This window comes from Rhopalosiphum maidis, chromosome 3 (genome assembly GCF_003676215.2).
Source record: "Rhopalosiphum maidis isolate BTI-1 chromosome 3, ASM367621v3, whole genome shotgun sequence".
Classification (NCBI taxonomy): domain Eukaryota; kingdom Metazoa; phylum Arthropoda; class Insecta; order Hemiptera; family Aphididae; genus Rhopalosiphum; species Rhopalosiphum maidis.
In genome coordinates this window covers 22,871,536-23,015,714 of record NC_040879.1, presented here as the reverse complement: position 1 = coordinate 23,015,714, position 144,179 = coordinate 22,871,536, and the positions used below count along the sequence as shown (strand labels likewise).

Below are 144,179 nucleotides of genomic sequence, written 5' to 3'. Positions count from 1 at the left end.
TGAAAGTTGAAACCGACATCGGCGTCATTGGCTTCACTAAAAGGTAAACACCCCTAATTAATATCTTTAAATAATTATAAATAATATTAATTAAATTTTGTTAGTAAATTATTGATGACCTAATAATGTAGACCTAAGACTCTAAGGCTTAGAGCATTGCCATACACGTTTGCGTACCGATTAAACTATTTATATCAAAACTATTAAAGTAATTAATGAATACAATTTTTATTTTTTTAAGTTATGATTACATAACTTAAAAAAATAAAAATGTATAGATGAAAAACCTTAATGAAACCAATAAAAACTTTTCCACAACTACATAAACAACTATATATTCTAACAATAAAAAATAAATATTTTCTAATAAATGTAAAATCATTTTGTATACTTAGTGTATTAAGTTTACAACTCGTTAGTAATTTTCTTGTTTCCATATTCCTTCTTTTAGATCTTTTTTCGTTAAAATAATAATGGCTACATACTAATTGCAGACTAACTTGGGCGTATATATTATAACGTAACAATTGCGAAAACGGGTTTCGTTTATAGATATCAAAATATTGTATAATTGCGGGCATCAAGTTAATAAAAACCATGCTAGTTGCGAAAACAAATACTTCCCTTCACCACTTTTTCAGGACTTAAGATGAGTTAACAAAAAAAAAAAAAAAATTGTAAGGTGAGGTTGAAAATATTTACATCTTACAAAAGAGCAATCTTCATTTTTAAATTATTTTTTATGAATAAGTAAAATATAATATTGTCATCATAAATTGTGAATGTTTTTTATAAATAAATTGTCATAGATTTTGTGACAAATTTTTTTTGAAACACTCTGTATAAATATTAATTTATTAATTTCATCACTTAAATTTTGTAATATTTTGTTGTTAATGAATGGCTTCTTTTTGAAAGATTTTTTTTTTTGCTTGTTTTAAATATCATAAATAATTATTGTACATTTCTCCACAATTGGTATGTCATCTTTTTAGGTTTCAATCGTTTCATCCGTAACTCATATAGTTTATTTTTATCTATCCAGAATTTGGAAACACCAGTAATAATAATATTATGATCGAGTTTATAATTGATATGCTTAAATCACTTAAATCAATTTATTTTAAGTGAAACTAGGAAATTTTCCCCAGACATTTCCTACTCGACTAATGTGACTATTCAACAGAGTAGAACAATTTTTTAATAAGATATTTCATCCCTTTCAGCAACTGCGATATATATTTTTTTAAAGCATTTGAGTATGTAATTATTATTTATTAATTTTTTTATTGTATAATAAAATAAATTTCCAAATGTCAAAAAATATATATATATTATTTAATGTTAATTGCTCGTCTCGTTAGTATAACAAAAATTAGTAGATAATGATATATGAATATATGATAAATATATATTTATATATATTATATAATATATATGTGTATATAAATAATAAACATACCAATATACGTATACTTAACTGAATAACTAATATTGAATACCTACTACTGAGTAACGGTCTGCAGCTTTAGGTGTATTTGTATTTTGTATACGCATAATAAGTTTTATTAAGTATATACACTCTTGAATATATTACACATTACTTTTTATAAAAATACCAACAATCTTAACTGTTATCTCAAAGCCCAAAATTTAAAATAATGTGTGTTTTTATAACGTACGTTTATGGCATATATATTATAAAATACCCACTAGTACATAGTAATGTAAATATCAATTTATATTGTGTAAACTACTAAACACTTATAATTCAAATATTACGAAAATCGTTTTTTTTTCAAACATTCATTAGGTATATGTGTTTGATAAATTTATAATATATAGCAGGAGTGGCGAACCTTTTTGGGGTCAAATGCCAAAATTTCCCAATCAAGATTTTGAAAATTTTTCACGTGCCCAAAGGAAATTCATTTTTCTAAGGATAAAATAAAGTTACCGATTTATTATACATTTTTTTTTATTAAGTAAGAACACATTTTTTTGGTAATTATAATTTTTAAAGTGTATATAATTTGTTTCTTTGAATTTCTTTTAACAGTTATAATCGAAACAATTTTTAATTATTTCAATTATTCACGTGCCATTGAAATTTAATCAACGTGCCACCTTTGGCACGCGTGCCATAGGTTCGCCATCCTTGATATATAGGATATATATTATATACCTACTGAGGAATATAAGATTTATCTTATTTACTATATTCAAAGTTTATATAAATTACAATAAATATAATTTTTACTTAAAAATAGTTAGGTATATTTTAAATTATGTATATTTATAATTGTTTTAATTATGTATTATGTTAAGCTTCTCGTATGCACATATGGAATAGTTTTATCATTTATGGTCTAGTAACATGATAGCCTGGATAAATATTGAAAAAATAATCACTTGTGTACTCGTATTGCAACCACTTATTTTCAAGTAATTTATATCTTTTTAAATTTTAGGTTATTTATGGTGTTTTTTTCGATATATTATACAGTTAAAAAAAAATTGTTCTTAATAAAAAAGTTTGAAAATTAATACAATATTCCACATAACCCATGAGTTGTTTTTGAAGTTAAAAAATATCAACTTGTTCGATTTTTTTTTTTTTTATTGTACTTATACTACAATAAATAGATAATTACGACTTAAGACTAGAGAATGGATTTGTAATTTGTATGTAAATTTATGTATTTTATTGCTTTTCATAGTTTATTTTTACTTTTGTAAATATTCTTTTATTAATTTGAATTTAAAATAATTGTAAAATGTTATTTTACATATATCTATATTTGTATTTATATTTATATTTACTTAATATTTCATCTGTACTTATTTAATTTTTAAAAAGAAACGTTAAAATGTATTTATCAATAAATAAGCATAGTATGTTTCATATTTATATAAACTTACCTCTTTTGTACCGATTGGCAATTAATATAATATAATTTAAAAATTATTATTATATATATTATTTTTTATTTTATATTTTATATTTGATCCTTATATTCATGATTTTTAATACATATTTATGTGGTATATTTCAATACTTTTTGTGCATATAAATCCGTGCATTAAATATGACGCATTGACTAACAAGTAACAGATAAATACAAAAGTGTTTGTAGTTATAAATAACAAAATATAAATTTTAATACATAATCATTTACAAAACGCCAACTGGTTTTTCGTTAACTCATATTTACAATAATTTTTATTTGCTTGTGAAGCATTAATAAAAGAAAGATGCTCATCTGACAATGTAATACAATTTAAGGTGAGTCAAACTTAAATCAACTAATTAATAATACAAATATATTTTATTTCTTTTTTATAATTTAAATAACAAATTTGAAAACTACAAAAAAATAGTCGGTAAAATGTTTTTGTATAGAGCGAATTTTTTTTGGGGGGCGGCTGATTATACAATTTTTTTTTCATTTACAAAATATACAATTTTTATAATAAGGTGGTTCTTTTTTTTGTATAATGTATAGTATATATTAGTCATATCACTATAATGTCTATAGTAATAAGTAGTACTGCGTACCTATAATACTACAGGATAGCGGTTAGGTACTATAATAAATGATGGTTACAATGTTGATAGTATAATAAATTACCTTATACATAATTAGTGCTTATCAATTCGTTTATTTGACTCCTGCAGTTCTAGTAGTTCTACGTATAGTTTTAATAATATACAATTCATATTAATTAATTTTTTAAGTATTTACTTTAAAATATTCAAAACAATTATTACTTGTAACGTTGTAACAAAAATTTGGTTCAAAATAAACTTATCAAAAGTTAGATAAAATTAAAATATTTAATAATGATAAATTATATTATTTATAATTATTTTACATAATATACCTAAACGATAATATACTAAATCGTTATTTTAATTTATAACAAATTAACAACCATATAATATTATAAAATTAATTGTTCCTAATTTATATATAACTTTTTATAATTTTTATAACAGTCAATGTTGTCCAATATTACATTTTATACCAAATATAATTTAATTGAATTAGATGGTGGGTGATAAATGCTTACAACCAGAACTTAATTTAGTATGCGGTAGTGAGCATGGTAATGGTAAATGTGGTGTGTGCGGTCGTATAATATTTTGGAGGCATGGGTTGACACCAGTTGGTGTCACACTAGACAATTTTAGTAGTTCTTTGTTTTTCGAACGGCATAAGTTAATATCCGATGACGGCGGTATAGGATACGAGGTAGGTGTTGAAATTAAATTTGGTACTCGTTCAGGAAATGACTTTATATTTGGTAACGGTGTAATAATGGGACTTAAGATTATACTCGAGAAAGATGGTTTTGAATCGGGTTTATAACTAGGAAATTGACTTAAAATATCTGACATTGATGGTATACAAAGAACAGGTGATAATGAAGTAGTATTTAATGTAGAACCAAAATATGAGATTGGTAATGATGAACATGGAACGAGAGACGTTTTTGAAGCATTGGAAGAGGTCAAAAGCTTGATTAAAATATTTGTGAGATCCTGATTATTAATTGATAAATTTTGATTCGTGTCCGCGGGACCAGGAGCTGAATCAAATGTATTATTTGACGATGTATTGAATACATTAGGATTTGACTTGGATAGTGGTTTATTAAAAGTCGACGTTGGTATTGGACTAGGGGTAGAAGTGGTATTTAATTTAGCCTGGATAAGTGGAAGTAATGACGACAACGGAGTTAAAGAAGAAGTTTGATTAGATAGCAAATTTTTAATAACTAATTTCATAAATTCTGGATTATAACCAGAAGATATGCCTGAAACAGATAGAGGTGTCAAAGACGTCATTATTTGTTGAAGAGGAGTAATCGAGCTATTTGATTGATTATGTAAGACATTTGATAAACAAGGAATTGTCGAATCAGACAATGAACAAGCAGGTGAAATAGTATGTGGCTTTATATTTGGAGCAGATACAGGAGTTACGCTTGGTGCGTGTATATCATAAGTTTTAGTTGGTATTAAAGGAGAAGATGAAACCTTTTGTGCTTGATTGGACTGTAATAATTTCAGTAAAAGATTTATAAGGACTGGATTATAACCAGAAATTAAAGATGGAGTATACGTTGAAGTTACTACTGGTATTGAAACTGGCACATTACTTGCAGCTGGAAATTCTTCTGGTGCGGTTTCTGGTTCATGCTCTGGAAATGATGCTGGAGTTAGTGCGGGGGATTTCTCAGAAGCTGGTACTGGAAGTACTTCATGAAATTGATGGTTAGGTAACGAGGATGAACCATGTGGTATACGTGGTAATATACTCAATGAAGGCGTAACATGGTGTGATATAACACATGGTTTTGTACCTGGAACCACGATTTTATTTAACGTTGGCGTTAATAGATGACATGGTGGTGAGAAAGGCATCGGTTTAGAAGTAGATGAAGATGAAGGCGACGATACTGAAGATGACATATTGAGCAAAAAATTTATGATGTCTGTATTAGTAATAGAAGGCGGTGTTGATGCTGAATTTGACAACTGTGGAGTCGGAACGGTGCTAAAAGTGGACTGGGCTGGACCACATGACGGGTTTGGTAAAATACTTGAAGAACTTGAGGAGGAGCCTGGTGCACATGGTGAAGATGTTGTATGTGGCTTTGAAACAAAAGCAGGCAATTGTGCTGCGTTCGATGTAGATGAAGAGGGTAATATTGATTTATCAGGAGTTGGTGCTTTACCTGCCTGTAAAGTAGAATATGCTGGAGACGACAAAAGTTGAATTATTGAATTTAAAATGTCCGTATTATTGGAAGGTGCTGATGGCGTAGGTGGTAATAATGATGTTGATCCCGGTGAAGACATATCTTGAGAAAGGGTTGGTGTAGAAGATATAGCTGTACCATTTGCAGGAACACTCGGTGAACAAGAGCTCGGGCTACCCGAAGAACCACAAGGAGGAGATATTGTATGCGGCTTCGAATCCGGTGTGATATTTAGTATAGGAGTAGAATCAGATGTCGATGGCAAACATGCATGAGATGAACCATGTTTATGACTTCGCAATGTACACGAAAATACACCATCCTAATTCACACCAAATAAAATGTTTCATTAAAATGTATGTAATGTTTTATTTAAAAAATAAAAATAATAATATTCATTACCTTAGCAACCTGCAACGTCAGAACTGCTATGATACAAATCTTTAAGCCCGCCATAATATCATTTAAGTCATATACAGCTATTCTGTAGCACAAAGACTGTTACTAGAAATTATATTTCTTAGGGTTTATATAACATTAAATATCGATAAAATAAATGTTATCTAAGCACGTTATTACAACATCAAAAAGATATCCGGTAAACATAATATTTTATCAAGGTGTCAAATATAATTGTGGAATAACTCAAAATATACATATTTATGCAATACTACAATAGTTGAGATTACACCAAGGATAATCAAATAATCAAATCTCATATTAATGAATAACGATTATAATGATTACGATTGTTTTTTTATTCATGATAAAACATAGGTAAGAATATAATAAAGGATCGGGAAACGCTGATATAATGTAGGTGTCACTGTATCTTCTTATTGAGTGTATCGCTGTTATGGATTTGTTAAATTTGAATTCAACAATATGATTAATCATTCCAAACAAAACACGATTAAGCGTAGACGGTTGAACAGCCTATATTTCTAAAGATATTTTATTATATATGTTTATATTGCTATTACAGTAGTAGTACAGTAGTTTGCACTAATTTTTACCAAAAAAAATCACATAGAATTATTATTATTGTTGTTATTATGATTTTAAAATAATAACTAATAATATATAATCGCTAATAATTGCTGTTATTATCCGAAGAGCAAAACTTATAAGTGAATATGGTGTACATTAGAACGGGTATAAATAGGTTAGTGGTATTAAATAAAGCTTAAAATTAATCTTAATATTTTGGAAATGTCATTGCGTATAGTAAATAATGATATTCACAATGGCAGAAGCTTCAACTGCTTAAATAATAATATATTATAATAAAATTATAAATAAAATTTAAAAAGTAAAATGTCTATAAAAAAATATTTTGGATATGTATTTTCAATATTTTTAGGTTTTTGAATAAATATTTATTAAGAAACTTCATGTTTAATTCAATTTTATTTTATTTTATTAATTAGTCAAAAAATTTATAAATATTTAAGTCAAATATAATTTTAAAATTTTCGTTGTTTTGTTAGATTTGAACTTCAAGCACTAATAAAAATAAACTAAACTATTTGTAATAAGTAATTACTCGTAGTATAAAATGAGCGAAAATGCTATACATAATTTCTTGAATATTAAAACATTTTACTGCTTCTGAAGATGTTTTCAGTGTAAAGAAAACATACACATATACACACACACACACGATTTTAAAAACATTACCTACATTTATTGCTCCATCCAGAGTCTAACATTTAACACGAAAAATCATCATTTTCTTAGCCATAATAAATGTATACTATTCACTATTCAGTATAGGTCCTTACATTGTTAAATTTAAACGAATACCCTTGAATATGATATTTTAAGATTTATTCGAAAAAACATTATTAAAAAAATTGGATTTTCGAAATAATTTGTACTCACATATACTATTTGATACATTAATATTTAGTAAATATAGACAAGTATAATCTACGTGAAATAGTTTTTAATTTTAAATAACGTGATGTAGAATGTTTTGTAAGTTTATAACCACTACAGCTTGACGTTTAATTATGACTGTTAGTAAACGTTGACAACAAAATGCACGAACCTACCTATACCACAGTCGGTTATGTAATATTTTTGCAGAGATAGAGTTACTGCGATGCAAATATGCAATTGACATTTATTACAACATAATAGTGTTCTGTAGACGTGAGATGTAGTGTATAATAATTATATATCATACAGAGACTATAATAGCAGTATACTAGGCATAAGCTATAAAATAATAATATTTCACTGTTAATTACGATCTATGGTCTATCACGGAGAGCGTTTGTAATCAATACAAATCGGGTACTTTTGCTAACAGTGACTATTGATAGTCGTACATCATATTAATAGGTATAGTAGCTAAATTCAATATTGGTATTTTGCCTCGCAACCCGTAATACATTATTTTAACAGCTTTATGTGGGATTTCAAAGTAATCGCATAATTAACATAATCATAATTTATTATTTTATATTATATTACATTTATTATAATACTCCGTAGAAGGTTTCTACTAAATAATAATATAATCAGTCCTTAACTAGGTACCTAAAATGTTAAAAAAAAAATATAAACCACGGGGAAAAAATGTGTTACACTATACTTTATCGCTTTATCTAAGTATTCGTTTTGTAATTATAACACTTAAGTAATTAATAATCGTAAGCATTTATAGATTTCAGTATCGAAGAAGTAAGGAGGGACGCCCCGAACCCTAAATTAATATTATGAAATTTGTACACATCAATAATCTGCATAATATGATATATCATATATTTAAAACATATTAACTAATTTTATTTATTAAATCAAAGAAATTATATTTTCTTATTTACATTATGCAATATTATCAATCATTGAAACGTAATGTGCACCACCTAGAACTCAATTCAAACATGTCAATAATTTATTTTATTTGCTAAAAAAAAAATTCTTTATTTTCATACCTTTGTCAATAAATATTAATGATCTCTAACATGTATCCATAACAATGTATCACAAGTAACAGTCAATGTAAATATTTAATAATATACAGTTTGTTATAAAAATATCATATAAGTGACAAAAATAAATGTATCAATAGACGCGTGGTATTTCTATTTTCTCGTGACTGTATCTACGTTGTTACTTAAGTACGATAGTTTCTCATAATAGGTAATTAATATTTACTATTTTGACTATAATTATGAAATAATTTTTGCTTTTTTTAAAATTATTTGATTTAGTAGTCCAAAGTGTAAAAAAATATTTTATCAGATGATGTATTCGCACCTCCCCTCTGAACTTAAGCATTCATTTTTAAATAGAAGTTAGTAACTTCGAGTTACCTACTAAGAATGTATTACTTACGTGAGATTTTAAATATAACTTGACTAAAAAAGCGCCTTACCCAAAAACGTAAATAATACCTAATAATAATAATACCTCACATATAAAATAGTTGAAAATATTCAACTAGGTACTTCGCCAAATGTTTAGGTTGTTATTAGATATGGTAATTAATGATTAATCAAATCTTTTATTTAAATAATATTATTGCATTTTGTGAATACAAGAGCATTCTGAACGCGGACCACACAGTTACGATTAAATAACTATTTTGTTAAAAGTTTATTGCTCAAATCTTGGAGTACAATAATATTGGATACCATATATTATATATGATGACAGCACATGCCGTACCAAATTTACCATACCTAATTTTACAATTTAAAAGTAAATTACTACTATTGACTATTGTATACTATTTATATTATAATTTTTTTTAAATTAAATAAATTAAAAACTATACAGTTGAAATAACTATATAATAATATTTCTACCAATATAATACAATTGTATATATTTTTTTAAACTATTGTAGTTTATAACAATTGCCCTATACATAAATATAAATCACAACGAATATGGATGCGACTATGAACGGAATTGATATAACCATATAGTTTTTCCCGTGTGCAACATTCATTGAAACGAGTATAATATTATAATGTATAATAGCCGATAAAATATTTTTATAACTCGACAAAAATGCTGCTTCGCATACATTTCTCCGTTATCACAAAACGATCGCATAATATCGTATAGCAACCGTTTAATTAAGTTATCACTCATTTAGAATTGGGCACAAGAAAATCGGAAAATCGAAGTAATGTGGACCAATCAAACGGTATGTGCACGTGTGGTAAACGCGACGCGCGGAGTACCTACCTACTATATATATATATATACCGATAGCGAACTCGTAATATAGTTACAGTTATATGTGATAAAATAATATATCGTAATAGCATATCGTATTAAATGACCGAATTCATTTAATTCCGTCTCACTATCTGAGAGTCGGTTGTCGAGTGAACTTGATACGATAGCCGATATGTGTGTACCAGTGTAATATATCATTGTGAAATTAATACATTTCGTTGAATTTCATATAACGTTAAGTCATAAAAACAAATTTCAATTTCCGATTTCGTGCGTTTTAATCACACCATGCCCTGTCCGTTTACACGAAATCTGGCCGAATATTAAATTATTTCCAACTTCCTCGTGATTAAATTCGTTTCATATCATTTTATCTCGTACATTTTTAAGTGACCGAAACAAAAACAATTTTAATAATTAATCGTCTTATAACGGTTGAGATGTAATATTTCATTGATAAAAAAAAAACAATAACATTAAATAGTAATTATAGTGCAGATATTAAAATTCTTAAAACGGTTACGTAATTTCTTCATTACTTTAGACCTTACATAGATGCGGACTGGACACAGGTCGGCACAGGGAGATTCGAAATATGTGCATATTATTTTGCAGTTAAAATTAATGAAATATTAATTTTAATAACTAAGGATTAAAAATATAAAAAAAATGTTTCTCATGAAAAGTTCATTCACGACTAACAAAAAATATAAAAATAAATAAATAAAGATAGTTTTTTTTAATAGATATTTTAAGTTAGAATTTAAACAAAATTAGATATTTAATCAAAAAATTAAAATATTTTAGTTTTTTGATGTCATTTAAAAATACTATTAAAGCCCCGTGGTACATACGAAACACACTACTCCACAACGACACTGGAATACCATACCTAACCACAGGGATCAATGAACAATTCAAAAAATTTCATTCGAAATTTAACACAACAGAAAAAGCCCTTCTCTTCAAAATTGGGAAAAGAACCATAAATCGCAGACTAAAGCCACGTCTTCCACAAGATGTCTTGTTACCTCCAGAATCATCATCATCATCTTCAGCATCGGTATCATCAGAACATTGACCTAATAAAACAACTCATAATCTGAGTACATTTTTCTAAATTAATACAATTTATAAATTATCTTATTACTCTATTATTCCTACCTAATTATGTAATTTATTGAATAATAAAAAAAAAAAATTGTAAAAACAAAGATTATGTTGAAACAATAAAATGTCACCAACTTAGCTATAATCTCTATAGAAAAAAAAATGGGTGACCAATTAAAATATGACAATATTATTGATCAATTAGCGGATTTAAAATGTAGAAAAGTTAATTTTTAATACATTTTCATATTCTACCTATCACTATATTTTATATTTATTGTCTTATTTCTTCAATATTATTATTTATTATATTAAGTTTGATTATATTATGACATGTTAAAATTTAATAAATAATAGTAATGATAAAAATAATACTATTCGTTGGTATCTATTTAAAACTTTTAAATCATATAATTATATTATCATATTTTATAAGCAAAAAAACATTTTTAAATGCAAGATTTTTGTCAAAAATGAATTCAACATACTGTGTAACTAATATCAATATAAGTTATTTTAGTATACTTTAATATTTTATATACTTACATTGAAGTATAGGCTATCTGACCGTTTTCAGGTGTATAAATATTGACCTTGCCCCCTGATATAAACGTCTGGCTACATATATGCATAAATGCCTCTAACTTTGCATTCCCAATTGATGAACGCAATCTATTTTTAATAATTTTTAATTTACTTCACATTAAATATTTACTTTGTTTTTCAACAGCTGAAATTTTCACGCGCACTCATACATCATGGTTTGGAACATTTTTGAGATTATCATCAACGCTTGATGAATGTAACAAATAAATAAACATATTTGTCAACTTGTCAGTACGTGATACGTATATTTACTATAATGTAACAATTAGACATATTAATTATAGTGTAATATGATATTAAGCCTTCCAGAATTCCAACATCTCAGAACCGACGTATACTATTATAATTTTCACCGGCGTATAGGAAGATAAATTTCTCCAACTCGCCTAGCTAGTCCTCCACAGCCTTAAAATATGACTCTATAGTCAATATGTTATGTATATTATGTAGAAACATATAAATAGTTGACAAAATAAATCGTGACATGGCACGCGGTAAGTACTACAACACGTAAATTAAAATATGTATAATACGTATAATAATAAGTAATAACACTTTATCAAAATATTATCATCGGATGTAGAACGTTCAGTTATCTAAAATTATTCGTATATTTTGTTATATGTGAATATGATTATTACGACTATTACAAGGTAAGTATTCGCTGCATGGCCACAAAACGACCAACGAGTTTGTTATAATCTGACGATAATAATATTATAATTATCTCCAAACACGGATAACGCTTTTTGTAAAAAACGAAATATCAAGACTTCTGTATTGTAGGTATGCGTAAACCGGCTGTCCGAATAAAAATAAAACTATTATCGTCATGAGAAATTAATACAAGCACATAATTATAAATAATAGTTATTCAACAATATTATGTCTGTGACAAAATTAACCGGTTCCCCGCGATTGAAGTGCATACCAAATGAAAGTACACGCCATAGTAATTAAACGGAACAAATTGTTACGGCGAATTATATAATAATTGATACCCACGTCACATTTTTTGCCCTGGTACAGAACTAAATTCGGGCCCCTCTTTAATAACAATTAATTTTTTGACATAAATATACCTTAAATATTAGTTTTATTTATAGATTTTACAGTAGGTATAATAAAAAAATAAAATATCAACAAATTTATAGGTATCCTTTAAAAATTGAAAACATTTGTAACATTATATACATATAGTACCTTAACCTACTCTAAAAATGTATGTTAAAAGTTATAATCTTAAAAAGAAAGTTATAAAACATTTGTTAGGTAAAAATAAAATTGTGTGATTGTTATAAGTTTATAACTTAAACTGTATAATATTTGAATGTATGTATAGTTCTGATAAACTTATAAATTATAATACTTAATACACATTATCACTAAGATTCAAATTGTTATATTAACTAATTGTTTTATCAGTTATTACATAAGTATAAATGTTATTTGTATTTCAGATTATTATTTTGTTCATAGTTTCATATCAATAGGCTATATTATAGGCAACAATAGGCTTGTTATTATGAAATCCGTATAGACAATATAGTCAATACCACTACTTTTAGAGTGACAGACTATTGATAGTGTAGCACCGTAGGCATATTAATAAATTAATAAATGTATTGATACGTCTATGACGGTTTAGTAGAACCGTACGTTTACACAAAATAAATATATGATAATAATATCACGATATAATATGTAAATAAAAACTAACTTATAATTAGACTAAATATTTTTTCATTAGTATTACACAACTAAATTATTACGAAAAAAAATATCACGTGTAAACATTTTATAAATAAACCAATTTTGGTTACTAGTTTGGAAAAGAGGGGAAAAAATTTCATAGGTGATCGATTGTTTTCAAATGATGAATATTGGTGAGATCAAGGTGAATATATGTATATATATATATATCCACCTTGGGTGTGATATTATAATATTTAAGATGTAATCATAAGCTATATATATATTATTTTCGAGTTGATTAAAAAAAACCTAAAATAATATTTGAATTTTGAAATAATTATTTGTGAAGTTTGGGCCCCAGCGCCTAATCTTCTGACCCCTCCCCGGCCTCTCCCCTTTTGGGGCACTGGGTACCTATACTCGTCATTAGTATCTATTTAGTATATTGATCGTTCATTCACTATTAAGTCACTTTTACCGACAATTATCGGGAAACGCACTAGTGGCCAATAATATTGTACGGCGTGGAAGGCGTGACATGTAAATACTTACCAAATAATGACCAAGTACATTAGTCTAACGTTAAGTTACTACGTTATAGAAATCCAAAAAAACACAATATAGACGTTTTAAACTATTATTTTTAGTTTTGAATTTACTACTTTTTCTAATTTACTGCAAGGTTCTTCGGTTCTTGTGAAGCAATTTTATTCAAGTTTTTAGATATTTTTAATTATGAGCTCTACATAATTGATAAAATAATAACCATTTATTCGAAAACAGAATAGGTATGTATATTTTAAAGGATGAAAGCTAAATTCCAATTACCTAATGGTAATTAGTAATACGGTGTAATATTTTTTATTTAATTTTAAAAGTCAACTTAATGTTTGAAATTAAATAAAAATGATTTGATATTATCGATTCTATACTAAATAAATTTTTCATAAAAGCTATCTACCAAAAATCACCCCTCACCTTCTGGAGATCGGTGATTGCATTTTCGGCGATTTTTATGTTGATTATAGATCACTTCCTCGCTGTAAACTAAAATACTAAATATCTATTTTTAACTTAAAGTGAATCTTACGTGAAATCTTCAAGTTCGTGCTCTTAAAAAAGAATAGAAATTAAATTTTATTTATATATATTTTACTATTTTAGAATCTGAGACTGAGTAGAGTGATAATTGTATTGGTTTTATAATGGTGTGTTATTTTTCGTATCTGACATCACATTAACTTAAACTGCATGTATAAATACTATGATATTAAACATTGTGGGTGATTTCTGTTCAAACATTGGATATAATTGATAATTTGCGTACAAAGAGATCGAAAGTAATCTCTAGTACTTTTCAAAATAATTGAAACCAATATTAAGGAAAACAAACAATTTTTACGTAAAACTTGTTTGTGACAAAAACAATTTTGTTATTTTTTGTAACTCAAAAATGAATAACTGTAGCACTTAAAATATTCAATAAATATTTAAATGAGCTTTTTCTTATCTTGATAAAATTTTCATAATACTTTTGTTCTTTTTTTATCTGTTAATACCTATTTGATATTTTTTACTTTTTTATAGTAAATATTTTTAGTTATTTACACATTTTGGTAACATAAGTTTGCTTAATTAAAAACATATAAAAGTGAATACAATGTTCCTTATAATTTTAAATATAGAGGAATTTTTATTCAAAAACAAATACTTCATACAAAAATCGAAAAAGTTAACATTTCTATAATGTCATTAATCATTACACATCAATATTAATAGCACTAAAAAACACTAGAAAATGTGAAATTGGCATATTTACTTACAAACCGATGACCAAAATAAACTATTTAGTTAAAAATGTTTCTAAACAACATAAAAATAAATAAACATCTACCATTATTAAAAAGGATATCGATAATAGTTCACTAAAATCTAAAATCTAATTATGTTTAATTATATGTGTCAACTATAAGAGCACAGTAATAACTAACAAAAGTATGCGTAAATTAGTACATATTTAAATTATATACCTATAATAAAATAGTTTTCTACTACTTTTACATACATAAATATTACACTTATGATCATAATTTCGAGGCATTTTTATATAAACTTTAGATATATTTTCTATTTATAAACATTGATGTTCTTCTATTTTTTGAACCATGGTATAATAATTAAGTTATAGACTTATAGTGTATTCAAAAATAGATAAAGAAAAACATGTATTCCTTATTTATTTGCACCCCAAGACATTTTTTTTCGTGGCTAAAACAATAGCTTATCATTCAAAACTCTATATCTTACATTTTACATTATAAATAATAAACAATCTACCTATTATTTACCAGATAGATATAAAATATTGGGTAGTTACATGCTTTTATTTCACAATAAATCATTCTGATTTTTATTAAATTTTTTTTAGTCATTCTGTTGATACATAATGAAAAAATAGTTTTTAATGTTGATTTTTAATTAAAAAATATAAAAACGAATATATCTATTTACAATTTCTTAAACTGCTATTTTAATTTAACGAAAATCGGGCGTAGTCTGGCGTACACGTAAGACTTTATTATAATTTAAAGTTATACATTATTTTTCTGATTGTTTACAAGGTCTTTAAAATTTATACGACTATATAGAAGCTGTTACATAAAATTGTACAATATTTTTAAATCATTATTTTAAATTATTATGTAGGTAATAAACTAATAACTAATTATAATCAAAAAATAATATTGAGTCAAATAATATAGGTTTTTATATTTTTAAATCGTTATTGCAAGTGAATACCTACTTAATACTTATCACTTTTTTTTATGAGTGTTATATAATTTAAAATCAATATGAATAAAATTATTGAAATAACATTATATTACATATTATATAAAAATTTTTGTCATACGCATAACCAGTGCTTTAATGGGAAAACGCTTATAAGAAATACAAAAATCTAAAAAAAATTGAATACCTAAATGTTTAAATGTTTTTTTCATTAAAATATAATAAAAAGGTATACGTATATCAAAAATTATTTAAAAGGAGGGACCTTGTTCTTTCACACTCAGCATAACTGCCAATTAGAGAGATGTCAAAATAGTGTACAGCCCAATAACAAATTATAATTGGTTAATAAATCTAAAAGTTTAAAAAAAATTACCATCATAACTATGAGACTATTATGGGTAAATAAGTTGAGTAAATAACATAAGTAATGATGCACAATGTAAATTGAAAACTTCAAGGTTTTAATTCGATGTAATTTATTCATACCTAACAACCGGAAGTTATTGATAACAATTTTTATTTTCAAACAATAGTTTTTATATTCTTATTTGGGCTAGTAAATTATCAAATAGTAATAATAAGAAAAATTTTAATGAAAAGATAGTAAAAAAATATATTTTTGCTATTTTGCAGAAGATTCGTGGAAAATGACGATTTAATGTAAGTAATATAGATAAAAGATGAAATTGTTGTGAAAAGTTGTGTATTGTAAATTTTTGAATGCTTCAAAACATGCAGTGGTAATTTCGTTTCATCATTTTAAGTCATCTATATTTTAATAATCGAAATTAAGAACGACGGTAATTCTGCCATACATATACCTAGTACAAAAGAAAATATTTAGGTATAGAAATTTGTTATAATCTTAAATAGAATGACCACATAAAATGTGTAACAAATAAATTAAGATAAATAATGTATGCATTTAAAAATTTAACAGATGTCTTAGAATTTAAGAAAATTAGAGTAGTGTATCATGCATTAATAGAATCCATAATTAATTGTGGTATTTCTATACAGAGAGGTACATTTGAAACAACTACTGATCCATTAAAAAAAATACAAAATAAAATACTAAAAATTATTCTAAAAAAAGACTCAAGATACCACACAAAATGCTTATAATACAATTATATAAATGTACTACCAGTAAAAAAATATTTTATAAAGCTTCAGTAATTTACATAATTAAAAATAACCTAACTCTTAAAACTGAACATGAACACAATACTCGACAGATATCTAATAACAAAGTATCAACTAAGCACAAAAAATTAACACAATCTACTTACTTATATATCGGTCCAAAAATGTACAATATATTACCTTAAGATATTAAACAAAGCAACTCTTACAAGATTCTTAACAAAAAAATTACACTTTGATTACTACAATAACAAAATATAGACGACAGACTCACAATAAATGTATAGGATTATTGTATTATTTTCTTATAGTAGTTAATTTATTTTAGTAATTATTGATAAATTTAATATTATAAATATTTATTGTTTAACTAAAAAATTTTTTACACAATACTACATTATAATATTATATTATATAAACAAAGAAAAAATATATACTTATTTTTACTGATATTTTAATTATGTGAAAATTTTTATTGCAAATTGTAATCTTTTAATTTTATATTTAGTAATTATTGTATTTATATTTTAAATTGTAAACTCGTGGGCCCCCACACGAACATGTTCAACGGGGCCCATTATCTTCTTGAAGAATAAATAAAAAATACGACGATGATATAATATAAAATAAACAATAATAATATTTTTTTAATTGGACGCTTTAAATTTTAAAAAAGTAACTTAATTACTGTACTTATTCAGATAAATGCGATTATTGTCAACTGTTTAAGCAAAAATAAAATTATGCAATTACAGTAGAAATAATAATATTGTTACTGTAATTATGTTCATGTACGTTGTGTTGCATATACAATAGGAAAAATAATAATAATATTATCATTGAGTGTAAAATACTACTTATTATATTGTAATAATATACATAAATACATAACATATACTCAATTACATTATTTACCTTTTACTTTTTTAGGATAAATTTCAGTTTTAATTTAACAAATGCACCTAATTACATTACAGCCGGTAAAAATTGTATTATTTTCCTTAAATTTTATTTATTTTTTTAAATTAGGTAAAATGTCATTTCAATTACCATGGAAAATATTGAATCAAAATTTTTTTATACACCATACGCATACAATTTAATTTAGAGTGAGACAGCAACCAATAGATCTAGATTATTTAAATACATATTAAAAGTATAACTGTAAAAGTTTGAAGTTGGATTATCAAAGCATAATATATGCCATATGCGATAGAAAACCTTGTATAATAGATTGCATTTCATTCTGTGACATTGTCACATCATAAATAATAAGCATTTGATTAATATGTTATCGACTACATACATTTATAAATGTATGTATGTTATACATGAACTATGTGAACTCGTGACAAGAAAAAATATTATAACGACTCTAGTCACTTTTACATAAACTTTTAGTTAAGTAATTTATTAATAAATAATAAAATATTATTTGAAAAATAATTATATTGTAATATTAAACATTATACAGATTTTATAATATTTTAAAACGCACATCAAAATTTAAATTGCTGTCTGTATACATTACTACTTACACTAAAAAGTATGTTTAAGATTTATTAACTTGTAGTTTATAAACTTTACTGTTCTGCGATCAAATTTACTCTAATATTAAAGCTAACATCACAAAATGGATTCTGATGAACGAAAAATTTGTTATGATGTACATAAGTAAGACAGAGACAACACATGCAGGTATGATGTCCTCTTAATTTTAAAATAATAATTTAAACATAAAGAATTTACATTATTTATTACTAAAATATAGCAGCAATATATTGGAAACACTCAAGTTCGGATATTGTAGAGATCCTGAAATGTACATAACTGCAATGAATTTGATGATCGAAGTGATGTAGAATCAGCTAGATGATATTTTAAAAAAGAATAAAAATATCATACCATTTTAAGAATGTATACATAGAAGAGATTTGGTTAGAAGTACAAAATTTAAAAATAAACTGCAGGTGCCTCACTTCCAGTTGCTATGAAAAAAAATCAGAAACTTAAATTATACTAATGTCATTTTTATTATGAAATAGAGCAATACATTTAGTGCAATTTGAGAGCTACAATTCAATATTACCAAGTACTGATTATTTTTTGATAAACACAATGTACATTTTTATAAATATACTTAATTTATTAATTTAGAACTATACAGGCCAAAGCCCAATGATACAAGAAAAGAAGCAAAATAATCAATATTTATGTCTGCTTCCTTCAAGAAATTCACTGTTATTTATTTCTCTTTTACATATTCTCATTATAATTTTAGAGTACTTACAATAAAGCTGAACATTACATTTATTGTACAACTTCATTAAGTATTACTATTTAGTACAAATACTAATTTTTACTTTTGTTTTGATTAAAATACATAAAAAGATTACCATTTTGCATGCCTCTAATATGAAATAGCTGTTACTCAATTTTACATTTATACAGAACAGCTTGAAAACAGTCCAGTAGTTTTTGGGGCCATAGAGGACAAAGAAACTAACATTTATTTATATATTTATAGAGATCTATACAATTTTTTTTTAAATAAAACTGAAAAATAAATATTATACACTAAACAATAAATTTACTAGGTTATTTGTACCAAGGTGTTGTTTACATTAGATTGTGATTTCATTGAACCTTTATTTGTTTTAAGCTTTTCGTCATTCATAATATAATATCAGAATGTTAATTAATATTGTAAATTAAATTATTAACAAAAACAATTAATGTTAAGATGCTAACCATTTTCAAGAATTATGATTTGTATTTTAGTTGATAAATGTCAATTTTATATAGTAATAAATTTATTTAGCAAAACAAAACATTATATACAATTAAATTTTAATATAATAATTATAACAAAAAAAAAAAAAAAAATTGAACCTATTCTTTATAAGCTTGTGTTGGAAAGCTTTATTTAAGTTATATTTAATTACTAATTTATACATTACTACACACATTATAATTCTGAGTATAAGATTATTATTTGCGTAAAATAAAAAAAATGTAAGTATAACTGTAATTTATAATTTTAATTTTTGTTATAACAGATATAAATTTTAAGTATTCTAGTATTCTACATAATTTAATTCCTACCCATTAAAATGGAGCTTTTCCTCCAGAAATGTTTATTGGGAATATGTTTATCTATTGAAACCTGTGTTAAGATTTTAATTTATTATATTATTATATATTAATATTATTAAAATATTACACCAGCAAGAGTTCTGTTTTTAAGTTAAAAATCACACAGCATTTTTTTCATGTACTAAATATAATAGTTACATACTTAAGGAAAATTTTTGATCGTATAACACACCTTTTTCAATAAAAATAGATTTTTTATCTATAGTATAATAATTAATGATATATTAAATAATAAAAATAATTATACAATTTTGTATAACATGTAATAGTTATATACATTAGACTGTACATATACGTATACAAAAAATTATTTAAATAATACTAATAAGTTAGAATTTAAGTAAACAATTAATTGATCAGGTAATACATATATACACAACTACAGCACAAATTATGTAAGTAATACACGTCTTAATACACAACAATCATAATTTTGTGATTTTAATTATAGAATAAATTATATAATAATAAAAATAAAAATAAATAAAAACATTATGGATAAAAGAAAATAGCTACTATTGCAGGGTAAAACGGAAGATAAATATTATATTATTATTTACCATATTTAAAAAAAGTAATGATTTATGATGATACCTATTACCTTTTTTTTATATAATGATTATTAACTGTCCCAGTTTATCACGAGCGATAAATTTAAAAAAATAAGTATCTAAATTATTAATACCTAATCTCTATCACATTTGTCTAGTATTTTGTAAATATTTCGTAGTTACTGCCACATAACTTTCGTCCTAATATACGTTTTAACTACTGCCATGACTCTTTTGTAAACTGCAGTTATTCAACTGAAGAGCGTCAATTTTAACATCGCCCAATTATTGCTGCTTGTCTTCCGCTCTTCCGTGTGAGAAAAACGATCTGAATCATTGCTGGTATTGTGCTCATGCAATTGAATCAGCTTTTGTTCCTATAAAATTTAAGAAATATATAATTTAAATAGGATAAAGGGTAAGATCATGAGAAAATCTTTTAGTTTATTTTAATTTTGTTTCTTTGGATACTAGTGCAGTAATCCCCTCAATGGCACCCGGTATCCAACTATGTAATTTATATTAACTAATATGTATAGGTACTAAAGTTTAGTGTATAAAAGTGGTTTTTAACCTTTTTGTCTCACGATCCACTTTTTTACCATATATTTTATTCGACCATGTCAGCTTTATTGGCCACGAAAAAGAAAAAAAAGAAAAATTGCTCAATGATTAACATGTTATTGTAGAAATAGAGTTATAACTGAATAAATATAACTTTACATTTTTCTAAGTTGTATTTATTTTAGTTTATTTATTAAGTTTGCTAAATAAAATGTATTACCTACATATTGTAATTTTATATCTTAATTTTTTTTACTTTAAAACAACTTATTATGACCCTATTTTAAAGCGTTCGTGACCCATGAAGACCATTGATAAATACTGTACACACATACCGTATCATAAAATATTTGCTTTTAATCTATCACTGTGTGATTCAGCGTTGAGTTTTCGGTCTTAAATACATCTACAGCACCGTCATCGGCGATTGTGGTTGTTCTGGTGTCGACATCCTTATCGTCGTGACCATTAGTTATCTGTTAACAATAATAGGACAGAGAAAAATTCAAGTTATTTTACTTGAAATAATATATAACACAATTTAATAATGCCTTATGAAATATTTGAACCTCAACGATCTGTATGCCGGTATGCAAATAGACATACTATATTCATCATAGTATAGTGTTTAAGCTGTTTAAGGTACTTACTGTTTTTATGGTAGTATGATGTTGATCCTCATTTTTTTCACTCATCTCTTGAACTACTTTTTCATGTTCAGCACGAAGAAGTTCTTTTTCCTTTATTAGATAGCTCATTGCAATCTCGTGATCTTTAACCGTACTTTCATATTTTTCACGTAAAGCACGTACTTCAGTTTGGTGTTCTTTACTCATTTTTTTTTTAACTTGACGCATACTTTGCATCGCAGTTTCATATCGTTGGCTCTGATCATAATTGATAGTTCTCAAATTCTTAATTATTTTCTCGTGCTTCATATGTATAGCCCCGACCACTATATCATGATTCATTTGTATATTATTTAGAATAGATTGATAGTAAATATGCAAACCGTTAACTTCTGCATCATGCTCTGTTTTTAATTCTTCCAACATCACCTGATGATCATCTACTAACTTTTTAATTTCATCCAACCTATTCATTTCAATTTCTGCTCGTACACCTTCCAACACGATTTTAAATTCACTATCAGACCAATTATTCTTCATTAATAACTCGTATTGCGCACGCATGTTTTCATTTTCTTCGCGTAGGTCCTTGATTATCGTGTCATGCTCCTTGCAACGATTTTCGTTCTCGTGTATATCATTATCAAGGTATTCATTATCCTTGGTCGCGTTCTCGATTTCTAAGAGCTCCAGCTTCTTGTTATTTTTGTCAAAATCTGTAGTTGAACAATGGTTTTTAATGCGTGACGCTTCAACGTGGTCGTTAAACCCTTGCGCATCTTCAGACGTAGTCAGGTTCTCGAGGTTCTGCATTTCATCCAGTTGGACATCACGTTCAGCATTCAATTCTTTGTCGCAATCAGCTAGGAATGATTTAATCGAAGATTCGTTCTTAATGCACAAAAGTTCTTTAGTTATGTTGACTTCAGACTTTTTATCATTCAATTGGAAACTCTGAAATGTTGGTTGTTCATTGAGTAGAACTGATGTCTTAGGCAATTTAGTCAATGTTGCAGTAATGTTATTATTAGTAGGTGTAATGATTTCTTGCTGCAATGGATTATCATGTTTCTGTTGTTTTTCTTGAGGTTGTTTCTTTTTTAACTGTTGTTGATTTTTTGGTTTTTGTTGTGGTTTTTCTATTTTTTTTCGCTCCTCTTGTTTTTTTTGTTCTTGTTGCCTTTCTAGCCCCTGTGGTTTTTGTTGCTGCTTATTTTGTTGTTTTTTTTGTTGTTTCTCTAACTTCTGTAATTTTTGTTGTTGCTTATCTTGTTTTTGTTGCTGTAGTTGTTCCTCTTGTTTTTTTTGTTCTTGTTGCTTCTCTTGTTTTTGCATCTTTAGCTGTTGTAGACGTCGGCGTTCACGTTTGGATACAACAATAATGAAATCTTCCTCTTGTCTTCGATTCTCCATTTTCTGGTTTGATGACCTCTTAATATTATAAATAATTGTGTCAGATTTGGGCCCACTACCGTTACAAATCTACAACAAACAAAAGAAAATATGAATACTCTTTTATAATAAATATTTTTAAGATATTAAAAGTCAATATTTTTATTTATCATCAAAATATATTGTTCTACGTTTCTATTGCTATTGAATTGGAGAATAAAATTTCATTCGTAATCACGATTCATTCAACTCTAATATTTTGTAAATATAACAAATATAAATAGCTTATTATGCATACAACAAAGACAACAAAATTTAACTCATAAGAGACAGATTTATTCAGAATAGTTTTATTGTATTATAAGGAATACATGACTGTTAGTGGACCACTAAAAGCTTCTTTTTCCGAACCTGTCCAAAATTCCAATCCGTCCCTGGAATAGTTTGACTCATCGATATTTATATGTTCGTATTTTATATATTTTCAACATATTTTTTTTTTAATGTCAAAAGAAAAATATTCGTTAGTTAGCGTGAATCGTTTTTTTCGGATTCAGAGAAAAAGTTTTTTAAACTAATGGAAAGATTTTATTTTATTAACCAAGTGGAATAAAAATCAATTATATAAAACGATGTTCTGTATTAGATGCTAAACACTTGAGTATTATAAAAAAACATATGAAGTCTATAAAACAATATTCTGATAAAAATAAATTATCAAAGACTTAGAACAAAGTCAACAGCTACCGGCAAATTAAAATTTAACTTAGATTTATGCAAGACATTACTTTCAGCTAATATTCCGTTGAAAAAAATTAATAATATCGAATTAAAATATTTATTATTATTGGAGAAATATATTGACTAAGCCATTCCAAATCTACTAGAAATATATGAATCTATGCTGAGAAAAAAATGTTTAAATAATTACTATGAAGAAAATTAACAAAAATTAAAACAACATTTCGAAATAAAAAAAAATACAGATAATCGTAGATAAAACAACATACTTGAGGCCACGTTTAAAAATTTAAAATGTGATTATTGGATCATTAGAAGCAAACAAGCCTTGTGAAATAGGTTATTTAATCTTAAAACATTATACAAGATGATTTGTCACCTGATAGCATTTTAACATAAAAATGTTTTACTTTTTGCTAGTGATACAGCACATAACTAAAGCGATAGGTGCAATAAAAGCGTCTTTTGATGTCATAGTATTTACCGTGTAGTAAAAGAAATAAGGAATCTTTTTCCAAAAGTTAATAAATTAATATCAAGTATCAAAAAAATCTTTCTAATATATAAATTATAGGTGTGCGCAAGGGAGGGGGACCTGGACGCCTTCCTAACATTTTGTAAAAGGGGACTCTAAATTTTTAATTCCAGAACAAAGATCAAAACTGGTGTTGTTATATGAAAATATCATTTTTCTAAAATATGTGGTAGATTCTAAAATATTTTTAATTTACGTGGACAAACTGATTATATGATATAACATCTAGCTGATGTTATACAAAATTACAAATCATTAATACATTTAAACCTTAGAAATGGATAAAAAATTCAATGAAAAATATTAAGAAAAGGGCCTAAAAATTTGTAGGCATCCTCTGAATCTCAACACGAATGACTGATAAAAATATTTAAAAAAGAATTAACAAACATATCTTTACTTCCATAACCTATTATTACCCGTTGGGGGTTTAGATTCATGCTACAATATATTATTGTGTAAATATACAAAACATTCGCATGATTATCAAACAATTTAGTGCAGATGACGCAGTTTCATATTTCAGGCAAAAGAAGCTGTGTCTAACAAATCACTGGATTCAATTTGAATTTATAAAAATCAAATTTTAATCTGTTAGCAACTTTGAATGAAACTCTTGAAAAATCGGATATGAATTCGACTTGAAATTTTAGATTACAAATAATATGATATTTAAAATAATTAATTAGATTGTTTCTATAAATTATTTGTACACCAAACCTATTCATGACATTCTTCAATATGATCGGTATTGGTTAGTAATATTATACTTATATAATATATAGTATGTGCAATTTGTTTTCGGAAAAATTAGTTTAATCTACCGAACTATAAATATTACTAAAAGTAATAAAAATATACAATGAAATATCTTTAGAAATATAGGCTAACAAATATTCTATGCTCTAATACGTTTTTCGTATACAATGATTTATCATTAAATTTAAATTATCTAGTAAATAATATACCTTAAGGTTTACACAATATTTACTATATTATAGATCGAATTCAACGAGGTTTTTTTTTCCAGTAAAAAGCTTATTAGGAATCTTGTATTACATTTTCAAGTATTAGGTGTTAAAATGTATCTAAAAATTGTTAAAGCACTAAACTACTGAAGTAATTCACTTAGATTTTAATATATTTCTTAATACCTACAATTGATGAAAAGTTTTTAAAAAAAGATACTTAAATATCATGGTATAAATTTTCAAAACAAATTTGATTTAGTTGAATAATTTTTACATAATCTTTAACTTTGTTATTTATATTTTCATTTTATTTAACCTGTTATGTTTAATTAATCAATATTTATCTATTTATTTAGATTTCTATCAGTTTTATTCAAATAAACAAATAAATGAGTTGTAAAAATAAAATTTTAATGAATAAAGATTATTTATTTTTATACCAAAAAAATAATACATTAATACATTTCCTTTTTAACGGAAAGATGCATTAACGAGTTATTTTAATGTATTATTAATTAATATATTTATAAATACTTATACCACCTGTATATTTAATTATATTCTTACAATAAACAAAAAGAAAAATACTTTGAATGAATCATATAATTAAATATTAACTGAATTTGTAGGTACAAATATGTATAATATATTACAATTTTATTATTTAATAAAATGATTTGGTATTTAATTATACCAACAGTTTACACAGCAAATTAAGGAATAATGATAGGCTACTTATTTTACAGCTGATTTGTAAATACAAAGCGAAAATAAACATATTACCAAAATATCTTATATCTAATGTCTACCAATCATTGAAAATTTGGTTGAATTATAAAAACAAATAAATAATACAATTCTATTAAATTATTAATTTTTTAATTGAAAATAAACGGGAATAGTAACCTCCTTGACTCATTTTTTTTAATCGAAATTTAAAAATATAAACATGCCTTGATGTTTTTCCATCCAAGTTACAAAATTCTTTAAATTTGAAAAATATCTGATTTAATTCAAGGTTTTTCACAAGCTGTCCTAACAGTGGTCAGTGACTTAAAAATGTCCAATATAAATATTCACAATTTTCATAAGCATTTCATTCAAATCTCGGCAATATTTAAATTAAAAATAATGGTTTTCGTTAGTTTGTTATAATTAAAAAATTATTTTTCACGCGGATTACGATTATTATTAACAATAATTATTATATATAATGAAAACTTATATTATTATTATTTTTATTTCAAAAAAAATATTATCATACAGAAAATTAGAAAAAAATTTAAAAAAGTCGAAAATGTCATACTTACTTCTTAACAAAAAAAAAAACCAAAATGTCTTGAAAATTATAATAAACATATTTGGTGAATATTTTGAATCTTTAAAAGTCATTCATTTTTAATAACAACAAAAACATAACTTGTTTGAAAATTGGGTTTCTGTAAAATTCCCGTTTTTTTTAACCTAATGTTTATTTTAGTTTTGCCAGAGTATTTTGAAAAGAATAGAGCATTTTGCATATATATTTTTGACCCCCCTAATAGAAACTAGATACCAATGTACCTGTAGTTGTGCTGTGCTCGTATTTTTGATTTTGTTGTCTTTCATTCGGACTGTGGTGGATGTTGATTTTTTTGATTTGGACTGCGACGTTTTCACATCGGCTCTTTTCTCTCGCCCGTAACCCGTTGCATTAAGCCGCTGCCCGGCAGTTGTCGCAGCCCATAACAGGTAGCTACATACGCAGATGTATATCACTCCAGCCAATGGTTTAAATACCAGCGAGTCCGTCGTTTCAGTGGCGACATCAATATTCCCATTGATAGGACACATTATTTAAATCTCTATAATGTAGTGTTGTTTCGGGTACTATATTACCTATATATATATTATATGTACCTACCAAACTGGTAGGGTGCAATAAAAAAAAAATAATAATAATGTAATTTTTACATTGCTGTACGATATTTTTTTGATATTCTACCAAGACAGTGCTAGGCAACGCTTAGCTCATAATGCTGTATAACCGGTCTACTCCCGAACTTCTTCGTGGGCGGTTCACCCCGAACAGGAATTTTTGTTGTGAGTAAAAGGACGAGATATACAATACGAAGCGTAGCGAGAATGTTACAGGTAGCCAAACAATATCGACCGTAGGTGGTTGATATATTGTTATTACTACTGCAGCTGCGCAAAATGCACGGCACGAGTGTTAGCAGCAATAGTGTCTCGCCACATACACGGTCACAACAAAAACTATGGCAATATTAATAAATGTGTAGATAAATATGTTATATATATTTTATTATATTATGTAGGCAATTTCGGCGTAGACTTAATTTGTTAATAATAATTAATAACTATGAATAAGAGTAAAGCGCAAAGCAAAATAAAAATAATGTATAAGCCGTAACAGAATTAGCCGATAAAATTAATTAAATAACTATGTAATAAGTACCTAAGCCCTTTTTTTTTCAAATCAGTACTATACATTTTTTAATATAAAATTACAATTATTTATCAAATAGTACTTAAATAAAAAATAAAATATTTTAAAAATTTAATTGGAGTACAGTTATTACACAATTAATTAATTTCATCCGTTAGTTTTATTTTGTATATTATAAAAAATTATAGAACATTAATAATATGCTTACCGCGATGGCGATGATGAAAAACTAATAATGTATGCCTTGTCTGCTATGAGAATATCGTCTACCTGTTGCTGCCCAAAAACTGGATGCAATGAATTCCTGATGTATCCACGGCAAGGTGCTCTGTAATGCGCAGTACGTTATACAAGTCGTCGAGCAGGCAATGGAATCACAACCATTAAAAACCAGTTTCGAGACGACAGCCGCTCAGTTTATACGGTGTTACCAACTTGAAATGTAATAATACCGTAAATTGTTTAATAAATATCCCAAAAAAAAAATCATAGTAATAGACAATAATGTCAATATTATCAAGTGCCATTTACTTAACTACATTTAAATAATATTATAAACAGGTGCAAGTACCGAATCAATGACAAATAGATTAATATATTATAATAACATGATAGGGAAACTCTCCAATAGCATAACACATACATTTTTATAACGACCATACTTCAATAACTATTGCATATTTTTTAAATAATTCTTTTGCAATACCTAAAAATGTTTTAACTTGAAGTGCACCGCTTACAACAGCTACAGCTTAATTATACCACTGATTAGTGCCTGTCACGATTAAAGATAGTATAGTTATTGGTCGTCAAGCAAATTCTGATAAAGCGACTATCGAAATAAATCGTTATCATGATTATATAATATGTATAATACATTATCAACATTATCAAGATCGTGAACGCTACATAACATCTGAAAATTCCAGCAAACGCGCTTATATGTAAAAATGACTACAAACCCAAATATTTCGTAATATATACAATACATGAAAATCTTGTGTCACAATGGAAAATGTATGTCGCCAATGCAAAATCCCCGAAACGGCTTTCCGACTGACCGATTTTCATGAAATTGTTTATGTATATTCAATAGGTCCGAGAGAGTGATATAACTATTTTTCATACCCTTAGGTGTAAAGGGTGGCTCGCCACAAATATTTTTTGATATTTAACGCGTAAATTGTATACCTATGTCCTATATATAGGCGGCGGCCCACGGGTTTCAAGCTACCTGACCTTTTTATCCGTCAGAAGTGATTGTTACGAGAAGTTTATCGATAAAAATAATCTCGCGCATCACGCATACACCAACATATGTATACTCGAATAGATTTGCCTAATAAATAACCCCAGAAAAAATAACCCCATATGAGATTTTGTAAGATTTTTAAATGATAATAATTGTATAATATTCAAAACTAAATATTCTAATTAATACGTGTATGTGAATATTTTATAAAATATTTTAATTTTTAAGTGAATTATGAGAATTTTCAAATATTTAATATTTTTCATACTCATAAATCACCTAAAAATTAAAATATCGTAAAAAACCAACGAGAAAACACAGATAATGTTCTTATCTAAAAGTTTGATAATATGTCAATTCACTCTAACATTAAAACTAAAAGCACACTATATTGTCTATATTGCGGGTGCGACGTCCTCTTAAGATATAGTATATCTTAATATCTATAAGTCCTATATTTATATTTATATTGTTAAAATTAGATTAGATTAGGAATCTTCCCATATTACTTAGTAAATTAGTTTGAAATATCAATAATATACTCGTAATATAATAATTATTATAAACAAATAGCCAATATTTTCAATTACGGTCAATAACAACATATAAATAAAAAAATTTCACAATAAATGTATAACACAATTTCAATAATATAATAATTTTAAAAAAATAGTCCATTTTTTCAATTACAGTCAATAATATATATATATATATATATAAAAACGTGTATAATATTAATTATAATATACATTTTAGTTTTGAATATTATACAATTATTATCATTTAAAATCTTACAAAATCTCATATGAGATTATTTATTCTGGAGTTTTATTTTCGTGGACTAAATTTCCCGGGAGCAGTAAACCGAGTCCCAAATATTTTAACGTGCTAAGTAAATAGAGTTCGGAAAACTCTAAAAGTACTAGGTAAATTAAGTCCCGAGTAATAATATTTTTCGAAAAAATAATTTATAATTATCGACGTTGTACCTACTTAAAAATAAAAAGTCTCTACATTCAATGAGTACTGTATAGTTAATAGTCACCAATTAGTGATTATCGATTCCCGATTTGCCGATAGTGTTTGGAAAGACCTTATGAGCACTGAAATTATCACAATATATTATTATCCGTTTATCGATTATCAAAAAAAAACGTATCGTTAAACAATACGTCAACTATACCGATGACTATGACAACTTTACTAGTCATCGGTTGTAGTTCAATATATATATAATATACTCACACAATCACAAAATGATATATTAATAGTTCATAAATTAAAGTGATATATTTATATTTTATTATAAAACCCCGATTACATCGTTTGTCACATTAAGTCTAAGTAATATTCAATAAAAATAGGTGCCTAATAATACGAAAATACCTAACTATAATATATCAAATATATATATATAAAAATTTGGTGTTCGACGAGTATGATGTTCTCGATGCAATCATACTAGTTATTACATTTTTACATAAAATTTGGGTCGTGTAACAAATCGTTATGCAGTTGTACGATAACTGTAAGACGAATACATAATACATATGTACATAATATTACCCAGTGGGTCAGTTAAGTAAAAAACTAGGAGGGAAAAATAATTTATTTATCAAAATTGAAACAATGAGCCACCTCGAAGGGGGAGGGGTGACTAGTTATAAATATATTTTTATTTTATGTATACCTAATGGCTAATTGTTTGTTTTTACATTAGTCTTAAGACAGTTAAAACTCATTTTATGGTTTGGAAACAAATTGTAAGTAATGATACCCATATTAAATAATATTAAATATTTATAATAAATGTGAACTACTAACATTAAAATGATTTAATAAGAATGGATAATTAAAACATTTGTTTTAAAGAGAATTCAAGACGTAAAATTTACGAATATCTAAACAAGACAAAATAATAATTATTGTTGTATACTAACTTACTAGACAACACCACTATAGGTATAATTGTTCAAGATATAATATGATTATCGTTTATCGCGATATTTCGAGACCAAGTTTGACGACCTTTGTACACAATAAGCTCGACAAGTTCAACCGTCGTCCCCTCCTCTCTTGCCTGTACGACAACCGTGGATATCCATCTACGCACGAAGTACTGTCTGGTGGTACAATAATAGTCATTACCAATAAGGTATAAGCAATGTACCAATGACCTATTATCTTTATTCCTTTTATTAAACGATATTACTCGGGTAGGCTGTGAAAATTTAGGTTTAAAAATAAAATAATGATATTTAATATATTATTTCGTGCATACGACTTTTCAAACAAATAATTTTTCGATTACATTACTATTCGAACAAATAACTTTTCTAACACTCGTCATTCGAAAACTTGACTTTCGAACACATGAAATTCGAAGACATGTACCCCACCCATTAGTGTTACTAATTGTCATTATTATCCATAGACGTTATAAATCAACTGGTACACTTAGCTGGAAATCTTAAGTATGAAATAAGTAAACTGAATAAAACAATTGACTTTCCAGAAAATACTATGAATTATGATGAATAAAATTGTCATTCTATTCCAAGTTCCAACAAATAAAAGATGATGTAAATTTCTTAACAAGAATTGAAGTATTAAACATTTTTGAAGAGAAGCTATCTTCTAACAATATATTTTGTAAAATACATGATAAACAATAGACTATAATATAATAGCAGTAAAATAGTAATAAAATATTTCTTATGTTTTTACTTTACATCAATTTTTATTTCAATAATTAAATTTTATCTTCTATTATTAACATATTTATGTAGTTTAATATTAATAGAATATAAAATATATATGAATATTTCTGATTGCATGAACAATCAATAAAATATATTTAAAGAATCAATAGTTGGTTAAAGGTTCTTTAGAAATGATATAGTCCATTATATTTTATAAGTGATCCATAAATTAATCAAAGTTTTGTACAACTCGGCATGAAGTTTTCAATGCATGTAAAGGAATTTAAATAAATTATATAATTATATACCTATATAAAATATTTATTTTTCCATATTGTATAATTCAGAACACTGGATTGTCAATATTAGAAAGATCAACTACATATTGCAGAAAAGACTAAACAAATCGTGTCTAAATCCTTTCATGACAATTTGCTTATACAGTTTTCGTATCAAGACATAAATAAAAAACGAATATTCTCTCTACTGAAAACGCTCTTTTATATTTAGTAAGAATTCCATTTTTGGTTATCTTAATAATTGAACTAATTATAATTATGTAATCAATTTCAGGTATTATAAGAAGTATTAGAAAATTTAATAATTGTCCATAAATAGATTTATCGAGGCCAATGAATTTTCATATGACTAATAATAAAAGCCAAGAGGATGGATTCAAAAAAAAAATCAATGACAATCAGACACCACAATTATCTCCATTATTAAAATGATTGTAAATCAATTTTATTTATTCTAATATAAACGTATATTGTAGATAAACGCATAACAGATTTTATTTATAATAACAGTGTATTACATAAAAAAAAAGCAAAATCATACAAAAATAGGTAATAAAATAAAAAAATGTACTAGGTTTATTTTATATTATATCAATTTACACACTTACACATATGAAATGAGTATTTATAGTACATTAATTCGGTGAACCTCGTCATATTATTATTATATTATTTATATTATTCTATGGTAATTCAAATTTTATTAGATTGATAGAAGTGATAGAAGAATGATAGAACCACGGTCTTAGAATAATAGAACATTAAAAAATATAATATGAATATTCTGTTTCAATAAGATAAATATTCATTTCAAATACTATGAATATTTTGGTACTAATGGTGAGGGGGAGGGTCAAACCACCAGACAATTTTTTTTAAATTATATCATTTATATATTAGTAAGTACATGCCTATAACATTATATTATATTCTAAATAAATCCTTAACAAACATTGAACAAATACTATTAAATTAGTGAAATATTTAAACAATAATAATGTAATATACAAGTTCCTTGTAATGATCAATTAAAAATAAAGAACCTATAAAATTTAATTTATTTTTTCAGGGTGCTTCTAAAATATTTAAGCCTTCCTAAACCCGCCCCTTATTTGCACCACTGCTTATAGTAGGTAATGATAACCTACATAAATAAAATGTTAACTGAAACTTTATTTAAATTATTACCCCCCCCCCCCAATCACCCCATAAGTGAAAATCTAAAGATTCAATAAGTATAAAAATTACAAAAATCATTCAGCATACCATCGATAAATCGATAAGCACAGTAAAATACAATACACCAGTATCAATCATAGATCAAAACTTAATTTCTGTTCTTAAATAACCTAACAGAGATATCCCCAAATAACTGACACTTTCTGAGGGGGGAAAAAATCTCAACCAACTATACAAATTGGTTTTTTGATTGGTTCAATAATGTGATCTTAATTGAGTTGTTCTTTAAGTTTTTATTTAATATCTTCCAAGAGTTCAAATTCAGATACAAACATTTACACAAGGGTATGTATTATTATGTGTACAGACATGACATAATATACATACTAATCATGCTATACTATACTATAATAATATTATAGTGCCTAGCAACTTATAAATGTGTAAAAGCAGGTGAAAAAAAACTAATAAATTATTCCTTGTACATTTTTAAATATTTTCCAATTCTAAGACATTAAACTGACATGATTATATGACAAAATAGGGATAGTACATGTTTGTACATATATGTGTATAATATAAGCTGACAAACATAATATATTTGTAAATACAGCCAACCATGGACCATGACCTATAAGTACCTAATTGATATTAATGTGATTGCCACAACGGATCTTGGGTTACTCAGTTTGATATTGGTTATTCGGTTAGGTATTAGTACCTACTACCCATAAAAGTTGATGTGTATAGGACCGGATAAAGAGGTGATGATACTTTGAGACGACAATGGCGTATTTTGGGAGGGGAGTATCGTCCATGTTTGGATACTCCCTAACTTAAATATAATAGCCTAATTATATGGCACCCTCCCGCAAAACTCCACTGTCGCGAAATATCAACCCCACAAAATAAATATACCCCATTATCAACACTAGACCCCATCTAGTGCTGTACATATGCACTATTATAGGTATTAGGTATTATTAACTTGTATATCAAACTGTATAATATAGTATCCATTGGAGGCACAACTCGTCTTAAATATAAGGTTCTTCGATTTCCATCTATTTAGTGGTCATAATATCATAATTTACTTTACACGGGTATTTTTAATATAGCTCAATACATTTCTGTCTGTCCACTACCGTAGTATATATAGATATAATATTATTATAGCCAATTTAATATAGTCTATAACGCCATTAGCTTGTCACACTGTTAACAGTGTTAACAATGTATTCCAATATTAATTAGAAATTTTATTCATCAAAACGTCAAAGCATAAAATACTAAAAGATAAAAGTTTGAAAACCACTTTAAACTACAATTGTGCACAAATTTTAAATAATAGTACGATACACATAAGCAAGATAAAAAAAACATACAGAACTTTTGTGTACGTTTATTGTTTATCTCAATAGCAATCTGTACAAATTAAATATATATATATATATTAATATTATCCTATTTATTATGAATATTTAGGGAGTAAAAAAATATTTATAATAATCGGAAGTAATATCACTAATATCATTGGTAAAATAATTATTTCGAATAATAAATAATAGGTTGATAATAACTTGAGAAAATTGTTTGTTAAGAATGAATTTTGTTTTTGATAAAAATGTTATTGGAAAATAATGGAAGAATTAGTAGCAATCATCTCGGTAGCAGATAAGTTTTATTGCACTAACAAGATTTCATGGAAAGAAAAGAGACATGCAAACCATCCTTCTCTTTTCACCTGTCGTTACAATGCTAGTCTGAGTATTCGATTATGTTAAGCGTTCCAAACCAGTCTTCAGTCGTTGTCCGTTGTCCGTTGTCTGTAATCCACGTCATAACCATAGGTTAGTTACACGGATCACAGTATCAATGTTATATTATACAATAGATGCCTAATTTTATCAAATCTTGGTCATAAAATGAACACATATGTATATAGTAATTGTAGTTATTTATAAATATTTATATTTCTCTAGTGCTCAATATTCATGGTTATAAGTTATAAATGATAATATCTGTACAACAGATTTTATAACATCCCGTGACACGTACGTGAATGCTAGTAGTCCAACATTCGTTTCTGTAAATAAGTGTAAGTAAGTTATTTAAATTTTGCTTCTGCACACTTAACATTTTTTTTTTCTTAGCATATCTAGATAAACATCATCTTAGGGCTATAACTAGTAAACATAAACTTTCTTTCGTCTATTTGTCATTTGCTAATGCACACAAAAACAGGGACTGTGTTCAACAGTATTGTATTTTACCAAGATGACTAATTATTCAATAATCGAATTTAAATTGCGTCGATTTATATTCTTGGGAGAAAAAACTTCAATTTATGTTTCCCCAGTTCACAAGGAAGAATTCTGGAAAGATAAAAATAGACAAGATTCCAAAATAACAGGTTTAAAATTAATTGGAGATATAATAAGAAAAAATAAAACTACAGATATTAATTCTATTGTTCCAATAATTTCAAAGGTTTGTTACACATTTATTAAAAAATATTGGATTAATAATTGTTATTTAATTTTAGGTAGCAAAAGAAAATAAACTTCAAAATTATGAGAATTTAATATATCTATTGGCTGTATGTACAAAGTTTAGCTTGGAGAATTGTCAAAAAATGAAAACTGATGCTTATGCAATGGTTTTAACCATCTGCATAGATGGATTAAAATTATTAATGTTCTATAAATTTTGTAATAGTGCTGCTAAGCTCCTCTATAAAAACGGTAATTATTTCTTGTATATTATACAAATATATAATATTAATTGTGGATTTATTCTAGGATATATTTCTACAAAATCTTCAGGTTTTGGTGGAGGCACTCAAAAGGTACTTCGAAAATGGTATCTCAGTAAAGAACCTCTCGAGACAATTAAAGCCATAATGAAACATAAGACCTATTGTGGTATTAATCATAAACATGTTATGGGCACAACTCATCTCTATTCGAAGGACCCAAGTAATTAACAAGCTATTATGTTACATACTGAAATTATTCATATATTTAAACATATTAAAGGTCATCAAATTTACATTACTTATATATCATTTGGTATAAAAAGAATGGTACAAACATATGAAGAAAAATTGCTGATAAAAGATAATGACAGCAAAGAGGAAAAATTATCAAAAACACTACAACTATATGTTTACAACTACATTAATGAAGCGCATCGTATACGTGATTCAACAAATAGTAAATTAGCAAAAGATTTGAAATGGAATAATGTGGGAAAAGATTATGAAATTGTAGTTTCAAAAATGCTCAAGAGTCCAAAAGTTAGTTATACAATAAAAAATGTTAAAAAATGTTCTGATGTAAATTTAAATTTCTTTTAGGTTTTAACTAATTTTGTTAAGCAATTGCCATTGAAAACATTACTAGATAATACTTACACCTTTGCTCGACATCACTTATTTCAAAATGAAACAGGTAACGAAGGCTGTATGGAATTTATATTGCGTTTCAATAATTATAAGGCAATACAAGAAGCTGAAATACATCCTATACAGCCATATTTAGAATATTTAAGATATACTAGATCTGGCCGGTAAGTAAAATCCAATAAAGATTTAATTTGTATAATATTAATAAGATCAACTGTTATAATTTTAAAAAATAATTAATAATTTTAAAACACAAAATAATATTGAATGTTTTATTTAAGTGTTATTTATAATATAAATCAAAAAAAGAAATTCCAACAAAATATGTTATTTGACACAATTAAGGATGGAAAAGGGTAAGTTTTAAAAAAAAAATATGATATAAAAATAAACAATTAATTTAATCAATTATTATTTCAGGTGTTCCAATAATATTGTAATAGTAAAAAAAAAGCATGAAAAACGGTTTGAGTCAACTAAAAAAGGTCAAAGGAAATTCTGTAAAACTCACGTTTATTTCATGAAGCCGGTGCCAAATCCTTCATCACAACTCACAACATTTTTATCAACTGATTTAGTGAAAATAACTTTAAATGTATTACTATAATTTTAAATTAAAATATTTAAATAATATAGAATTATTAAAACATTCATTCATTTTTTTAGAACTTAAATCCATCAGGTCGCCGATTATTAATAGCTTATGACAGTCGAACATATTATATGAATTCAATTAATTGTTATTATATGCATGTGAAATTTCTCAAAGTTTTTGAAGCCGTAACATTGATAATACAGTCAATAATTTATCCAAATCTAATAAAAGCAAACAACAAACCTACCATTTGTGCTTTATCTTCATATAAATTTAAAATGATTGATGTTGACTATGAACTAGCATTGTCAACAGCATCTTTAGAAGAGTATTTGTTTGGAGAGGTGAATTATTTATTTATTTTTATTAAATTATACAATATTAACTTAAATTTATTTTTCAGTCCTCAAAAAAACTAAACAAAAATAATCGTATTCGAAATGTTAAGCCATTAACTACTCTTCAATGGTGTAAGAAACATAACCAAATTTATGATGTGTTTGTGTTTTTGGGAACTCATAAAATGGATTTAAAAAGAATAAGAAAAGTCAAGGCGAACTATGAAGCTTTTTCAAATTCAAAAATTAAGTATGTTTTTGAATAAGCTGATATACTATTATTTTTTCAATTACTCACTTACTTAGAAATTCCATAAGTTTGTATATCAAACTGTCAATCTCTGGGATATCATAACACATTACTCAAATACCTCTAAAATACATTCAACATATTTTCCTGATTTATTAATGATCTTAGAATCCATTTGTTAGAACTTTATGATTTTAATTATTTATTATAAATTTATGGACATGAATATGATTAAGATATATAGATTCAGATCCCTACTAAATAGATATGTAGAATCAAAGAGTAAATATTTTCTTTTTTTTTTTGTACATTGCATGTAGAAATATAGTAAGAAATATACAAGAATATTTAGTTTTTGGAATATATTTTGGAATATTGTTCAAATTGTTGTTCAATATGTATCGAATATAGGACAATAATCGTACAAAATACCAACCTGGTAAAAAAAAACCACTTATTTTTATTTATTAGTTGACAATGAGAAATATTAGTTGTTATGCTCTTTTATAGGCTTATAGGTATATTAACTTTTTATTTATACCTATTAATGTATTTTCGAATTTTCAAAAACTAAATTTGTATTTTTATACATTGCTGTAATGCCTGTAATGCTACACAATATTATTGTTTTGTTATTGTTCAACAGTTCATACTTATCAGATGACAGCCATAATTGCAATTTTATAACTTTATACATAAGATTTTTAAAAAACAAGAATATTATTGCGACTTCTTGACTTATAATAAATTGCTTATTTTTATAATTATTTTAAATTGAAAGCTAAAAAAATTATCATACTTCATTAGTTTAATTAATAAATTATCAATATGTAATCAAACATTTTTTTTCTAGGATTATTGTTTGTTGTCTAAATGGAAATCATACTGATCGAGTGGAACTTAGTCGTGATGGTTTGTTATTTATACCTGGTTTTGATAAAAATATTGGAAAAATGATTGAATTATTTATAAATAATCAATTTTAAACACTCATATTTTTTTATACAATTGTGTTATATAGTAATAATGCTTACGGACTCGAATATTTTGTTCCAAAATAAGTCTAGTATTTAAATAAAAGTATATTATAGTCGAGTCATGATAACTCAAAAAACTTGAAAACTCGATTTATTTTTTTTATTCTCCTAGAAAAATCAATTACAATGAAACATCTATTAATGGACACCTCTCATCAATAGTGGACCTTTCCCAATAGTGGACACTTTTAAAATCCCCTAATCACATCTAAATCCCCCCTAAAATGTATGCGCATAATAGGAGTTATAACCTCCTAATAGTGGACGTGGACATAATAAACTGGTACCAAATTAAAAATTACCTCTCATAAATGGACACAATACATGAACATATCGAAAACGTACCTAATAAAAATACTATATTTATCTGTTATGCATTTGTCCATAATTTATTTTATCTTAATGGTTTTCCTATTAAAAAAATGACAAATGTTTCAGTTATATGTTCGGTTGTTAGTTGTGTGCAGGGTGCAGCACATTGTGTGAACACGTACCTGCGTTAAAATGAACAATAATAGAAAAAAAAGGATTGAACTTAAAAGAAAAAATAAATATTATTAAAACTAAAGAAATGGAAAATCTAAGTGTTTGTGTAATAGCAGAACGGTTTTGCATAAGCAAGTCACAGGTAAATTTAAATATTTAAATTTTAAATTAATTAAAAATTACAGATTTTTTTAATTGTACATTATCATTAAACATTTTTATAAGCATTTTTATACTTTTTTTTTTATATATACATACAATATACATTTATTCCAATGTATATGTTCATATACATCAGTGTATAAACAATTTTCTATAGTGTCCCCATATAATAGACATTTAGTAATTTCTCGCAAATGTCCACTAAGTAGAGGTTTTTTCAATAGTGGACAACTCCCTATAGAGGACATTTTTTAATTCCCTGTAGCTGTCCACTATATAGAGATTTCACTGTAATATAAATTCGAGTTAAATATATCAAATAATATATAATATTTATTTTATCTTCTTTCAACTTTGAGTTATCGCGACTTGACTGTAACTTATATACATTTTTTAAATATTTAACTTGTATGTTTGAAATTATATATCTTTTTTCTATTAATAAGACATCTTGTATCCTATTTTCAAGTAATACAATTTTATGGTAATTACCCATGTATAAATTATATTCAGGGTTGGGCAGTATCAAAGATACAATTGTATCTTGTATCTTGTATCGTGATACATAATTTTAAAGTATCAAATATCATGTATCATGATACATTTTTTAGAGGTATCTTTTTTTGTCAAAAAATACAAGATACTATTATTATAAATATTTGTACTGAATAGTACCAAGAAATTTGAATTCGATTTGCAGAACCTTCAAAACTAAATAAATAATGATAATTGTTATTATTTATTAATTTTTTGTTAAGGAAATCAAGATTTTATTTATAAAAACAACATTTAATTTAAAAACTAACCATTAGACTATAACCAATTAAATTTGTATATCAATTTTTAACAAATGGATGAAACTTTCAAAAGCCTTTTTAAATGATGTATAATATATAATATCAAACTGTGCTTTATTATTACAGGAATCTATATTGACTATTTGAAAATACATACACTAGTGCAGCGTTTCTTAAACTGTGTTCCGCAAAGCTTAAGTAATTTTTTCAAAATTTTCAAGAAAATTAATTTAAAATATCTACCTAAAGATTAGTAGTGGAGAAAAAAAGTTTGCATTATAGAAAAAAATTATTTGTTTATTAAATAATAATGTAAACCGTATGGAATAATAGCCTATCAGCTATCTCTAATTTTGGTGTAGTTAAAAAGATGAATATCCTCAATTGTCACAAAAAGGCCGTGTTGAGACTTTTACCATTTGCAACCATTTATATATGTGAAACGGGGTTCTCCACCTATGTATCGACAAAAACAAAATACCGCGACAGACTTGATGCCGAACCTAATAATACAACTTTCATCAATAAAGCCCAAATTAGGAATATTTGTAAAAATAAAAAGCAATTTCACTTATCCCATTAAAATGTATAATTAGTCTAATTAAAGTAATTATTATTAAATTATTATTATATATATACAATTATTATTATTTTTATTTTTATTTTAACATGTTTTTTGAATTAAATACCTTTAACACAATATTATAATAAGATTATAATTTATTTGCAAAAAATCCTAAAAAAAAGTAGGGGTGGGAAATGAAAGTGGGCATTAAAAAAGATTCCACAGATAAAAAAGTTTAAGAAACGCTGCACTAATGATTGTTGATCAATTTTTTTGAAATCTAAGCTGTTTATTAGAAAGAATAAAGGGTCAACATTTATTATTGACTTATTTTGAGAATAATTTGGAAGTATACTGAGTTAAGAGATTTTATATATTAGACAATAATTAGTAACAAGAGATTTATTTTTTTTTTTTTAAAGTTGGAAGTTACATACATAGGAGTGCGCACAGGGGGGGGGCATTTAATAAGTGCATAGGTATCTATATTACTAGATAGCGAACATTTTTACATTTTACATGAAAAAAACTAAGCCAGTCTTTATCTATTAGCACAGATATAAATAATAAACTAGATTGCTAACTGTTGTTATCGGTAGTCACCATTTTTAAAAAGGGCAGATAAACGCTAATAACACAGAATACAATGTCATATTATTTATTACTATAATATATTTATATTATGTGTCGGAGGGAAGTTAGGGGGGCTCAGCACCCCCAAGTATTTCAATAGACCCCCAAAAATCAAAGGTAATATACTAGCCCCTGCGGATCACTTTACATTGGATTATTAAGCCCCCTAAAAATTCAATCAAATGTCCACCTATGCTAACAAATTTTGGACACTTAGTAATATAATTTCTTGATCAATATTTTTTATTAATTAAGTATGTTTATTATTATTAATAATAAAAAAAATTGTAATATTGTTCAGTAACTTAAACAATTTTTAGAGTGCTTTAGATGTATGTTTACTGTTTAGGCTCTCCTCTATCTTTAATTGATACAAATTATCGATTATACAATATTCACAGTTAATATCTCAATAAAAATGCTTGGCAATATATACTGTCAATAATCGCATTATAAAAACTATCATTAGATACAGTCAGGACGGAGCACAGTACCGCAACAATAGGGGACACAAGGTATGCATTCATTGTATTCCCTGACTAAGTTTTATGTTTAAATGGGGGCCTGCCAAAAGGAAAAATTAAGAAAGTAGTAATTAGAAAAAAAAAATGAAAATATACCTTCTACAATAGAATGATTTTTCATCCCTCTATAGTGAATTCTTACTGTTTGTATTATATATTTAAGTCTCCCAGTTACTGTCACTACAGCTGAAATGTCATTTTCCAAATTAAAATTATTGAAAAACTATCTTCGGAATTCAATTTAACAAGAAACATTAACTGGTAAAAGTATACTTAATATTAAAAAATCAAGGATAAATGAACTTGATCTTGAAAAATTAATACAGGACTTTGCAAATATGAAGTCTAGAAAGGAATTCTTTTTAAAACAAAATAATTGTATAATATTTGTTGATAGTTAGTTTTTTGTTATTTAAATTTTAGTGTAATATTTTGTTAAAATCAAGAAAAATGAACATACCTATTACATTTTGTTTAATAAATAAATTTATTTTTAATTAACTTGACTCCCTGACTACTGATAATTGATGTATTGTTAGAAATGTGTTTAAAAATCTGATGAACTTAATATTACTAATATTACTACTATAATGTTTGAAAAATGTTAAAGCCCTAAAAATGTTGTCTTGCATTAAGGTTTACTGAAAGTTAGTTGCAGCACTAACTTTTTTCATTGTGTTGGAGTGCAAGTACAAGCCCCACAAGACATAGTTGCGACACTGGCTAGGCAGTATCTTAGATACTAGTATTTAAGATACCGTATCTGAGATACAATTGTATCTTGTATCGAGGTACATTATTTTAATGTATCTTGTATTGTGAATTTAAATACTCTTTTAACTTGTATCAAATAGTTATATCCACAAGTAATAGAACATTTATCTGATATCAGTTAGCAGTCTATTTTTTTTTATCACAATGTATCTATCAACTACTTTATTTACATTATTTCACTATTTTTTATAGGTATTTGTGTATTATTTTGCTGTTTCTGTTTCAAATTATTATTATTATTATTATTCATTTTTATTATAATTATGTATTATTATTATATATTTTAATACCTTTAAATTTTATTTGTATTTATTTTTATATTTGCATATTGAATTAAATAAATACTTTATAAAATTAACAATTAAACATTAATTATACTAGTATTCATTAGTACAAGAATCTTTTAAGGGACCCCCCTGCGGTCAAAGTCTACTCATGCTTATGCAACACAATATTTTCATTTATCTAAAAATATACCAGATTTAAAAAAAATATTATATAATTAAGCAATGACAAGATAAAATGAACAAACATTTCTTCAAAAATAATGTAGTAAATCCATCTGGACCAGTAGATGTATGTAAGTTAACAGATCATAATTTATTAAAAACTTCTAATAAATTTATATTTATAATATTTAGGGAAGGTAAAGAGTTATTTGAATATTTAATAGAAAGACGCTTTAACGAATGTGGTTTATAAACATTTGAAAAATTAATTTTAAATAAATTAACAACATTATCATCAGTATTTTCAGACCAAATATTTGTAATAAAGTTTTTTATAAATGTTTGTCATTCCTATAATTTAAACTGTAAGAATAGGTATGGTACATATTAAAAGTTTAAAATATATAGACCTTTCTTGAAGTTTTGAAGTAAATTAGTGACCTAATATAAAGTTTAAGTATAAATTGAATCTTATGGTAAAAAGTTAATAGGTATCAAAAATAGTCAGTTACTACTTAATTTATTACCTTTGTGTATTTATTACAATATCAATATTCTTTAGTATTTAATATTTATAATAATCAATAAAAAATACAGAATAATAGAAGACATTGATAAGATTGAACATAAGCATTAACTAATTATAAAATTAATAATAAATATAACAATAAGATTTTAACAATTTAAGTAATTGAATTATAAAGTTATAAGTTTAAAACACTATATTTTTCAATTAAATACATTAATATGGCAATTCCTATATTTTTTTTTAATGAAAAATATTAAAATGGAAAATTAATTATAGGTGTATTTAAAATTTTTATTTGCTAAATATAGGTATATTTGAATACTTTCCACTGAAATACTTAACATTTACTACAGTATACTAAAAATGTACCACACGTTTGCAATTCGATGATGGACTCACTAATAAGTAATATTTATGTAACTAATATAACTCCAAAATGAATTATAAAATAAATACCTATTATTTAAATTTCTATTAATTAAACATAAAAAATTAACAAACTTGCAATTTAATTTATGAAATTATTTAAAGTACATTCTTATTATGTTTGTTTAAATATTTGATATTATTGGTTGTTAAGTATTTATATCAACAAATTTCTAATGAAACTAAACTTTTAATAAGTTTCTATAAAATATAGAAACATAAATAAATAAATAATAACAAGTGCATAATTATAATGTTTTAAAATAATAATAGTATAAAAATAATACTATTACAAATAGGTAGTAATAATATTAAGAAAGTATATTTAAATTACCTGGATTGAATAGAAATTGATTTATTAAGCCTTTATATCGAGCAGTCTCATAATATTTTGCTTCTTTTCTTTTTCTTTTGGAAACCTCATTTTTAATATATTTTGATGACATTTCAAATTAATTATAATTTAATGATATAACTATACACGCCTTGCATTATATTATTACTACACAGATTTCTACACTAAGTTAACAAATAATTAGTATAAAAGTCTGTATAATACTATATAAAGTGTTAAGGTATGTGACGATAATACAAAATGCACAATAATTAATTTACATCATATGAATGACGAATGTATCTAAATCGAATATAATAACTGATAATATTGGAAAATTAATAATTATTTAATATAATGTTTATGATAATAAATTAGAAAATGGTTGAATGCTGAAATAAACGTATTTCTTTTTGTATTGATAATCAACAGAGTGAGGTTCTTGAGCGTATTTCCACAGAATATAATAATATTTATGGTATTTCTCATGAATGTGTAAAAATAGATTATTATTGTAGAAAATAATATCTTTATTATTATTTAATTTAATCATTATCAAAATGCATATGATAATGAAAACATTATATGAATTCAGAATTGCGTAAATTTTCTTCTACTTTTTGTATAGAAACATAAGGAACAATAGGAACGTACCCTACGTTTTATGATTGATTAGAATAACTAGGTATTAATAAACAATAATTAATATTGTTATATTATGGTGTTCTTATAAATCATAATAATATAATCAAGCCAAGATCTTTATTTTTGCTAATTGGCTTTTAAAAAGGCTCTATTTTATCACATTATTACGGCCCTAAAATTGTGACCTCTGTAAATAATGTCGAGTCCTGTATGAGCATATGGCCAGACCATATAGCGGTGCGTTAACCCCATAACCTAACCATGCACCTGAAGTAGTTACGGCACTAGAGTTTAGTCTAAACACTCTAAACTCTAAAGCAGAAGCGGCCAAACTTTTTTGGCCGTGATCTACTAAAAATATACTTCACTATTGAGATCGACTTCCATAAAAAACCTAACCACCATGATTAATTTTCGTGTGCGTAGCCTAAAAATAAATTCTAACACGATCGACTTTGAAATCGCTTATGATCGACCGTTCGGCCGCCCCTGCTCTATAGAGTATAAAGAAACTTTAAAAATAAGTAAAAGTGAACTGAACTATCGCAAGAACGCGTAAGAATCAGGCAGACCGTGTGACTTAGCTCGCGTTGAGCAATGTTATACATCATCACATCTATATATTATGTAGTTGAAGAAGTGCTTTTAGTGTTTTTACCATTGCTTATTGTATATGAATAACATTTTTACAGAAAATAATATTATAACCAGATATACATATTAATAATGTAAGCAATAATATACAATGGTATTAAATACCATACTATAGTCTCTACTCTCTAAATGTAATACAATCGAATCGCAATAACTCAAAAAACTTGACAACTGAAATTTTTTTTATTCCCCTAAAAATATAATCTTATGTATAAAATTCTGGTGTCACAATGTTAGTTAGCATACTCCTCCGAAACGGTTTGACCGATTTTTATGAAATTTTATATGCATATTCAGTAGGTCTGAGAATCGGCTACTATCTAAGTTTGTATGCTGTGCGATAAGTGGTTCCGAAGTTATGGCCTCTTAAGTGTTATCAGTTGAGGTACGCGGCAGTGGTATGCTCAACAGGCACGGTACGGGTTCATGATACCTATTAATTTATTTTTGTTGGAATTATCGACTTTCATTAAAATTAAATAATATTGTTATTATTGTCAGATCTGTTATCGTGTATGCATGCACGACAATAATACTATCAACAGTCGTATTTGACGTGGTGCACACGACCGGTGACGAGTGATGACGAAGTGCCGCCACCGAGTAGTTTTTCCCGTTTATTTTTACATTTACGAGTTTTTTGAGTTTTTTCCTTAATTTAACTCCAGTCGACTATTCGTTATTGTTCGTATTCACGTCTCCACGTTGACGACGTTAAATGAAATAGACGCGTGTCTATGGCATTAAAAATTACGTTTTACGACAAATGTTTTTTTGTTTTCACTTATAAGAGCTCTAACTTCCACAGATTTTTTTTTACATCTCTAACAATATATTTAAGAAAAATAAAATTTTTTGCTTTCGTAAAACAGTCTAATATTTAAATGTATATGTATATGTATGTGCATACAATCAAAGATTAAATACATTATCACTATAGTAATTCGATTAGTCCTATTTATGTGTGTTTTGCACATATTTCAATGACAACAAAACGCAAAGGGGCTAATTTGAGCCGTAATACAACAATACAAAAACCTCTTTCACCCATTTACCACATCCTTACACACTTACAATAAGTTAGTTATTTTTTTTCTACACTATAAATTCCCTAGAAATAATTTATATGGTAAAACAACGTTTGCCGGGTCAACTAGTAATTATATATAAATTAATATAAATTCGAATTAGATATCTCGGAGCATAATTGTATCTCCCTTCAACTTCGAGTTATCGCGACTCGACACGAGTCGTAGTCGATGAAGTGTACCTACTCTTCGTGTTAATGATCAAATGGCAATCACATAATATTTTAGGTATTCAGACAATTAACACCCGACGGTTTTGCCAATATCGGACTTTTTGCACCCGATATTTTCAGAACACGGACAATTGACACCAAGCGATTACGATTACGATAATCGTGAGTAACTCCATAACCTCAATGGAGATTTTAAAACTAAATACAGGTATTCAAATAAATTTTAAAATTAAATCAAATGAAAAAAGACTTAAACACATAAGTAAAACTTCTCAATTCAAAACAAATACTGAAATTATTAGTTTTTTAAAAAACGTATCCTACATAATTAAACATTAAATTTGAATATTATCTTTTATTTTTATTACCTATTATTTATATTTATATTAATTAATATTTATAAAATCGTTTATCTTTTCATTTTATTAGAATAAAATTTTGAATTATATTATTATATTATACGATTATACGCTGATTATTCAATATTTATAAATTTTATACTCGGTGTCAAATATCCTAAATTCAATGTTTTAGCATTGCTTAGAAAAGTATTGTAAAACGTTATTTAAATACGTATAGGTGGTGTGTGTGACTATGACAGCTGTGTCACTAGATAGTAGATATATTGCTTGTAGATACGGATCGTATACTGGTAGATACTAAGACACTATGCAGACTAGCAAAAAATACAAAATTCTTGAATATGGAATAAACGTTACTCGTTTCACATAGTGTGATTATTTAACTTAAAATTATATTATTTTTTTTTTATTGTCAAGGCTGTGAATTTAATGTACTTAAAAACTATTAAATATACATGCATATATGCACTAAAAACTGACAAAATATGTTCTCATTTTTCAAAAATATGCAAAAAAAAACTATTAAAATTTAACTTTTATTCTTATTTTTTCATTATTTTTTTTGTTTTATTAATTTTATAATCAAACAAAGAAATCAACGCGAATGAGAATAAATAAAATAATACTCAAACACGAGCACTACGCACGTTGGTCAATGGATTGCACCGATCTAAAAACGATTTTTGTCATCCGTTATGTACGTATTGATATTAGTAAATTAATTTAATCTCGACCCCAATAGTAAAATTATAGTCAATAATACACGTTAAATACCTGACTAAAAATAGTATAGTAAATACGGAAAAAAGAATTTATTCAAAAAATCATTAAAACATGCATTTATATACCCTAACCCATGAAATATGCAAAATAAAATTTGATATTTGAACTATAAATAAGTCAAAACAAATTTTGGTCAAATCCATTTTATTATACGATGTAGCAAAAAAAAACATGATACAAATGCATTAAATTCGCAGCCTCGTGCCCTTGTTTATTAATTTATTATAAATCATATATGTACCATCTACATATAGGTACAGTGAAAACTCTTTACAACGAATCTGAAGGGATCAAGAGATTTCTTTCGTTAAAGAGAGTTTTCGTAATAGAGAGGGTTTAAAAAAAAACTATAAAAATGAATATATTCGATATCGATAATAATGGTATTATTACGATTTAGAAGTAGATAATGAAAGAATGTAATCGTTCTTGGAAATTTCGGCATTTTTGCCGATTATTTTTATAATTTATAATACTTAACAAGTAAATTGTGTTATGAAACATAAAATATTGTTTCGTTATTGAGAGTGACTATACGTTATAAAGAACGAATTGACTAATGGGTTATAAAACAAACCAACCAATAGTATGTCATGTTTACGTTGTATAGAGTTTTTCGTTGTAAAGAGTTTTCACTGTATTTGTATACTGAAGACGACTAAATTTATAATATAAATCTATAATAGCGGCTATAAATGTTAAATATTTCATAGCCCAGTGGGAAGGGTGTTGGTGAAATGATGACAGTACTGATAGCACGGTGCAATGATGTGAACTCCACACAACTTGGAATACGTCTAAAATCTAATTAGTAATTACTAATTACTATAATTATTTCTATAGGTAGGTAATTTTGGTAATATTATTATATATACAATATGTCAATATACATGTATAGTATGTATTGTTCCATTCAGAATCTAAAATTATTTTTTCAGCAATAATATTATTACGTATTTTAAAACTATCATAATTTATGAAAAAAATGCTATCTATTTCTGTTATATTTACCTGTATTTATTATGATTTTGTCATAACTTTTACTGACAGGCATGCTTTAAGATTGATATTCTTAATCTTAAATCTTGATGGCAGAGTATGTGATAATTGTGAGCGCAAACTATATAGTTGGATAAAATACCTTTATATAGATTATAAGCCATATAGTATGAGTAGTATGACAATATATTGGGTTTTTTTTTCTTATTCTTTTGTACTGTTAGATAAACAGTTTGAAAGTAATAATAAATATTTTATTTTGATATTTGTTGGTTACATATTTTATACAATTCTGCATAGATTTTAAAAGTAAACCGATTTTCGGAATATTCAAGTTCATTAGATTAAAAAAAATTAGATTTCTTTTAGTTCTGAAAGAAGTATACAAATTAGCTAAATGAATTGCAACTATTCCAAGTAAGACAGCATCAATGAAAAGAATGTTTTCAGATCTTATTTTTTATATTAATTATTAAACAATCCACAAAATAATATATTTTTTTTATTTAATAAGCGTAAGTAATGTACCTACCTACATATGACGCCTATTGGTGGTACTTCGTTTTTTTTTAGATCTAAAAAGTATAAAAGCATATTGTACTCAATATAGTCGAAATAAACTAGTTTCTCTTGAAATACCTATTAAAAAAAATATATCAGAAAATTTAAAAACGAGATCTAAATTTTACTAAAAATAATGTAGGTAATAAAAATTTTTGTTACGAAAGATAGAAAAATTAATTTCAATAACTTAATAAGTAAAAAAAATATTAAGTTGATAATATAAGTATATATTGATTTTAACTAATTCCATTAAAATTGTTGAAATGTTTTATAAAGCTTTGAATTGAATTATTTTTATAAACCAAGACTAATTTGTATATTATTATTTAATTATAAAGAAAATATAATTTATTATTTTAAAATTTGTAATTAAAAATTTAAAACCTTTTTTAATATATTTTATTTTGCTATAAATATGTAAACTATAATTAATGTATGATAATGATAAGCATGTTGGCACATACTGAATCCTGGAAAAAAAGAACAAAAATGAAAAAAAATAATAGGTATTTTATATTTATACTTTCAATAACTATATAATGTTATATACTTTAAAATAGTTTTTAAAATTATTGAAATTTTCAATAATATTTCATTGAAACATTTTGTAATGCTTTTATTTTATTAAAATAAAATATAACTCTTAGCATAATATTTAAGTTTTTATTGCTAAAAATTCCATATATTTTACATTTTTTATTTTAATATGACGTGTTATGACTATTATGTATTATTATTTGAGTAAACAAAATGTAGTTTGTTGATAGTTACTAATGCGTTAGTAACTGTTTTTTTATTCTTGTATTCGTTTTTAAATCTAATAAAGCCATAAAAGCAGTGAAAAGGTATGTTTTGAACAGACGCGGATCCAGAGTAATTATTAGGGGGGGGGGGGCAACATGACTATGTACGCGAGCCACATATATTAATGCAATTATATCAAGAGCCAAATTATCTAATCTATACTTTTATACCACAAAATTATAAAATAATATTAATAATAATAATAAATTTTTTTTTTTATAAATGTATGCAAAAAAAATTAAAATTTTAGTTTTTGTAAATAAGACCGCGACTCGCATACGTCGATGTACAATAAATATATCATATATGTATTATTTTAATTTTATTATATACATAATCAATGCTATTACTATAATTATTACTTTAATTTTTAAAGGAATTAACTTACAACTAAAAATTAATAAAAAAAACCTAGATAGGTGCATTAAAAAGAACTCTTTATTTAAGAACAATTAGTAAAAACTATTAAAAAACTATTGAATATTAATAAACCAATAATAATTATAAAGCAAAATCTAATTTTCTTTTTGTTTAGGAAAAATATTCGACATATTTTGTTAAATTTGTATTTATTGATTCGAAATATTCAATGTTTGTTTGAAGAAATTTTCATTGTAAATGTCATCTATACAATTGTCTCTGCATTAATAAATTATTATTACAATATGTGTTTGTGTGTGAAAAAAGTTGATTATAATACATCTATTATTTATAAAACGGTGTGGGTCTCACACTTAATCACTAATTATTCAAAGAGATACAGACTTTAAATAATAATGAAAAAAATTGGTTTGCGCGACAATACAACGTGAGTCGAGAACTCAATAATTTTACTAAATTATAATTTATAATATGTATTCAACAACAAGATATATTTAATTTTAAATCACACCATCTTCTTAAGCACATACTTAGGGTTATGAAAGAAATAAAATTCTGATACTTTGTACGGCATCCGTAGCGTTGTCAATCGGCACAACTGGAAATTACAGAATTATAAATACAACTATTTGCTAAACAATGTATTTATTATTATTTAATGTAAATAAAAACTAAATGTAAGATCCTAAACTATAAAAAAATTTAATTTTTTTCATCGTTTGACATATTAATTAAGTAAATTGATTTTTTTTCTCGTGATTTGAGGGGGGGCATCGTTCCCATGCCACCCCTTGTATCCGCGCCTGGTTTTGAAGGATATCTTCAGTGGCGTATATAGAGGGGGGCCCCTAGGTCTGGGCCCATAGTGAAATTTCAGATTCAATCAAAACATTTTATTATACATTTTGCTTAATTTTCTATATGTATAATGTAATAATAGATATGTATTTATAAATTAAAATGTCTCTATTTGTATTATTTATGTCATAATTAAAAACACTCGGCCAACTAAAAAACGTTCCAGTTGTACATGCAGCCATGCTGGTGGTAAATTGGCTTATAGTGAAAATAATTCCTTTATACGCCACTGATACACTTATATAGTTAAGTATATAAGATACCAGTTGCGCTCAAAACATTTTACAATACCTAAGGAAAATGTATTTAATAGTTATAATTATTATATAATAAATGAAAACACTAACCGATTTTTTTTGTGAGTATTAAATATTAATACATAATATATTATAATATAAATAAATAAATAATTGTTTTCGCATTTTAAAAGTTATTTTTTGATCGTCAATTATTCAAAATTAAATACCAGTTACATTAAATTATAATTTGTTTCATAAAATTCCCAATTCCCTTAAAAAATATATTTTACCCAGTCACTTTAACCAGTAATCAATTGATCAATAAAAAGTTTTAATATTCAAGCATTTTATGCTGTTATACAAGCGCAATTTGAATACTTATCCTAAAATATAAGGAGTGCAATCGGTATACTGACCCTTAACAAAAATTTGGTGTTAGGTGTAATTGGTCGATGGTCTAAGCCTTAATATACGGCCCTCGAAGCATTTTTTTGCCACCCCAACAATTAAATTAATAACAATTAAATTAATTATTTTTTTTTATTTATTAAAAATTAAAATCACAATAATATTGTAACAAACCCGTTAAATCTAAATTCTAATCAATTCTAAATACAAGTAACTCAATCTGTAATTTAATAATTTGTGCATTATATAAAATAAAATATAATTAGATAATATAATTTTTTCTTCTGGCGACCCCCGGTGTTTTTATGAAAGTGTAAATTGACCCAACTACAAAACCACCCTGATCTAAGAGACGAGTAAAAATCATTTTACTTAAAAATGTTCGACAAACAATACAAATAATTATCTTGAAGAATAATACCTGTTATATGATTAATAATTAAAAAGATTTTAATATTTTTTATACTAATTTTTATTTTAAAATGTTGATCATTTTTTCCTGTGTTGTTTTTACTGATTACCGCCGGGTTTGTTAGCATATGTGTTTGTAATTCAATAATCCTATTGGTAGGTTAGTATTTACAAAATTGAAACTAAAACGAAAATATTCGATGAATAGGCGTCGTCTTTCGGCGTGTTACCACTACAACACTACTACAGTGCCACGACACTGGCACATCGTACAATGCCACGTTAACGCGACATGACTATTTATGAGACATGAGTATATACGGTATGCAGCACATAAAGCGACTATAGTATATAATTTATTATACTGCCGGGCGTCGGTCTGGCGCGCCAGCTGGTTTTAGGGTAGGACCACTATGATATTAGAGAGAAATAAATAATAATAACATATTTACGTATCCATTATAAAGATACAAATCTTATACATACCTACCTCGTTATAATCCATAGCAACATACCCGAATGTAATTTACTCATGTATTTTATACTACACACATTTAATGCATAACAATTTTTTATTCACGTGAAAGACGTTCACGCTTTATAAAATTGGTTAGCTAGTATCAATTACTAGATTCAGTGACATGCAAGCTGATGCAACTAGAAGCAGATGGATTTAGCCCTGTATATATCATAATAATATTTCAATAATTGACGAAGCAATATATTTGTCGACAATACTGAATACACCTATCTCAATACAATTTCTTTTGAATGGGTGTTTGTTTAAAATACCACTATTATTCGTGATGTATTTATCATAAGCATAACATATCTTAAAAAACTTATCATATTAATCATCATTATGCATAATTACCTAAAATATATACATTGAATTATTGAAAATATTTTGTACAGGTCTCTCTTTACTACGTTTACAAAAAAGTTATCTTTGAGACTATTTTTATTATTAAATTTAAGTTTAACCACTATATAATTTAATAAACATGTTTCTTTCTTAACCTACTTACCTATACATATTAGTAACATAATAACTAGGGATAGGATTAAATAAAAAATTGTAAATTATGCAAAAACAAATTTTTTTAATATTAGTTTATATTATTACTTATTAGTTATCAGTTATTATTGTTACACGCTATTGCCTATTATTATATGTTTTTATCAATGTTCAAATGTGAACGACTGGCGATTAGATTGAAGAATAGATTTATATTGGCTGAAACTCCTTTTCACATCACACGATAATGTTGGAACATATTTAAATGAAGCAATCTGTCTCAGATTTAAAGTAATATTAACATATTTTTCTTCCGTTTCATATTCACCGTTTATAATGCCTATACATATTTAGAAGCGTTTTGAATCCCTTATTCTTCTTTAGTTCTTCCTTAGTGTTAGTACCAAGTCCATTTCAGTTTATAGATAAGTAGTATATTTATTATTTATGTCAACTCGACAAATAACCCAATAATTATATGCGTTCATTAAATAAATACCATTTAAAATTAACAAGATTTTCAAATATTTATATCCATGCAATTATATGCATTAAGTTAAAAATAGGCAAAACAAAATTGTTCTATTTAATCGAGAATAAGCCAAATAGTGGACATATTTGACAACAATAAATTTAGACTTAAGGAAAAAATCATGCAAATCCTAGCCTTAATAATAACATTTAGATATCATTATTTTTTTTCTGCAACAACCATTTTCAAAAATGTTATAGCTCGATTTCGTACAGGTGGGTCGGGACACACCCACACACTTATGCACATGTGCTGTGATCAAGAGTATGCATTTTGAATGCATCAACCCCTTCTGACATCTCGACTCTCGACCCGAATACAATGATCATGATGAACAGTATACACGCATCGTATAATTTATTTTATTACAGGGATTCTCAAACTGTTCTGTACAGTACGACCAATTTTTAAAAATGTTTTAATTTTGGTGACCTATACCTTCATAACGCATACTAGCTAATGACCGATTTTTTTTCACTCGACCCGCCAAAAATATATCACAGTTTAAGTTAACTATAAATTATAATATATTAAATATTATTAGTAATTATCCCACGTTTCATCAAAATTGTTTATATCAAATCTAAAAGCAAAAAAATATATATAGTGAATGTATACAAGTGTTTAACAGCTTTTATTACTCCTAAAAATGTATTGTGTATTTGTATATTAAAATCATTTTATATAATATAAGTATTTGTAATTTTTAACGATAACATCGATAAAAAAAAATATTTATAAAAATTTGACTATGGATTTGAATATGAATATGTATCGCGGCCGCCGACACAACGTCCAGTACACTCAGTATAGGTAGCAGCACATGACGGCGATAAAAATTAAATCGAACGACGTAAACATGTTTACGCAAAACAAACGAAATGCTTTTAAAAACTGTTTTAAGAGTAAAAACACCTAAAATAAATTATAGAAAACAACATTTTGGAAGGAACTTCATTGAGGTTTTATATTTATAAATACATAGTTCGTAATTAAAAGCACAAAAACTTTTTTTTTTACATTTTTTAAAATATAATTCTAACTTTTTTAATGCAATATATTTTTTTTTTAAAAACCTATGAGGTTCCCTCCTTAATATTGTTCTCTATACCTACATTTCATAATAGGTATTCTTACTCTAAAATCTTAAGATGCCGTTTTGTTTGACCGTTTTCGTGAATAAGTTTTTACCGTCGAAAATGACCAGTTTAGCGTCCTCTTAAGAATAAAAGAAAATGGATTTGTGTGAAGAATATTATAAATTCAAAAAAAAAAGTATATTAATTGTCAAAATATTATTATTAAATTTATAATTTATAATAACTAAATGCCAGTTATTTAAAATAAAATCATACTGATTAATATATAATTGTTCCTGTTTTATATTGTAATTTTTGCTCGTTTTTTCGCTGTCGACCTATATAGTTTTTTTATTTTTGGAACAAATTTTTAAATTTCTACAAAACACTATTTAATTTAATATAGATAGTAGATCTTATTGATCTTAGTTTGAATTTCATTTATGAATTTATTATGACACACAACCAAACATTTATTGCTAGAAAAATATGATAAAAACTTTTGTTAAAAAAAGAATAAAAATGTTGGTTGTTCTCTTGTTCTTATTATTAATTCCAATGCGTTAGCTGCCCAAACACTTGGTAGAAATAAACAATCTTCTGAGATTAGTAGGTATCGGTTGAATAGTCATAATAATTTGTTAATCTGTCATTTACCCGACAATCATATAGTAGATCTTTAACAAAGCAATTTATTACTTCAACTAGATTTAAAAATATTAAACTAAATGTATTATACTGTATCAGCTAACCAATTTCTGAAGATTCATCTGTATATAGAAAGAAGGTAGATCGATATCAAATTATTGTTGTATTCAGCCAGACATTGTCTACAGCTTTATGAATTATTAATTCAAAATCAATAGTAACCTTTTTTTCGTGAGAACAGAAAATTAAGTGTTTTACATTTTTCAACCATTTTAGTGAACATAAATTCATAAGTCTTGATTGATTTATCTATGAACAAACGATATATTAACAGAATAAAATATCCATTTTTAAATCCAACTAAAGTTAATATTTAATTAAAAAATCTTGGTAAATATTTAAACGTAGGTACCATTTACCTAGATATATATTTTCGGTATAAGCAAAGTGCCAGAGTGATAACTTATATTTTGGCTATTCTATACTACTGTCTACTAGGTAGGTACCATCTAACAATTGTTGAATTGTTGAATAGTATAAATATAAAAATATATGTATTATATTATAATTGAATTAGAAAAATTGTATATAATATGTACATAGTAGGTACATTAGTACTTATATAATAAATAAATAAAAATAATAATATATATTTTTTTTTTACAGCTAACAGTACTGAAAACACCAAAAATAATTTTTTTTTAATTAATGAATAAAATTGATTGGTTTTTTTGCTTTTGATAAGGGTCAAGTGTAAGATATTGAAATTGTAATTAAAATAATAACCTAAGATATAGTAAGGGTTATGCAATAGATAGGTATAGTATTTACATTATCTGCATTTGTATGAAGACTTTTACAATTTTAAAACGAAATCAGCACTTTTAAAATGTACATATAATGCAATTTTGTATTAATATGAGTATTTTACGTACTCATTACTTGCATAACAATTTAAATATAGTAAAAAAGTTAATTACCAACACATTTACACACAAACAATATTCTTAACAATTAGTGTCATAATAAGTCAATAAAATTTAAAATATGTTTCAGTCGTAAAGAAAATAAATAGTGTACCGAACTGGCAATTGTTGAGTGCTGACCACAAAAACATAGTAGGTAAGAGAATTTAGAGAATAAAATACATATTATTATACTATCAATATCCTCAAGAGACAAGACAACAAATATATAGGTAGTACCTACATCATAATATATTAATATATTAAATCTGTGTTGATGACATCTCCTGAATCACATGATCTCGTCATGTTCTTAACGCATTTTGTCAGTTTGTCACGCCAAGTCACAAAATATATTTTTAAATAATAATAATTAATTATTAAATCTGTGCATTTTTACGAGATATGAAAAACTGTAAAGTCAAAGAAAAGTGGAAAACATTGTATTATCATAGAATATTCAATGATAAAACCGATAATATAAATAACAAACAAAACATATAATACCTCCATCGTGGAGGCTCTATGCACAACAAAAATTAATTAAAGCAAAAACAAAATTTAATTTAATTTAATATTGAAACAAACATAATATGGGTTATACAAATTGTAATAATTAATTACTAATATCTTGTAGTATTTCATCAAATACACTTTAAATCAGAAAAAACCTGAATTTTATATTATTAATTAATTTATATTTTATGTTTTGCTATTTATTCAGATTTTTTGTAAAAATGTTTCTGTTTTATAAACAATCTGGAAAATTTCCATGATTGCGTTATTTAAACATATGTTTTAAACCAAAATAATGTGGAAATAAATAATAATACGACATTTCATTAACTGAAGTATAAAGCCGCTTTACGGAAAATAATATATTATAATATTATTTTTTAGCTTATGTCTTATGAGGCATAGGCTCTATTAAATATCTATCTCTTTTCTACGCATAAGCCCCATTTTGTAATCATTATGACCAAAATTGGAAATATCAAATATCCCTTTGCACAACAAAACAGTCCATCCTCGTGCTCAGTCGCACACGCTCTATAATCTATAAATTTTTGTCACTGCCCACTGGTCGCGCCATTGTTATCATAATATATCATCATAGTCATTGTACCCATAATCATCTGCACGTTTAGTTTGATTTCATATTTTCGTTACCATTCATGAAAAAATACATTGAAAGTATAATATATACATTTTTATTGCCATAATACCTGCACGCCAGTTCTTTTCTCTCGAATCTCTTCCCAGTTCCCGGCGTTGCTGTTCAGCTTTTGAAGTTCAACCTACGTGTCCAAAAGTTCTACCGCCGAGCGGAATCGTAAAAGGCCAGTCGAGTCGACACAAGAGATACGAACAATACGTATGTCAATCCAAAATCTCAACGTATTTGGTAAGTACCTACAAATCGGGGTTGCGCGTGTGGTCGTAATCATGAACACTTTTCTTAGTGGATTACGAGTGAAGCGCTATGAACGGTGAACACGTTCGATTCCTAGCAATGTATGTTTTTTTTGTGTATTTTCATTTTCTACAGGAAATGCGTGTCATCGACACTATTATTGCTTGCAAGGCTTGCGAGCGTGTTTATGATTATGGGCGTAGCCTCACTTTTGAGTACATGACGGTACACCCGTTGGCGTGACATGGCTAAACTCAATGGTATTGCGTGTACTGTGTTTTCTTACATAGTCATCAAAATGAACAAAAGTGAATCTGATTGCTAATGACCGATCCTAATCTTTGGCAGCCACCGTTTGCATGAATATTTTTGGTCGTTGGTTTTCGTCCTCGTTGTGGGTCGTGGGTATTGGACATTGATTGATGTTATTTATTTTTTTTCACGTCCGTCCGGCTCTATTTGATGGCCTTTTATTAAACCGTCAACACATCTTCTATTATGAAACGTATATGTGGATATTGGTATGATATCTAAGAAATAATCATTAAACATCTTCTAAGCAAAACTTAACCATTAAAGCTTTTAGATTTAATTGTGTGCACTTTATCCTGTCCATAAGAAGATGTTATACCCGCATGCGTTGTACAAACGTATAACAAAATAAATTTACCTTCAGTAGAACCGATTTTGTGTTGTTAATTTTAGAAGAGTATATTATAGAAGAGCAAATTGACTTATTAAACATAAAGGCTAGAACATATCTGTTATCACTCATCTGTTTTTTACGATATTTCAATCTCTAAGCAAGTTATGAGCATTATTATATTTTAATATTATACATACTTATTATTTGCTTATAACTCAAAATATTGTAAAAAACTAACAAGCAATAACAGATAATTTTCTTACCTTCTTTTAATTATCCAACGTTAGTAAGTCAATTGTCTCTAATATTAAAGTTAAAAACACTAAATCTGTTCTAATGAAAATAAGTTTACTATATTGTACATTTGTAAGATGAAGAAACATGTGGGTGTAGTATCCTCTTAATAACACCATAATGTACTAAACTTTGATCTTAATCATAAGTACTATGTAAAGTTTCCCCATGTCATATTTTAATATAATTTTCTAATTATTGAGGATAAGCACTTAAATGTACAACTAAATTTACTTACTATTAGGTTGAGTATATTTTTCTGTTCATATTTAATTTGTTATCAATTTATATATTTTTGAAAATTTAACTATAGATATTCAAAATTAATGATCAGATATCATTTATGGTTTTTTTTTTTTTGTACTAATCTGGGATAACTTTTCCAAAGTTTATTAGTTCATACTTGTATTATAATATGATCTAGTCAATTACACTCATCCCGTTTTGATTATTTTTATACTAATTGGTTAATAGTTTCATTTAAAAATAACTTATTGTTAATATTTTATATTTAAGACCCGTTTGCTGATGCAAACAAGGGTGCAGACGATGATGTTCAAGATGGGCTTGTTCATATAAGAATTCAACAGCGTAATGGCCGTAAAACATTGACAACGGTTCAAGGTCTATCATCAGAATATGACTTGAAGAAGATTGTACGCGCTTGCAAAATGGTAATAATAATTAATATGAAATATTTATTTTATTTAAACTTAATAATATCTAAGTTCATTTAATATTTTATTAATTATTCCAAAATAAATGTTTATAATACTTAAAAATGTAATAAAAATAGTTATCTATTTATCTAAATTAAAAATAACTTGATTACATTTAATAATTTTGCTCTTTGTTTAATATACAAAATTATTAATTTTCTTTAAACTTTATAATAATTAACCTTAATATATGATTTATTTATAATCATAAATTACATGTTAAAAGCATACAGGTATTATAGTTACTCTTTTAATAAATTACTTATACTGTAAAAATTAATTTAAATAATTTAAATATTTTAGGAGTTTGCGTGCAATGGTACAGTAGTTGATCATCCTGAATATGGTGAAGTGTTACAGTTACAAGGAGACCAGCGAGAAAATATTTGTCAATGGTTGACTAAATGTGGTCTGGCCAAGTCTGATCAACTAAAGGTCCATGGTTTCTAATACTTTGTATAATTACTTTACTCAGTCAAACAAATTACAATAATTAAAAAATTAAAAACATGCGTTAATAAATTTAATGTTTGATTCTACTGATTTTTCGAATTATTTATTTTATTACACAAATTAATGTTATTTTATTGGCCTGAAGATAGTTACTTTTGTACTTATCAATATAATTAGTCACCCACGTATATGGTGGTTTTACAGTGGTATAAGTAGTTAGCTGTTAGGTATTTATGTAGTAAGGTGTGTATAACTCAATTCAATAAGCGTCAAAAATGGATGGATCTGACTCACTATTGTCCAAATAGATAAATCCTCATTTCAAGGAAAAAGAATGTACAATAAAAAATGTTAATAAAGATTTTAACTAATAGAACTAATGATAATAATATTTTTTTATTTAATAAATTACAATAAAAATCTATAACACGAACCACATGAAACGGTGTTAGCTGTGTACTAGTCATATGTATTCAATCAAAATTATTTTGATCATTAGTCGCTTACGACCTATTTAACACCAGACTATATAAATGTTTCAATATTCCTGTTTCCTTCTTGGTAGGAGACGTCAAAACCGATAAACATTTAGTGTCTTTTAGACTTTAGTCTTACACAAATTTTATATTCGAAATTTTAATGTGATAAAATAATGACATTAAAACATTGTGTACTCTAGCAGAAACGTTTTTAGTGTCTAAAGAAAATTTAGTATCAATCATTGATGTACAAAGGGATTAACATCAACAAGTTGATTTAATTAAACATTATATGTTGTGTCTATTTTATAATATTATAATATAAGATATATTCAACTATAGTACTACTCGCATATAATAATAATGTGTGAATAAGTAGTATGTTGAACGTACCTAAGTCAACATCCACTAATAAATGTCTATATAATTTTAATTTTTCAACATTTACCAATTTATTAGGTGTTCACCAATTTCGAACATTCACAGTAACATATATATATACATTTTTTATTTATAAGCATTTGAAGTTCAAATTTTTATAAAATCACAAACATTTACAATTAATTGGTAGTATGTATATATGTGATATATATGTTTATATCCGTCTTTAATATTATACATTTAAATGTTAGTCTATTAGTTGATTACTAAAAAAATTAAAAAAATTAAAATAATTTGTTCTGGTGTATAATATACTAATATGTCTTAAATTTATTTCGACATTGAATAGGTCATTGTAATGGATAATATTATATTGTATTAGAATTTAATGATAAATATTATTGAACACAAAAATGGTATAAAGACAAAAGAAACGAATAGATCAACATCAAACATACATTTCAGACTGATATCTTTGTCACTAATGCTAATGAATAATGATAATTTGTTACGTATATTTTTATTTTTATTTAATAACTTTTAGTAGTTTGGACAATTGGACCTATAACCAGTATAATCTATTGGATATTTTAAATTCTGAGCGGAACAATGATAATTGATAATGTAAATAGATTTTACAATTATATGTGTTTTTTGTGTATGTAATATGTATAGCATACACGATAAGTAATGAAAAAAATATACTTAAATTTTCAACTTAGAAGATAGTGAAGTAATAAATTAAATCTAGTTTTTACTATGAGTTAGCATTGAAAATTTCCCGTCCTTTTCAAAATAACAAGAAAAAAACAAAAATGTTGAAAATTCCTATAAGTGTTTCATTTACAAATTAAAAAATATCTAGAATACAGTCTCAATATATTTTTATTAGCGTTTAAATTAAGATTAATTTTGAAATTCGTAGTTTTGACAATTTTCAAATTATTTTATATTACCTACTTAGAAATTCATAATTTTTTTTTATATGTTAGAAATTTTAATATTAATTATAAGTTATGTTCTTATTGTTCAAAAAAAAAAAAAAATTGAAATTATATTTTATTCTACAAATTATAGATATTATATTTATCTTATTTTTTCTTTGTTTTGATAGTCTGAAATTTATAGTTTACAAAAATGGATAATAAATAATGATTTCTTATTAAACTATTTTCTACTTCTCATAAATTCAAAAAAAATAGCCGTAGGGCATATATATATATATATATTTTTCACTAAATGGTCGTATCAGTAATTTTATTAACAAAAAAATATCAAAATATTTTCTCTGTTTGAGCTATTTATAGTTTGAAAAAGTTTATCAGAGTCAGCGTTTGAAGTTCAAATTTTTACGATATTAGATATTTATTATTTGCCAGTACAATAGTCAATTATAAATAATAATAAACTAATAACTACTTAACTTTGAACAATTTTTGATTTGTCGACACGACACGTTGTTGTACTTGTAATTGAAAAACAAATAATCGTAAATACTTGAAATTATTACCATGTATATTATCATTTTCTATAAAAATAAAAAACTTTCATAATAATTTTGATTTTTTTGAGCTATTTATAAACGTTTTCAATTATTGTCGATATTAATTTTTTTGCTATATTAAAAAGCATGAAAATGTAGATATTATAAAGGTTCTTGTGAGTTTTTATTCAAAAATATTATGCTTAATTACTTTTTAAGCATTTGAAGTTAAGATTTTAATAAAATTCGAAAATTTGTATTTAAAATATTTGAAGTTAATATTTGGATGTCATTACATATTTTAAATTAAGAATAACGATGTTTGTTTGTTATAATTTGAAAACATCATTCGCAGGAATTTACGTAGGTACATTATGAATTTTACTATACGAAATGACATTTTCAAAATGAAAATTAAATATTAATTTTAAAATATCATATATTTATACCACGTAAATCGTTAACTGCAGAAAGAGGACAAGTCTATTCATTTTTATTTTATTATCATTTTGCACTAAACACACATAAATACATTGTTTACTGCAAAAATAAGGAGACAAATCCGACTGTCCGAACATCTGAAAATACCGTTCGGAATTAACAGTTTACAACAGAAAAGGGTCGTGTCCATACTTTGTTTTTTATCTCTTCTGGAAAAATTATAAAAAGTAGACTTATCCTTTTTCTCCAGCGATTAATGTATAACATTTTTGTACATATTCACATCGTTTTACAGTATAGTCAAAACTCAAAGGTGGTATTGATTCAATTATGGTATGGTTATAATACCTGATTAGTGATTACAGAATAAATGCAATGATTTCGGGAAAAATTAACTAATCCTACTGTATTACAGTTATTAATTGTTAAATAAATTACTATAATAACAATATAAATATATAATAAAATATACTTGGTAATAACAAATAACAGAATGTTTTCGCTTAGAATCGTTATTCGTGTATCGTGTGCAATGATTTATACAGTAAATTAATCAATGAATGCAAGGTACTATACACCCAACGCCTACTTTACAGCACAGTGATTACCTAATTTTCACCATTTTTTTTTTTTTTAATTAGAGAGTACCTATTTTATAAAGTGCCCCGATACAGTTGAAAACTCTGAAACAATAGCCCCGATAATATAATAACCTATATATTCAATATTTATAAACATAATATATGTGATGTATAACAGTATAACACAGTCTCTTATACGTAGTCTCTCTGAGACAAACCCGTCTGGCATCTCGTACGGTATAAAAAGGCATGTTTAATTTTTTATGTTATAAATTTCAGAACCGTTTTATACAATTTCTGAAATATTTTAAGTTCCCATTCATTAGGAATAGCGTCCCTTGTCAGTTTGCGGTAAACTAATGAACTTTTGTGCCAATGCAATGTCGTCTGTGACACAGCGACTATATATACACCATCATACGGTGTAAATAATGTAGAAGTAAAATACCGGGTGGATGGATTTAATGTCGGTCGTGTACCTACTCGTGTTTATTGACGGCGGTCACAATATTTATTTACGTCTACATTATTATTATTTTCCAGCCGTCGGCGGCGTGTGGGGGGGGGGTACTTGCTATATTAAAATATTAAAAATACGCGGGTTAGGTACCACTGGTACCAGGTACGTACGGGTTACGACTACAGCAGTTGCTGCCGTACTGCGACGTTATAAAACATACCTAACGATATGACGAACGCTATATAAACGATAATTATTTCATTATTATTTATTATTATTATATTTATATGGTACATATACATATTATATATATTGACATTGCGGCGGCATGAAAAATATGTAGTCGCGTATCGTGCGATTAGTATACGTGCGGTATTGCGGGTCGGGTTATCGGTACACATAATTTCGCTTCGCGGCGTTCACAGTCGTGTACTTATCAACGTTTTGGCCTGGACAATCGGACAATATTATTATTGTCACCAGTCGACCGCCGCGATTCTCGAGAGAGACGTGCGCGCGAGTTGTGTTTTAATGGTTTTGTTATTATCGCCGTTTACAACAATATTATTTACGTTACGGTTTTTATTATTTTTTAATTACCGTATATCATGAGCGAGCTTGAACGACAGTCGTCCAGACGAGTGATTTTCGACCGGGTGTTGGGCAAAGGGACGTTCAGCACGGTGTACAAAGCGCTGGTGGAACCGGACAACGAGCACATAGCCCTGAAGATCGTACACTTGCGGAACATAGTCAATGACCTCAAAACCGTACAGGATTGCGTTAACGAAATCAGCAACCTGAAGGTCGGTGCAATAATGTTATGTTCACCAATATAATAATTTATTAATATACATGGTAATAAAATACTTAATACTTACCTATATATTATAATATATTGACACATGCGTTTAGAGTGTTTAGACGTCATTATGCTTATGCGTGTTCGTGGTGTTGTGTACAGTGTATAGCACTATAGACGTAAAAGTCTAATTATACTACATAGGTACCTAATATCTATATAATCTTTTTGTGTACCCGCATGACAGCAGCAAGTTTCTCAAAATGCAGGAATTAAATTGTTTTTATATTTTATTGTTTGTTTAATTAATTTTTTTTACAATAACAAGCATACCAACGTTTGTTTTTTTAGACAAATTTTTCTCTTTTACTCAATGCCCTTTAAAATTAAAATCAAATTTAAGCCCAAATTTGAGGACTTAAATAAACCTATATAGGGTGTAACAGACATAACCACATACCTAACAAATGCAATTTACTAACTAGACGAGTAATAACTAATAAGTAAATGTTTTTGTTATGATCAATAACCAACTTTTGTTAGTACAAATTTATGATATTAAATTTATGTATAGAAAAATAGGCAATAACATTTATAAATTGTAGAAATAAGAAACAGTAAATAAATATAATTATTATTTAAGTATACGTATCTTTACTTAAAAAATATATATAGCCATAAAGGTAATACAGCTGTCATCTACACTTTGACACTTATACTTTATCCGATATAAACATGGGTTATCCTCCAGATAACATACTTATTCAGTAGTAAAACTGTTTGACAAGTTACCAATAATTTTACCAACAGCTTCTGGGATATCTAGACATTGTAGAGTGGTATAAGTCAATTTATCCTGTGGATAAGTTTAACTATGAGTTATCTATAGGTGGTAGAACCGGCCCTTAGTCGGATAATTATGTATATCAGCAATAATAACAATTTCCGTTGGTAAATATTATAATGACTAATTAAATAGGAATCACTACGATTTAGAAAAATTAAAACAAGAATACACAATATTTACTCTGACATACATTAACAGACTGCATTTCACAAAAGGTACTTATAAGTTATTTATTTTTAATTTGGCATTTTTTTTTCTAAAAATATACATCTATTGACATAATGTTTTAATTATACACGTCTCACGTTTAATATAATAATAAGTTGATATAGACCGAGTGGATGTGCTATGACAATAAAATGTTTGGCAGTCTTATTGCGTGATGGCTATATCGACGTCGAATTGAATGAAAACACTGATACGTAATAACTAATAATATTTGAATACTTCAAATTTCAATCAATATTCTATAACTAGGTGTCTGGGACCTGGGTACGATATTTTCAGACTAACACTTTGTAACGCCTGGAAGTGACTGCGTAAATTAATCTATACTGACTAATGAGCAGGGCTCGGAAGTTATAGCACTAAAAATGTCACTTTTTAGCTTTTAAATATGAACTTAAAAACTATAAAATATGCGCTATAAGTAGCACAAAAAATCAAAAAATATGCATTTAACTTGAAAATATTATAAATTTATTAGAAAAAAAATAAATATAATTTTATAAATTTTTGGGCTCAAAGATGTTAGGGACTGTCTGGATCGGTTGAATTATAAACTGTTAGCAAAATTGTTAAATTATTTAAATATATTTGTAAAAGTTTACTTATAATTAAATTATTTTATATAGTTACCTTAGAAATTACACTGAATTATTAAATGTTTTCTTATATTTTCGAAAATATGTGAAATTATACCCAAAAAATAGCACTATAATCCCTAAATTAGCAAAATAGTAATAAAACCAGTAAATATGCAAAAAATAACAAAATTAAATTTCGTGTATGACATTGGAGAAGTGTGAAACATATTTATATTTCACTTTGGATGTTCTAGGATAAACCAAGAAAAATATGTATTTGCTAGAACTTCTGAGCCTTGCTTAATGAGTTTATATACACTCTGGGTGCAGCAGAGTGCAACAGAAACAACAGACAATACAATGTAGTAAATGTAATTAAGTTGGTATCAACTGTGTAATATGTAATAACTTTTATTCTCATATATATTTTTTAAATTTAGATGTCGTGTATAGGTACTTAAGTCAAGTTTAATAATAATATAAGAATAATTATAAATTAAAGTATACAAATGTAAAATAAGTTAGATTTTTTTTAATAATGATCTATTAAGATATTATGTATTAAACTCATTATTATTAATTTTTATTTTTTACAAATGTAATTTTATATTTGTTTTTCGGTTTTTATTTCACTTCATCGTGAAATTTGAATATCAGCTTTCAAATTTTTGGACGACTGTATTTGACACAAATAATTAATATTTAAAAAACAGTTTAAACCTAACTTATTAAAAATTACTAAAATTGCTTCAAAAAAATGTACGAATTCATACGTCATACACGCCCACTTTAATTAATTAATTAATACTGATTCATGCATAAAATAATTTATTTGATTTAAATAATATTCATGATTTTTTTTGTTCAATCAAGAGAATTTATTTTAGTAGCTTTAAAATAAAAAGTGATTGTTTAGTTAGATAATTATTTATTTATACTATGAATTCTTTATTTATGAATATAATATAATATAATTAATATCGAGGTTTAACTAAAGGTACCTATGTAATTGAGTTACTTAATATTATATATTAACGAAAAACAATTGAATTATACTAAGGAGTCTAGTGTGTTGTCAAAAGAATTACCTCCATCATATAAGAAATGCCAGTCGTCAGAACACTAATACCTATACAAATAAGTAATTAGTAATAACATCATACTTGTATATTCAATTCGAGTACTTGTAAATTATACGTGGGAATTCAGCTTAACAGTGCATCAATATTCTGAAAAATGTCATGAAAATACAGAAATTAAATGTTCAGGAGGTGATCGGAAAAAAATCCCAGGATGTAATCTAATGGAAAAAAATTTAGTTACAGATTAATATGCTTGTCAAATGGATGGACGCGGTCATTTCGACGCAGCTACATTTCGACACGTCATGTCAATTTGGCGTATTTTTTAGTTTTGTGTTATATATTTATATTAATATTATTTATAATATAAATATATAACGTTGGAAAATTCCGATTACATCACGTTTATCTTTATTGCCGTTTGTATCGTAAAATGTTTATCAGAAACATCATAATACGCATTTCACAATATTGTCATCTTTATTACAAGTAATATAACATGACATAGTATAGTAGTATACCATACTGAATAATATTCACCAAGAGACTTATAAAGCTAACGAATAAAAATTCCATCGAAGTATATTAAATGTAAACAAGGTCTATTTATTTTTAGTGGATTTCATTACAAACAAGACGAAAAAGTGGAGAAAAGTAAAGTAAAGGCTAAAACAAATATTAAATTTAAAAAACTATCAATAAAATGAAAGAATATACCACAACAGTTATAATAAGATAACGTATATTGAGATAAACTTCTTTACAGGTGGGTTATATAAGTATATTATTTTTGTATTTTTAATTTAATATTTTTTGATAGGACATTATTATATACATGTGCATTAATAATAATTTTGTATTTTTAATCTTATAAGAATTAAAATAGTTATTTTGATTTTATGCATCGAATTTACATGCGTTGAATTAATGTAGTTGCATTAAATTTACTCGCGTTGAAAAGTCGCATGTGTTCAGGGGCGGACTGACCAGGGAGGCGAGGGGGCAATCGCCTCCCGAGTCCTCGATCATGTCATGTTTTTTAAAATTTGAAGTTAAATTTAAGTTTGTATTTTAAATAGAATGTTCTCTGTATAATTTTTTAAAACATAAAAGTGTAAAAAAGTTGAATTGATATAGCTATTGACTAAAAACATTTACACCTAAAATAAAATATAAATATAATATTTCTGATTAAATATATGTATATCCATTTAAGTATAAGCTAAATCCTGGGCCCTAATTGCTGATTAACCTCTCAGGCCCCTTGACACCCAGTCCGCCCCTGCATGTCTTGCGTCAAAATAAATAATAATGTGATAAATCGTGATGGTATATAGCATATTATACTGATACGTTGTTAAAAAATACTCGATGTTATGCTTTTAGATACATTATTAGCATAGGCGTGCGCAGACCTGAATTTCGGGGGGTGCCTACAATTTTTTCAGTCCCTTTTCTTAATTTGGGCCCTCTCTTAACAAGACATGTACATATTTTAATAAATTATAATGCACGAATAAACATTACTTACATTATATCACATATTAATCAGTAGTATTGCTACTATTACTAGTACCAAGTTATATAATATTTTATTAGATAGTTGGATCTAATCTAATCTATTTTCAAGATAATTGCAATATATTTTATTTATTATTTTTACTTTTGTAGTCAATAAAATCTAGCTGTTATAATCATGATAAGCAAATTTAAAATATTTTCTAAGTTGTATTGTTTTTTGTTATCCCAAAACATAATTTTGTACAACATATTTTAGAAAAAATATCATTTTTATTCTAGTAACATTAGTTAAAATACGGACCCATATATATGCTGTAGCCTTATAGGACTTAACATGTTGGGGGGTGCCCAGGCACACCCGAAACTCCCCGTGCGCACGCCTATGATTATTAAGCTTTAGGCTTATAAATTATGTATGATAGTATCCTCGATAATATCTATATTCTATAGGGTGTTTCATTTAGAACGCTGGCTTTAATTTCGTTATTAATTTATTAAAACAATTGTTTTAAATAAAAGAATAATATAAACATATAGTAATCATTCTCCGATAAACATTAGAAAGTTTCCGTTCTGGTTATCCATGTTATTGTGTGAACAATTTGAGGGCTGACTTCTTTCACTAAATTATGACCAAAACTGCCCTCCTTGATCTAACTACATCGAACGGGGTGGGGGGGAGGTGCTCAAGAGGATGGAGCTCCTTTACTATTTTTTATTTTTTTTTGCGTACCTATTCCAAATATTTTTTTTCACAACTTATGTTCAAAAAATTGTTATTAAATTGAGAATTTCAATTTACGTTAATTACCAATATAACGAATTTTACGATTTTTAATAACAATGATTATTAATTTTGTTATCTATTTAGTATTATATTGAATAAATTATGTATGTTGATTATTATTATTTTTTTATTTTCTAGTTAACATGTAGGCCGTGGGTATTCTATCAACATATATGATATATTGTATTTAGAATTTAAATATCTGTGTAGCTGAAAAGTAGTATTCATAATATAAGTATGGTTGGTGAGGTGGTGTGGGTAATGAAGCCACCCGCAGGCCCGTATTAAGTATAATTGTAATTTGGAACGCAGTTTTAAAATCGTTGGATTAAGTTCCTCAACTTATTTTTTTCCCAATTCGAGCACTGACTACTAGATTTCTTTTTTTGTAGTTACGTCAAAGCTCATGGCTATGAAAACAAATCACTAACCATTGAAGAACTTAAGGAAAAAATTCTTCACTTCATTAGTGAACTAAACCTGGATATGTATATCAGCAAATGAGCTATTTTATGACCTGGACTATAACTAGCTGACGTACCAGATGTTTTACTCCATCCACTCGTGTAAATGATTCGTATCAGAGAATGTACTCGTTCATAATATGAATATATTTTTTCTGTTCTATATAATTCTTTTTAATAAAGTAATTACAAGATTAAATCCGACATTCTTAATAAAACATATTGTACAGTTGTATATGAACATTAATATTTATTTTGAACACATTTTGATAAAATACTTTTAAAAATTATTAATTTATACACGTACTAAAAAAGTTTTCTAAATAATGTTACATATCTATCCACATAAATGAAAAACAATAATATACTTTCATTATTTTGCAAATTGAAGCAGTAATTACATCTAAGTTTTTTTTTTATAAAATTTATAAATAATAATTGTTTTACATTCATGTATTTATTGTGTACCTTATCTCACAAAATGTATCTTTATATTCCTTATATAGTACCTGTATACCTGTACACGTAGGGGCGTCGAGTGTGTACACGTCCTCCAAGTCTATCTGTATAGTGTATGTATTATGAATATAATATATATTACCTACCTATTAACCAGAATACCAGATAGAAGCTATGTATGGTTATATTATAATAAAAAATATTTTAACTTCATAGTTAAAAAATTTTAATTCTAACGCATCAACGTCACTATTTTTGATTCCTAGGTATTTCATGAAATTTAACTATTAATTTTTTTACAAAATTATTTACATAAATAATTATAAAACAGAGTAACAAAAATCATAAGCGGCTTAAGTCATAATGTAGTTAGTATTAAACTAAAAAAAATAACAGAAACATTTTTTTAGTATGTAAAATCTTTAAATATACCTATTATTATTTTTATTTATGTTATTAATAGAAACTAAATCATTCAAATATAATTCGATGTTTGTGGTGGGATTTTTCGGATTTTGAATTGAAAATTGGCTTGGAGCTTGCTACTGGTGGAGATTTAAGACGGATCATTCATGAACATTACGATAAGTTTAGTCTCATTAAAGAATCCATCATTTGGTCCTGTGCTGTCCAATTATCCAGTGCACTTTATCACATGCATAAATCAAGAATCATGCACCGAGGTATAATATAAAATATTTTAAAAACCATTTCATTAAGGCACTTGTATTTGTAAACTAATATACTGCAGGTCTGCAGGTAGACGCTAAAATAAAACTAATAATATAAACTCATTGTTATAGCAGCGTCCTAGGAAGAAGGGTAATTATTTTTGGCTTCATTACAACAATGTTTTCTATTTTTTTATCTTATACATACTTATTAATAAAATACAAAAATTAAAAATTAAAAATTAAAAATACATAAATAATACAAGTCAATTTATATAAATTCATTTTACGAAAAATTAAATATTTTTTAGTTTTAAATACATTGAAGTCTTAGGGGCAGTATTCAAGTGTTGAGTGTTGACCATCATCTATATAATTTATGCTACCAACATTTTTCAATTTTTAAACAATGATAATAATAAAAATAAAATTTGTTTTTATTATTATAGTTTATTTAATTTATAAAATTGTACATTATATATACGTACCAGTCTTACAGTATTAGTATATCTAGTATAGTAGTATCTACAGATAAAATAAAGTTTAATATGCATCTTTTTGATTTCAAGCTCACGAATAGTGTTATCTGTTACTGCTATATACAGGTATTAAAATATGTAAACAATAATTACCTAGTGTTTGCAAACTTTTTAAATATATGTAGCCTATAATAAAAATCTACAACTACAATTATTTCGATTAATAATATAAAAATCCAGCCCGGACCATACCCTTAGATTAAAATAAAATTCAAATTTTTATATGTAGGAATTATATTAACGATTGTTACTATACCGAGGAGGGTAACGAAAAGCCATAGGGGCCTCGGGGCATTGCTATATATTATCATCCCGTAATTACGCAACTGTGTAAGTAGGTATTATTTCCTATTTACAATATTAAAATATTTCACATAATGCGTGAATATTGGAAAGGAATAAGTATATAATTAATTTCATATTATAATTAAACTTCTGTAATTTATACAATTTTACGGACTTATTGTTTAACCGTTTAGTCAACTTCAGTAACTGTTCAGTTTTCGTTTCCATTGATTTGAAAAAAACCATACATTTTGGTATATCTATTACTTATACCTTTAGCCTTTCGTAGCACTTTTAAGGTTTTAATTTGTCTAATAATAATAACTTTTTGATAACCACTTATTTTGTTTACTGGACATGATGAATTAATAATAAACAGTGGATGATATTAATTAAGAAATAAAATTGTTTAATTAACATAATATAATTAGTACTACTTACATGTTAAATATTGGACACATGCACTGACACGGGATAGAATTGTAGGAATTATGTATACCTCTATACTACTTGAATTCGATTATTATTTTTAGTTTTAACATAATTATTATACCTACACACAAATAGGCCGTGGCAATGCGCAGGTGAACGGTATTCGCCTACAATCGTGTATTTGTGTACACGATTGATGTCTTCAAGTCGTACACCAGCGGAACGTCCTCCAATATAGATACAATTTTTTTTAGATTTCTCATATTGATAAATAATTTTATTTTAAATTAAATTCTTTTACAATTATTCATATCAACTAAGTCTTTTAAATAAATATTTATAGTCCCACTAAATCCAAAATAAATTAAGTAAAATGAAAACATTATTCACTCCACTAGTACACACGCAACACGCCGTATTAGTATGTTACCCGTTGTCTTAACACTCTTACTATACTTAAATTCAAAATATAAATTATGTTTGTATTAATTTAATATTATACTAGCTTTTAATCTATAAATATATTTCCTTAATAATATTGACCGTAATTTTAATTAAAATAAATGTAGTTATTTTTATAATAATTTAAATAATTTAATAGTTATTGAGTAGTTTTATAAACATAAACATTTTTCTAATTCATAAAAAAAGTCATAATTATTATTAAAAATTCAAATTATTGTATATTATATAGTATTTTTTTCAATCTGTGGATTTTCTTATTGCCATTAAATATCATTATTATTATTATTATTGTTATTATTTTTAATATAAGATACCATTCATAATAATTGTATATATTATATAATAAAAACCATGCTATATTATTTGTGTGCAGACATCAAACCGGCCAATATTTTTATATACGGATTAAAAGAAGAAAAGAACTCGCTTTATGAGCGGTGGAAAGGAGTGAAAATTAAGCTTGGTGACTTTGGATTTAGCAAAGACATAACGAACGGTCAAGACATGACTTGTCGATCGGTGCTGGGCTCTCCGCTATACATGAGCCCCGAGAGGATGTTACACCAAAAGTATTACTTTGATAGCGATGTATGGTCAATGGCTTGTGTCATATATGAGGTATGCGGCACTATAATAATTTATAGCATAATAAAATGTAATAATAATTATTACCGGAGCTATATCAATGGTTTAGAATTTTAAACACTACACAACTAGATAACACTTATATTAGCAATTATAGTGGAATTTATAACTTTGAAGGTAACATTGTTTGTAGCTACTTATTAAGGCTAAAACTGAGCTTTTTATTATTAAAATAAGTTTAATTAATGTATTAGGTCTGGGGTGCTTGGACAGTTAGGCAAAACCTAGATTTAAGTTACAAGGGCTAGAGTCCTAAAAACTTAAAGTTCAAAATAAACTGGTCAAAAAAATAGTTCTTAAAAATCAAATGTAAGCAAAATAAGTATTAAGTAAGCATTTGTTACTTTATAGTAAGCACATTTAATATTTTAAAATTATACCTAGATAACTGTAGGTATAGCGTTTTTTTTTTTAATGAACATATTTAAAATTCATTATCCATGATAAATTATTATTAATCCCATTATTTTTTCTATAGGAAAGAATAACTAAAATATAGTAAGAATACAAAACGTATTATGTGACATGGTTGACTTTATTTACGTATTACGTGTTTGATTATGCTAACAATGCATTTAAAAAATAATTATGACTATGTATTGAAGTATTTTTATACAGATATGATATGAGAACAACTTATTTGAGAACTTATGTTCAATTTTTAAAAATTTTGAACAAGTAAAAAATTGTTCATCTTTATTTATATACATGGAAAAAATTAAAATAAATGAAAATGTCTATAAATAGATCAAAAAAGTCACAATGTTTAGAAATGTTAATTATGTATAGTAATATGTTCTACTATGTGTAGGAAATACAAACATAAATATTTTGTGAACATTTTAAGTATTTTAGGTTAATTGTTTTAAGGTAAGTAAACCAAAAAATAAAATTGATTTTGTTAAAAACTATAGTTTTGCTTAAAAATTCCAGTTATTCCTTAATCCTTGTTTGTTTTTCCTGAATACTTTAAAAATTATTAGGAATTTTTAATCTTGACCATATCATTGTACAATCTAGATAAAACTTAGAAATCACTACTAATCAATTTATCATCTTCGCAGACATTTATATATATATGCACATCGTTTTAATATCAATACAGATATTGTTTCGTTAAAAATCTAAAATATATCATCTATTCATCACTCGTCAGTAGTAATAGAAAATCAAATAATCACAATTCACAAGTTATATATTTACTTACGAAGTACAAATATGCAACTATTTTAAACTTTGTAACTCTATTAAAATGTTGGCTTTTCTGTACTCCATCGCGGGTGTCGTATAAAAATGTGTAAATTATCAATGTGAACAAATCGTTGTAACTGTTTAACTTTATAAGTAAAATAAAATAACCATATTATATCACTAAACAGTTTAATAATATGTACATCATTAAACTTTAAATTTTTACTAAATATTTATATTATTATTTTCATTTCACGATCAAATTTTTAAAATATTTTTACTCTTGGACTACATCTAAGGTATAGCGAATTAAATTTTTGTTTTTCGATAAATATCAATAAAACATGATTCGCTGGGTCAAAATTCTTGAAAATGTAGTACAAGATATAAGTTGTTCTTATATATTTATATATAAAAATATTAAAAATACACCAAGCACATTTTTTTTTCATAAGTATTTGAAATTCAAGTTTGAACAATAATTTGTAAAAATGACTAAATTAAACAATTAATAACATTGTTAATTATTTTGTTATATTTTATTTAATTTTAATTTTAAATAAGTAATAACTATATCAACCTATATACTATAATACTAAAAGTAAAATTAATGACTAATAGCTAGGCATATCACTTGATGATATAGGACATATGCTGATAGACCGTTTCCGATCAGAACCGTTTTTCGTGTACGATGATATGGCAAACTGCCATATACCAGTAGTATTTACTAATTGTGCTTCAAATTACTTTTTTATACACCAATTGCGTTCTATATATTTAGGGTCGATAGACAAATTATTGTGCTTAAAACATTTTACAATAAGCCAATACTTAAGGAAACTTATTAGTTAGTTATGGTTATATAATAAATCAATACACTAACTCAGAATAAATTGTTTTTTTGGGAGCATAATATATAATATAATAAATAGATAATTTTTTTTTCACATTTATCGAGTCACTTTACTTGCGTTATCAAATGTGCGTAATAATGTTTCATAAAATACTCGATATTGTTATATTATAACCAGTAGTCAAATCTAAAAGTAGGCAAATTGGAATACCAGTGCTATTGGTCAGTAACTTTAAAATATAAGGAGCGCAATTAGTTCATGATGCATCATTAAATTCAAATTTAACACACTTATAATAGTGAACCACTAAACACCCAATGTATAGCAGAGCGGTACATACTTATATAGGTACCATTTTTTCCCCATTTATAAAACAATTTACTGGGAATATTTAATTTTAGCTTCTCTAAAGTACAAACTAAATTCAATTTGTTATCCTAAACCACCCTCAAAGTTAAAAATCAAAATATTTTATCAACTGTATATTATTACTCAGTACTATTTAATTCATTTGGTTTCTTTTAAAATTGTTTTAGTTGGTAGCACTTCAGGCACCATTTCATTTGAATACTTTAGACATGAACTTGATGACCAAAAGAATAATAAATGGATTTTACCCACCCATACCTTCAGACATCTATTCAATTAAGGTCAGTATTTACGTGTTTAATATTGTATATTGTTATACCTAATGGCTATCTTACTGCCGATATGTAAATATTTACAATAATCTAAATTATTCTAAGCAATCTTAAAATCTACATAAGCGATATTTTTTTTAGTTTTTCAGTTTAACATTTCAGTCATATTAAAATAAGAATTAAGATGACGACATACCCGCATGTGTTGTCTTAAAGTGAGTTATGAACATTTTAAAGTTGTAATATTTTACATAGCTATAACTTAACTTAAAATAATAATATCAATAAATGCATATTTCATTGTCTAGATAATATTCTTACCTTTAAATTTGGTAATAGGCAAATTTATTCTAATATTAAAGCTGAACTCACAAAATGTATTCTGCTGAATAAAAATTTGTTATAATATACGTTAGTAAGACAGATACAACACATGCGGGTATGGCGACCTCTTAGTAATATTAAAAATCATATTAAAAGACATAAGTACCATTGCTGGATTTTCCTTTTTAACTAATTTCTAATAAAATATATTAATAGAGGAAAATTTAAAAAATAATAATAATTATAATTGCTTTAATTAAAAACAAATAATTATTGATTAAAATGAGTATACAAATATTCTATTAAGGTTTTATATATTTTCTAATAATTTGTTATTTATATCCACTGGAACTAAATGAACTAATTACATTCTGGGTACTAAATTGTAAAAAAAATCTGCATTCAAGTGTTTGTCGCTCATAAATATAAGTGTTAATAAATGTATACCAATTTTTTTAGCAAAATATTTAGTAACTTCAAAATCTATTTTAGAAGACTTGAATAAAATATTTAAAGGTCTAAATTTTAGATGCACTAACTCATGGTAGCGAAAACAAATATTATGAAAAAAAAAATATGGCTTAATTTTTACTAAATCACAAGATTGTATATAAATCAACTATTTGAATACAATTTTCAAAGATTTAATTTTTACACATAAATTATATTTTTATTAGTACCACAGAACATAACTAAATATAATAAAATTGATAAATTAATATTGTTTATGAAGTGTGTTTCATTTTTGAATATTAAATACCATATAAATTAGAAACTGATGACCACATGATTATGAATAGTTTTATATTTTACACATATGCAGATTACAAAATTCATAGATAGCTGCATAATAGTTGACCACAAGTTCAGGCCAAATATATCACAGATCCTGAGAGTAACACGGAGAGGATTGGCCGAATCTCGGAATACTGCATTTTCATCGTAATGTTTATGATGAAATTATGTTTATACAAAGTACCATTATAGTATTATTATTGTCTAGATTCTAGATTATTATAATAATAAACTTTTTGTAGTAGTATCCTCTAGTCTTTAGAAGATACTATTTAAAAAAAGTCTATGGATGTAACATTTTAAATCATCGAATACTTTTAACAAAGTAAATGCACCTACTAAAAGATTTTTTTTGTGTACAATTATCAATCAATTAATTTTTTATTATTTATTTTATTTATTTTTTATACATTTTTATTAGGGCTAAACAATAAATGTACAACAATTGATTGATGATTTTTCTTTTTACATAATCAAGAATGAAAACGGTTACTAAAATTTGTATAAGCATTTCATTTAACATAATATTCAATATTTTTTTTTGTATTTATATAATACAATACATACGACAGTATCATCAGCACTTGGCGTAAAGCAATAGGTATTTGTTATTTTTAAAATAAATAATTATAACTATAAATTGAAACAAATTTTAGTCCTACAGAACTGATAATAATAATAATTTTTAAAAAATTGTTCTTTATTATACATACTATGTATGGTGTTACATCACGACTAATACGTTATGATATTCGAGCCATTTTAACATTTTTAGGTATTTTGTTTACCTACATTAAACTACTACATTTTAATATTATACAGGTTATGTAATTATGGTTTAAAATCTTTTAATTATATAAATATATATATATTATATGTCTTTACATACACAATATATTATATGTATATATATAAATGTACAGAATTGTAAACAATATACCTATTGTAAAAATGCTTACATTATACTTAATGGTGTTATAATATCTAAACGATAAAAAAAGGACTATAACATACACTATTATTACACTATTTTTAAGGTCACGTTTGTTAAAAATCTTAAAAATGAAAAATTTGATTCATGTGAAATTTATTTAAAGAAATATTATTACATCATAAAATAATGAACTTATATAATTGCTTTTAACAAACGCACCTTAAAGAAAAATTTACAAGTTCATACTGCACAGCATGGGTATAACTTTTTCAGGAAATTAACAAATATTGTCTACATGACTACAGTAAAAAAAAAAAATACACATTTATATATATATTAATATTAATCTATCGACATACTTAATTCATTTTTTGTTTTTGTGTAATGCTAAAGCAATGTCACTGGTGAAGTCTGATAACCTTTTATTATTATTGTACTAAAAATTGTTATTAATTAATATTGTTAAAAAAAAAATATTTAGTATTTAATTTAATAGTATTTCACATATCACATCATCTTTGTTATACATCCCATGAAAACCATATTTTGTTATACAAGCAGGAAATAGTACAAATTATCAATTTAAATAGGTATCAGATTACCAGATTTGTGCTATTCAACACCAAATTGCTTAATGCCATTACATAATTAAACAGTAACATTATGTTTCCTGTAGTAAACAATAATTATGACATTACAAAAATTTACTCTGAATAATTAAATTATTGATTTTACATAATAACAATAATAATAATAATATATATATAGGTATTATGTATACATAATTTAGAAAATAATAATTATGTAAAATGCAATAGTAATTTGTGTGTGGAATATGAAAATGAACAAATGTTGAAACTGATTTTGTTAGACTCGACACAATAGCAAAAATACAAATTACATACAGAGCTGTTGATTTCATAAAACACAATTTGTATCAAAACATTTAGTAAATACATATATATGAAACAATTTATTTAACTGCTAATAAATAATTTTTTTGTTGACCTACATAGCCAACATTTATGCTTGCACGGAAAACGTTAAAAACGCCAAGTTTTACAAGATAGGTGGGCCAATACATTATACATATAATTTTATGAAAATATTACACAAAGCACTCCGCTGATCTATATCATCAGAACTAGTTGTAGTGATTAGTAACAACAATTTTTTAATTAGCGAGACCAATTACGTAATATATATATGAGTATTATAAAGAAATGCATTAATAAAAAAGATCTTCGTTCATACGATATCTCTTTGTTATATTTATATTTAACATATACATATATAATATATTACACGTGAGAGTCAATTCTCATAAGATATAATGATCTACAATGTATTAATATAATATTATCATTGTAAATATTTCAACACTTCTGCTTTAAAATGATAGATCATCAGTCAGAGGGAGGGGGGATTGCCACAAATATTGCTATATCACATATAATATCGGGCATTTTAGAACAAACATACATACATATTAATATGAATATAAAAATAGTAATAATATTTATTGGTTGCGGCTATAATCGTTATTTATGGTTTTCGAGCTACTGATTACAATATTACTTTTGATGTCGAAAATTATATTATAATATTGTAAAAGTGGTATGTAAATTATAATCCCCCCTTTTATTTTTACGTACTTAAATAAAATTCTACAACGCATTAACTCAAATTTTATTCACGAGCATTATTTAATAATAATAAATCTTAAATTTATACATGAAAAAAAAATTAATAATAAACAAATAAATAGTATTAAAACTAATGGGCATGCGGACGAATATATATTCAAAATACCCAAGACACCCCTGAAGAGCAAAATGTTTGGTAGAGTTTAGTAAAGCAAATGTTTGCTAACCGGTAAAAATAAACAGCTAGTAATTAATGATTTGTATAATTCAATTATCTATTGGAAGTAAGTACACAAAGAAATATTTAGTATAAATGGCATAAGTTTAAGCTGCTATATGTAAGTAAAAGTAGAGAATAATTTAAAAATCAGTAAAAATGATAAAATTCTGGTCGTTTACATTAAATTATAAGTATGTATGTGTATTAGTATGGACTAGGGGGGAGGGGGTGGGGGCAGTCATTTCTAACGATATTTATTTTATTTAAATTAATTCATATAGTAAAAATCAAAGGCATATTTAGATTATCGAAAATGAAAATGAATCAAAACGAAATTAAGTTTAAAAAAATTAAATCAAATCAAAATTAAAAAAAAAAAAGTAAAAATCATATAACGAAAACGAAAACAAAATCATTGAAAAAACACTTTTATTTTTACAAAAACGATTTGCCGGAACACACGCTGCGTCTGTCTCGGACAATGTTTGGTGGCGAGCAGAATATCCTACCGCCGTTTTTTCTAAGTTGTTTTATTATTTAAATATTTATACGGGTATAAGATTTGTGTGTATAATTTGTAATATGTACGTATTCGTATGACGCAACGACTGAGTCCTAGCTGGTCGCAAAAGGCGACGCGTGTTCGTTGTCGGTTATAGACAAAATATTATAATCATATATTATATAATATTTTAGACCTAATAATAATAATAATAGTAATAATATTAATACAATATCATAATATTATCGTTATTCGATGGTTATACGCGCTGCTCCCGTTCCGTCTGTTCCGTGTGTGCATATATTGTACGCACGCACGCGAGCGCATGTGTATTTGTGTGTGTGCGGGTTGATGTGTGGGTGTGTGTAATTTTTTTTTCGTACGGAAACCAAAAAACCTATTCGTCGGTAGACGGCAGGTTTTCGGTGTGTAGTCAGAGCTTTAGATCGTTGGCTATTTTTGACGCAATGTTCTTGAACCCGATGGACGTGCCCGATATGCGTTTAAACCGTACGCCGTTCAGCGACAGTCTGGGCAGCTTGCACACCTCGATCTCCCATTGGACCAGCGAGTCAGTGTTCGGGTCACCGTGCACGCACAGCAACAGGAAGCGCTCGCGCTGTTCGTAATCGCAATTGTTGGCGTCCAGCACCTGTGTAGTACGGGAGAGTACGAGAAAGAAAAAACAAAACGGTTAATCGTCGGAGATCGCGTCACGTTTCTTGAGAGGAGTTGTTGGGGTTTAGGAGGACACGACGACGACAGCAAAAGCCGGGCCGGTATCCACGTGCAGACAATGGTATAAAAATAAAACGGCGTTTGTGGAGGGTTTAGTTACGTTCCGAGTATTAAAAACAATTCGAATGGTCCCCCACGACCTGCGATGGGAAAGTCGAGTTTATGTCTTCTGTCGGGTCGTGTTTAGCTTCAGATTTGTCACTGTAATCGTAGTGTAATTCACTAACCATGAGATACCGCGAAATGTTTAGTCAAGACGAGCACAATTTTTAAACACGACACGACAGACAATGGTAAACCCGATGATAAGCTAATAAGTAATAAGTCATACTTTTAATATCGTAATTTTATTGCACGTACAGAGGTAGATTATAATAAACACATTCGTGGTTAATTGCATTATTGCACTGCCGTAATTTCCCGTGTAATGTCCATCTACTATTTACGTAGCAGTATGGTTATTAATGACAAGTCTTACTTAGTCAATAGTAGATTTTATTACTGCAGAGATAAACACGACGAATACCTCATCAGATTGTGTGTGGCAATCGAAACAGCTGGGACGAAATATAATAATGTGGGAGAAAGGCGTTAAAATACGTTTTTAGAGACCTCGGAGCTGATTATTCCAGCGGAGTAATTCTGCTGACGATAATATTATTTATTTATTCCAGTTCCTACTGGTGGGTAAGAATCGGGGATACTAGCTAGGCATTTCGTTCTAAACAGGGTCTCCAGACAAAAGTGGAGTTAGATGTATATAGATATATATTTTAATTTATTTAAAAATCATTTTTGGGAAAAACTCAAAGGCTGGTAATATGCCCGGAGGACTCATTATTATATATTTCTAACACGTTTTAATTTCAACAACCAACAATCGGTAAGCGACAGGGTTTATACTTTTATAAAGTAATAACCGATTGTGGTTGATCACAAAAAAAGAAAAAATGACCGAAATAAGAATAATTATAGTTTGTACATAATTTATGGGGAGCCTGCAACATTATTTCCACAAGGTCTAATATCACCGCACTTTGTGGACAGACAACTCACCTCTCTTATTTCAGCCATAATCTCGTTTGGGTCTCTTGTAGACGTCGTTTTCATACTCCATGTGAATCTCAACGATCTGGGTTTCATTTGATCGTCATTCACTGTATTACTGTTTTTAAAAATGTCAAATTCAGATTATTCAATGAAATAGGAACACGGTGTGTTTATATAAATACGAAGGTAATGAATATAATAATTATTATATTTAAATAGATTAATTGATTAATATATTGACGACCAACATCGTAATCAATATATATTCACCTGTTAGATATTTCTACACATGTTATATTTACTACGATAATAATGCATAAATAAAATTAAAGGTTATTCCCTATTTTTCTAATTTTAAAATTATACGTAAATTGTATAATAAACACTATGCATATTTTACAACATTGTCTTGAGTTCATTAATAGTGATTTTATCAACAATTATAATGATTTTTAAACATGAATAATTTAGTACTTATACACATTATATGAGATTACAACAGCTTCTTTTTCGGCACATATTGGTTTTCTAGGTTCTCAATTTTGAAAAATTTACTAACTATTTTATAATACGTAAAAGAACAATGGAGAAAGCTATAAATTTGTTTAATGTATTAAGAGGACGTTATGCCCGCATGGGTTGTCTGTCTTACTAACGTACATCATATCAAATTTGCATTCAGTTGACACATTTTGTAATGTTAGCTTTAACATTAGAGTAAATTTATCTATTATACAATTTAAAGGTAAGAAAATTATCTAGAAAATGCCATATGCTTTTATTGATATAATAATTTTAAAGTGAGTTATGAATATTTTTAAGTTGTAATATTTTACATAGCTATAACTCACTTTGAAATGATAATATCAATAAAAGCATATGGTATTTTTTAGATAATATTCTTACCTTTAAATTTGGTAATAGGTAAATTTACTTTAATATTAAAGCTAACATTACAAAATGTGTCAACTGAATGCAAATTTGATATGATGTACATTAGTAAGACACAGACAACAAGTGAGGGTATAATGTTCTCTTAAGTATAATTCAAACATAATTTAGAGATTTCTTATGCTATTTACCAGGTTTTCTTTTCACTGTTTATGATGATGAACTAACATCTGTTCGTCTAAAGGCAATCATTAATAGTATGGTATTAGTAAGCTTTTGTACCTAGCTATATATTTGTCTTTGTTTAGTTTACTGAAAAACTAATTGAATGCTGAAGCTTGCATTACAATAGTCTATAACACAAATAGGTTAGGTACCTAGATATAATAGCGCATTTAGATATTTAAACCTGAATGCACAACCTTCAATATTTATATTTACCTTACATTACATTCTATTCAATACTTTTAACTTTTGAATTAATTATGGTATTGAATAATGGATATATAATATGCCCTTTAACAATGAGAATTAATAATACTATTGTTGATTTTTTTGGTATTGCTTATCTGTTAGAGCAAACAGCAAAATGAAGTATCCAAAGATATAAAGTATAGTTATAAACCTATCACCTTCCTAATATTATCTGACAAGATGCATTAACCAAAGGAAATATAATTAAAAAAAGTTATTCAAGCATCATTTTAATGTTTTACTTTTATTTAAGTTTTTATATAGTATCAATTATAATATGTAGATATATAATTATAACTATTAAAATGTATAAGATAGATTGTAAATGAAATATAATAATATAATATATTATTATTTTAAATATTTTAATGTTAATAACAATTGAGTTTTAAGTTTTAAATAAATCTATATGGGTAATAATTTAAAATAACCAATTGTAATCCATCATTAATTTGATGAGGTATTTTTGAGGACACGCATCGATATGACAATTTTTTTTTATGTTTACAAACATAGTGTTCTAGGACATTTAGTTTAATATTTTATGTTTTAATATAATCTAACAATTAAATTTAAAAGTAATTCTATAACTATCAAAATAAAAGGCATATAATAAAATGATATTGAGTTTTTACTGTTTTTAGTCATTGCATGACACGTAAGATTTTTCTAAAAAAAAATACAAATACAAAAAAAAAAACAAAATAAAAAAACAACCATGAGTGAATAATTTCAACATAGATGGGTTGTTTAGATATTATTTATTTATACAGTTTAACTGTTTAAGTTAAAAAAACGAATTTTTACAGGATAATATCTTTGACATACTGATTTTTCTCAAGTGGATACAGTATTAATGTCAAAATAAATCCACTTATTGAATAAAATATGTATATCATGAATTATCAGACATAAAAACACCGGTATATATGAATAAGGTTTAAATAATCACAAATAAAAATAAAAATAAAATTTAGTAAAAAATATTTCAATAAAATAAAGATAAAATAAAAATAAATCAAACAAATTTTAGAAACCTAAATATTTTTGTTTTCATCTTAGAAAAACCAAGGATTTAATCAAAATTATTAAATTATGCACTTTTCATATATATGTCAAGTAACCTGAGCTCACTCTCGTGACATTATTAAAAGGTTAATCAAAAGTTCTGAATAATTACAAAATATTACAATTATTATTTGCTCTTTGTTTTAGTTAGCACAATATAAACACTATGTTAGTAATCGTTTGGACTAGCCTATGTCAGGCAAAATTTGTTTTGATTTTACATACCTAACAATATTATTTTTGGGCAGATTTTGATCCATTGGCCTGAAATAAAATATAAACAAAACTAATAAAATAAACAAAACAAAAATATAAAATAATAAATAAATAAAAAATAAAAATAAAAATAAAAATGTGAAAAGTCTATTTAATCTATTACGCCTGATGATATCGTAACTGTATAGAATACATAAATTAAACAGATGAATAATCCACTCAAAGGATTGCTGCTATGTATTTTTACTATGGCATATTATAGTAGTTATGGTAGAGACAAGAGTAAGCTATTTGGATGTAACCATATTATAAGGCACATACTCATTAGATTGCAATGTACTAATATATATTAAATTTTTATAAAATTGTAAATATTCAATCAAACACAACTGGTATCAGCTGAAAAACTGTGTTGTGCTTTACCACGGTTAAAAATGTTAATAATATAGGGAAGGCGCATCTAATAGTATAAGGTCTAAGATTTTATCTATCATAAACATAATAATTATATATATATTTGTATGCATACCATGTACACAACAGATAAAAGTAATATTTTTTAGGTAATTCATGTTATAATAGTAGTTCTATGCATCGTGCAATTGCCATGCCAATTTATAGACAAAAAAAAAAAAATGTGTAGGTTTACACAATTATAATGATTATATACATGATAAATTTTAGTAATAACATACTCAGTACAAAACACTTTGGTGTGTTAACTTAAAAAAACAAATGTATGCCACATATCAAACAATTTATTACAAATCCAAAGACAATAATAACATTGGCTTAAAAATAATGTTTGTACACTAAGGAATAATTATGACTAATAATAATAATAATGATAGTAGTAATAATAATAATAATAATAATAATATATGTATCATTGTAGTATACAGTAATAAAATATAGGCCAGAAAACGATTAAAATAATAAAATACATAATTATGCAACAGTTATACGGGGACTAGAAAATACATAGAAAAAAAAATTGTTATTGGAATTATATATATACATACATGTATATTTATGTATAGATATAGTATATATGTATATAAGTAGTTAATTTCAATTTAGAGTCTGTAGAGATAAGTAATACATATACTATCTAGTAATAAAAATATATTAAAACACAATGATAAGTTATGTCTTATGCAGTTAAATTAAAAATTAAATTAAATTAATATTACAAAATGCAATCAACATACATAAATTATGAGGTTTAAATGAGAAAGTAAGTTATTATTGATTTAACTGGACAAAAATGTAGCTGTTGATTATAGTCATTTGGAACAATATAAATAATGTATCCATATAGAAATATACATATACACACACACGCACATACATACACACACACATATCTATATATATATATATATTTATACACAAATATATAACTTTAAAACTTTCAGATCTAAGCATGTCAACGGCGAGTAGCGGCATCCCAGCATAATTGTCTCAAAATAGTTAAGAGCCCGCCTGCCCCTTTTTTGCTTGTCTTCTTCATAATTTAGTGGTAGCATGCGTGTGATATATGAATGGATATGGATGTATGATTTTTTTTTTATTTGGTATTTTTGTTTCATATTAATGGGGAGTGGTCCTGCACACATATACACAAAAAAGCATCGATCACAAGATGGAAAAAATGACAGAAACATAAAAAAATTATATAATAATAATCTGTGCAGGGACCGTATCTGTGTGAAAGCTAGCCAATAGATTATTATGTGTTAAAATTTTTAAAAATTGTTTTTGAGCGCTGCCTTTATTGAGACAATTATGCAAGGTTCGCTAATAATACATGTAAATATGCAAATTATTAAAATTATTTAATTATTGAATGATATATGGCACACAAAATTGTCCTAAATATGCTAAATAAAACTTAAAAAAAATATTATAATAATAATTAAGACAAGCTTTCACAAGTAAGGCCTCTGCGAGTAAAATGCAATCAATGTTAGTAAGTATATAATTAGTGAGTTTTTTCATTAGTTTTAATTTTAAAAAAGTGGAGACGTGGATGGATGTTATACTGGATTAAAAATATATAGAATATTTTTAGAGATATGAAATCATAATGCAAGCATTAGAAATAGAGTTAAAAATGGTAATTTAAATAGGTTAAATTAATTTTAACCACCTCACTTGTTACATAGGCCTTACAAAAATTAAATTGAAAAAGTTAATTACTTAAAAAAAAAGACAATTAAATCATAATGTAAACTTTTGAGTATTTACTTCAGGGACCTATGTTTTCTTTGTATAAAAATGTATGGAAAATGTTTAATCATAAGATCAAGAATTTTCAGGATTTTATTAAATAAAAACTATATTTTAAGGAACAATGAATTTTCAAAATAAAGATTATTACACACTTACCGTTTAACAAACTTGGATGATATTTTTGAAAAGAATGATGGCCTTTGCACAGATGGATCATGTGGACTGCCAGTGTTGTTAGTAGGTCCAACGCCAGTATAACCTCTATGTCTATTTTGACCAGAATGGAAGGTCTGGCGACTAGGCACATTCCTCGGGAATGGCTGTCGGCTATTGACTGCTGGTGATGCAGGTGATACAGTAACACCCCTATATCACCAATAAGTATATTAAAATCATTATAAACTTATAATGTTATCATTAAATATATGTAAACGCATACATGCGCCCACACAAGTGTGAGCGGGAAAGCTATAACCACAACAAATTTTGACATGACAGTAAAACTAAAAAACTGATTATAATTGAAAGACATTGACATTGACAAAAAAATTGGTCATTAAATTAAAAATAAATAAATTGTTCATTGTTATACACATTTTATATGTGAAAACATAAATGCACTGTCTGTTTGTACTAAATGTATTAAAATTACAAACAGGACAATATTTTTATATTTGATATTGTATTATTTATTTACAACATTTACCAGTTTTTTAATGATAATATCATTTATCAAATAATTTTTATGCAATAGTTTCATTCATAAGACGTTAACTTATAAGAAGCTACAAAATGATAAACACTCATCATAGTGAAAATGCCAATTTCTTCCCTCTATTTCAAACTTAGTAGTAGCAAAACAATAATACAAAATCATGCAAACCTAATTAAATCGTTAACGGTTTTAGAAGCTTTCTTTAATTGTTTATTCTATTAGTATTTAACAAATGAAAATTATTAACATAGCAATGAGGTTGTTATTAATTTAAATGACAATATATATATACACATGGTTAGTTAAAATGTAAAAAAATGAATAATAGTTAGCAATCCAATTATATTGTATAATGTATGAACAACATAAGTGCATGCACAAATATTTCAGTCTGTATAATAGACGGCAGTAATATTTTCATGGAATGTACATTTCGCACAATTTATATCCCAAAGTAATAGGAAGCAGCACAGAAAATATATTATTATATTTTACTAAATGAATTTTGAAAAGATAAACTCTATCCGCAGAGTATATTTTGAGGAACAATATGTTCAAGAGTTTTCAAATGTTTAAAATGCGTACAATACACAACATGCATTTGATACGATCTAAAAGACGCTATAACAATCTAGCCACAGTTATAAAATTATGAACGGGAGGAATACCTCGGGTGGGCAGGAGGTTCTGTGGCGTGTTCTGTGGCACTAGACACAGAGGCAGATTTGACGTGACCTTTGGATCGTGTATCTCCACATCCAGAACCAGAATTAGGTACAGCCAACGCACTAAACCCAATTACCAATGCATTGCAAACATTAATTCAAAATTATCATCTTACCACCAATAATAATGAATAGAATAAAATGAATGAACAAATGTTTATATTATAATTATAGAAGATTAATCAGTGTTAAGGAGAAACAAGATAACATAAACAAAAAGTTATTTTACATAACATTATTATTATTATAAGTGTTCATTTTATGTGTGATTTCTGTCAAAGGTATACCTTGCTGGATCCATTACAGGAGGAGTTGATACGGCTGCTTTAGCATCATAACTGATTGTACTTCTTCTACCCACTGACCCTCCTGGAGCCATTGATCGTTGTTTTGGTCCTAAGAATTATATTACAATTAAAACTAGAGTCACTTGCTAGATGTTATTGAGAAGAGTAATAAAAGTCTAAATCAATAATAATAATAATAAAAAAAAAAAATAGACATGCCTATCATATTTTCAGGTCTAGAGTTTAGCCGAGCTGTATTCTCTTTGATGCTGGCAGCGTCAATAGTATTTTGACGCTTGAAATTAGTACTTGGAATGGCCACATTGTGATTGTGATTGGTTGAATTGGGGGTACCTAAAAACACTTATTTATCAGAAACAATAATAATTAAGGACTAAATTAATTTGTTTTTATAAAACAATGTTTCAGGCAATAATATTGTTGAATTGTGAATTTAAATATTTAAAAACTTAATATCACCAACTATTACTTGTTTTATTTGTAGAGTTATGGGTTGTTTGTTGATTGTTTGATGTATTATTGGTAGCAGGAACATTGCTAGAATTTGGATGGTTTGTGGTCAAAGCAGAAGTTTCACCACCAGATGAAGCCCTTCTGCTAGGTTTGGAATTGGTTGCAGATATTGACCTATGTACACCTCGATGTGATGGCGATTGATTAGTATTGTTCACGGCCGCTACATTGTTGGTGTTATTTACACCAGGATTTGGTCCAGTGATTCCTCTTAATGATAATGAACTACCAGATCGAGAACCATCACTTTCAGGCTATAGGGGATTGGAACAAAAATAATAATAATTAACAAAATTAAACTCGATTATAGAAGTATCACAATATGAATACTTACATCGTTAGATTTTCTTCCTAGTAAAAGATAAGTAGCAAATATATCATCATATTTAGCTTGAGATAAACTCTCTTCTATTTCTCCACGGCTGTAACCCATTCCAACTAATATTTCTGTAACTCGACAGACTAGAACAAAACAAATCAAAAAATGCTATAAATATAAATGTTAAATATACCCGAAGTAAGCAAAGACAAATTAAATATTTTTATAACTAAATAGCTAATAGTGATTTTTAAGCATCGATTAGACATACCTATTCGTTTTGGTTCTTTGAAATCTTGTTCTGGTTCTACATAAGGTTTTAGTTCATCTTCTTCGCAACCTAAGTTCATCCATTTGTCTTTCATGATAACCTATAATATATTTTCAGTATAATAAACAAGAATTAAGTGTTATTTTTAAAATATGTTTTAATCTATAACATATACAAGAAATAGAATATGATTGTTGTAAAACTAAATGTATCTAACCTCTAATGATGCTCTTTTAAGTGGATTTAAAACAAGAAACTTTTTCAATAAATTTTCACAATCTGTTGACATATAAAACGGTATTCTATATTTGCCACGCAATACTCTTTCCCTTAGCTCTCTCAGGGTAGAACCGTCAAAAGGCAGAGAACCGCTAACCAAAGTATACAGAATAACTCCTAATGACCAAACATCAACTTCTGGTCCATCGTAACGCTTTCCTGTAAAAATAGTTTTAAGATTACTATTTTTATTAAAAATATATAAATTATCTTACCTTGGAATAGTTCAGGTGCGGCATATGGAGGACTACCACAAAATGTATAAAGTTTACCACCAGGTGTAAACTCGTTACTAAATCCAAAATCTGCTATTTTTATGTTCATTTCACTATCCAGTAATAAGTTTTCAGCCTAAAACAAAAATGAAAATGTAATTATTGAAGGGATATAAACACTAATTAATATAATTCATGATTTAGTTACCTTTAAATCTCTGTGTATGATTCTTTTTTGATGGCAGTATTGGACTGCTGAAACAATCTAAAAACATGAGATATTTTTAACACAGTTTTATATTTTAACAGTTTTATTATGATATGTACTTGTCTAAATTTGGCTCTTGCTTCTTTTTCTCTCATGCGTCCGTGTAATACCAAGTAGTCAAATACTTCACCTCCACTAGCATATTCCATAACTAAATATAGTGTTTTTTCAGTTTCTATAACTTGTAATAATTTAACTAAAAAACAACAAAAGTTATTAAATGTAAATAGTTCAAGAATAAATAGTTAACGGAGTTGGCAGTATTTCTTGTTGGCATTACTCACCTATATTCGGATGGTCCAACATTTTCATTATTCTAACTTCTCTAAAAAGCTGTAAAAAAAAAAAAATAATAATACAGTAAAAATAACTATGATCTTATCGTATAATTATTCAGATTAATAAAAGTTAATAATAACGTACTTTTTGCAAACTTCCGGGTAATAATTGAGTTTTATCAATGATTTTAATCGCGACCTACAAAACAGACAATTGTTACGATTTCTAGTTGGCTAGTTTAATGATATTATACAATTATAAAAAAGATATTTACCTCCTTTCCGGTAGGTACATGTTTGGCTAGTTTGACTTTGGCGAAATTTCCTTTTCCGATGGTTTTGAGCAGTTTGTATTTGCCAATGTGCGGCTCTTCCGATGAACGGCTGCGAGACGATCCGCGTGTACTTGTCACTGTGGAGGCACCACTGCCTCCACCTACTCCTCCACCACCGCCTCCAACTCCTCCTCCTCCTCCTCCTGTAGAACTGCTATTTGTGGCTGCATCACTGCCCTATAAAAAACAAAGCAAAGACAAAATTGTTAACACGCCAATATTATACACGTTTCATTGATAATGAACAGAATAAAAAATCTAAACATCGACACATTGGATACGTATTACGTATACACAATGCATATGGGTAATTTTAAAAATAATAACAAAGCGTTGTTGTCACGAGAACACAGATGTACAATAGCTGATGTACCCATTATCTATATTTGTGGTAAATATAAATATAATATAATAAAAACCTAATATAGTATAACATAATATTATATACGATGTACAGAGCCTAGCATGTTTTTGAACCATCGTGCGTATGATGCTCATTTTACTCAGGTTTTTTTTTGTTACTAATTCTATCGCCGTAACGTCGGCCCATTTTCGAACGCGATTTTCCCCGTCTCCCGTCTTCTCGTTGTCATCGTATAATTTTCCGCAGTCGTACATGAACGGAGAGAAAAGAAAAGTGAAAGCGCTTCACTGGAATAACGTACCTACAAACAACCTAGCTACAAAACTCTGCACGTTATAGTCATACGCGCCCCGTCGAACACCCAAAATAATTAAAGAAAAACGCTCGTCCGGACACGCACATGCGGCGGTTGTAGACGTATTAAATTGCGTCATATACGCGAAAATTCGATACGGAAAGCAACCGATCTCAACCATAGTCGACAGCTTTCCTTGTGAGTTGTAGCCGCTATTAGGAAATCGGTTTCGACACGCCACGGCTGCTGAACTGTATGAAAAAAAAAAACATTGGGCCGTTGCTACTCAACCTAACTATATTTGGTTATGTTTGTTGTATTGCGCAATTGCAAAATGACGTAGGTATAAGTAATATATTTAGGTATTAGTTGTACGGAGATGATAAGACATTTTGTACGTCTGGTCTGGTCTTTAAAAAAACTTAAATATGTGATCCGACTTTTTCCGGACGATTTTATAATAATATTTTGGTCCTCGACCACTATATAACAATATTATAGTAAAATAGAAAATATGGAAAACGTAACTAGATTCCAAGGGAAATTCATTTAAAATTAAAAACACAATTTATTATTAATCTAAACTTAACTGCGATATTGTTTTTATTTTTTACAGTTTTGTAATATGATTTCGTGAAAGTAAAATACCTTTTGGTAAAGACAATTTTAGGATAAGTATAAAAACAATCAACGGAGCAGTGTAATAAGCAATAGTCAAACATATTATTGCAGATCATTGGTGAAAAATATTGAAAAATAAAAGAGAATATTGGGGGAGACTTGGGGAGCTTAAGCTCACCCGGAACGTAATCAGTAGCCACACCAGTAACCAGTAACCAAAATAAGTTGTTTATTTTAATATTTAAACACAAAAATGTCAAGCCCTGAACACCCCTATGAATATGACCAATTTTCCGCATATTATCCTCCCAAAACTCTCAAGTCTCTCTTGATATCCAATTCTTCATCGAATACAAAATTTAACAATATGATTTGCACGCAATAGTAACGGAATAACGCGTCACACCAATGTCATCATAGGGGGCACAACATCCGTAGCAGTTAATAAAAAAAAAACCAGTAATTTGGCATTGTCACGGGTAGAGGTCGTGTAAATACGCCTACGAAATCATCACCACGTTTTCGGTTTATTTACTTATGATGATGTGACAAACGACTAAATGACTACTGTATGCAATTCTGTTAATAATACATTTATATCATTTTTGTATACGCAACATTCGAACGGAAGAGCAGAGAAATCGCTGTCAGTAGAGAAATAAAAATGGTACTATTGTTTTTTATCGCTACGCCGCTGTTTGAAATGTATCATCTAGTCATCGGGACCATTCTACCTATTGTAATTCTTTATAGACCGTTACACAACTTTTAAAATCAAAATAATAAAATATAATAATTACTAATTAGTAATGTATAGATTCATGATTTTATACGTAATTAAACACGGAAAAATAGGACGATTTCCTGAAGAAAATCCTTAAACGTTACATATTTTATTTATTTTAAAATCAAACGTCAGTTAGTTTTTAATAATATTTTAAAATAAGTTAATATACCTAACGTGTGTAAGATATACGCACGAACTTGAAATAGTACAATTCAATATAGCGACAATGCGATAATATATACTATAGGAAATGATTAAATAGATAATATGAGTAAGAAAATACAATGTCAAATACTATAAGGAATATTTACCTTTTTTCCATAAAAATACATATGACATACCTACTAGAATAATACGTCAACTTTAGATATCGTTATATACAGAGTACAGAAAAATATGGATGGAGAATGTCGAAATTTTAGATTACCTATAATAGCTTGCTGACGTAGTCACCGAGGATGGCAGAGTGATACATTGTATACATGACTCGGTGGCAAGGTGGCCATAACAAACAAGATGTAACGCAAAAATAAATAATGAAATATGAATAATGGATAACCATGTATACAAGGAATACACGATTGAACTGTATGAAAAAATGATAAACATTGGAAACGTCATACGACCTAACCAATCCATTATTCTCGTTTTCCGTCAAAAAAATAAAATAAAATGTCATTTTAAAATACTGTTTTCGGTGAATAGGTGGTAAAGGATGAGATGATGTTTAAGTAAAATAGGTATTATTACATTATAATACTATATAACATATTCCTCTTCACATCAGCGGCATTTATATACCAAGTCACATTGTGTTTCGCCTACCTAAATATAGTTTTTTTTTGTTATCGTCGTGCGAAAACGTCTTTCGACCGACTTTCCGTGAACAATAATAATAATTATTATTATTCAGTTTCGTCGGGACATACACAATACACGATGACGACACATGCCTAACCTTATCCTGTGCCTACACCGTAGGCAGAAACGGGTTAGGTAGGGGGCTTTTGTCCGCTGAGAACGATATTATTATTATTATTATTATAACCACTCGAACACAATGATCGGAACGGCCGAGCCGACACACGGGGAAAACGATCTCCGGAAAACAGCGGGGCGGCCGATCGAGCGTTTCGTGTGTGTTGTACACATTATACACACCACACCGCGCACGGATATTACGAGTATTATATAATTACAATTATTATTATGCGTTGGCAGTTTGGCACCGTTGAGTAAAATCGCGTAACGTTACGGCACCGATACACTTCGGTCGGTGTTCATGATAATTAAACATTAAACACATTATATCATCACGGTAATATCGAAGTACCCGAATATGCGTGTATAATATACGGTTTTAAGTTTTTTCATGCACATATTCGAGGCCATCGACGATAATATATCGCACTCGCGATAGTAATTCATAACACTATTATACGCGACGGCACAATGAAAGTAACCCGACACCGGCGATGGTGCGCGGTGGTGATGACGAATAGCTGTGGTAAAACGCACTGCTAATTATTATTGGTAATAGTAATATTATTATATAGGTATATGGCACGGTTACGACACGCGCCGTAGCAATCGACAAATGTGGTAATAAGTAATAACGATATTAAGAATATTATATTAATATTTTACAAGCCCAATACGCCGAGTAGTAGACTTGTCGACGAGAGATAGGGTCACGGTGGTCAATGCGGCAAGTTACAACGTAAACGATGCCAAATTCAAATACCTCCACTCCCCAATCGTCACCATGGATAATATCGAAGGTATTAACTAGTTAAAAGGTTTAACTTGGCTATATAGTTTAATTGACTGTTGAAATAACTTGGCTGTTTTCAACTGATTTAAAAATAATCCATTAAGTTAAAATTAAATGGGTTTTCGACATTTTTGGTTTTAATGGTTTAATTTACACATTAAGTACTGTGTATATCACACGGTTTTATATAAAAATGATCTAATACTTTCATAATAATAGTAACTGATGGTACTATAATATCTGATATGTTAGTGATAAAATAATATAGTACATACATAGATAGGCATAAAATGTTCTTTATGTGATCCACATACTTACTAAAAAGGTGGATTAATTATTTTTGCACTAAGTTAATATCTTTTTTCCATTATATTTTCAACTTATATATACCATATATCACCTTAAAATAATAGATAGATGGATATGGCATGCCCATAAGAATCACAAAAGAGGCGATGACCCCGGAATCGTGTTCAACTGAGACAAATTATCAATTTCGCGATTGTTGATAAGAATGGAACGCATTACAATAAATAGTAATTATAGAGACGTAAAATAATATTGTAATCGTACGCGATTCGATTTTCAAACATATATTTTAGATCGGAAATCCTGAAGTACTACAGACCGACACACAGGCCATTTCGAAAAGGCCGAAAAATTTTCGAGGTAAAATTAACGTCGATCGGACGAGTGTTGATGATGAAGGTGATGTTCTACGAATATTATGCGGTGTACACACACGTCGCGTCGCATCGATTTATTTGTATTGCAGTTGGGTAAAAATAATAAAATTAGTCACAGAAGCGAGTGACCGTGTATTATGCATCGCACGACGTCACGAGTCGGACGACAAACGACCACGTCTTTTTATGGATATGTTAATGAATCACACCGCTGTTTTACGGGGAGCTTACGCACGACAGGCTGTGTATATTATGTATAGGTACGTATTTAAGTATTATTATATTCTCGTCGTCGACAAAACGGACACGCGGCGACGAATAAATAAATAACACAATATTACATATGGTTATGAAAAGCGCGATCGAACGCGTCGATCTGACGTCTTTGGTATATACATCATAGCAGAGATGGACCGCGTCAGCATATAGAAGGAGATATAATATGAGGTGTATAATATTATATATATATAAATATACTGTACATTATAATAATATTACTGTAGCAGCGTTTCAAGAGACGTCTCTCGATGCGTGAAAGTCCCGAGTAATTTCCAACGGTTCGACGAACCGGTTACGGTTGTTTTTCAACGTAATGCGAGCGTTGTTTTTTATTTGTTTATTTGTACCTATTTATATGGTTTTATTACTATTATTTGGGGATATCACTTATACATTATTTACAACGCCGCAATAGAGAAACTGGCTACTATTTTAATATACACTGTTGCTGCGGGTAATTGGAAAAAAATCTCGATAAAAAGCCACTATGAGACTATAAAAAGTCATAAAAAAAGTCCAAATTTTTAAATAAAAATTGATCAAAACACAAAAAAAGCGATATTTTTAAATTTGTTCATTACCTATAGTTATTATTATTTATTTGTTTTCTTTTTTAAGTATCAATAATTATAATTGGTACCCATAAAATTAAATATTAAAAGTAATTTTGTCATAAACTTTTAGGGTTTGAAATCACAAATCCGAGCACCTCTCATAGGACACGCGGCCGACGTGATTACGGACAGTTTGGAACAAGCAGATAACGAGGCATGTACACTAAAATAATAATAATTCGAGTCGGTAGATAAAGCACGTATTTGGGCAGTTATAAATTTACACAAAATGTACGGTTTCATCACGCTTATTTTTGCTCATTTCGAGGTTTTGAAAAAAAGCACATAATTAGAATTATCAAATATTATGTCCCCCTTCTTAGCACCAAACCATATTTATTTTGAATATCCAATCAAGACGGCGCTTTCAAATACTTTATTTTTCGTACCTATTACACAGACAATCATTTTGTTTTTTTGCGCACATAATTCGCTCGATTATTCAGACATAAATGCACATTTTTTAGTACACAAGAACTTACGAGTACTGATTATTACTATTATAGTATGAGTATACTAAATCGACGATGACCGAAATTTCATCGTACGCTAGATGCAACGGTGTGCCCCCCGCCGACAATCGATTGCCGTCATTGCACGACGATGACGACGGTCGCTGCCGCGTTCGACCTCGTTAAAATCGCAACTGGTTTTATCCGTCTCCGTCACTCATTCTCTCTCGCTCTACGCCGCATCGTATCGTCACAGACTTCCTATCGTGTATAATTGCTATACTATTATCACAGCGACTTTTCAACCGAGAAACGATATACATTTATTTATGGTAACGTACCGTTAGCGACGACAGTCGGGTAGTATGTAATACTTACATATCGATTAGGGGGCCGAGTAACTCACAACAATATCGTATTATATTATTATACACACTTGTCGCGCTATTTATTGATATCATATACGTGGTACACCGTATACACGGAGACAAATCGTTACCGGTTCGCGATCAGTAAGAACATCGATGTTGCAGTGCAGTCGGTCATATTATATTGAGGTCCTTAATCGTTAGGAATACAATTTTACAAAGTTCTATCCATGAATCAAAAAGGCAAACGACGCTAACAGCAAACGGATCGGGGTCGAACGGACATAGCGGGACGCGGTGTGGTACGAATCTGTAGTGGTTGACGATATTAAACCGATGTCATTCATATGACGTAGGGTTGAATGAGTTGTTATTGCGCTCGAGAAGATGATTTACGAAGGTAGAACGAGATGTCAGTTGACTATCGGCCAAACGATATTCTGTTCTGAGGGTACAGAGAATACGTAAAAGTTTCGGACATGAAGGGTGTGTTATGAGTACACTCTTGTACGGTGATCGATACCAATGGAACTGCGTAGGTTGCTATTTACCCATGTCTCCCCACCCGTTAGTATAGACGGCGCCGGTTCCAGGAAAAAAGTAAACGACGATAATGATCTGAATAAAAAATAACAAGGGTTTGCGGATATTATACCACCCACACACGTACCGCTGGCAGTCTGCGTTCGTTTGCACGACGACAATAATAAAATCAATAATATATAATAATGTAATATTATTAATGTATACTACGTTAGTGTCATTTATATAAATGCGTGTTTGTATAATATATATATTGAAATTCGAAAAACGAAAATGATAATAACCTTCTGAATGCGCATGCCACACGGTAGCCGAGTGAATCGCGTACACGCCGAACGACCAAGACGAGACGAGACAACGACCATCACCCTTATTGCACTAAATCACGATATAAAGCGCGCGTGCAAGTCATAAAAACACACATATGGTAAAATTATTTCATAGATTTTCGATCGGCGGCGGCCTAATACGCATAGAATACATTATAATAACGATATTAAGACTGGTAATTTATAATCTTGTGTTTATCGTTCTATTTATTTATTTATTTTTTTTTTTTTAAGAATAATAATGACGTTTTTACCGTACCCATGGCATAATATATTATAACGTTATTATAAATACCAACGCGACTCGACGGAACGGCCGGTCGTCCGTCCGTCGTGTGAAGTGAAGTATATATATTTTTATTGTGACGCAACGACGACTGTATAATAATATAACATACATATGTATGTATATATATTATATATATATATATATATAAACGTACGAGGAAAGAAAATGTAAAACAGTTACGTAAAACCCGACAGAACTCAACGACCCTCGTCGTACCCATTATACAAACACAAATACACGCACGCGCAGAAAGAGTTTATAATCGAAACATACGAAAATAATAATAATAATAATAAAAAAATAAAAAATGCATCGATACAGCGACATACCTATATAATAATATATTATACTCTCTGAATGCATTACAAAAACGCACTGGTAGTAATAAGCCGCTCTCAGACTCTCAGGACCGGCTGTGGGTCCAGTAAAAAAAAAAAACTCAATCGTAAAAAATATAATATATATTTTTTATATTATGTTACGGCCAGGATTCGAGACGAAACGACGTAGAAACTCGTATGCACATCGGAATACCGTATACATCTCTTCATGTCCGTATGATTTCCGTTTGGACGCACAGCAGCAATAGTATGGATTCCTTGCACTGTATAAATAGATCACGAAAAATACGCGGTTTTCTTTTGGTATTCGAATACCACCCTTCCCCCACCATTTAATCCAAAAACGCAAACTACGAACGAAACAGTAATAATAATAGAAAAAAATGTAATATATCATTGTAATAATAATGTAAAAACGTGTAATTTGCTAAATAAATGTCACCGGGTAATTCCCTCGCACGCACACGGCCCACATCACACGACAATCTAAATTATACGTTATGACATCGTAAGCTACCTAATTGCAAATTACAAAAACCGAGGATATTATGACGAATACGTAATATTAAAATACATTTGAAACATGACATATGGACACTAATAGGTATTCCTATCTTCCATGAACATATATTATGCTTTTCCGTACCGAAACGTGTAACGGAGAGATAAACGGCGGTTCTCGCTAGCACACGAACTTCTCAATAATGACAAACTTATAAATTTCAGACACGAGTAAAACACCAGATGCAATGACGTTGGGCGGTCAACAATGACGGTATCAGTTGTCTCGGCTCACAGATACTATAACGCCACAATGTCCATAAGTTCAATATCGAGACGTGGGTGTGTTGCGTTCATAGACCTACACAGTAACGGACTGATGACAACAGGGAGCGATGTCCGAGGGCCGACCTTGTGACAAAAAGATGACACATGTGGCATACACTTTTAGGTGCACCGATGTTCACGGTCATCGCCTCTCTTTCGAACAATGTTGGTATTTGGCGACCTATAGCTGCGGAGGGTCTGCGCCGACGGTAATACATCAATAATACGTCGATGATGGTTGTGTCGAAAAAAAATATGCGAACATTTCATCGTCCTACACCGACCGATATGTTACACGTGGTGCCTTGGACCGTTCACGATGCGATCATCATTATTACATTATTATTGTGTTGTCCTATCGATATTATATTTATCAATGATTCCATCACGATCTTTTTTTCGGGTTATTTTTTTCACCGTTCCGTCCCCCCTTCGATTTTTGGTCCACCGACACAAGGATATACTAATAATATGTGGACAGGTGGCTGTTGCTGTTTGTTGCTGCAGTCGGTTCGATCGACGACGGAACGTTTCTCGTCGTATACAATATATAATAATAATAATAATACACGTTATAATGCACACAAGACGACGATCGACGACGGACGGGTACGCCGGGTGGGGCGTGGTGTTTTCTGGCCGGATCGCGGAGATCGGTGTGAGCCGTAGAACTCCGGTCTCGCGTGTGCGTGCGTGCATGTACGTGCGACCTGCGGAGAGAAGAAGTAGCGGCGTCGACCACGAACCGAGTAGAGGAGAATATTATTACACACTCACACACACACACACACACAATAACTGTAAAACCTATGGTCGTGGACGATGAAGAGACCGCGAAGAGCAGACCTACGTGTACACCGCACATAATATTATCGTTATTATTATTGTTATGGTTTTTTGTTGAAGCTACGTTTTTGTTTACATTTTATATCTGTACATGCGAAAATCATCGGTCCGCGGACACCGTTCGGCGGCGCGGTACTATCATCATCATCGTCATCGGTGCCGACGGCGACGATATTGTGAACCCGTCGTGTAAAATGGATTGTTCCGGTACGGTGATTTTCGGTAGGAAACGAGGCGAAATAATGATAAATAATAATTGCGTGTACATTGTGCCGGCCCGAGCGAAAACGGTGTAAAAAAACACAGGACCGAGTCCGATTTGCGACCGTGAAAAAAAAAAATTATACATTATGAATATAAAAAAATCGGTCGGTCAAAAAACCGCAAGCCGAGCTCCGCGATCTGTGTTTCCACTGGCGATCAGTCACATACTACAACGGGAGATTTTTGCGTACGAAAGAAACGGCGAGCCGCCACATCACAATATTTACCGACGACGGCGGCGGCGGCGTTAATTAATTAATTCGTACAAACGAAACGGTTTTAATCCTTTCTGTGGCACTCGAGACGACGGCCGGCGATAATGCGCATTTCTTTTCATACGCACGTACAATAATATAATGATATTAACATAATAATAATAATAAAAATGATAATAATATAATAATATAATCGTTATAAAATGGTAACGCTGAGGTAGATAACGGGCATGCCTCTCGGCGGCACGTGAAAGTACCACCGGCGGTAAAACCCCACCACCCACCCCACGTACACACCGACAACGTCGTTCGTTCCGTTAATCTGTTACATTACAATATGTTTCATTATGTGTACCAACGACGTCGACGACAACGATAACCGACTTTATGATACGCCCGCCGTCCGGGTGGTGCGACGGCGGCGGTGACGACGACTTACCGCTGAGACCGACGAGGCCGAGGCCGAGGCTGTGGCTGAGGCAGCGGCGGCGGCGGCGGCGCCGCCGGCCACCATCGTCTTGGGCGTAGTCTGCAGCGGCGGCGGCCACGGGGTGGACGACAACATTAGGTTGGGCATGCGCGCCTTGTGGAGGGGTAGGTGTTTGGAGGATTGGACGATCGGCGGCGGCAGTGGCGGCGGCAGCAACGTGGACGGCAGCGACGATAGCGCGGGGGTCGTCGGGTGCAGCGAAGACGCCGGCGACGGTTGTTGTTGGGACGATCCCGTCGCGGACTGTTGTTGCTGTTGCGCGGACGCCGAAGCGCCGGCGGCCAACGGCTGGGACGCAGCGGCCGCGGCGGCGGCTAGGTGTTCGACTACCGGCGGTAGCGACACCGGACTGTCGGTTTGGTGCATCCAAGTGATGTAGCTGACGCTCATCGTCGCGCGTTCCGGTGGTGTTCACGTCCGGCGAGAGGAGCTTGCGGCTAGACGAGGGCGCGAAGATTGCCGTTGTCGATTAACAACAATTCGTACGTTGCGCACCGGCCTTACGACGACGACGCTGGTGCAGTGGCAATGGACATCGCGCCGTTACGAGTTATGTGTGCCTCTGATGCGGTTTATCGCCGGGCGGACATCGCCTAAAACCGATGAACGTGTTTGTCGTCGTCGCTGGGTGGATATATCTCGTTTGGATCGATTCAGCAATCGCCAACCGATAACGGGCAGCAGGCCAGTGAGACGGACGGGCAAATACACAACGTGCGATCGGCACAAAGTCTGCGAGGCCTCCGGAACGACCCCGGGCGCGCCACTTGCACTGTCTCGGACAAACGACAAGAAACTGGTCCCACCGCTGCCGTCGTGTGCACTCGTCGGTCGGTCTATCCGTTGGTTGGTCGATTCGCCGCCGCCGACGCCGCTGTTGGCGCAACCGAACAGCAGAGTGCGCTGCCGCCGTCACACGCGCACCGCCCCGCCGCCGAGACCGAGAGGACTACGTTGCCAATTTGTTGTTTTTTCGCCGTCCGTCTCTGTCTCTCTCGCGTTCGCTATCTCTCTCTCGATATGTGTGTTTTATACGTTATTATTATTATTACATTATAGAAGAGGTAGTATATTATTATATTGTATTTGCTGTTTGGTGTGCGCGTTTCGTTTGCCGCCGCCGCGAGAAAGAAATCACGGGAAGGGGTAAAGGCGGCGGGGGGCTCCTCGGTGGGTTGGAAAATATTTGTCGGGAACGTGTCGAATCGGGCCGCCGAAGATTAATAACGATAAAGGGGAATAATAATAGTAAAAAAGAACGTCGTCGAGATAAATATTGTTTTTTTTTTTTTCGGTCCGGCGGCCGCTTGTCACACTTTTGCACAACGACACCGTTCGCCGCCGCGGTTTCGCGTCAGGTGAAACTCGGGCGCTGGTCCCACACACGCGCGCGCGCCCGATTGCCGTCATTATTCGGGCGCGCGCCGCCGGCGTGGGAATAGAAAATCCGACGACGAAACGTCAAAAGCAAATAGAAATCCGGACGGGCGTTACGGACGATGACGACGGTAATAATATCGTTATTCGCCAGCCTTTGATTTCCAATTTTCCATTCCGCCGTCGACGATATTTTACACGGTCCATTTGTCTCGGTGTTTTTCTCGGTTGGTTTTTTTTTTTTCCGTTTCGTTTCCCAAGTCGTCGGCCCTACGGAAAAACTCGTTGGAACGTTTTCGAACGTGCGCCGACGTACGCGCGTCGTGGTCGGACGGTAGCACCACACGTCGTCGGTCGAGACCAACCGCGAGCCGCCGCCGAGAAATTCTGACAACTCGCGCGTTTTATCATACGCTATTACGACGCATAGTCCCGTGACGAAACGTACTTGTGTAAGGCTCCCGCTGGAGGGACGGAAAACGACGAAATATCTCAAACAAGTTCATGTATTTCTGGACGTGTTTTTAAATTTTACCTAACGGTAACAAGTAGCGGTAAAAAACGGCACACCGAATGTAACCCCATAGGTCCGCGATTACTTGTTTACATCGCACGTCGTGTACGATCGGAATTATAAATTAATATATCGCACCTGCTGTCTCTGCTATTGTTTTCCATACGTCGTAATGACGATACGGACGAAATATTAAGTACATTTTTAATCATCTTCCACTGAAAACGGTTAAGCCTCCCGAATACTCAGGAACACTTTAAATCGATTAATAATTTTCAAATCGTTGTAGTGATCGTGTTGAACGTTGTTATGTTTTCGTCATTGTCATCGCCGCCGTCGATCGTCAACAAGTCCAAAAACTTGAAAGGTCAATCAATTTTTATTCCAATAATAAACTGGTAGTAAATCGCGTCACCCTCGTGTTCAAACTAAATGAATATTAATTATTCATTATTCATGTGATTCAGTGTATGTAGTATGATTGACGGCAATTAGTCCAGAAACTTTCAAATACAAAATGTAGACATCACGTTTAAAAACCAAAATAAAAAACACGTACCCATACGTTGATAGAATAGTAATACAATTATCAAATAATACATAATTAACGATTTTTGTAAATTCTAATCAACTCCAATGTAAATAAATTAAATTAAATTAGTCAGTAACAATCTAGATTAATCATCATATTTTCGTATTACTTTAATCATATTATGCTTTATGCCACTAGACTATTTGATCTTAAAAAATTTGATTATCATTTTAATACCATTTATTTATTACCTTAATAACATCATACAATTTAAGCTGATACTTCAGCAATGAACTAGTTGAATTCGTGAAAATATGAAACTATTTAACAAATATTTTTGTTATCTCGTTTATTATATAATAATAAGTAACATTAACTTTGAATGTATGAAAACTTAAACGACGATAATACTAAGTACCAACAATTAACTAGTAAACACGTCTAATGGATTCTTAATAAATTATAACGACAGAGTTGAACTTTGTAGGTTAAAGAAAAAAACGATGACTTGTAATTTCGAGAGAAAAATGCTATACATTTAATTATAATTGTTCTGGTTCAATTCTCAGAGTGGATGAGGCTAATTGGAAAAATATATGTAGGTAGATTACAACTTAGAAGCAAACGTTGTTCTACAGACAGTGAAAAAGAGATCTAAACAATATAATATTATATACATGTACTACTTAAATAGTTATATACATATATATTATACAATTGGTTATTTATAGTACACAATTATTATTTTTTAAACAAACGTTAGCTAGGTTAGTATTAATTAGGTCAGATGAAACTTGAATAAAATTTAATAATAGATAATTTAATGAGCATGAACACACGAATCACATAAATTATAGTGAATTTAAAATTAAAATTAAAAAATGTTTTACAATTATATTGCAGAACTAAAATACAAATTTAATTTTTTTCCATTTTTAAAAAAGTTCTTTATTTTTTTTATTAATGTTTACATTGTGTCATGATTATTTGTATGCAAATGTAGTCGATACATAAAAAAAATTAAAAAAAATAGTAACGATTACATTCAAAAAGCATTGGACCATTTTTAGAAGACGCCATAATATTATATGTGAAAGGATTATGTATAATAGTTGTGTGTTTTTTAAAATTAGCCTAATAAAAGGTTTACATGCAAATCAAATCAATTGCATCAGTCAGTTAGCAGCAGCTGTCTAAATAATTACAGGCATGCAACAATACAATTTCAAAACCTGCAACGACCATAAATCATAGTGTACAATATTATTATAATATAGTTTAACACGTTAAAAACGTGTAACTAATAATATTACAGTTTTTTCGTACTGTAAAGTTTTGTTAAATAATAATACTGATGATCTAATGAATTATAATATTGTTCGTCGTCCTAATAATATTATTTATCTCATTAAGAATCCAAACATTTCACGTGTGTGTTCAAACAGAATATCCTAAAGCCGGTAAGAAAATAATGACGTTCAAAATATAGGTACTGCATTAGAACGTATTCGCTGTTATCGATTTACACCATTATAATACACCAACGCTGATGATTTTTAAACTGTAATCAATATACCTATTTGCAATTGTTTTTATTATTATTTTTTTATATACTGACATTTACCAATTAAAACCACACGTTTAATTAACTTTATAATATCGCGAGCAATAAAAATACCTACCTAGTGTATAATACATTTCTATATTGGTTTTAATTATTTTTCAGTTAATCTTCATAACTGCGGCGTTACAAAATTCTAACAGGATTCACACCAAATAGAATCCTATAATAGAAGTTTTAACATCATACAATGACACTATTAAATCCTGCGATTATTATTTTATTTCCTGTAATTTTTCCGGCTCATCCAAATAAACGAACAAACAATGCACAACACAACACACTTCCGGGCGTCGATTTTTACGCACAAGTGCCAACGTACACTAAAAATGTGGCTGTGTAGTTGTATCGGAAGTATTGTGTTGTCCGATTTCCAATTTTCAATAATCACAACTGTTGATTTTATTTGGGTAAATTTAAAAAAAGAAAACGTATCCAAAACATTAGACGAACCGACTACCTGCGGGTATAGACGATTAAACGATTTCACTTTCGAATGCGTTTTTATAGTGAAAATTAAAAAAATATATATTCACAAAACTCGGGAAATCTATCAAAAAAAAAAAACCAATTTGTCTATTTATAATAATATCAAGGAATTTCGAATTCGATAGAATTTCTACTGCACAATATTAATTCAAGGCTATCGAAACAACGGGTTTTATTTTTCTATACACAACAGGATGGTGTACAGTTTTTCGTTTTTACGACGAAGTCGTTTATATAGTTTTTTGTTACTTTTTGTCGTGTTAATTATGACAATGCACGCATCTCGACAGAAAAACAAACAAAACATCTAACCAATACCTACCATCGAATTTAAAAATTCGCAATTATTGTAAGAAACAATCAAAAAACGACATCCAATTGTAATGGACTCATATGATTTTTACGTTCTTACTAATGCACCATGTAGCACGCGCATATTCGCATAGACATACTTGCACAATGAAAAATAAAATCGTGTAAAAACGTTTACTGTAACCGTTTATCAATTATCAACAATATCGAATGACCTTCAAACATTACATTATGATCGAAATGATAATTATTAAAATTAATATACCACCGGCCGTTTGAATAACAATCTATAAAGCTAATAATTATAATATCGCTTCCCGTGGGAAATGTTGGTTTGCTGCGCTGACGTCGAAAACGGTCGCAATGCATCTACTGCTATTATATTGCCGACTTTCTATGGCAATAAAATTATTGAAAATAATAATAATAATAAATGACTGTAGTTTTGGCACTAAAAATAATTTATAGCAGCCGGTTAGCCAACCGGTTCCCGTGAAAATGTCAAAAAGTAGACATTATTCCAAAGTTTCTGATGTTTAGGACAATAAATTCTTATGCATATAATATTTTATTATCGGTTTTTAATCGGACCACAGATAATCGCAACAGTTATCGCATATGTTATTCAAAAAACAACAGTAAAAAGAGGAAAAAATGTGTTAAAAGTATATATTATTATGTTGCGCAATGTAGATGATGGATGAGATTATCAAACTGCGTAATGTTCAGAAATGTTAGTAATATGGAAATTTTTAAAATACAGTTTCGCTGAATGAATCGTGTCGCATAATTTAAGTTCATATTGTGTGCACAATCTGTTGACATTTTCAACAGGTGTCATATTTTATTTTTATTTTAGTAGACTACCAGTTCATATTGTACACTACAACGTAGATTATTTTTTTTAGGTTTTTGACACTTGTGCTTAATAACTTAATCTTTCGCGTTCTATCCCGAATTCTCGACAATCGTATTTATATACAGACGCACACACCAAACTATTAAGCTCGTAAAACCCCCACAACAGTTAGATTTACAACAGGAGACGAAGAAGACTTCAGAGATTTTTTGGTAAGATTTAATATATTAATACTGCACAAATGTGATAAACTATTTATTATAAATATATCGTAAGAAGTAATGGCTATTATAATTTATTAATTGTAAATAAATTATAAATAAATCGATGCGAGCGTTGATGATGAATGTTAAACATACAAAGTGTTGAAAAAAAGAAAATGTTAATATCGAACAAGAACAATAATGGGAGAATAGCATTCGGTTCATATTTCAATAACACAATATTTAACATCGCTGACCCGGTCCCATTTCTAAAATTGATCGACGATGATAATTGATAATTGTTAATATGTGCACTATATCTCTAGTAAACAAACTTTAATATTCAGTCCAAACGTTATTTTATAATTCCACATCACATCTTGTTGAATGAATGAAAAAACCCAGAAACACCATAAGACTTCGGCAGTAAAATATAACTTTAAAAGAGACAAATCAGAAACTAGGTCATAAAGAATATTGAACATTATTGTACTTTTAACTACAGAGAAGGTCGGTCGGTCAGTGATCAACGTAATAATTAAAACATTCATTGCCTTCTTTTATTTAATCGATTTATGTAATAAAAATTTTAAATTAACAAACAAAAACACTGCATTGTTTTAATTAATTATATTGTTAATTATTACATAATAAAATACAATACACAATAATAAACAACAAAAAGTGAAATAATAACATAATTATAACACTTATTATTAAATTATTATATTTTCTAACAAATAAATTGGAAAACTTTGAAACACCATTTTTTTAAAAAATTTGTTTACCACGTGTCTTACGATTTACAACCGGGCATTGAACTCTTATCAATGTTTACTTAAGTATTAAAAGGTCTATCGATAAATGATAACAATATTACGTTTACTAAAAGAAAAACTAGGTGATAAATATATTCCATAGTTTCAAAAACGAACTTTAATATTAAAAATTCAACAACAAAAAATAGGCAATAATATTAATAAATAAATAATATCTCTTGCCGAACAATCGATTGAAGGGTCGGTTGACAACTACTGTAAAAACTGATGTACCTATAATAGTGGTCAATGAACCGAAAATACGACGTCAATATTTTTAAATAAATAATTACGTAAATAACACGTGAGACACGCATATAATATTATTATAGTGTTGTACATTATTATAATTTCTAATGACATTTCGTTCGCAGACCAGGCATGTAAAAGAAAACGTTTTCAGCCGAATGAATTAACAATTATCATTTGTGTCATAACAACATTGAATCAATATTACGGAAACGACGGTGTGTTTATTCACATTATTTCGTACTTACAAGCGTAAAATAGTTACTATTATTATTGAAAACCGGGAAACGATCGCTCATCGACAATAGAGGGGATAAGTGATAATACAAGCGGTTTTTAGAAAAAAATAATCGCTAGTAAAACTTTTATGTACTCACTACTCGAATATTGATCATCGAAGATATAATATATTGCAGTTATTAATTTTCGTGTACGGTGGATAAGTGGGTCATCTATATACTACAAAACACCAGTGAGGATTAGAACATATACATATCCAACACAAATGTTTGTCCTACACCGAATTAAAATTAAAATTGTTTACTCTTTCCTCCCGGTACCACAATGCAGATTTCAACTTAATTCCTTATTTTAACACTAGAAAACCGCTACCTATTTTCTATACCTACCTATTCTGCCATTTAAGGCACCTAAATAGCCGTTCCGCTATATACATTTATCTTTAATTCGGTAGATTTTATTCTATTTGTAAATAACTTTAATTCATACTTTAAGCTAATCTCTTCCACTAATTAAAAAAAAAAAGTAATTTTGTAGTTGGTTTACACCAAAAAATATTGTCAGTGACGTAAACTACAAAAAATAAAATATTTTTATTGTTATTATGATAGTAATAGTTGTAAGAACGAGCCTCGACGGCGGCGATGACGAAAGAGATCTGACCGCTGGTCAGTCTGTATTGCAAAACCTATAATAATAATAATAATAATAATAATAATGTATCTGTATGAAATTTTAAACTATTATCAGTGCATGGCAATTATTATTATTACAGTTATTATCGTCGATAACATTGGGCGGGGGTCGGTGGGTTTTTACCGTGCGCCAGACGATCAGCAGCGTGCGGGGCGCGAAGTGTATGTATTTTTGTCAAATGCCGCGACGACTTGCCAACGTCAAAAATCGTTTTCCTGGTGTAAAAATAAATACGCCGAACGACCAAGCAGTGACGGGGCAGAGCTCGTCGTCAACCGCACATGCCAGCGATCCGGAGAGGACACGACGCAACGTGAGAGAGGGTTGAGCGGATGTGCGGGTAGCGGGTAGATCTAGATCCTGCGACAATCAACACGTCTATAATAATAATAATAATAATAATATAATATCGTTTCGACACGACCGAGGTACGCGCGTCGGTTTTATTTCGGGAACGTATTAACTAACTATATATTACACGACGAGCAGCGTTGAGACGGTTTTAGATCAACGGATCTGTTTACCGGCAAATAAAATGCATCGAACCATCAGTAAGAATGCGAGTATCTATGGAGTCAGAATCGTTTTAAATCGGGTTCACAGCGATGTCGTCTGTAGAGTTGTGTTATCGTATTCTGATTGGCCATTGTAATCGTGGAAGTATTCGCTAACAATGATCCAACAAGAAGTTTCTAAAGTTAAGCCGACTCAACTTTTGGACACGACACACAAGACATGGCAGACGACGCATTAACTATAAACCGTAGATAATAAATCAATGGATACTACACGAATATTTATCACACAAGGATTTGGTGATAAGCTTTTATGAATATGGTGCTTGTTATTTTCATTGTTTTGCATATGACCTCAAAAAGACCTGTATTGTCAGCACAGACAATATTTTAAACGTATGGATAGGTCATGCACTGTATTTAAGTGTAATCGAAGAGCATACGTGTAACAGAAGTGGTTATATGCAATTAATTTATATTAAAAAATAAATGAATACGAAATTTCAGTTTGACGGATTAAAAGAAAAAAAAAAAACCTTCGTAACCGCGACTACGCATGGCCATTAAAGTAAAGAGTACACTTTTTCATTAACAGTATAACGCGTACATTAAAGGAATACTGGAGCTGATATGCATGACAAAAACTGTCCATCTGTCTACTCCAAAAACCATCACGTCCCGGTCAATCGTCAATCTAAATACGAAGTCCTCTTCGTTCTTTAATTATCAATATGCTTTTTAACTCTTAACCCATAATAAACGGAAAACTATTAAAATTCAATGATCACGCGCCACGCAGTAACGTAACGGACCACACCGAAATAAGCGAATCGCGCGTGACCTAACCCAACCACCCACCAGGTGCGTTTAAAATCTCTAAAGGTTTACGCGGACTCATACCCGGCGAGGGTTATATTAATTTCGTAACGCGTCACTATACGCCGCCGCCGTCGTCTATTTTTCGCCCCCAACACGGTCGTCGTCGAAGGAGATACAACTACGACGTTCTATTAACGCGTCGGTGGTCTTTTTTCGAAAAATCTCTCGGCGCCCGCCGCCCGCAGAAGTGCGTGGCGCAATGCCAAAATGTTGTGGAGCGTTCGACCGGCGCGCACGGGCGGCATCTCGTCGTGGCGATTTTTCGCTGGCAGGGCGCGCGCACCGCCCTCCCACCGCCGCACCGACTGTGACGTCGACGGCGGGGCAGGACGAGCACCGCGCCCCCGCGACTTGTCCGCGAACGCGCGCGCGCGCCCCTTGTTCGTTTCCGCGGCCAGAAACGACGTCTTTGTCCGCGGACGGTGTCAGCAGCAGCGGCGGCGGCGGCGTCCAATCAATATAGCACGCGCCCGCGTTTACGTCGTACTTCTAAACACAATATTGTAATGATAATAATAATATTATCAAACTGACAAAGTCTTCGACGTCTTCCGCTCACGCCCAATCACAGTGACTACTTTCGAAAACCGTTTTTCCGGAAACGCGAACGTGTCTGCGCCTCGCTACGTGCCGGTAATTCGTACATCGCAAAGGTACAACGGGTTATTACTCGTGATAATAATATCATCACTGCTCGGTAGTGGCCATCCACCCCGCAAACTATCATTGCTGTGGCACGAGCACCGCACCGGTGGCGTGGAGGGAGTATATATACGTATATATAATATTATGATACTATAATATTATAACCGGTGCCGGCAAAGTGTTTGCGCCTGCAATTCTGCTACGACGCATACACACGTACACGCGTACAAACCTATTGTTGTCATAGTGTCGTGCCCACGCACTTATAATACCCACACGATATCTGGTTACTTTTACCGGTTTTACCGCATCGCGCGTTGCACGCGATCGTCGTCAGATCTGTGATCGCCACCGATCATTTCAAACCAACCGATTTTTCCTCTGCCGTCGTACATCACTATCATATCATATTATATATATATATGCAATAAGCTTGGCCGGAAAGTGTTTGATAATGCTACTCGTGAAGTATATTATTTACTTCTATATTCACACCGAGTAAACCTAAAATTAAAGGCTATTTTGGAAGCCCACGGGAAGGTTATGTTACACATTTTATCAATAAAATTTTTTTAACCTATATCATAGAGATCCATAGTTTACTTATTTACTTATTTACCTTTAAGTAGCAATGTGGTTCCAATATATAGTGGTTAGGTGACTACAACTCTTATCACAAGTTAAGTAACCGATCTAGTTTATTGTGTAATATATCTGTGTTGTACGTAAATATTATATTATATCGTTTTGTGATATACGAGGTAGATTGTTTGAAATTCAATATAATATTGAAACAGTAAACTTGCTGAAAAAAAACATTGCATTCCATAAATTCCGAAATTCGAGAGGAGTTGAACGAGTGACGACAAATCAGATTTTTTATTGATATCATACAATAGTCGAAATTTAAATCAAGCAACCCACCCATTTTTATTTATTTGTAAACGAGTTAATGCACCAACACCTTTTTCGCCATTCTGCGGAATTTATTTTTCTTCTTCACGACTATAAATGATAATATAATATTTATTTCTGAGCTGCGAAAACATATTGTAAAATAACCAAACGCATATTGCGGTTAAACACGTCTGTGATATTTTTTTTGACCAGGGGCGGATTTAGTGCGTGAAAACCGGGGATTTATAGTTTCTTTGTGCAAAATAATATATTTCTAACCAAGCATTATGGCGGTTATGCGACGTAAGTACTATTATTACGATACTCATATAATACAACAATTGGTCTTCATTGAAATATATCATGATTCAAAGCAAACACCGCGTGTGCATTTCTTTTTTAATTTGAATTCAAACAAATTACGTCAAATGATACAATTTTAATTGAGACTAATGATTAAAAACATTAACGACAGTACGACTGTATGCTTATTTAGCACTATTAGTGTGTAGTTATAATCGTGAAATGAATTACATTATTTTGTAACAACGTTCAAGGGCGCTATTGAATTGCCTACGCAAAACGCCTTCTAATATGATATATTTATGTCGGCCAGGACCTTCAAAATGTGTGTGTGGTCAATAAAATGGCGTCAAAATCATCAAAATGACAAAATAATAAATATACATAAAAGTTACAATCTACTTTTAAAACTACAATTTTACTGAATAATCATATTATACGATAAATATAGTGTAAATCAGAATACACGATTAAAATATGTATTATTTCTATCGAACTATGGTTATAATAATATAGAGAATTTAAATATATACGAACATATAACTTTACATAAAAATCGATAAGGATAAGTAATTTACTTTGAATTATTTTTTACGTAAATTTAATTGATTGGCGAAATAATAATTTACGATAAAGAATGTAAGTAATTTTGATAGACAAATTATTTATTAGTTGTAAAATTAAAAATACTGAGAAAAAAACATCAACACATTCATTGAAAAATTATCCATTTTGTACAAGTCAATGAATTTCATAAACCTCCATTCCCTACTATTACCGTAAACTTTGGCGCACTTCGTGTAATAAAATAAATGATTTCAAACTAATTTAAAAGCAAGGAAAATATATAACACTTATAGAATATACACACAAATATCGAAATTCGTACAATTAAAGAATCCGCACGTAATATTAAATCTATTAGTATGAAGCACACATACACATACGTACAAGCTGTTATTTTTTATAGAAAACCAATATTTACGCTTTAGGAATGGTACAAAAAAGTTACAACAAACATAATTGGACGTAAATCCCACTTTAAACGACATCAAGATATTTATTTGAAATCGTTTACCCTGACAATCCCAAATGGTTTGCCATGGAATAAGAAGTATTCAACCTTGCGTATTATGTAAATATAAAAATATAATAAAAACCACAACATCATAATACAATTATAAATTTATAACGCTGTTGATTTTCAAGTTTTAAAGAAGCTTTGTGTGTTTTTAATCTTATACATCTACAGCAAAATTGGTTATAGTTAGTTGGTTATAATTAAATTAATTAAAAGCGTCGGACAGGCAAACGACACAGAGTGAAAAACTAACTCAGATAAAAGTCACTGCCTCTATATAGCGTGGGTGGTTTCGTGTTTTTATTAGATTAAATTGGTGAATTTCAAAAAAAAAAAAATTATACAGATTATATGCGTTCATGGAAAAAATATTAAACAAAATCCGTTAGCGGGTAAACATATAATAAATATTTTGCAGTTTTTAATACAACGAAAAGCGAGCAATATTGTCAATTTTATTTAAACAAATATTGTTAGTTTTAACGGAGTTTACAAACGGGATTAAAATTTGCTTGATGGATGTAAAATTAGAAGTGGCTTTATATAATATTATCATGTGTAAAGCAATACATCATCGTCCAACGAAAACCTGTCGCACATACACATACAAACGAGATAACCACGTCAAACAACAACAACAACAGCTGGATGGGCTGCATAATATCGTCGTTGACGCCAAAAACTATTGACGAATAATTGTCATTATTATTATTATTATATGCAATCGCTTTGGTAAATAAAAATATAACGATAATAACAAATTTAACGCCGTATGCGTAATGCATCACAAACAATTTGAAGAACAGAAAGAAACGTTTTCAACGGTTGCCGAGTGTTATACAGTTATGATCGTTTTATAAAACCTAACTAAACAGTAAAATAAAATACGAGAACGTGATGCATTGATGCCTACATGACATGTGTCTGACATATATAAACGTACAAGATACAACATGGCAATTTTGCATTTAGCACAATCTATTTTGTGTTGTTATTTTTAATATTATAGTAAATTTATAGGTAAAAATATTATCCAAGTATTTTGTAGTGTTGTAATTTTCAAGTTATGTACATTTTTATGTCATAATATCGTCATAACTTACAATAAAATTAATGTTAGAAAAAATCCGACGAGAGGATACATTAATATTAAAATTATCAATATAAAATAGATTAGGCTGAACGCAAATTTGCGTGTTGTCTTCGTCTTATTAACACGCGACATATCAAATTTATGTTCGGCAGTTCCAATCTAATGTAACGTACAGTTCAATAATAGAGAGAATTTCCAATTATATGTACTTTATCGTGGGTTTTTTACGATATTTTAGATATGAGTATGTATATCAAAATTTAAATATATATATCACAACACGCTTAAAAATAAAAATATCGCAGAAAAACATATAAAATGTTACATTCTTGCCTTAAAGTTTAATATATTCATCTACTTAATAAAGATAATTACACAAAATTGGTATTGCTGAACACGGTTGTATTGACGGAGATAACACACAAGGGCACCGTATCTAGTTGAAGTTAGATATAATATCTAAAATAAGAGTATAATTATTTATAAGTTATACAGTTATAATGTATTTCGATATCGCGTGTATAATATTATTATATTTCTGTCAGTTTGTCCATGCACGGAGTGTCGCGACATTTGCGAGCGTTTCACATTGCCGATGGATACCACTACGTTTTTATGTGCTTATCGTCGTCGTACCCAAAACGTCATACGTTATACGATTTTGGACGATAAATATTATTTTTAAGATTACGATAAAATATAACAATATTAGTATTATAACGATACCATACGAAATAAAAACAATACCGAGTGTTCGGTCGATTGGTGTATGTATTAATATTATAAACGGCTTTATTATTAATACCGGTATTGTATTTCCCGGCGGCGATATGATACACGACCGTGTTATTAAAGACGATGACATTAAACCGCCGCCGCCGATCGCATTTATCTAAAAGGACGCTCTACCCGCATGTTTGTCTCTGTCTTAATAACGCGTATCATGAGAAATTTTGTGTTCTGAATAATCTGTTTTACTCGTCCTTTTTAAACATTTGAGTGATATACTGTAAAACTATTATTTTTTTAAGGTAAAAATATTATTCTGGATGCCATGAAGGTTTTTCTTTGATATTTTAATTTTTAAACTAGTTATGAGTATTTTAAATTTTTACAAAAAATATACTATTATAAAATGCTTGTTTTAAAATTAAAATATCAAAAAGAAATCCAACGAAGGGTGCGTTCTAATAGTAGTATTGCCTTTATTTATTTTTTTATAGTAGATCTATTTACTCCAATATTACAAATAACAGAATTAAATGGATTAATCTAATCATAAAAATATATGCCATGTTGTGACATCCGTAAGACGGAAACCACACGTCATGCGGGTATAACGTCCTGTTCAATGCTCTCTTAACGCAATACGCAATACCGTCATGACAATAATATTACATTAAGAGGACGCCATACCCGCATGTGTTGTCTCTGTCTTACTAACGTACATCATAACAAATTTTCGTTCAGTAGAATACATTTTGTGATGTTAGCTTTAATATTAGAGTAAATTTACCTATTATCAAATTTAAAGGTAAAAATATTATCTAGACAATGGCAAATGCTTTTTAATGATATTATCATTTTAAAGCGAGTTATGAACATTTTAAAGTTGTTATATTTTAAATAGCTTTAATTCACTTTAAAATAATAATATCATTAAAAGAATATGTCATTGTCTAGATAATATTCTTACCTTTAAATTTGATAATAGGTAAATTTACTTTAATATTAAAGCTAACGTCACAAAATGTATTCTACTGAACGAAAATTTGTTATGATGTACATTAGTAAGACAGAGACAACACATGCGGGTATGTCGTCCTCTTAATATAATATTATGTTACGTCCCACCGAACATGATCATTTTCCGCGGCGTTCACGACACGCGACGACACTGAGTGAACGATTTTGTGACAATTCGATTTGTCGGATCCCTTATGTCGCCGTCCGCACAATATTCTCAATGTCACCCCGGGGCCAGTCAATTTTCCCATATTGGAATTTAAAAAGTCAAGCACGTTACATCGCACGAATGTCATGTAATATATTATTGTACTCGTGCATGTGTATGAAGTGTGCATGTCGGGAGGGGAGGGCTGGATTTAGATTAAATTGACCTATGGTTAGACTGTGGGGATGGGTAACGGTTATATAAACCGATCAAAATAGCGTTGGAACGGCATTCTGAAAATGATAACACTCTGTCACTGGCACTGTAGGTAAGTCCGGTAGTTTCTCGTTGGTGCGCGGTATCGGTGGCGGTGGCAAGTGAAGAGGACGCACCCGAAATACGCAAAATACACGACTTACGAGAGAATGAATGATATAATAAAAGTCAACGAATATTTGCACAGCGGGGCGAGTAGATGCGTCTTATGCGTATATGTTGTGTCGTTCTATACAGTACACTACCGTCAGCCTTATTTGTGTTTTCACCTTTGACTGTAAAACAACGGTCGCACTATTTTCTCCGTTTCACGGGTAAGTATTTAGTATTTAGTTTTGTTTGTTCGTTTGTTCACCATACACGTCGTGGAAGGAAATGCATTGAAACACGACGAAGATTTTTGGGAGGATTCAACCGAATTACTAACGATGATAAACAATATGAGCGACCCATGTTCGGTAGAAACAGAGAGAAAAGGAACTCTCGGGACACACCCGGTATGCATACACGCGATTACAAGCAACATGGGGCGCCTGGCAGTCGGGCCGAGCTTCACAATGCCGTGTGCGCACACAACAACGTGCTCGGTGGCGGCGTTGTGGCGGTGCCGTCGACGGGGTTGGACTGGTGGAAGGGTAGTTTATAGATGGGGGCAGCGTAGAAGGGTTTATGAAATCGTGTCTGCGCCGAAAATGCTCACCCTTCGACTACGACGAACTAATCGAGGTATGTTTGTCGTTTATGAATTATACATTGTGATTAAAACACGCTGGGAAAAAATATTTAACAATATTTTGATATACCAAATATTATAATTACGTAAACACTATGTGACGGTGACGCCAGTAATCGAAACAAATTCAATTGATTCATTTCTGTGTAGCATATTATAAAAATACAACAAAGGATTGGACAGGACACGATCTTATAAATGCAAGAAAGTTATGCTTTGCAATCGGATTGACGACCAACTGAGGAGTTGAATTATTATCAATTTAACCCTCGTGAAACTTACCTCAACATTTCAGAATTCGATAACCCATAAAATATAGGTGACGTTATATCCATTTTTTACAATGATAATTACAATGAGCGTGCGTGTGTCGTTTGATATTACAAACGAAAACGGCATCGGGAATAATACGAGCACAGCGTGGGTGCGAAGGATGACATCGTTTTGTCACGTAAAAATACACAACGGGAGACAATAATAAAAAAACGGAAACAAATTCATCATTCCGAACACGACTAAAACCTTCCGACAACAACGACCAATGCGCATCGCACGTAACCTACTTACGGTATTATATATACGCTGCACCCATTATATAAATATTGTTGTTTTTACGCGTGCAATAATAATAACGACAATAATGTGTGTGTACTAATACACAATATTATAATATATAATAATATTTTTTTAAGGTGAAGTAGAAGTAGGCACGTATTGAAAATTATACGGGCGCGCCGCACGTACAAGTTATTTTTATTGCGCGCGTATTATACAAGTCTATAAAAGTATACCGACTGCCAATATCGATTTTTTAGGACAGCCATCGTGTGCCATCGTGTAGGTACACTGTTGTTAGACGATCCACGGTGGCGACAATATCATACCGAAGGGTTTTTTTTTATACATATTTATTAGACAATGACCTACTCCGAAAAAAACAAGCGAGAAAGACGCAGCGACGGACAGCCGCGCGTCGGTGGGAAAATATAACGCGTATGTGGTGTATACGAAATAAAGAGTTTAGCCCGCTATATTCACTAGGTCTGTTTTGTTTACTGCTGGCACACGAAATGTATACACTCCGATCGTTATTACCGTTTTATAATTTAATAATATAGTTCATAATAAATACTATTTTAAAATAATAATAATATCATCGTAATTTACTCCGACGGCGACGACAGTCGAGCGACATGCGACGGCAATCGTGGTGTATGTGTGTGTATCGATTAGAAAGTTTCATTGACGCCCACCACCCGTATTATTCACTCGACCATGTTCCCCGACACAGACTCGGTAGCGCACAACATAAAAAAATATCCTGGCGAGGGTCGTGCGTTGGCTTTTAGTTTACGCGTTTGCCGTGAATATTAAAATATTGTTGTACATGAAGGCGGCAGGGATGAAAAAAGCGATTCTGTCCTATTTTATAGCCTAAACCCAAGTCGGCTTTTTTAAAAAGGGAACCATAACGCGCATGTTGAGTGACAAAAACTCGAGCGAACAAACAGAAGCTATTGCCGCAGCTTCACCACTCAGCCAGTGTTAGAAGACCAAACCAACGGAGAGGGTTGTGGGGTGGGGTGGAGCCTGATCACAAAACGGCTTCTTTCGGTGACGTCATCCCGAATGCAATCGGCCACGTTGGAATTATAATAAATAATATTGTATGCGTCTCTTCCTTTCCTCATCGTAAACTTCGAAGAAACCATACGCCGATTTTTAGACATAAAAAAAATAAAATTGGATAATAATTACTGTAACTGTTGTTGTTGTTGATGTTATTATTGTCGTTAATAATTTTATGGATTCTTTGAAATCGAACGGTGGGAATGAAAAAATAAACAAATTTACAACGCTTTGTATAATATATATATATAGCTCATAATATACGCACCCGCGAAGTGAATAAAAAGTAAAAGGAAGTTCGATAAATGCAGTGTGATGAAAGAACACCCAGGAATAAATAATAACTCAAGGACCCTTCATACTCTTTCTTCGCCGTCTTACTATGTAGCAGTTAGGTAACAAATAAGCTATCATAACGGTTTTGTAGAGTTTAATCAAGCCGGCCGTCTCCTTTATACTGAATGATACTATGCTTGGTGCATTAATTGTTTGATATTTTTAGACGTTTACTTTCCTGAGATACAGGTTTCATGTGCTAACGCAAACTATTATGATATATATACACACCTAACGGATTATTCAAATAATAATTGAATAATTGTGGAAAATTGTTCTTCCTATTGATGTAAATTTACGGCTTTACCCTAACCTTTAAATGAGCTATATTATACGAGCATTTATATACGAATTAGGTTTAATACTATATTGTATTGTATACTTTTCATTTCTTAAATTCTTCTACACACTAGTAAAAATCCATACATTTTCTGTTTAATTAAATTAGAATTAGAATTATTGTTTTTCACAAATTTAACGGGGACACGTGGCCTAAACTAAATAACAACACAGTAAAACTAAATAATGAAACGCGCGCGCGCGCGTGATTTACCTTTTATAATCAAATTTATAATCGCCTATAGTAAAATAAATATGCACTTTGCGCATTATGTTGACACGTAATGTTCGATAACATTAATTGACCCTGAACTATGAGTGGTTGTATTAAAAATTTGTTTTTTTATTTAGCTATTTTATGTGTCAAAAATTATGATAATCAATATTAGTAGTATCCCAACAAGTTAATTAATTATATCGTACACATAATACTTAAATAAAAAATATATATACAAGTAGTTTAAGTAATTCCTTAGTACAGTGTTCGATTAGTTGTAATTTACTACCAATTTACTGATAATTATATGTGGCCTAAATTATAAAACGTAACATTAAAAACAAAAACCATAGTTGGAAAAATATCGTCAGACGTCACGTGTTTAAAACATATTTTGATCTTGTTCAATTTAATATAATGAAAGTTGCAATTTTCTAAAACATGTACTTATTATTTATTATGTGGCTATACATTAAAATTAAATAGCTTAAAACGCTAAGTAGAAACTATTAATTTATTTTCAAATAATCAATATTCATTATAAATGGCGCATTATGAAAAGGTAAATCTGGGGATAAAAAGTTTCTACGAGGTCAAAACTTACAACAGATTACCTATATAATTGTATATATCTGAACCTATTAGAGAATATAAAAATGATTTTATATTTTACATTATTCAGCAAATTTGAAGGAGAAAAAAAGTAATATACAACTTTGAATTATTTTCATCACGATAACCAAACAACATATACAATTTTTATTTTTATTCATTTTTCAACCGTAGGTACGTAGTAAGAAATAAGAATATTCAAATGTAAAAAAAAATATTATTGCACATTCCAACAATACCGAGTCACGACCATTTAGCATATAATATACTTGTATACGACATGTTAACAGAGTCAAGTAAAATGATACTTGAATGAAATAAAAATAAATTAAAAGGTCTGCGAGAATAAAATATAGTGTGCGAAGTTTATGAGAAAAAAAGGGGATGACATAATGTTTTTTTTTTTTTGAATTTTTATTCATCAAACAAATGTGTCGTAACATCACGCGTGTTAATAAAAATTACACGGTTGTCATTCTTTTCCGGACTAATTGCAATACTGCACGTTATTTTATTAATTTTTTCGTCCAGTTCGAAAACGACAAAAATGTAAAGGCCACGCAAGACGACATGCCGCAGTGATGACTATAATAATATTATCCTTTCATTTTACAATAATATTATGTTGTGTTTTATTACTAAGTTCAAGGCAGATATCAAAGATATTAAGAAGAAAAAAACATTATTATATAGGTACGTCAAACGGACGAGACGACGATACGCGAAAATATTATAATGCATGATGTAATAATATTATAATATCGCATAAACGAAAACCAGTCGAGTCATTAATAATTCCCGCCGCCCGAAAACCGGTCGTACGCCGAGCGCATTGTCACACAGCTCTAGATGTATAAAGAGTATTTTAGAGTAAAACCAATGCATTCGTCCAGATTAAAAGGACCACGCAAATTCCTCACTCACCTCCTCCGACTATACACACAGGTGGTATTATCATTATTATGACCCCGTCGTTAAAATCGTCGAGTAAAAATTATAAGTATGCAGTAAGCACGCATCGAAAACGTCTTCGGCAGTCCGGCGCTCAACAAGGTGCAGTTTAGTAAGTTTTAATATTATTCAAATCATTATTATCATTTGTTTTCATATATTTAATGATGCGTAGCTGCCGCGACGATGACCTTGCCGGACAACGACAACTGACAATACTTTGAAAGTAATAAAAAAATAATTATAATAACGTAGCAATAATCTTATAATATAATATTCTTAATATTATTATTCTGTTATGTAGTGCATACGTGCGGTGAGCGCATTGCAACATTTGCACTGGCTTACTATTATTATTGCAGCTTTCCTGACGTGTTTTCGCGTGCGGTGACTCAATACGCCATCATCGACCTTTGTGAATAAGGAGTAAATGTAATTTAAATTGAGCGTGTGTGTTTCAGATAGGCAATAAAAAAAAGTACAGCCGTTCCTTTGTGCGAATATAAGATGACAACGGCGGCGTTGCGCGGGCGGAAAAGCGAATGAGTGCTTTTGATTGAAACGCGAGGCGCGCGTCAAACGTCTTTGTAGTTATCCGACGGGCACAAACCCGTAATGGCATTAAGGACCTTTTAAACACGATTACAAAACTTGACCGAAATGATATATTTTTATACTGTATTAATATTTTTTATGCAGCGTGCAGTGGAATATATACATTAATATTGTTGTCGTCATCGAGGCAGAGAATAAAAAACTCTGTTGTCGTCGATGCGCGGTGGTCAACGTCGTACGATACGAATGTGTAATATTATAATATTATTATAGTAGTGTCGACGTGTGCCAAAAATAAAAACTACTCCCCTTTCCGATTGCCAAACGCAATTGTGGTATCCCAGTTTTACCTATAAACGGAGCGCGGCGCGTAGAACACACAAGCACAACTTACGAGACGATGAGCGTCACCGCGACAATTACGGACGCTACTAAAATCTCGGTGGCGCGCGCACGCACACGCAGGTACGGCGACGGCCATCGTGATTTCTAGAAATAGTTTTAAAGATCATTTTAGGGGGAAAACCGATTGCGACTATGCAACGCTACAATCGATGTATTGTGCACCGGGTAGAGGTGATCATCTGTTTCGGTAATCGTTAGTTTTCAAAATCATCCAGCGATGAAAATAAAACATAATAATAGGCAAAAGAAAAATGTAATATTATTATATATAGGTGTACTACTAGATTCGAGACATCGGTTGGCAACGCCAAGAGAATGTATGTGTGCACGCACGCACACACACGATATGCGTGTGGTGCAAGTAATAAGTATGTTATTATTACGATTTTACATAATCAATATGAGCACAGGCCAGTGTACAAACTACATACTAACACACGCACGCGGGCGCTCGCCACAAAACAACACAAAAGTCATATGTACAAATAAACATCAATTCAACTTCTTCTTCGGTGCCAGAACTCATCGGATTAAGATAAATAATAATAATATATTCGTTCCTAGAGCGGTTAACACGTGTTGTGTTCGACCCGTCAAAACATTTGGGACGGCCAACGCGAAGAGCCACGATTTTTCACATTTTTCGTCAGCCACCACCGCCGCGGTAGATAAAAAAACGGATAACTAGAAAATGTGTTACGACGACAGCAAAAACAGCGGAATAGTAGTGGTTACGTTACGCGTAATCTCGCCGCCGAATGCTAACGTTCATAGTAAGAATATGTTTACTGTAAAAACACATTAATATTTGTATTTTTTTTTTTTAAATATTATCAGTTATCGCCTAGATTCTCGTTTATAAAGGTCAACTAATATTACCGCTAGGAGGCGATTAGTACGCGGCACGTTTCGCGCCACACATACGGTATACGTTGTTGACTTAACTGCGCTCGGTTTTTGTTTTTATTTTTCGAGCTTACCGGCGAGAACAACACCGCTCGAGAGGGATATTTCAAAATGCACCACAAGTCCATCCCGTGCTATCGTAATAAGCGGTTTTACAAAGCGGATTATTCTCTATATTATATTATATATTATTATCTATTATTTACAGTAGTGTACGAAAGATAAGAGGGCACAAATTAAGATTTGCACAACACTACGACACGATTAATCCGTTATCTGGACGCCGTTGCCACTCAATACGATAATTAATAAGAACAGCACCTAGACACCCGGCCCTCTCCGCCACCACACACCGCCCATCATGTTACTGCGGGTCGATCAGAGTTTACGACGAAGCTCTATGCCGCCGTGACAGGACGGCGAGTGACGACGGTGGGCTAGAGGAGCTGAACGAACCCATCGTAAATCGTATTACTTGTAATCAAAACTTGCGGTTGCGCAACACCGGTGGTAGTGCCGTAGGTACGTTTAATATTTGCGTGTGCCATTCGCTACTAATACCACCACCACCACCACCACCACTACTACTACTACCGCGACCGGCGGATCGAACCACCCTCCAGGACAACAACCGTTTCGCGTTTCTGATATCAGAGAAACACGCGAGCTCCCGTCGACACGAGGGGATGATGCGTGACATTTTCGCCTTTGTAGATTAAAAAAAAAAATACATCGACACGCGTAAAAATCGAGACGAAAAACCAATTAGTTTTTGTAACACAATTTTTATTCCCTGTCGCTTACCGGTGTCGCACGTTGTTGTTGTCTCGGTCTGGCGGCGCCGGCTGTCGACGACGCGCGTTGTTTCTGTTGTTGTCTGGGCGACGACGATTGTCTACCGGCGGCAGACGATTTGGTCGCGGCCGTCTGCTGCTTGTGTTTGACGGGCTTGGCAGCGTGTTGGGCCGCCGGCGGGTTTGTGCCGCCGGCGGATGTTGTGTCCGAACTCGTGTCGGCCGACGACTTGCGCCGGAACGCCTTCAGCCAGCCCAACCGTTTGGAGTGCGTTTCCGCGGCCCTGGAGCCCACCTTAGTGGCGGCCGACTTGTCTTTTTTCCCGTCACCGCCGCCGCCGCCGCTACCGACGGCCCGCTGCTGCTGGTGTGGCTGTTTGTGGCCCCCGTCGTCGGCGGTCGACGACGACTTTTCGGCCGCGCCGTCGTTCTTGGGCGTCAGCAGCTGGTGCTTGGCCTCGTGCTCCCGCTCCAGCTTCTTCAGCTGTGACTCGACCATCGTCAGCTCGTTAAGATTGCTTTCGATCATCGGTAGACCGGCCGGCAGCCGATCGCTGTCCGTGTCGCTGCTGCCGCTGGACGACGACAGCGGCGGTTTCGGGGACCGCTTGGCCGCGGCCACGATCACCGACGGCTGGTCGTCGATCTGGACGTGCTGCACCCTGAACCGACTCTTCTTGACCGGCACCGCGGTCGCGGTCGTCCCGGCCGCAGCCATTGCCGCCGCCGTAGCCGTCTGCTTCTTCGACGTCGAGTCGCCGGCTTTAAGCTCTCCTTGGTTCCGGGCCGACCTTTGCAACGTGTGTTTCAGCTTGTCAGGCGCGAACTTGGCCCATGCCGTGGACTTCCAGACGTCGTCCCACGTGCGCATCGTGAGCTTGAATCTCGATTCCATTATGGACTTTTTACTACGTAACCGGATCAGCGGCGTACCGTCCTTGGTGGTCAATATACCGTGATCGGGGTTAGCGGGTGGCCGCTGTAAGCCGCCGTCTTCGTCGTTGTCGTCTTCGTCGTCGATACCGGCCAACGGCTGAGCGTTTTCGTCGGCACCGTCCGGTTGTGGACGCGGCGGCTGCTCATCCTGCTTTGGCTGTGGTTGTTGTTGTTGTGGCGGTTGTTCCTTTTCACGATCGTCGTTACCCTAACCGGAAATACACGTGGTCAGTTAACACATCGTGTGTGTGCCGTTGCGATCGCGCAATCGCACACGTCAATACATGCGATATTATTTTATAAATGGCGCGTATGACAACACATAATAGACTCGTTGGAAACAAGTGGTCATACAAGCCGCCGCCGCCGTTGACGACAACGACGACGACGACATAGCTGGCTCGGACAACAAAAACAATACCGTCGACCGTGATATATACACATAATAAAATTATACTATTTATTTCATTGCCCCGATTACACATATATTATGTACATAAAGGTATTGTACTATTGTAATTTGTATTGTACGCGCGTCGAAACGGCTTCGAACGAATAATACATAGCAGGTGTCATAATTAGTAGATAATGACGTCCAAGGCCGCAGAGCTTGACTACCGGTGTTACGCGGTTATTATAATTTCGTTTAACGCCGAGATACACACGGCGGGCACGGTATCTCAATAACTTGAGTTTTCGAGTGAATAATGACGGCAAACGATTAGCCGAAGATAGATATTGTCATAAGAGATAATAGATAGCAAGCCACGACCGTTTGCCGTGCATGTGGTGCAAAATAGAACGTGGGTAAATACCGTTGGTATTTTTTTTTTAAGATTTGCGTGTCACAACAACATTGGCGACGGTGTTTGTGAATCTCCTTAGTGATTCCGAAATGTGTATTAATGACGTTGAGCGTCAACTTTGCAATACTATAAATATCGTATTACTGCAAAACTCAACGGATTAGAAAATTACGCTTGAACTCGAAGCTCGAAATAATGTCAACTGTATTACTTCAACTGTTATACTACTTCACAACTACTGCTACAGACTAAAAAAGCAACTACGCGTTCTGTCTCGGCGATGTGGTATAGGGGCAAAGGGTCAAAACACGCTGTCGTCGTCTTTACTAATATGAAATTATTATCATTATTATTATTATTGTTGTTGTTAACGGAATGGAATCGTCGTGGTTTAGGTAATTGAAGAGCAAAAAAACGATTAGTTGTTCGAGAGGGGGGGGGGGGCGAAAAAATTTTTCTCCTAAACCACAATTATATAATATATATCATTTCCAACGAGTCTATACGTGTAAAATGTCGTACGGGTTAATACCTCTTCCGGATTTTGATCGAAAATCCGCTCCAATTGCTGTTTAACCGGCGAGTTACCATAGCTGCCACTGTCGATGAGGACGGGCCCGCAGGTCTGGGTTTGTTGTTGGTCGTGCTCTGCTCCGGTCGTCTGGTAGTCACCTGCACCCTCGGTTTTGTGGTGGTCGTCTTCATCGTCGTCCGATGATCGTTCTTCGGCCAAGTTCTGTACCTCTTTGGACTTGCAGTCCAATGGTTTAAACAGGTCGCGGACGCTGACCTTGCGCGACGGATCAGCCATATCCAAGTACGGTCCGACGGTTTGCGTGCAATCGTTGGAAAATCTCGTGTTTATGTCGTTTACCAAGCTTGTGGTCTTGGTGGCGACCGTATCCACGGCGGCCACGTCATCTTCAGCCCCGGAATCCTCCTCGGCCACGGCCAGCAAGTTGTCGCATTCTTTGGACTTGGTGCCGAGCGGTACGAACAGCTCATCCAGATTCACCGGGTTCCGGCGGTCCAGCACGGGACCGCACGTCTTGCTGTAGTCGTCGTCGTCGTCCATCATCGTCGCACAACCGAACGACAACACCTATGCGACAAGCTAACAGTGTGCGGGGTGTGGTGGTGGTTGATGGGTGTCAGTCCTCGGCGCGTAGTGGTCGACACGAGTGTCGGGTCCGACGTTGGTCTCACACTACTAAAAACGTATCGCCGGACACGCGTCCGCCCGATTTCATAACACCACGGTTGTTCGCGATGACGACGGATGTCGTCCGGTCGAAAGGTAAAAATATATTGAAATCGAAAGAAAATATACGAGGCAGAGAAGAAGAGTCTATCTCTTATCGGATTCAAAACCGTCGACGAAAAGTAAACGCGCGCACGCCGATGCCCCGTTCGCCACTGATGCCTGCGGCCGACGGAAACTCACGGCGTCGGCTAATGGGGTCTTAGTGCACGCGAATTGTGTCACGCGAACCGACACACACGTACGCACACACAAACACACGGTAATAACTGCGTCAGAGCGCGAGCGCCGCCCGCGAACGGTTCACACAATAAACGTGATGCGAGATAAACACACACACCGACTACAACACACGGCGTGTGTGGAAACGGACTGCTGCTGCTGCCGCCCGCCGCCGACGCCGCCTTCGAGCAATCGGTCGGTCGGTCGTCGTACGGACTCGCCGCGCCGCCGCCGCCGCCGCTGATAACACGCGCGCCACCATAGCAGCACGCCGTCGCCGCAGCGGTGTGTTACCAAGGCGGCACACCGCGCGCGCGCTCGGTCACCGAGACGGCGGCGGCGGCGGCGCTCGGTCCGCCCGCCCGAGAGCTGCAGTGTGGCAAACAACTATTACGATTATAATATTAATATAATATATAATATTATTATCACGATAACGCGACGATGGAAACGTTTTTCGATTTTCGACGACATCACACACACACACGACGTCATAACATTTTTTTTTTTCGTGTCGTCGTCTTGTTGATGTGTGTAATAATAATATGACAAATGACGATGTAATAATAATATATATGTAACTAGTCGAGTTGTTGTCGTCTTCGACGTTTTACAAATATTCCAAGTATCGCCTAAATAATAGCATGACATTGTGTAATATTAATAATAATAATAATAATAATATAATGGTAATAGCGAGCGCGCGCGCTCGCGCCCGTCCGAGCGCGTGTTTGTTGCTCGTGTATGTGTATATAGTGTGTACGAACATATGGATCACATCGATTTCCCACGGTGATGTAACGGCGGTAATAATTCTGTTGGCCGCTCGGCTCAATGTTAATAATACAAATATCATACGGCAACAGTTACATCACGACGATATTAATTATTATATTGTTATATTATTCCATTCCACTGCTGCGCCGGAGTCCACGATAGTATTTAGTACGATGGTTAATGTCATTTATTATTATTCAATATTAACACACGACGTTAAACAATTTAATAATGATATACTGCAAACGCTTCGTTGCGACACAACGCAGCTCAAAATCAATTCTCGATTCGAAATTTTTATTGAATACTGGTGATAATGGATACACCCTAAATACTTCGTAGTGACTGAGTCGAGAGAGAAACAATTCGACGCAAATGTGGCAATTAGAGATTGTAACTCTTGCAAGTGCAATACAGAAACCGATAAAAAAAAAAAAAAAAAAAAAAAAAAATACAGAGATAGTAACATTGTTATTGATAATTAATATACTTAGTATGGAATTTCAGAGTAATATACTGTTAATTACAATAACTTATAATACAATACTGTTGTAAATACTTTACCATAGTGATAGTCGTGATTCGTATAAGAAACTAATAAGTCACACACACAAGAATTGTCCAGTTGTTAACTAATAAAACCACGAAACGGTTGGTTTTATTTTTATTTTCACCTGTATTTTGCCTAGTTTTTCATCGAGTCAAAGGGAAACATGCGTAATGTTGCAATTTTTTTATTGAATAGAATTGCATAAATACGTCTCACAAGAAGGTCATAAAACGCTGTTAAGCTATAAATTATAACGCTATACATGACCTAACGTAATAGATATCTGCGTTTAAACTTTAAATTACATACTTAAGTAGTCTTATTTTCATAAACCAGTGTACCATCACCATGAAGAATGTATAGCCAAAAAATACAAGCAAATTAACATATGATAGAAATACGTTTTTTATCATAATATTAATTTAATGAATATTATTATTCATAAATACTTTACATAATACCAAACTTAGTTCATTTAGGTATTATTATATTAATCCAATATATTATTAGTTATTTTTTTTTTTTTATTTATTATATGCTTGTTTGTAAAATAATTATTTTTGTTGTTATTTTTAATTTTATAAGATTTTAAATACATTTTTCTTTTGTCAAAGGGCTGAGATCCCGTAAAATAAAAATAAATAAATAATACATTTTTAATAAGTAATAAACCGAAAAAATATTGGACTATTATTTCAAGTTCAAATATTTTCAGTGTAGTACGAAAACTTATTTTTAATGATGTCTTTAGTGTTCTTAGTTTACAGTTAATTGTAGATTTAAATCTCAATTGCTTTTAAGATAACCTAAGTTAAATATTGAAAAAAACATAAACTCAGCATTAATAGTTGTTAAAAAAATATCATTTTATTTTGATAAATACGTACTTGATGTAATTTTATGTAATAGCAGCTTTCATAACTGAATAAGTACCTATAAAAGCATTTTAGCTATACAATTTTCATTGGTATAAAACCTTAATAATTTAAGTACCTAGTTTAATACTTATGAATTAAGAAACGATATGATTTTACATGAACATTTAATTACAGTTATCGAATTAAATATAGTTCCTATTAAACCTCTAAGGTAATAATCTGTTATATTCATTCAAATGAAACAATAAATTAACGTTTGCACTAAAAAGATATATTTATTCTTCTAATGGCAGTATAATAACTAATAACTTTTTAATACTGATAATAATATATATTGTACAAAACATGACACAACAATCCTCGTGTTAAGTAAATAATAACGTAATTTTTGTGGTATACGCAATACAGACCCTTGGGATACATAGTTTGCCATTACTGAATTTACCAAACAGTTGTTTAAAAAACATGCGAAAATACCATCAAATGTTTATTTATTGTAATTTTCAAGGTAAAACTTCGTTATATCGTTATAATTATCATTTGTGCGTGACATTTAGTGGATAATTCGAAAATGTTACATGCAAAGAAAAATAAATTCATCTAATAAAAAAGACTTCAATTAACATAGAATTCCTAGAAGTAAAAAATATTAAAAACGTGTATATTTTCCGACCCATAAAACATTTATTTTGTATGATAGTGTTAGACAAAATCTCACAAGAAACCAAATTATACGCATTTTTTAAATATAAGTTATCTAAAATACAACCAAGCAAGTAACTAAACATATTGGACTATGTCTATAGCTCAATACATTCATATACAACTTGAAACAAATGTATTTTGAAAAATATTGCTAGTCAACTTTCTTTCACGTTCATATGCTTATCGTGGGCGAATGGGTGGCAATTGAGTTGCCGAAGGCGCTAATTATTTTACATAATTTCAATAATCTAGGTCATCTAAAGTATCACGTGTCCAAGGGAATTAATAAACTGAAATATATATTGCACGCCGCACGGATTTATATAGTAAAGTCCGCATAACACTGACGTAAAATTGCTTTTATTTTTTGTCGCGGCTAACTATTCCAACGTTTATATACTCAACAGCAAAAGTGTGCATTAATCAGTTAAGATTTTTTTTTTAATTTTTTAACTTATATAATTAGTTCGTTTTCTTTTAAACTTTGTAACTTAATTAGTTAAAGTAACAACTTTTTCCAGTTGATTTGAAAAAACAACACGTTAAGTTAAAATCGTGTTTATATAAACGCTATCAGTAACTGTAATTAAAACTAATTAACTAATTATTTTTATTGTTACGCCGATACAACAATTCGAAATACAAATAAACAAGCAAATGTTCCTTTATTTAATAATTTAGTAGACACAATCGTGTTATTATTGTCTAACCACATTAGTTGGTTTGCAATTTAAAGAAATATTTCTATACTATACACTATATACAGTACAGGAACAAGATCCATTTTAAACAAAATCTTAATTATAATATCACTATTAAAACAATTTTAATCAATATTAAGTTAATTTAATATTTTTCATCAGATTAACTTTAAATTTAAAGAGTAAAATAATATATAATTTATCAATTATTAACTTATTGCTTAACTAACTTAACATAGATTTAACTTAACTAATTTAAGTTAAATATTCTTATTAATTTTAAATTTTTCCACCTTTGCTTATCAATAAACGCACTCGGTTCAGAAGGTCAACGACGATTCCAAAAACTTCTAATCAGCTCAACATAATTTAATAGCTTTTGATAACGGTGTTTTTAGGCACATATTTTAATTCTATTAAAAGTACGAATATATTTAAACGAATTGGCGACAGAATTTTAGATGTCAATAACCAATTGTATTTAAAAACTAGAAAAAAAATAGATGCACTGCTGTTTTAATTAGCCGAGTTACTAACTAAAAATATAATTTTAAATTTATTTTGTTTCTTTAACTCTTCAGTCTACATGATATTATAGTGCATAGAGTCCTAGCCACGAGGTATATAGCTCATAATTTAAATATTATCAATTTATTATTGTAAAATAACTTTAGGAAATTGTCGATGTAATTAGTAATATGTGTAATGCCTAAGTGTTATTGTTAAATTCCAAATTTAAAAACATAAACAAATTTAATTGGCACCACAAATATAAAACGAGCTGATTATCACAAACGCCATAATGTAAACTAGTCGCAAGATGACCTTGTTGACTGATAAAAGATAAATCAACTCGATAACTATCTGAAGTAGTGTTTGGAATAAATAATAATTTTCAAATGTGATATTGCACTGGATAATATAATTAATCTGTCGCATTTTGAAACACCTGCAAGAACTGAACACAAATGTAACTCAAAACAAATCCTTAAAATTAAAGTTTTTTTTCAGGGGCTCTAAAATTATACCAAAGTAATTAATGTTTTTGACGTAGATAAGTAGGGCCTAAATTTATATGCAAATCCATATTTATACGAGGTAATGCCTCTTAACGAGTAACTTCAAAATATACATAACCATTTTATAAATACAAACAATTATGGATAAAAAGAATTAAAAACTATTGTATATTTTACTTATATACAATTACGATTATAAATATTTCAGTTTCATTCAAATTATAATGCCGAAGCATACTTATATCATTTTGAGAAGATACATATTAATTGCATATTTCTAAAGAAATGCATTAAGTTACATATTTGATAAATTAATAAATATGTAGTTAAGGTTTATATTGTGATTTCTTTTTAGAACGATAATTCTACAATATTGCTAGTACCTAGTACCTGAAAGCACTATAAATAAATCACGGATACTCTAAATTAATAAAATAATAGTGGAGAAATGAGTGAATGGGATAAAATTAAGAAATAGTTTTAAGATTTGTATGTACTGCATCTACATAAAATATACATTATACGCCATTATTGTCTAATTTTATCATATTATTACATCGCAAGATGTTTTTGAAACTATTGAAGTAGGTATGTACTCGTATAAAAAAATATACTACAAAATACATTTAAATTTTAAATTTTAAATCTTCAATAAATTGTTGTATGATTTCATACTGACCACATTGCATAATAATCAATCATTAAAAATAATGTAATATTGAAACTTTGCATAATGATTAAGTACAAAATAAATATTTTTATTTTATTTTATTTAAATATTAAACAAGTTCAAACATGTGCATACTAATATAATAATTATTTTTAAAGTACAATATACTTAATTTTATAAGTATATAACTATTTTCTATTGAAATTAATAATATAATAAATTTCTATTTTAATTTTTAAAAACCAAAATAAATTTTCATGATATAGCAATACGTATATTATAATTATTAGTTGTACACAAATTATTTTGTAATAAAATGGAATTAGAAATATTTATACTTTAAAAATCACTTATAAATAAAATATTTATAACATGACAATTTGTATCATATTTGGAAAAGAATTACCACCCAAAACTAATGCAAAATTGTATTTCAAATCTCTTACTATAAAAAATTTCTATCATAATCGTCTAATACTTTATGCAGTTGTAAGTACCTTTTTATCCCTTAAAGTATTTTTTCGTAAGAAAAAAACCAACACTGTGTAATATACATTTTAGACATTGATCTATATTAAAAATGTGAGCTAATACCAGGGCAAATATACAGTTCAACATATTTCAATACATATGGAAAGTTTAAAATACTTATTAATAGTATATATTTTATGACTAGAACCAGAACAAAATTATACTACTGAGAAAAAAATATTGAGTTATTAAAGTATTATTTTATCATAATAGCTTCAAAAAATTTTTTTTTCGAGAATTGAAATATTATGACAAGGTGTACTCAAAGAATGAATGTACAATTTTTCATAATAATGACAATTGTACGATAATAACATAAAAACCAAATGTTGATAAGATTTTTTAGCAGAAAGGTTTCGTATTCTTCAAGAATTAATAATATCACGTAAGTTTCCTTTTATACGAATCGGAATGTCACCCTAACTATTCAATTTTTAAACTTAAAATAGTTTACACCGTAGTTAATTATTATCATTTTCAATTGACTATCAATAAGTTAATAGTCATCTTAAATTTATATAATTACTATAAAATTATAAAATTAAAAACTGTAGATTTCACAAAATTAAAGTAATTAAACAACAACAACAATAATAATAAAATCAATAATATAGTTATCGATCATGTAGTCGGGGAATGTTTATTTAAATCAAATGTAAACATTTTACAATTATGATCTATAACAATACTATGTATAGCAATAATGGCAAAACAATTAATTTAATTATTATTCTCTCAAGGTAACTAATACTATATAAAGTGTAGTCTACGTTTCTTCTAGATAGCGCCAGTGAATTCAATTAATAATAATTATTATAAATAAATTACATTTGCCTTACTTATCTAACAAAAATAAAAACTAAGAATTTCACTCCCTCTGCTGTATAGTAACTTTTAAGTGAACCTCACCAATGGTAGGTCACTGATGTATTACTAACACAGTGTTAAATTTGAATTCTACGATACCTAAATCTTTGTAGAAAAAAAATCATTCTTACATGAGATGATTCTGTTACAATAACGGCATTTTATATGTATTTAAATTACTATTAGTGGGTTAAAATAACTTTTTCCGAAAACATCGTATATTATATTATCAATTATAATAATATTAAAAATTAATAAATTATAAGTCAATACTCGATGCCACGAGGCCGAGGCGATACACGGCGTATTCCTCCGCGTTTTCCGTCAAATTCAAGATTCATTGTCTTATATTGGAGTAGCTATATACAAGACGGGTGTAATATGCCATAACTACTCCGATATAAGACAATAAATTTTGAATTAGAAGGAAAACGCGGCGGAATACGCCGTGTATAACCCCGGCCTAATAGACAACTTGAGGTCGGTGCGTAAACTAAAATCTAGAGGCCCTGTGTGGCCGTGTTACATATCTTTTTATCTTTTTGAGACCCTGCAATATAGTATGAGGCCTGTGGCTCATATGCATGTGCGGTGCACACTGCACACCCGGTTTTTACGATTTAATGATTTAATTCAGTTTTAAAAAGCTTGAAATTAATTTAAATATTTTAAAAATAAAAATATTTTATCAAAATCAGTATCTACCATTTTATTTATTTTTATCATACAAATATCAATAAAGTTATCTTTTATAACCATAAACTAAACTTAAAATTAAGTTTTAAGAAAAATATAACTAAAAAAACTTTTTAGATTTTAAATTTAAATGAAAATTTAAGAGAATATATATTAAAACAAACAAAAATATTATTGTCTAATAAACTCATAATAGTATATTACTATATTACTATCTTTAGTTATTGAGAAATTTAAAATAACTAATACAGAAATAGTAAAATTAAAAAAAAAATTAAAAACTAAAATAGAAATGTATAAAAAATTATGTTGGCATTATAACCTATATTTTTATAAAAAGTTCATACCCACGAAATATATTAATATTATCATATTATATATATCATATAGAAATAAATATACCTAATACGCACGCGCAACTGTGTAACCGATATATCGCGACGATTCATGACCTATCTCATGAATGCATTTTAACTATATTTAAATCTTATTTAGGCTCAAAATAACCAATTTTTAAATTTTGTTAGTGGTTTTTCAGAAAAAAAATATACACACGTCTTAGAATTTAAAATTTAAAAAAAAATTATTAATTACTATTAATAATAATAATAATAATATAATTGTAGGTTGAAACACTTAAACTCCATAATCATAATAAATATTAAATGAAAAATTTTCAAAGTGAAACTAATAATATACTCATTGCTTTCTTGTACATAGGTCAACACTTATGATTTCGTTTTTTGTATGTTAGAAATAAACATAATGTATAAATAATTTTTACTTTAAACAATTTAATTTTTCAAAAATATTACAAATAATGTCCACATATTCTAAACATATTTTACTTCAGGATATGAATTTAAAATATGCAAAATTGTCGTTAAAAAAATAAAAAAAATTTGAAAGACAAATCAGATTTTTTTGTAAAATTAAATGACATACAACTTATAAGTATTAATTCACACCATATAAAATAAAACGAGATAAATGAATGACTGTCTTTGAATGTGTGTGTCATTAATTAGATACGAAGCATAGATATAGGTTCAAAAAACATTAAACATAACATAAAATGCTATAATTTTGTACTGTAGCAAAGTTTGATAGTTACATCAACCACAATCACAAATCATATTTACATTCATGTGGATACTTTACAACTTACTTTACAACTAGTTATCGTTTTATATTTATTTTTCAATAGTAAAACCCATAAGTCATTACTCAAGTGTCGTCTTTAGAACAATTTTTAAGGAGGGAGAGATTTTTATCCAAACAAAACTGATTGTCACCGATGAACTGAATTTTCGGTGGCAACTTTTCGGACAGTGATTTTTGTTATACTGCGTTGCGTGACGTGATATACAGTATACATGTATCAAAATAAAGGATTCCAAATTTAAAATTGTAACATAATTTAAACATATTAGATTTTTAGTGCTATTTTCCAAGTGTTGGCTTATTTTTTTTTCACTAGTATGCATTAAATTTGATATATTTCATAAATTTTATAACAATAAATAAAAACATTTTATCATTTTTTTTTCAAAATTTATAGGAACATAGCGATAAGTTTTTATTTCAATGTTTTAGTACTTTTCAGCGCTACAGAATTCGAGCCTTGGTAATAAAATTATCAATTGAAATTAAATTACATAAATTCTATAATCTCTAAAAGAGTTAAGCAAATACACGAGTATCTAGAATGTCATTGCTTTTAATCTATTTTTAATTTAATACCTATTTAATAATATAAGATAATATAAAATATCATAATTAATTGTGTATGAGCAGAGTACCAACAAAATTACAATAATAATAATTAGTGTAACGCTGTACTATTCTTTATTTTTATATAGTGTACACAGCCAAATGGTTTAAATCACATTTTATACATATTAAGATTTATTAACATTTTCTTATGCCAAAATATCTTTTCATAGTAAATTAGAAAAGAAATGATAAATTAATAATGACTTAATTTTATCAATAACTATTATTATGCTAGAATTATATTTATAATAAACTGTACATTTAAAAAAAACAATAGATCAAAATATAAAACTGAAAGATTTTACGGAAATTAGAAATCAATATTTAAAATAAGAATATTACCTACAATTTCTGAGCAAGGTTGTATAAACATTTACTGATGCAATACGTATTGATGAACTGATTATCAATTCTCAAGAGTATGAACTAAGAAGTACTATTCACTAAAAACAATATTTTAAATTCAACTTACGTCATATAAATTATTATTTATAATGCATAATAGGATTGTATAAAAAATGTTCAACTCCTAGCCTACACATTATAGTAGATTATTTAAAATGCCTTTAAATACAGAATAAACCATCATCTGTGTAAGAAATCAATTGTTATAAAATAAAGCTATCGGTTTATGATAGCAAATAAAATAGATTTTTGTATACATTACGTTTATTTTTTTATATATTCTAGAGAATATCTTATTCAAAAACCAATGTTTATAGCGTCTGAAAAAAATGTGTACAAAAAAAAGCATTATCTTTATTTTTTATAAACAAAGACAGCCAGTCAAAAAATCGTAGAAAACTTTAAAAAAAATTTATAACCTATAGGAAAAGTATAAATATTTTTTATACGCAGTATTTGAAAATACGTTCCTTTACTGCAAACATGCTATAATATTAATTAAGGCGTGGATTGAAATAAATACAAATCGTATTTTTTTCTGATGCGAAAACATTGCTTTCAAATCATAAAATTCGTTATTATTCATCAAAGAACTTAAAAATGAAACTTTTATTTTGAATAATAGATTTTATTGTAATGAATATAATTTGATATAAGTTTAGCATAAGCTTTAGTATAAAAAGAATAATTAAATAGATTTTATGTACTTTGTTTCGTCATATTATTTTTAATTATTATTATACGAAACAAATCGTGTGCGGTGGCTGTACAAACGAAATTTTTATCACATAAATTTAAAGTAATTTATAAGGTACATATAGAATTTTGTTTAATCTTTCGTATACAACATTATGTTAAAAATTATTTTTAAGCGTATTTTATTACATTTTGCAATATTATTGGTGCACTAATCTTATTTTTTCTTTTTCTTTTTAAAGACATATCCATGTATAAAATCCAAATGGTAATTATAACTCCCGAATGGCTATATAATGGTATAATGATTTATGGTAAACGTCCCCGGTACGTACAACAGTACTGTTTTGAACAATTTTATACTGTAATAGGAGAAAAAATGATTCGTCTAGTCGCTGTGGCACGAGCTTCCTTATGATGATTATTATTCAACGTGATTTCGAGTAGACAGCGAAAACGGATCGCCACAACACGATTTAAAAGCAAAAACGAATCGCCAAAAGCGTGTTCATGTAACGCAGTAGATACATATTATTATTATTATATTGTGTATTGTTGATACCCATTTGTGGAAGCCAGTGTGGCGATCATCAAGGTGAACAAGTCATAAGATAAAATATTTTTCTCTCTGTTTCGAAGTGTACGCACTACACGTATAGGTTAGGTACTCGCGTGCGTGTAAAACACGCCTAATGGACGCAGCATTATACAGCACGTTGTCGTTATTGTCGTTATTATTACTATTATTATTGATACTATTATATTAAAAGTCTAAAGGTGTATCGATGTTATTTGGACATACAAGTAACTAGTAAGTGTTGTACGACTTTTTACGTTCTGCATACAACGATATACGCGACAACAAAGATCACGACGCAGAAAATCCTTCAATAATTATTACTGTGTAGTACGCATATAACATACAAACATTTATAGTAATTAAACCAATAGTCAGATACCTGGAGGACACCTTGAGGGGATTTAGTCCCTTCCATGTTTTTAGGCCACCCTCTCTCTACTCAAAAGGTTAAGTTCATCTACAACGCTTATAAACATAATATTAATATATTTAATACATCAAAATAAACATAATATTACTACGCATTGTTTATTTATTTACATTTATATACCTATACATTGTTGAGAGGTAGGAAATTTAAGAAATAAGATGAAGGTTTAAGTCTGCTTAATTTTGATAATGGGGTAAAATTTCAAGCCCTCACAGATTCGACCAAATAAAATTATGTCGCAAAGTGAATATGTTCGATTGGTTGATTCATTGATTGTCAACGTTTCGTGTGCATAGATGTCAAAATAAAGTGTTGAATGAGCCGCTAAGTTTTGGGACGACAATTAAGATAGAACAGTGAGTATCTTATAACATTGGCTGAAAATAGTTTCTCAACGATTTTTTCAGACATCACACGAGAGACAAACGATGATCGGCGAAGGCTCAGAAACGAAAGTATTTTTGTTTTGTTTTTTTTTAACTTGTCCCGTGTTTGTATATAGAAAATAAAATCGTTAAGAGTTTACATTCTTTATTATTTGGCACGTAACTTTGAAATAATTCATACATATGTATGACACTCGAGTCTGCTAATGCGGAAAACATTACAACTGAATTAAAATTCAAAACAAGATTGGAATATTAGACACACGGTACTTCAAACACATTGGATAGACTACGCATTCTATACAATGTTTGGTTTATTCGCTGAAGTGAAAATAGTACCAATCAAATTCGAAAAATCGTCCGGCCAATATACAGTGAAATCGTATAAAATATGATTAAGATGGTTTATTGTGATTATTAATTAGAAAATTCGATTAGGTCGGTTAGTGTCATTGAACTACGAGTACATGTTAGATCGTCGTTAGCTAATGCACATACTAGATTTATTGACGTTTTTAAAAGCCCATCGATATAACTGATATAAATTCAATTTACACAAAGTAACGTTGTTTCTATACGTCTGAAACAAAAATGATTTTCGCCAATAGTATAATATAACTGTAAATACTATTGTGCTACAGTGAATCGTAAACAATCAAGGTCACAGATTTTAATCGAAGAAACTCGTTAATCGAACATGAAGATTCTATGGACAAATCGCAGTGTCTTGTGTCGATTACAAAAAAATACACAGAGATGAAATCCAAAAGAAAAATGTTTGACTTTTATAAAAAAAAATAGTTACAATCAAAATTTTTAATTCACATAGAAAAAAAACAACTGTAAATTACTGTTAACTTTCCTTGCTATTAAAAAAAATGCGAATTATTATTTTTTAAATATTTTTAATGCATTGTCAGGTAAGACCCGAGTAAGTACATTCGACACACAGTTACGGTAAAAAATATATAATAATAAAAAAATCAGACAACCTATTTCATTTTGCAACATACATCTCTTATTCTCATATTGGTTATTAAATTCCTTCATTCGAAGAGACGATACCTCATCCAATCGGATTATGCACGCTATCCAAGCCCCCCTTGTTTGGATGACGTATATATATATTGTTTTTTTTTAAAAACATCTCATTATTGTATGTTTTTTTATCGATTCATACAAGCCCATATCAAACTTCGTATGACATACTTTTGTGGTAAATTAAAAAAAATATACATTAAACGAGATAATAAACAAAGCAGATCAAATTAAAAAGAAAAGTCGTTATTATGTTGTGTTTATACTTGTATATAACTACCTTTAAAAACTATGGAAAATACTCATTATTTCATAATTAAAAAATATAAAATTTTGATTAATTATGTAAAATTATCAACAGCTAAAACAAAACGTCAACGCGTTTTCACACAAAGAAAACAATTTAAAACAAATCTTATCTATTATATTACGTTACACCACAACTAGACATTCAAATTGTAATCGCGTTGGTGTAATAAACTGGATTTCATAATAGCTCCTAAGCCTGTTCCCGATTACGATCTGTATTAAATTATTTTTATGATATGTACATATAATTTAAAATATTATTTCGATGTATTTATACGCAGACCGACTTAAATACATAACCATGGACATCTCAGCTGCATAACATAAAATATATTGGGTGCAATACTAGTAAACACACGCGCGAGTGGAACCTTTATTGACGCCATCTCTTTAATGTAATTACCTCTCTCTCGCTCAACTTTTAGACTTGGCCTCTTTAAAAACACGTAACATTGAACCGAGAAAGAATGTTATTACTTAATCTATATCAGAAAGGGAAAAACGACAATAAAATTTTGTAGTGCGGTATAATATAATAATATAACTCGTTCGGAAATAAAAAAAAATCATTACAGTACATTACAGCGTATCAATTGAATAAAAAATTGTTCAGATGGCAAAAAAGCCGACGACTCGTTTTTACACGTTATCTGCAAAACGATAATTAAATCCCAACTAATGGATGTTATTTAAAACGAATTACTATTTATGGTAGTATTTCAAAATCAATGCTAAAAAATATTGCACGCAACAGCATAGATTACCAAGAGGATACGGCGAGGCAACGATTACTGCATCATTACATTACTGAGTCACAATAACTGATAAAACGACAGCGGATAAACGACGTTTTCAAACAATATTTATTTTTCACCGAAACGTCATTCTTATATAAATTATATAATATACACAAATCAAACTTTACAAAGTGTGCGATATCCTACATCACTCCACATGTACAACTCTTTATACAAGGTTACTTAATTATATTGACAGTAGTTTAATTTTTATTTTTATTCGTGGTATAAGCACACACACACACACACACACACACACACACACTATCATAACACGAAGACCACACTTCGACAATCACAATATTAAAGTAGTCAAAATAAATGTAAGTAATATCCACTTTAAATTTGTTGATGTTTATTGCTGCTCGAACTGCAGCTACCACACAAACTAAACTATATAACTACACAGATGAGAGAATATTAATTGAAAACACAAATGCGGAACAAAATTGAATATTGTGTATAATAAACTTCAATGAAAAAAAAATACTTCCGAAATCGAATCTAATCGAATAAGAAAACTTCAAGTGCGTTAAAACGTATGTAAAAAGAACGCGAGAATTTATTATGATAATACCCGAAGGGCAGGTCAGGTGGTTCAGCTCCGTTAGAGTGAAAAAATAAAATCACATGATTGGTAAGCGCATGAGGCTTCGCGACGGAAAAAATCCCAAATTAATAAATAAATAAAAACTACAAAATATCGCGGATAGTGTGGTGGTGGCGGTGGGCCAGGTGGTATCGCGTAAACGGCCGAAACAAAATCGCACGGCCGGCAGGGAGGAATGCGGTTTTTGTAAACAAGGGAAAAAAATTGATCCTGACCTGTCTGGTTTTTCTCAACCTGCGAGCCTGCGAATGCGGTCTAAATCGCCGGTGCTGTTCCAAGTCTTTGGCCCGATTGGCTGCGGACGGTGAACAAGTAGAGGACTCGACCATCGAATATCTGTTGTTGTGGTGGTAGTG

General features: G+C 29.4%; 6 protein-coding genes across 10 annotated transcripts; 3 read left to right on the top strand and 3 right to left on the bottom strand.

The window, feature by feature from the left end:
• Positions 1-3,952: 3,952 nt before the first annotated feature.
• Positions 3,953-6,259, bottom strand: LOC113556771 (mucin-5AC-like). The gene is made up of 2 exons (XM_026961912.1): positions 6,172-6,259; positions 3,953-6,091 (listed from the first exon to the last, which is right to left on the bottom strand). Exons 1-2 carry the CDS (start codon positions 6,223-6,225, stop codon positions 4,049-4,051), a joined length of 2,097 nt encoding a protein of 698 aa, XP_026817713.1. The 5' UTR covers positions 6,226-6,259; the 3' UTR covers positions 3,953-4,048.
• A 14,735-nt stretch (positions 6,260-20,994) lies between these two features.
• On the bottom strand, positions 20,995-45,119 carry LOC113557031 (trichohyalin-like). Of its 2 annotated transcripts, none has more exons than XM_026962307.1 (6): positions 45,048-45,119; positions 28,519-28,744; positions 27,425-27,768; positions 22,244-23,704; positions 21,929-22,069; positions 20,995-21,406 (listed from the first exon to the last, which is right to left on the bottom strand). In XM_026962307.1, the coding sequence occupies exons 3-5, from the start codon at positions 27,692-27,694 to the stop codon at positions 21,950-21,952; spliced, it is 1,851 nt and encodes a 616-aa protein (XP_026818108.1). In that variant the 5' UTR covers positions 27,695-27,768; positions 28,519-28,744; positions 45,048-45,119; the 3' UTR covers positions 20,995-21,406; positions 21,929-21,949. The 2 variants fall into 2 exon arrangements, with proteins under 2 accessions (XP_026818108.1, XP_026818109.1); XM_026962308.1 differs by having other exon boundaries at positions 27,425-27,705.
• On the top strand, positions 36,020-37,821 carry LOC113557842. The gene is made up of 6 exons (XM_026963384.1): positions 36,020-36,232; positions 36,354-36,486; positions 36,544-36,720; positions 36,781-37,040; positions 37,101-37,312; positions 37,815-37,821. Exons 1-6 carry the CDS (start codon positions 36,020-36,022, stop codon positions 37,819-37,821), a joined length of 1,002 nt encoding a protein of 333 aa, XP_026819185.1.
• A 13,646-nt stretch (positions 45,120-58,765) lies between the features above and the next one.
• LOC113556498 (eukaryotic translation initiation factor eIF1-like) lies at positions 58,766-61,274 on the top strand. Its single transcript, XM_026961468.1, has 3 exons — positions 58,766-59,063; positions 60,529-60,686; positions 61,035-61,274. Exons 1-3 carry the CDS (start codon positions 59,036-59,038, stop codon positions 61,179-61,181), a joined length of 333 nt encoding a protein of 110 aa, XP_026817269.1. The 5' UTR covers positions 58,766-59,035; the 3' UTR covers positions 61,182-61,274.
• A 4,343-nt stretch (positions 61,275-65,617) lies between these two features.
• Positions 65,618-79,499, top strand: LOC113556409 (serine/threonine-protein kinase nekl-3-like). The gene is made up of 5 exons (XM_026961332.1): positions 65,618-65,815; positions 72,241-72,460; positions 74,543-74,787; positions 77,399-77,512; positions 78,651-79,499. Exons 1-5 carry the CDS (start codon positions 65,618-65,620, stop codon positions 78,771-78,773), a joined length of 900 nt encoding a protein of 299 aa, XP_026817133.1. The 3' UTR covers positions 78,774-79,499.
• A 129-nt stretch (positions 79,500-79,628) lies between these two features.
• On the bottom strand, positions 79,629-129,536 carry LOC113557266 (serine/threonine-protein kinase MARK2-like). Of its 4 annotated transcripts, XM_026962688.1 has the most exons (19): positions 128,452-129,536; positions 126,188-127,321; positions 92,763-92,999; positions 92,633-92,686; positions 92,494-92,542; positions 92,269-92,405; positions 92,150-92,206; positions 91,942-92,077; positions 91,665-91,885; positions 91,448-91,547; positions 91,192-91,319; positions 90,814-91,111; positions 90,543-90,677; positions 90,324-90,432; positions 89,980-90,099; positions 88,753-88,962; positions 86,371-86,409; positions 83,719-83,827; positions 79,629-82,576 (listed from the first exon to the last, which is right to left on the bottom strand). In XM_026962688.1, the coding sequence occupies exons 1-19, from the start codon at positions 128,995-128,997 to the stop codon at positions 82,358-82,360; spliced, it is 4,038 nt and encodes a 1,345-aa protein (XP_026818489.1). In that variant the 5' UTR covers positions 128,998-129,536; the 3' UTR covers positions 79,629-82,357. The 4 variants fall into 4 exon arrangements, with proteins under 4 accessions (XP_026818489.1, XP_026818490.1, XP_026818491.1 ...); XM_026962689.1 differs by lacking the exon at positions 86,371-86,409; XM_026962690.1 differs by lacking the exon at positions 89,980-90,099.
• Positions 129,537-144,179: the final 14,643 nt, after the last annotated feature.

Excerpts from the sequence above, each read along its gene's own strand:
- LOC113556771 (XM_026961912.1), bottom strand. The coding sequence starts at position 6,225 with ATGGCGGGCTTAAAGATTTGTATCATAGCAGTTCTGACGTTGCAGGTT. Across the intron at positions 6,092-6,171 it reads TGACGTTGCAGGTTGCTAAG|GATGGTGTATTTTCGTGTAC; the intron begins GTAATGAATATT and ends GGTGTGAATTAG.
- LOC113557031 (XM_026962307.1), bottom strand. The coding sequence starts at position 27,694 with ATGTGTCCTATCAATGGGAATATTGATGTCGCCACTGAAACGACGGAC. Across the intron at positions 23,705-27,424 it reads CGAGCACAGCACAACTACAG|ATTTGTAACGGTAGTGGGCC; the intron begins GTACATTGGTAT and ends TGTTTGTTGTAG. Across the intron at positions 22,070-22,243 it reads ATCATACTACCATAAAAACA|ATAACTAATGGTCACGACGA; the intron begins GTAAGTACCTTA and ends TATTGTTAACAG.
- LOC113557842 (XM_026963384.1), top strand. The coding sequence starts at position 36,020 with ATGACTAATTATTCAATAATCGAATTTAAATTGCGTCGATTTATATTC. Across the intron at positions 36,233-36,353 it reads TTGTTCCAATAATTTCAAAG|TTTAGCTTGGAGAATTGTCA; the intron begins GTTTGTTACACA and ends GTATGTACAAAG. Across the intron at positions 36,487-36,543 it reads TAAGCTCCTCTATAAAAACG|GATATATTTCTACAAAATCT; the intron begins GTAATTATTTCT and ends GATTTATTCTAG.
- LOC113556498 (XM_026961468.1), top strand. The coding sequence starts at position 59,036 with ATGTCAATCCAAAATCTCAACGTATTTG. Across the intron at positions 59,064-60,528 it reads CCAAAATCTCAACGTATTTG|ACCCGTTTGCTGATGCAAAC; the intron begins GTAAGTACCTAC and ends TTTATATTTAAG. Across the intron at positions 60,687-61,034 it reads TTGTACGCGCTTGCAAAATG|GAGTTTGCGTGCAATGGTAC; the intron begins GTAATAATAATT and ends TAAATATTTTAG.
- LOC113556409 (XM_026961332.1), top strand. The coding sequence starts at position 65,618 with ATGAGCGAGCTTGAACGACAGTCGTCCAGACGAGTGATTTTCGACCGG. Across the intron at positions 65,816-72,240 it reads ACGAAATCAGCAACCTGAAG|AAACTAAATCATTCAAATAT; the intron begins GTCGGTGCAATA and ends TGTTATTAATAG. Across the intron at positions 77,513-78,650 it reads CAGACATCTATTCAATTAAG|ATTACAAAATTCATAGATAG; the intron begins GTCAGTATTTAC and ends ACACATATGCAG.
- LOC113557266 (XM_026962688.1), bottom strand. The coding sequence starts at position 128,997 with ATGATGGACGACGACGACGACTACAGCAAGACGTGCGGTCCCGTGCTG. Across the intron at positions 90,678-90,813 it reads TAACTCTACAAATAAAACAA|GTACCCCCAATTCAACCAAT; the intron begins GTAATAGTTGGT and ends AAGTGTTTTTAG. Across the intron at positions 90,100-90,323 it reads CCTGTAATGGATCCAGCAAG|TGCGTTGGCTGTACCTAATT; the intron begins GTATACCTTTGA and ends AATTGGGTTTAG.